Raw genomic sequence first — 124,570 nt, 5'->3', positions numbered from 1 at the left:
TACAACTTGCCGTGCCATCCTGACCATTACCAACACAGCTTCCTAATTTTTTTTTTTTTATTTTGACAAATTATGTATCAAACAACACTATCACAAAAAAGAATTGTTTTTGTTCCATATATTAATGAGAAAAAAATTAATTACTTTTGACTATCTGCTATTAACAAAATGTAGGAAAATACATTAAATCCTTCAAATCAATGAAAAAAAAATACTGCAGCTGATATTCATTTGAAAATTTCTTTTTTTTTTTTTTTAAAGGGAGTATAATCAAAATATATCATCAATCATTGCCAATTGCAAAGTTCATATTTTTGAAAAAATGTCATTTTAACATGGAATTGCCCTGTAGCGAGACCTATTGTAATATGGTTTCCCCTTGCTTTTCCCACTTGCCTGCCTTAATAGAGGTTATCCACGTTACTTACGTGTGGCTTCTAACAAAAGGCGCTGGTTCCTGTAGCATTCAAATCCAATGCACGATCTCTGAGTTACTTGCATGACTTTGGCTGTCTATTTTGAAACAGTCATGGTTGCACATGCAGGTACAAATCCTTAACAAGGTATAGCAGTCGCTGATAGGATATGCAGCTTATAGAACATGGATAACCTCTATTGCATGTATACATATTCCTCCAAATATTCTTTGATTACATGATAACAATTCCACTTCCCATTAGACGAATCGCTATTCCAATTGAAATCCCTACACCCCCTATGGAAGACTAACCTTAATCTCCCACACAGGAAGTGTAAAATTTCAAATGGAGTCACACATTCAGGTAACCCCATATGATGATATTCAAACTCCCTGTGTGGGAAATTAAGGTCATGTCTTCCATAGGGAGTGTATGGATTTCAACTGGAATCTCAAATTTTCTAATGGGTAGGGAAATTTCTTATCATTCTTCAGTATTTCAATGCTCTTTATGGAATCTGCAACAAATATAATAGCCAAAATAAATGCAGCAATACACAACACTATTTTTACACACAAAAACTTAAATGAAACAAGCTCTTATCAATGCCTAAATTTAGAAGAAAATTGCACACTGTAAGTCAAAGAGGTACTGAGGAGGAAGAGGTAATTTTCACGAAATTTTTTCATCCTTTGCCCATTTTGAACTACTTTAATTAATGATTCCCAAGTTTTCTACACATGCCTATTGCCTATACATAACACATTCACACATTTTTGGGGTAGCTGCATTGAGCGCAACCTTTCCATAAAAGAACACATTCACACATTTTTATTTTTCGGGGTAGCGCAAAACTTGTTACGCAATCATTCCACTCGTGACAGTACCAACCTGCTGAATACAGCTCCAGAGATATAAGGGACCAATCAATATTATTAATGTATGAGGGGCAAGAAGGAGAAATGGAAGAATTCAGTTCAGAATAGAGTAGTTTCCCTTCCTTTTGTTCAATAAACAACTTGTAGTTCCCTATTCTCCTCCCAAATGTACATTTAAAATACTGTGGTCCTTCTTTTTTCCGACAAAAATTCTTTGGTATCCCCCATATTTCCTCTTTCCCACTGAGGTGCATATTAACTAGCCCCTGTGGCAAGTACATTGTCATCAATTCACTGCAGGCTTATAGTGCCTCGTCTCAAGTTCAGAGTAACGCCATGTTGGATTTCCCATTGGCAGATTCAAATCAATGCATTTACGCGGTTGCGTCGCCAGCATATGGACAAATCACCCTTCCATGCTTGTGCAATGTGCATATGCCCCGCGGGATTAGGTTAGCGCTTGCGATTCGAATCTACCATGCGAAATCCATGGCGTTACTCTCAACTTAAGACGAGACGGACTATAGCGTAAAACTAGAGTAACTACATACAAATTTAAAGTAAGACTAACATATTGATTAAAGGGTATACTCCGAGACTTCTAATATGTGATACTCAAAAATTTTATAAATCTTAAGAGCATTATATGTTTCACATTCTACAGCAAACTTCTACGATACATGATTTTGTTCGAAATGTAGATAATGATGGGTGGAGACATCAGCAGACATTTTTAAAAAAACCTCTGAATATCTCTTTAAACTGTAACGCTGGACTCAAATTACAAGGGGCTAAAGGCGATCCCCTCCATTATATACAGTAGAAGCACCGTCCAGTGATAAAAAAATCAGCTGGTTCCACAACTACCAAAAACGCTGGCTATATTGGAGACGGAATTAAAAAGACCAGTTTGCGTTGGACGTCATCTGTCAATTAAACTAGTTGTTTAGAGTTGTCATGATGATTGAGTTTCTGAACGCGGTGGTAAAACATTTTGCTTTATGGTTAATTTTGAACCTTCAAACATACAAACCGTCTCCCAAGTTAGGTCTTAATAATAGGAAACTTTCTTGAAGGCACCATATCAACAATCCCTAGAATAGTTGGTTTTTGGTTTGTAAAAGTACAGTATTTGTTTCACCATTTTCTGTGATTCCTTTTTTACAATGAAGGCACCAGATAAATCAACCTTCCTTTTATGCATTATTAACCAATCCAGGGTCGTGGGGAAGTTGATTGACAGTGACGTCAGACTTAAACTAGTCTTTTTGATTCTGTTTGAGATTATAAATACAATTTCTTTCAGTCATTTCTTGTCAATTTAGGACAAAGCAACCTAGTATGTTTACCTCAATAAAAAAAAACCTTTGAGTCTGCAATTTGTGTGGTAAATTCAAGAAGACGTTTTCAAAGCAATTTTCTCACAGCCCAAAAAAATGTGTTTTGGCAGAAGAAAAACTTTATTGCACATACAATCTTTTTGGATTTACCACAACAATTTTGGTCTACTTAAAGATATAACAATTAATTAACTGATTATTCGTAATTAATGGTCCGCTTTCATTTTGTACAACTGATGGTTGGTCACTTATTATTACATGTACAATGACCGTCTCAAGTAACAATGGGTGTCATTATTGATTCAATCGGTCAATTTTCATCTTCATATACACACTCGCAATCAACATTGTGTTCAATCCACTTTGAGACCTGTTATGTTTTATTGCTTTTCTACACTGTCTACCAAAGACATGGGCTATCCCAGTGGATATCCTTACACCCCCTACAGGAGACATGACCTTAAATCTCCCACACAGGGGTGATTTTAAAATGGAGTCAACCATTCAGGTAACCCCCATTTGAAACTCCGTGTGAAAGATTAAGTTAATGTCTTCCACAGGGAGTGTATTGGATTTCAACTGGAATAACCCAATGTTGGCACTTCATCATCATCCTTAATATAACCTGCTAGGTCCAGCGATTTGATACTTGTCTTGAAAATATGATTACATTTTCCAGTACACACTGCAAACAGAGTCTCTTAGTAAATTAAACTCATTTGGCAATAAATCTACTGATGGTACATGACATTGATTTTGTTATTTTCCTATATAGTACAACATTCAGGTATCGAATGGTAGCCTCATCTATAATAGCTGCCAGGTGTCATATGCATACAATATAGAATACAGAGATTGTCAAAATGTCTATAGGGCAGCTATTGCAGATAGCCCGCCTTGAATTAACACCACAAAATTACAAATTATCAATTATGCATACACGAAGGAAGAAGAAACATCAACACTGGGTTATTCCATTTGAAATCCATACACCCCCTATGGAAGACCTGACCTTAATCTCCCACACAGGGAGTGTAGATTTCAAATGCAGTCACCCATTTTGGTATCTCCATGTGAAATTCACACTCCCTGTGTGAGAGATTACAATCTTGTCTTTTTCAGAGGGTATATGGATATCAACTTGAATAGCCCATTTATTTAAGCTTAGCTTATGTAACAATGGATGGATGGATTTTTTTTTTAACAATCTGCTCTTCTCTTTAACTTGCATACTCCTACCTACTACATTGGATTATTCCAGTTGAAATCCATACACCCCCTGTGGAAGACATGACCTGAATCGTCCACAGACAAGGCATAGATTTCAAATGGAATCACCCATTCAGGTAACTCCATTTGAAATTCATACTCCTTATGTAGAAGATTGAAATCGCATCTTCCATAGCAGGTATATGGATTTCAACTGAAATAGCCAGTTTATCTACCATGAATAAAAAAACTGTATACAATATGTCTGAAGACAAAATTTGATCATCATCATTAATATTATACATACAATTTTGTGGTCGCAATTTTTTTTAAGAAAAACATTTGTACACACATCAGAATTAAGTTAATGTTACAATGATTTGATTCTACAATCAGCTTTTTTTCTTTTAAAGACAAGAATATTTTGTTGTGTCAAACGTTCTCTTTACAGTACACACCACTGCATCATGTATTATAATAACAGGATTGGAGCAATAGAAAGTACTCCTTATTTTTATCACGGACTGAATCATTTCACAGCGCATGGTCCAAAACGGTATAATCCTGGATTTCCTATGCCAGCATGCATTAGGCATGTTCATCGCCACATTTTCAATATCGTATAACGCCAGCAAAATTTATCGCGATAATCGATAATGAGGGACGCTTAAAAACATTTTATTTGACCAAGTTTCTGTTTCGAAAAAACATGAAAAAATTGTTAAATATTGTTAGTCTGTATACGGTGACGCTATTGCTGGTATTGTCATTAGCGCTAATGTCGGGTTGGTAACTCTCGGTGGCGCTTTTGCTGGTATTGTCATTGGCTCAATTGTCAGGTGGGTCACTCTCGGCATCGTCTTCTGTGTCATCTGCCTGCTTTTCGGTTTTCAATTGAAGACACATCTTTACCATCAAAACTATCGTGGCATGTCAAACTATTACGCGATCGCGATGATGACAATTTATCACGATAGACGATAATAACATAATTGTGAACATGCCTAGCATGCGTGACCCATCAATGACACTGCAGTTGTCGGTTACGGCGTATGATATAAAATACCAGACAGGCTAAACAGGTGGGTCTGTATCACTGATGATACAAGTTGTCAAGAATTTTATTGTTTGATGTAACATGTATAGCCTGTAATGCGTACACATAACTCCAACACCACGTTATTCAAATACTTAGCCATTATTGAGGTGGGACATGTCTCAATTTTGAATTATTCTTTTATATAGGGTCATCACCCTAGTTCAGTACTGTTACCTTCATGCTGGTCACAAACCTTGAGCAATATATGGGCTATTCCATTTGAAATCTATATGCCCCCTGTGGAAGACATGATATTAGTCTTCCGCACAGGGAGGGTGATATGAAATGGGGTTACCTGAATGGACAACTCCATTTCAAATCTACACTTTTCAACTGGGATAGCCTAATATCCAGCATTATCCTCATTTTCCAATGGCACAGTTCAAAACACGGCAAACACCCCATTCAACATTAGCATTCGTAAGTTGACCTTATATTGTTGAGTACACATTTTTATACCCAAGGTCATTATATGCATGTACAAACATATTGTGGTTAAAAACAACGCAATTGCAACCTACTGCAGACCTCCACAAAACAAGGACGGTGCTAAAATTGCAGGTAGGTCTTATCTTGTGCATATCATCAGTTGCAGGCAAACATGGACGCACAATCCCCACACATTTGATGTGGTACTAATGAATACATACTACACCGTCTGTATCAATTACAGTTGTATCCTAAAAGGCTGCCGTGTGTGATATTTATCATCACTGTTGTATCTCATAGTTATTTTATTTTTCAGCATGCTTCTTACTTTTATGAATGGACATGAAATGGTAAATAATCTTATGATAATACCTCAAAATTAGTAAATCAACGCAAATTTATTATTTATAGATGACAATAAAAAAATCACATCAGGCAGCCTTTTGAGATACAACAGGATGTGATGCAGACGACGATTTGCTTTCCAAGTGTTGTTCATATGATACAATGAGTTCTTAAGATATTGCAAAACATACATAGTAACCATGTTAGAAGTACTGTCATTTCAGGGGTTTAGGGCAAGAAGGACTTATCTGCAATAGCTGCCAGGTGTCATATTTTATGATTGTGCACAATATAGAATGAAGAAATTGTCTAATGTCTATAGGGCAGCTATTGCAGATATGACCTTCTGGTACAAATCCCTCGATTTTTGAGTCCCTTGCTTTGTCCAAGTTTTGTTCATAAGCTATAATAAAGTATGGTACTTAAATAACAATATGTCCAAACTCTATCTGTCCTCTGTGGGACTAAGCATTGACTGGATAGGTGAAAAATCTGGATAAGTGAATTACATGTTATTCTGCATTGAATGTCCAAGTACTATGGGGTGATAAGCTGATAACACTGAAAGATGGTATTTGACTCCTGCATTCAACATAGATGTCTGCCTAAATGCTTCACAGCAAGACATTTTTAAGCATCAAAAACATTTTTCTATGATGATTTTACAGCCGAACAGAGATATCTGTCCTGAGAGAACCAGATAAGAGAGGCGGGACTGTAATGTAAATTTTACAAAGGTAACCGAGTACTCTTAATATACAAGTCCAGCCTGTTACATGAAGTAGTACTATTTATACAAGATTTTGACAAGAACAATGGCTTCTACAGGAAGCATGGAATTATGTGAGCAAATACTGTGACAAATCTATAAGAGATATATACCTTTGTTTCTTCTAGAATTAATGGACTAATCCAGTTGACATCCATACACCCCCTATGGAGGGCATAACCTTAATCTGCCACACAGGGGGTGGTAGTAACCAATTCAGGTATACCCATTTAAAATTCAAACTCCCTGTGTTGAAGATTAAGGTCATATCGTTCATATTCGCTTTATGGATTTCAACTGGATTAGCCCAATTCCGCCGAGCGTATACCGCTGCTATCGGGTTTAAACGTTTACACATGTAAACGGCCAGGAAGCTGTTTAAACATAAAGCAAATTCGCTAAACGTGTATACACATGCATATGAGGGCGGTTTGTAAAAGCACCAACATCACAACCAAACTTGGTGAAACAAAGTGTCGTCTAGCTACCCATTGGTCCTTTGTTCAAAACCTGGATTTACCCCTCTGCTTGTTTTATACCATTTAAACAAGAGTCTGACAAAAACTTCTACAAAGAGCACAATTTATAATGAAAAGTATGTGGGTGTGTTTTATGACACTTCTAGAAAAGATTTAGTCTACATACCCTGCAGAGGTTTCTGGTTCAAATCCTGGTCCAGGATGGGTTTTTCCTCTTTGCTTGAGTACACCCTGGCAGTACTATTTATTCAAGAACATGCCTTGAACTGTGGCATCTACAAAGCCCAAGTTATAATGACAAGTATGTGCACAGATTTTATGACAATTCTATATAGAACAGATAGATACCCTGCATTAGTACCTGGTTCTAATTCGGAGGTCTCTGGTTCAAATCCTGGTCCAGGATGGACTCTCTACTTGAGTACACCCTGCCAATGCTATTTATTCAAAAACCTGACTAGAACTGTAGCATCTGCAAGTTATACAAGGATGTGGATTTTATGACAATTCTAGAACAGATTAGATTCTGCAGGGGTCTCTGGTTCAAATCAGGGTCATGACATTTTTCCTCTCTGCTTGAGGACACCATGCCAATAATATTTATTCAAGAACCTGGCTAGAACTGTGGCGTCTGCAAAGAGCACCATTAATGGCAGGTATGCACATATTTTATGACATTCTAGAACAAATCGATATACCCTGCTGGAATCCCTTGTTCAAATCCTGGTCAAAGACAATTTAATCTACTTCTAGATTATGCAATGGGCCATTCCATACACGCCCTATGGACATGACCTTAATCTGCCACACAGGGGGTATGAATTTCAAATGGAGTCACCACTTAAGTAACCCCATTTAAAAATGCACACTCCCTATGGGTGATTGAGGTCACATAGAAGTGTTTGTTTTTCAACTGGAATAGCTCTTGATGACAAAGTTGATTATAGGGGATCAAAATGACAGGATAGTATGGTCCTTTCAGGACTCGAGCGTGTTTCCACACACAGTAAATTATTTGCCATGTGTACAAAGGTTAACATTATTGTATTAGTAACGGACATCTCGTTCATTAGACATTTTTCAGAGCCTCGACTCTGCATTGATTGTACAAGAACTGCAATATACATGAATTTAAAATGACTACGTAATGCTTAATAGGACGAAGAATAGGACAAAGAAGAAAGACAACTGTCCTCAATGATGATTGGCCGCTGCACGTGATCGTGTGTTGATGTGATTGGTGGAGTTTCCCGTCTTGCTGCTTCCGTTTAGCGATTCCGTTTCGTCGGAACTGTCTGTGGTTTCTTCGACATCGCTGCGCGCATCCTTTTCAACCTGGAGTAAATGAGATGCACAGAAAAAAGATTGGTTTCAGAAAAATTAACAACACTGATACCTTTTTAGGGGAAATTTTAGTATTTGTTAGAGATATCATGTCATAATTCAGAATGTGTGTTGATGCCAGTGTTTGCAATAAAAAAAAGAGGTTGTCGCATAGATATCCTGCTTAAAATTTTCGCTTGTCTACCTGACTTCATGGTTGTTGACCACAACCTTCAACGTTTTTAGTTTATACCACATTTCTTGCCATGTTTCTGGGGTTTTTACTCTCACTTTTGTTCTTCCTTATGCATTGATATGATGTAGTTTCTCTTGGTATAGTAATATGGTTGTTAAGTAAACTGCTCAAATAAAGAAAGTCTGCAGTCATGTAACCCGTCCTACACCAAAATTTTAATTGATAAGGTCGTGTGCAGAATCTTGTTAAACACTCTAAATTAAGAGAGATTGATACCAGTATATGAAATTTGGCGCATATTCAAAAGTTGCAAATTAAAAACGGACCACGCAAACCTGTAGAGGTGAATGGCAGAGCGCACCATTGACATAGCCTGAAACAACTCCTAGGACATATCGATCGCATCATGCCCTAGTATTCATCAGTAAAGCACTGTAGCAATCCATGCGTTTTAAATTGACAATTGAATAAATCGCGCACTTGGGATAGTCGACAGGGGCCCATCGTGGGCAAGCAAGCATGACCACACTACCACGTTAAGCAATTTCGACCGCGTGCATAGTTTTGATTTGCAACTTTTGAAAATGCACCAAATGCCATAAACTGTTATCAATCTTTGTCACTTTTGAGTGTTTGGTAACAAATTTGGTATCAAATTGGAGATAACAAGATTCTGCAAACGACCATATCAAATTGTCATAACAAGATCAGGTTTTGGTGTAGGACAGGTTACATGACAGCGGACTTTCTTTATTTGAGCAGTTTATGGATTGATCGATAGTGTTACACTGAAGTTAGCTACCATGATGCAATGCAAGATACTAATCCACTTGTGTATTGCCTTGACTGGTGGATATCGTCAATGTAAATATAACAGAGACATAGGGCATGTTTTCTCCCCCCTCCAATTTAGGATGAACTCTTACCATTCCTTATGTTACGAAAATGAAGACCATATATGCTATGTTATAGAACCACTATGCAGGGAGTATAGTAATATAATCAACCCATTGAAGCAAGGCCATTAATAAATATACCAGAGACATAGGACATGATTTCCCTCCCTCCTCCAATTTAGGATGAACTCTTACCATTCCTTGTGTTACGATAATGAAGACCATATATGCTATGGTATAGAACCAATACAGATGCAGTGAGTATAGTACTATAAGCAAGCCATTGAACAAATAGTAGGAAGGGAATGGCCCTATGACTTTCAGACTAATGACTGCAGAACTGTGGATGACCCTGAAAAGACAAAAAAAAAACCACAATTTTATTAACAAATTGGACAACATATAGAAAAATTTTATCTCCTGATTAATTGGCAGCAGCGCAACATTCCTGAAATTCCCAACATTAAAGGAAGGTGACCTGATATATTTGGAAAATCGAATTCTTTAAAACTTACCTATAACATAAAATGTTGTCCCTTTCAAACATTCATACAAAAAGAACACATAAATGTTCCTTGTAAATGTGACTAATTCCTTATGGAATTACTAACATTTTATACAGCGTGATTTTGGCAGTCTACAGTGTTTTAATTAACGATAATCATCATGATCATGTAATAAATTGGTATCAAATGAGAGATCCTATTTTTCTCATTAACAAACTGAAATTAGGGGTTCCAAATCAGTGTATTTCTGAAGATATGATCAAAAAACTGTTGAATTTATACCACATTTGAGACTAATTCGACAGTTTTGTGAAGATTTCTCCGGAAATATAATGATTTGGAACGCCCAATTTCAATATGTTAATGAGAAAAATATGAGCTTTCACCTGATATTTGATGGGAGGATGAGGCTGTCAATCAGGTTACCCACCTTTAATGTCCATGGCTGTTCAATAGAAGCACACATACAACTTTATTTAACTTTAAAAAGGAGAGGTATTGTTTGCAGTTTTTTTATTGTTGTTGTTGAAAAAACGCAATCGCATTTTCCTCAGGTGCTTAAGTATACACAAAACCGAGGCCCTATTTGTAATGCTCTTATCATATTTACGTTGGTCACCCTCTACACGTATTGTGCAGGATCTAAAACCGTGGATATCTCAGTTTTTAGTGTCCACTGTTACACAGCTTTTAGTCATAAATGGGTCCACGATGAAAATCACCACACACCCCAACCCCACATACACACCCCAACACTGCAATGGTTGCAGGTCATTAGCAGGGACAAGTGATTTGCGCAGAAAAAAAATTCCAATTGCGCGGAACTTTTTTTCAGTGCAAATCATGTATCCCTGCCCATAGGAAAAAATTAGCCAATTGCGCGGAGATTGCGCAGAAAAAAAGTTCCGCGCAAATCATTTGTCCCTGGTTTATTAGTCCAAAGGGTCATTAGTCAAAAAACCCAATAACTTGGTTATCAACCCTAATCCTTAACCAAACCCTATATGTCACCCTGACCTTTAACCTTGAACCCCTAATCTCTAACATAACCATAACTCTATAGTATGTCCAACTCTATCTCTTCTTAGCGTGTGTATATGCCCTGCTGGATTAAGACTATCGCGCACGATTCCAGTCTGCCACTCGGGAATCAAATATGCGTCACTCTCAACTTCAGATGAGACCACAGAATTAGAGAAGGAGAACCGAACTTCTTATACCGCCACGTACAATCGCGCCGTCAGCTATTGGGAGAAAATTGGGGTATTCGGGTCCTTGCCGACGGTGTGGAGACGAACAAAAACAATTCTGCGTCTCATCTGAAGCATCATGGCGCATCAAGTGCGTCTCTCAAATGCGCCCTCATCCATGTCGCACTTGCATGACGCCTCGAGTGTATTCCGAGGGAACCTGAATACCCCCAATTGTTGCTCCATGCCTGTATCAAGATGGCAGTCGAGTCCCGATTCTCTGTCTCTAATTCTGTGGATGAGAAACAATACAGTCCTAACTCTGACCATAACCCTAGTGCCCTAACCCTATTTGGACTAGTAATCAGGCCTCGAAATAAGGCGGGCCCTCGGGCCCTCGGCCCCCGAAAATCAGTGAGGGCCCCCAAAAGATACATCCGGCGGGCCCAAAGGGCCCGCAAAATTTGTGGCAATTTTTATCACTTACGGACTTGAGCTTACTGCAGAATTCAACAGTCATGCAACACCAACAAATCGCCCGACTATATTGCATTCTAAATTCACATTTCAGGAGAATTGAAGTAAATTCAAGGCCAAAAACATTGTTATTTACTTAGATCTTTAATAATATTAGATAGTTATGATGTTAAAGTAGGTGTAATAACTCTGTTTTTTCACATAAAATTGGCCGATATTGTGTTTTTGGTACTTCCGGGATAGCACAATACGCCACTATAATACAGCAGGTCATGAATATTAATGAGGTTCTGTCACTGTGGCGGGTTTATAATAGCACTGCATGACTTTTGCATATTAAATCACTTTTGATTTTGATAAAATTGGAGATATAAAGGAAATGAAAAAGACTGATTAACCGGGACTGATACTAATGACAATGTTTAAAAACAAATCAATTCAAAATAAAATAAAAACTTTTTTTGAAAAAAAAAAACCCAGCATCATCTAAAAACGTTGCTTGCCCTATTTCTTTTTTCTTTGGGCTTCTCTTTCTATTCTTTCTAGTACTTCTTTATGTATTAATTAATTACCTAATTACTTAATTACTCCTACTTATTAAATAATCTATTCATTTGAATGTTAACATATGGGTTATTTGTTTCTTTATTTTCCTTAGGCCCCTACAGTTACTCACTTTTTTGTGGGGTCACATAGGTTCAAATCAATGGCCCAAATTTGGGCCCCCAAAAATTTGTGAGGGCCCTCAAACATTTAAGATCAAGGGCCCAAATGGCCCTCAGAAATTCTGGCTTATTTCGAGGCCTGCTAGTAATGACCCTTCGGTATAATGGGCTGTTTCCACTCTACTTACCAAACAGGAAATATTACTACCCGTGATACAAAGAATGTTAACGCAAATATAGAAAAGTTGATGTGTGCTAGTATATGCACCTTGGCATAGTTGGCCATCTTGGCAGTCTGAAATTAAAAAAAAAAATAGTGAAAAAGAAAAACAAGGTCAATAAATCATTCATTAATCCAATCAAATAACATGAATATTTCCATGTGTTTCAGTAGGCCTACTATGAATACGCTGATGATGGAGACAAAAAATGCACCTTGATTTTTTTTTAAATAATAAAAATATGAGATTTCACGCCAAAAACCTATTTTTCACACTCCCTGTAGGGGATTAGTATGTGCTGGTATGGCTTTTATTTACAAATCTATAAATACTTTGATTTACTTTAGACTAACAATTCAGCAGTTATTCATTTTATTTTATTTTATTTACATTTTGTTTATACAGGGTAGCCTCATCAGCACTTAGTGCTGCTCTCTCTCCCTGAGGGCCCTGTTCTAGTTACAAAGAGTGTAATACTTAATACTACACAACATGTTATAATTATTAATTAGTTACATTTTAAAGCTACATGGAAGTGAAATGGCAGGCAATAAGCTTAAGATTATGTTTGAAAACACTCATGATAGCTACTCAATGACATTGACAAAGAAGATACATAAATTTAATCAAATATCAGCTGGGAGTTCCTAAACCCGAAGATGAATGAAATTTAGGAATAACAAGAGTTGCACTACATTGGTGTCTTGTAGGATATGAGTGAATGGATGATGTATAAATGAAATTTGAATTGAGGTAACTTGGTGCCAGATTGTTGAGACATTTGAAAATAGAACAATACATTGAAATTTCCCATCTTTTGTTAAGTCTAGACCAGTTTAGATCATTTAACATGTCATCAATGGGTGTTAAAATATCTGCACCAAATGTGATCCTAGCCAGTTTATTGTGCTTAATTTGGAGTTTCATAATTCTAGGGTTTTAAGACCAACCTTAATAGCATTCAATCCATTTATCAAGCAATCAATCAATTAATCAAGCAATCAATCAACCACTTACCTCAAGAAAGATATCTGAAGCATCATGTATAATAAGTACAAGGCAGCCAATTCGCGTGAAATTACATACCCACGAGAACCCTAGCAACGACAACGTTGATATATGGTGAACAAGGTTAGCTATAAAGTCCTGTGAATGGAAAATACACAAAGAAACAAAACATCATTAACAGTTGCACTCTATCTGGTATGAGTAAAAAAACATTATCAGCATGATGATTTTTCACATTCAAGATGGAAGAATTTGGACATTAGGACGTTTTGGGGGCATTGTAGCCACCCAGTCTCTTGGGTGGACTCCCAGCTCCCCCCTCCCAGGCAGGTTTGCCAAAAAAAATCAGCCTGAATGAGCTGTTCCATTTGAAATCAACACCCCCTATGGGTCATGACTGATTTTATTTTTAAATTCCAGTTATGATTGTATAGTGCATAGACCAGAAAAGGACTTCCCTGTCTGGTCTATGATACTAACGTACTTACCTAAATGACATTATTGAACACTGATTGTTAGTACATCACCCTGAGTATTACCATGTTAATGCTCTGCTTCCTAGCCGTAGGCTTCAACATAAAAAGCCCAAGTTTTGAGATATATTTCAAAATATCAAGGGCTATCTCAAGAATCACTGAACCAATACTAGGCTTGTTTTTAATGCATTCCTCATGATGATTCCAAATATGGTCATGGAAATGAACAATTCTAACAATTTTGAATTTTTGAAGAAAAAAAAATCGCATTTGTCGTCTGCAGTTAACACCCGCATGGAGAGCTAAATTAGGCTTTGACTTTTGATGTTAGTGCGCATGATCACTCTCCTAGTGAAAACTCTCCTTAACCTCTATGGGAGATTGATGTTCAGCTTACCCACAATTTTTCAAACTTGTTATATTGTTCATTATAAACGATTTCTTTCAAACAAAACCAAATTTTTACTCACTATTGACGGTTTCGATTATAATAGTCGGTAGGCATCATCAGAATGATGGTTGTTGATCTTTTTTCAAGTTGGGCTTATCCTGACTGAAGAAGGTGTATTCTTCCCATACCTCAATTTGAGTAATGTCAGCTAGGAGAGGATCATACATGTGACTAATTAATTGGGCCCCCTCATCACATGCATTGGGTCCTCTTATCATGATCCAAATGGATTATAAATGTCCAACCTGAAGTAAGGATCAACAACCATCATTCTGATGATGCCTACCACCCACGACAAACCATCAATAGTGAGTAAAAGTTTGGTTTTTACCAACAAACCTGATGAATCAATTTCATCGTTTATGTTCACTTCCATTGCTCCCCCCGGCAGCTCTTGAACCCCATGGGCACTACAGGCTGAATTATGCCTCTTTTAGAAGAACTATTTTGATTGGTTACACAGTGGGCTATATCATGTATTGAGCCAATCAGAGATGTGGTAAGAATGGTCAGTCGGCTGAAGGGGATTAAGATAACCATTGCTGAGAACTCAAAAAGCTCTAATTTGATTGGTCACTCAGATGATTATATCATGTAAATAACCAATCAGAGGATCTGTAAGAAAGGTTGTAGTGCCCATGGGGTTAACATCCTTATTTTCAAAAGCCAAAACCTAAGCAACACATTAGTAGAAAGACAAAAACTCTTACAGCATTAGCTAAAATATGATGATACATGTATTCCACAACCAGTAATGCAAGGAGATATTTTACTTTTGCATTTTTTGCTTTCCCAAAATCAGGGTCAGAATCTTGTTTCACAGTGCGAGAATCAATCTTAATTCTCACAGAATAAATTTGTGGGAATCATTTTATTCTTGCAAGTCAACTTTCGTGTAACTGATTCGCGGATTCTCATCGAAATTCTGACCCTAAAAATAATCTGTTTGCATAACCAAATGAAAACTTTCCACACCATTAGAAATGCAGTACCAAGTTGACCCACAAAACGTAGTGGTCCAGGACCACAAGAGTTGCAAGAAACTTGTAGTCACCTGCTCCGCAGCCAAAAGATGATGGGTAGCCACAACAGGCTATTCCAGTTGAAATCCAAACACCACCAAAGGAAGACATGACCTTAATCTCCCACTCAGGGGATGTAGATTTCAAATAAGGTCACTCAATCAGGTAACCCCATTTGAAATCTACATCCCCTGTGTGGAAGATTAAGGTCATTTTTCCATAGCGGTATATGGATTTCAACTGGAATAGCCCATTAATATGTTAATCTTCCTTAGTAGTCTCACCTTAGGTACCTAGCACAAGAATCTGTTTGTGTAACCAATTTATCAACCCATAGGTAAATCAGATACCTACATGACCCTTAACCATCAATGAAATATGCAAGATTTCATTTTCTTGCTTCCGACACTTACCGAGCCTCCTTTAGTGCAGACTCCATTCTATATATGAAACAGGTGTGAGGTTAATTATGTACAAAGATGCTACTGCATAAGGAAAAGAAAAAAAATTGTTTGCTTGCCCTCAATTGAATTTTAACAATTGGGTCGGTCGGTCGGGATTTCTTTGCTTTTTGTTTTTTTTTTGCTTTTTTTTAATTACTAGGAAACTCTAATGTTTGTATTAATTAAGGCTCAAAATATGAAAAATCAGACAATTTTGGTGTCAAAATGAATCAACTAATATTAGAAAACAACTAAAATGTTGAACACAAGCTCTAAAATACATTTTTTTACATCTTCAGAATGCAAAAATTTGAAAAGAAAAAAAACACTTTTTCAGGAATTTCCAAAAATAGGGTCGGTATTCTTTTGTACAGTAAATAGAAAAAAACCACTTTTTTCTGATTTCCAAAATTAGGGTCGGTCGGTTGAGGGCAAGCAAACAACTTTTTTTTTTTTTTGGCCTAAGGGATAGTGACACTATGGTTCAGACCATCTCCCAGGGATGAAAACCGGGGATGAAAACAAGCACTGACATTATTTCCTGAAAATGTGTATTTCCCTATACTTTGTGCAGGGACACTCCAAGCAAAATTTCCTAAAATGAGGAAATTTCCTGAAGATTTACATCCCTAATCTCCCCTCAGACAAGATATTGTACACTTCCCACAATGTATTTCTTCCCTGTACTGATTTGTAATTCAGTGCAACATGGACTGATAGTGACTAGAAATACCTCAATAAACAGAGCTCATAATGCCATTGAGGTATTTCTTGTCACTAGCGACCCATGTTTTGTACTGACTAGTAATTCTGTACAGGGAAGAAATGCACTGGGAGATGTGTAAGAATTTTTTTTTGATCTTGGCTTATTTGAGATATGGTCAAAATTATAGTTCTGCTCCTGGATCATAAGTACCGTAAACACTAATACATACAGAATCCCACAGTGAAGCTATGACCCAAGTTTGATATAAACTTAGGTGGTTTGAATCCAATTAACATTGAATATTTTGGTCGAGCTATGAGTTGTAAATATTGGACAAGACGTAGTCGTACATCTCGTCCAATATGTTAAATTTCATAGCGAGACCAATGTTGGATGAAAAAATCCATCCAATTTTATCATTATTATATTTTCAGAATCTATTATTTTCTTATTTTCCACAAATTTTTTAATTCCTTACTATTTGTGAGCACTGCTAGGCGGGACTTGACATTTTAATGGGAATTACAATTGAAATCAAATCTCTAATAACACCCTCTTTTGAAAAATGGGGGTGTTAATTGGAAAGAATACTGTATTTAATAAATAGATACCGTCAAAATTTGATAATAAACAAGTTGCCCGGGTAAGAACAAATTTTTTACAGTAACTACCGTAAAAAATTTTGAGCAACTCGTTAATAGGCACATATGTGACACGATCTGCTCCATGGGGGCCAAAGGAGGCATTTTTGAAAATTGAGTTTCTGTAATTATTACATTATACATACAATAGGCTATAATTTACTGAAAACACCAAAGGTCTAGCATACTTGGTTCAAAAGTTATGAAGTTTTTTGATGTCTATTTTCTTATGTATTTTATTGTTTTTTTATTCCATATTTTTAACTTTATCTCAGCTTCAAATTTGCCGCCTTTGGCCCCCATGGACCAGATTGTGTCACATATGTTTATTATAAAATTTTCACGGTATGATGTGCTAAGCTTTACAAAATCCACCCATAGTCCTGATAACATCTAATATTAGCAACTTGCTCATAATGGTCAATTGATTTCTTGTCAAGATTTGATGGCTTTTTCTTTTTTTAGAAATTGTGAGTTGCAATGCTAGTAGTAGAAAACACACACACAAATTTATAACAAGCAGGCATGAGAATGGCTTTTTTGAAAATTGCCCGAAAAAGCGTGTGAATTTGGCCTTAAAGGAATACCAGGCTGAAAATAAATAAAAATGTGTAAAATTGGACAACAAACTGCAAAAGCCTGAATATTCTCATGCCTGAACAAGGCTGCAATGTGAAAAAAATGTGGAGAACTCTTCATGAGAGCCAGAAGCTTTGCTGGGTCTCATAAGAGGCAGCACCAAGGGAGGCATGGGGGAAATCACTCCCCCTCAGAACTCTTGGCCCCCAGTTCCCCCAAGTAAAAACCCAAAATTAAGAAAATTTCCACTTCCCGGCCACATGTTGATTTTGTCCACCTCCCCAAAATTCACTTCCCCCAAATCACTTTCCCCCATGACCCCCCCCACCAAAAAACAATTCCAGGTGCTGCCACTGGTTCTCCCAGGTATAGCCCCACTGGTTCTCCCAGGTATAGCCCAGCTACAAATCCTTACCTTCCTCCGGACATCTGTGAAAATGGAGAGCATTAGTGAGAGATAAAATGACGCTTCTATAACATAGTAGTTGTAGATGGGTGTGGTCAAACTCTGAAATGAAAAAATATGTAAAAATATGAGAATATTAATCAAATTAGTGTAGCATACAGTGGAGAAACACATACACACACACCCCTACGTGCATGGTATTCAAAGCAAGGAGTTGTGAGCTTGTGATACACACATGTGTAAATGGGGTTTGTAATGGCATTCAAAGTGAGGACATTTTTACTAACAACACATTCAAAGTGAGGTCACCTCACTTTGTCTGAAAACGTGCATATAAAGTGAGATAATAGACTATACCCCCTATAGGAAGAGTGTTATCCAATGCACATACTCACAAAGCAAGGTTCAAAGCTTTGTCAAAATGTCCTCACTTTGATTAAACGATAGATTATCCTCGCTTTGAATGGCTCAGCGAACAAATCCCCATGAATAATCGCCTCCTAACGTGGTCTTCTGAATCGGTACTCAATCGACATACCGAGGACATTTTCCTCCCATTTTGTTTATGTATTTTTGTATGTTTGGTATTTAGCCCAGCAACTGCGGACATTATATCTCATGTACGATAGAGGACGTATTTCACAAATTCACTCGACATGCAATTGTGGTCGATCCCGCTATCGTGTGCAGTCACCCAATAATACTTACATGGAATGGAAAGTTGTACCAGTAACTGTTTGTATCCCAAAACCATGACTCGTATGGTACTGTGTACATGCCATAGGACCATGCCGCCAAGTAGAACACAAATCGCCAACTGTAAATAAAGCAAACATAAATAAAAATCTCTTTAAAAGGTTTAAGCAGCACCAAGTTGTTTTAACCTTGTTTTTTACAGAGCTCTGTGGAAGATTAAGGCCATGATGTCTTCCATTTTTAAGAGGGAGTATGAATTTCAAATTGGATTACCTGAACGAGTGGCTCCATTTGAAAACTTTACCCCCTTTGTGGGCGATTTAAGATCAAGATCATGTCTTCCACAGGGGAGATGGATTTCAAATGGAATAGTCCAATAAGCAGGAGGGCATCTCCATCTCAAAAAACAAAGTCATATTTTTTTAATATCAAACTTTTGAAAACCTTAAATATTTCCTTTTCTTCCTGATCTATCGCAACCCTATTATCAATTTTTCTTCTAATACCAGCAAAATATCCATGAGCAACCACTCCCAAAGCAATGCTAATCAACTGCGTGCTATAGGCTTCAACATTTAAGATATTTCCTTAAGAGCTATCTTAAGGACTACCTAAACCAATACTAGCCTTGTTTGTACTCATTTTAATTAATTTTTCATGCTGATTCCAAATATGGTCAAGAAAATTTTCAATTCTGACATTTTTGAATTTTTTTTAAAACAAATAGATTTTTTTGCCAGCAGTACAAACGAATAAACAGCTCACATCTATGCAAATTAGAGGTTTTAATTAAAAGTGACTTAAAATTTATAATTTTATCCATCTAAGATCCAAAAACAAAATTATGACCTATATTAATTGCGCAGAGTACGGAAGTGTTTGTCATAAGTATGCTTAGCTCATTTGTAATAGGTGAAATGAAAATAAAGCACCCACTCCACATCGTAACTTAAGGTCATGTTATTGTGCATTAGCCATTTTGCCTGGGTGTCTTGATACTTTTACACAGGCCTGAACCCAGGTAATATCATTTGACGGGAATGGGGGCTTACGAGAGGTTTGGGGGCTTAAGAATTAATTACACCATCAGTTACACCAGTTAATTTTGTTTGATGGTATCACTAGGATCCACAACATGTTCATCTATCAGGGCATAGTTCTTTAACCCCAATACATTTGTACATTCATTGAATGACCTTCAAAAATATGGGCACAAAAACTCATACTCAGCAACTTGAGGTCAAATTTTGCACTATGAGTGTTTAATTGAGGTTATTTAACTATGCCATTGAGATGAGGCCATTGTGGTCCATAGTATAAGGGGGCTTACCTGGGGTTTAGGGCTTAATATATTCAATTGCAGCATCAGCTGCATGTATGTAAGCTGCGCGAAATCAAACCCTTGGTGATTTCTGACGCAGGCTTTCATACTGTAAGCAGTCTTCCTATAGTGTGTTCAGTCTAAGGTGGAAAATGACCTCCACCAAAGTGTGTGGATTTTACTCAAATTGGGCAAAGGTCATGTTGCCAACTTTTGGTAGAACATAATTGTTAGAGATCATTTAGAGAAAGATGGAAACAACTTTGGACAGGGTGCATTTCTAAATTTATAATATTAATAATTGCAAAGACAGGAAAGAAATATCTCAGGTTTGCTCAAAACTGAAAATACTATATATAAGAGGAGCATTCCTCACTAACAAGGATAACAATGGTTATGAGATAAGAATGGTTGACCTAACCTCTCCATGTGCTCTTTGGTGAATGGAAGGGAAAGAAGGAAGCAGTGGCGGCGCCAGGAATTTCGGTGGGGGGGTAACCAATTTTGTGCAAAATTGCAGTAAAAAGTAGTAATTTTTCATAATTTTGGGTTTTTACGGTGGGGTAACAGTGGTGCCAGAGTTCTGACTGGGGGGAATTGCCCCATCATGACCCCCCCCCCCCCCATGGTGCCACCACTGGAAGGAAGGAATAAAGAGAGAAGATGAACGAAGAAGTTGTTTGTTTGGGATGGGATTCGAACCCGAGACCCCTTGCATGCCAAGCACTAGGTCGCCCACCAGTAGCTGTTAGAGTTTTGCTGGCCCAGCCAAGGAATTTGTGCGTATGACTTGGCATGATTGCATCATCAAATCATGTGAGATGCATGCATGCGCAGTGGCTTTCAGCTGAAGTATTTTGTAGCATGCGGTGTAGTTAGGATTAATGGATGCATCTGGTCATGTCAGGGGAGGCCGGCCAAGATGTCAGTGGGTTTTACACATAAACACGAAAATGTCTCAAATAATTACAAAAGTGATACATGTTATCAAGCAATATTTTATCAGTCTAAATCCGTTGAGGTCCGACAGTGAACCTCATTGTAAGTACTGTTTTTTTTTTTTTTTGTATGAATAACGCACTATGTTTTATAAAATACTAAAACATTCACACATGAACGCAATAGCTATGCATGGTGTAGTGGTCTGCAGGCTTTCCTGTCATCCACGCAGTCCAAGTTCAATCCCCATCCCCAGCGCAGGAAATTTTTTTTCTTCACATTCACTTTGAATCCAAAATCATTTATTTTCATGTGAAAATGTATATTGCACTAGGAAATATATTTGTGCACTTTTTTCAGTAACAGGGCCAATAGAGCTAAAAACACACATCGGCTCGGGGGGAAATAATTGCGTCCAACGTCCAAGCAGTGTTGCCGTCATATTATTTGTTTTGCTTACGATATTGGCTGTTGCCGCATTAAAATAACCTCGGCCACCATCGTCTGGGTCATATACCATCTTTATTGAACATACCATAGGTGTATGTTGAAACCTTTACATGTACTGAAACAAACCAATTGATGGATGAATCCATTAACCCAATTAACACTTTAAAAATCTTCTTTTGACCCACTTGCAATTTTGTTTACCATGTGTAGAAAAATAGCTCATCTATTCTTAGTAACCATTCAGAGTGTCATGTTTATTAACATAGCTTCAGTGCTCTTTTCGTTTCTTCCATAAACCAGCTGGCGTTGCACGGATCCACCATCTTGCTAACTAAACAAGTTTTCTTGTTTTTTCGTGATTTTCTAGCATTGCGCCATAATGTTTTTGAGGTATTTAAATCACATATTTGTCTAGGTGGCCGCGTACGCACACACAACACACACTCTGAGGCAGGGTTGTAGCTAGAGAATTTTTAGTGCTGGGTTGTATTGAGGAATTTTTTGTGAACAGAACAATTTAATGGCAAATTACCTAAATTTGGCCAAATTCTATGAGATTTTGCAATTTTTGAGTGCTGGGTGCTAGAGCTTAAATTGATTATCAGTGGTGGGCTCTAAATCTGAGTGCCGGGCTCTGCCGCCCACCACGGCCCACCGTAGCTACATCCCTGCTCTTAGGGCAGAACCTCATTTTGAGATGACCATGTAAAGGGTCAATATCTAATAACCAGGGACAAGTTATTTGCGCGGAAAAAAATAGCCAATTGAGCGGAACTTTTTTTCAGTGCAAATCACGTATCCCTGCCCATAGAAAAAAATAGCCAATTGCACGGAGATTGCGCAGAAAAAAAGTTCCGTGCAAATCACTTGTCCCTGCTAATATCAGAATTTACTGATTCATAACAAAATAGCCTAAAATTAAAAACAAAATTCTGAATGGAATTCCTGGAAAACCTTAAAGCAATGTGTTTTTGTGCACATTTCGACCCGGCTGTAGCTAAGGTCCAAATGATAACAACAAATTGACGCAAGCGATCACTTTTTCTTGTATACTAAATCCCACTTTTTAAAAGGTGTCTCTATTTTGCATGTACACAATTGGGGGCTAAAAGGTTCATATTCGAGAAAATTCCACTCACGACCCAATAAATAAAAAAATCCTGGCTACTGGCCTGGTCACATTGTTTTGTCTTTAAAATAAATTTTACACCAAATTTATCTCAAGGGTTTTCTTCTGCCTTTTGCCTTTATTACTAAATAAGTCAATATTAATTAGGTCTTTCCAAATGCATGTTTCATTCACTCCTTCTGTTAGCCTTTGCATTGTATTTTTACTTTTTATTCATTTTCTGGAGGAAAGAAAAAGTCTTCTTTGTCTTGCGCTTTTAACCTAATAACATCTCTCTCCTAAATCCTCAATCTTCTTTTCTTTTTTCCTGTGTACAATTGTTGTAAGCTTGAATAATAATTATTATTTTAAGTAGGAGAAATTTGTAAATGTACATGTCAACGGTCGGAGCCCTTAAACATTTGGAAAACTCTTTCAATGATTAAATGGGCTTTTTTTTCGATCAGAATTAAGCTACCAAATTAAACCAAAAATCAGGCCTGGAAAAAATGTTAAAATTGCCCAGTAAGCTTTATTTTTTCCCTCCAAATCATAAAATTTCCTGGCAAGGAATTCCGGAATTCTTAAACATTAGAAATCGGTATCTCTTCCAATATTGCATCATTGTGCCTTTCAAATCTGCAAGAAAATTTACCCAAAAGAGCCAGACTGACTAAGATTTGGGGATTTTGGGATGTATTGTGCGTATTTTTGTAAAGAAAGAGAGCAAGGTATACCAACTTGAAGTGGGGAAACAAAATACAGGCTAGACAGTATGCAGAGGGGGACAAAAAACACAACAAAAGTAGGCATAGAAGTAGGTAAAGTTCGATAGCCAAAAATTACCAATTCCAAGGCCCACAGAAGTGTTAAACCTGCAAAAACAACACGGATCAATAGGAATACATAAGTGCACTGGAACAAGTGATGAAAATCACTATGCACATAAGCAGACATAGAGAACCAAACAACCAATGTAGGTACAGGCAAAGTTTGATGGCCAAAAATTGCCAATTAGCCCACAGAAGTGTCAGGAAAACAGTACAAAAGTGTACAATGATGAAAATCACTGTGTACATAAGCAGACAACAACAACAAAAAACCGACGTTTCGAGCAGATAAACTGCTCTTCTTCAGGGACAGACAACAAAATATAAAATCAAACAGCAAAAACTACATGCTGTAGTTTAAAAACAAATTCAAGTCAAAAACTGAAGGCAAGTTCAAATAGAACTCGGTAGCAAACACGACAACAAGCTCAGAGCAAAATAAGCTGTGTTTTTGTACTGCAAAAGGGGATTGATTTTGACTAAAAAACGAAAAACTAGTGAAAAGTGAAAAAATGCAGATCTGTTTGGGTCATTTGCAAAAAAAACCAAAAAAAAACGACCGACCATACAGGAAATATCTGCCTGTAGAACTCACCAGCATTCAGAGAATTTCTTGAGTCTGCTGGGTCTCTCCGCGTTGCGTCGTCTGCGGAACCATCTCTCAACTCTACGCACCGACCAATCAAGCTGCTTAGCCAGACCCTGTAACCGCTTATCATCAGGAAATCTGGATACGGATTGGAATGCTTTCTCTAAGATGAGGTTATCCTCAGCTGGACGGCCATTGACTGCGGGTACCCCCAGGAAACGGGCGACGGGTGACGCTATTAACCTGTGAAGATAAAAGAGGCAACAATAGTAAAGAACATTTTAGTTTTCGCAGCACAAAATTTTAACAATTTGAAAAGAATCATTATCTTTGAGGAATGTAATTTTCACAAAACCACCGCCGAGGTTCGAACCCATAACCTCTCACACCACAGTCAAGCTAACTTGAAGTCTGCAAAATAAGCCGATAACAAGTTTTAATGTGGGTGCTGCGAAAAACACTACGGGTATTTTAGTAGTACTAGGGTTTGCTCACACACACTATCAAATATGTGCTGAGCGCCTCATACATGTAACTTGGTAGTCCCTAGTGTAACATGTTGTTCACCTTATTTACCTTCCAAATTTTGCTTCCGTTTCTTTATAATTTTACATAATTATTATGCTCTGACATTGATTTATTCCTTGCTGCAAATGAATTGAGCTGGTGATCTCAATGATCAACTTTCACTCTGTGGCAAATATTATATTCCCTTTGGAAGATTAATTCAGTAATTGGGCTATTCCAATATTAAAAATCACCCCCCCCCCCTTGATAAAAATGTTTTTCAACCAAATTCAACAGTTTTAGCTGGTCCAGATCCAAACACTTTAAATCCAAAAACAGTGGAAAAGATGCATATTAGATTTTTGAATTTCAAACAAAATTAGCCAGTAAGAACCAACATTTACAAAATCCTTGTCTGGATTTCATCATTTTCAGCTGGATTTTTACATAAACTGTGTTAAAATGTTCAATTGCAGTGTGGATTGACATAGTTCATCAAGAATTGGAACAGCAGTGTCAGCTTCCAGGGGAGGGTGGATTTCAAATGGACTAGCCCATTATGTAAATGCTAGGAGGGCAAGATTCATATTACACAGAATACACACCTTTCATTTCATCCAATAGGCAAAAGATTTCAGTCCTTGATTATAGACTTTTTTGTCAAATGTCAAATTGGCATGTAGTTGATTCAAAAACTGACTTCTAAGTTGAGGGTTCAAAGGTTTATTCTAAAATATTAATGCAAATATCAGAACTAGATAGCTACTTCATCAATACCAATATCAGCAGTAGATATCTACTTCATCAACAGTATCAGCAGTAGATAGCTACTTCATCAACACCAAAATCAGCAGTAGATAGTTACTTCATCAATACCAAAATCAGCAGTAGATAGTTACTTCATCAATACCAATATCAGCAGTAGATAGCTATTTCATCAATACCAAAGTAGTGGTTTATAGCTACTTTATTCAGTAGTACATTGCTACATCATCAATACCAATATCAGCAGCAGATGGCTACTTCATCAACACCAGTATCCGCAGTAGATAGATACTTCATCAACACCAAAATCAGCAGTAGTTAGCTACTTCATCAATACCAATATCAGCAGCAGATGGCTACTTCATCAATATCAATACCAGCAGCAGATAGATACTTCATCAATACCAATGTCAGCAGTAGATAGCTACTTTATTAATACCAATATTAGTAGTATATATAGCTACTTCATCAATACTAATGTAGCAGTAGATAGCTACTTTATTAATACCAATATCAGTAGTAAATAGCTACTTCATCAATACCAATATCAACAGAAGATACCTACTTCATCAATACCAATATCAGCAATAGATATCTACTTCATCAACACCTGTATCAGCAGTAGATGGCTACTTTATAAACACCAACATCAGCAGTAGATATCTACTTCATCAACACCAAAATCAGCAGTAAATACATGTAGCTACTTCATCAATACCAGTATCAGCAGTAGATAGCTACTTCATCAATACCAATGTAGTGGTAGATACCAATATCAGCAGAAGATAGCTACTTCATCAATACCAATATCACCCGTATACTTCATCAATACTAATGTCAGCAGTAGATAGCTACGTTATTTTACCAATATCAACAGTAGATAGCTACTTTAATAGTACCAATATCAGCAGTAGATAGACTTTATATTTAATACCAATATCAGCAGTAGATAGCTACTTCATCAACACCAATATCAGCAGTACTTGATACCAAATCAGCAGAAGATATGTATGACATGAACACAAATATCAGTAGCATATAGCTAAGTACTTCATCAATGTCAGCAGTTAGATAGCTACTTAAAATTGATGTATACCAATATCAGCAGCAGATAGCTACTTCACTAATACCACAATATCAGCAGTAGATAGTTACTTCATCAACACCAAAAACAGCAGTAGACACCTACTTCAGCAACTTCATCAATACCAATATCAGCAGTAGATAGCTACTTCATCAATACCAATATCAGCTGTAGATAGTTACTTCATCAATACCAATATCAGCAGAAGATAGCTACTTCATCAATACATTTATTAGCAGTAGATACCTACTTCATCAATACTGATATCAGCAGAAGATAGCTACTTCATCAATACCTTTATTAGCAGTAGATACCTACTTCATCAATACTGATATCAGCAGTAGACAGCTACTTCATCAATACCAATATCAGCAGTAGAGATAACTACTTCATCAATACTGATATCAACAGTAGACAGCTACTTCATCAATACCCTTATTATCAGTAGATAGCTACTTCATCAATATTGATATCAGCAGTAGATTGCTACCCTATCAATACCAGCATTTGGTATGGATTCAACAAAAATTTGAGACAAACCTTTTTTTTTGGGGGGGGGCCTTATGTGTCATTGGCCTCTGAACATGTTTAAAGCAAATCCTCCTATGTAAACTGTCGGCAATTTTGTTTTAAACATGTTCAGGGGCCACAAGCACATAGGAGGTTTTTCATGCCTAACGTCAGATATTTCTGTTGTCTTAACATATAATTCATTACGCCAGGGTAGTTAATCATCATTCCCCATATAGTCTGCAACAACATAAGGCTATTCCAATTGAAATCCACACCCCCTATGGAAGACATGACCTTTACCTCCCACACAGGGGGTTGAAAATGTCAAATGTAATCACCCATTCATGTAAACCCATTTGAAATTCACACTCCCTGTGTGGACGATTAAAGTTGTGTCTTCCACAGTGGGTGTATGGATTTTGACTGGAATAGCCCATACAGTCTCTTCAATTGGTTACATATTTATGACTGTCTGTATTTTCTCAAGGCGAAGGTGGTTTTAAGGTGACACACTAACCGTCAGGCCTTGAAAGTCACATTTTCATGGGCACTCATTTTAGGCCAGTGAGCACAGGGCACAAAGGCCACTGAAAAATGCTTTGACATTGAAGGGCAACAAGGTCAAGTTTAAGAGCAACAGAGGACATGGCTTTCATGGGCTCCCTGAATTTCGAGGCTTGTTATAATCAGTTCAAAATCCTGAAAAGGCTTATAGTAAAACATTTGCCTCTAATTGTGCGCAGTTCTATCAGAATCGGTAAATGTTGACCAAGTTATTTAATAATCAGGGAGAAAATATTACAATGGAGATGTCATAGTTGGCAGTGGTGATACAAACCCACCCTTTTTATTTCAAACCCACCCTTTATATTTGATACCCTTTATACCAAAACTCAGAAACCCACCCTTTCTAAGCGTGGTTACTACTTACTAATCATAGATAAGTAGTAGTCCAGGTCCAGGAGTAGTTCCAGTAACTGTAACTCGTCAATAGATGTCATTATGTTTATGATAAAGACTGCAGTCTTGCTTGCAGGACTAGGTCCAGGAGGTGCAGATTTGCATCCAAATAGAATTTTTTCAAACCCACCCTTTTAAGCATTTTGTGGACCTCTCAAACCCACCCTTTCTAAAGCGTGGGTTACCAACAGTGGATGTCCGTGGCGAGCGGTAGCCGTCGGGTTATTCCATTTTCCGTGATTTGGGTCGGGAAATTAAAAAAGTATACCTCATTCTTATTTACTGTGACAATTTGTGACATACAGGCACTTGGCAAATACCTTTATTTAGCAAGCATCGACATCCAAACTTCTTTTTAAAAAATTTCTGTAGCTCCACCTTAAGCAATAATAATAACAGATGAAGTCCACCCAAGGCTGTTTATGATCAAGGTAGGATTAATGTTTAGACAAAATACTAACTGCCATGTTGTATGGGTAACATCCACTATTGAATGAGGCCTACACACTGTGAGATGCTTCTTTTGAAGAAGTACAATTCACCGCTACAGAAACTGGGTAATTAATCTCAGATCTCTCTCCCTCTCAGTATCTCTCCCACCTCTTCTCACTCTCTTAAAGATCAAAATAAAATGTACCCTTTAAAGGGAGGTGACCTGATATATTTGGAAAATCAAATTCCTTTAAGGGGGTACTACACCCCTGCCCAAATGTGTGCCTATTTTTGCATTTTTCTTAAAAATTATAGCGCATTGGGGATAAGTATGATATGTATATTATAGGGGCAAGGACTACAACTACTGCACTGGAAATTTTATTTCAGCACAGACAACACTCACAACAGTTGTGGAGTTACAGTCAAAAATGAGGGAAAACCAATATTTGATCAATAAATCAATAACTCCTTGCTTTGAGGTGCTGAATTTTCAGTACAGTAGTTGTAGTCCTTGTCCCTATAATATACATATCTTACTTGTCACAAATGTGTTACAATTTTGGAGAAAAATGCAAAAAGAGGCACAAAATTGGCCAGGGGTGTAGTACCCTCTTAAACTTACGTATGACATAAAATGTTGTCCCTTTCAAACATTCATGCGAAAAGAACACATAAATGTTCTTTTCAAATGTGACTAATTCCTTGACAGCGTAATAAAAGTAGTCTACAGTGTTTTTGTTAATGATAATCATTATGCTCATGTAATAAATTGATATCAAATGAGAGATCCTATTTTTCTCATTAACATATTGAAATTTAGGAGTTCCAAATCATTGTATTTCCGAAACTATCATAATTAATCAATAATTCATTTTTTTATGATTTCTCCGGCAATATACCGATTTGGAATGTCTAATTTCAATATGTTAATGAGAAAAAAATGAGCTTTCATCTGATACCAAAATAAAGTGGGGGATGACTATGAGGCTGTCAATCAGGTTACCACCTTTAAAAACTAGAATTAACATGATTACATGGTTTGTAAATAAGGTGGCCCCCATATAAAGGTGTGTAAATAACAAAGATTTGGAAATTATACAAATAAAAAATAATATGCAAATAACACGACACAAAACTATACAGCACATCAGGCCACCTGTTGCTCTTTCTCTCTCATACCCATAACCACCCCTACACCTCCACACACAAATACCTTTAAAAATTGATTTAAATGTCAAAGCCTGTTTCAACACATTATGGTTTGTTTTTCTTCCTGGTTTCAAAATTAGCATGAATTTTGCAATGCATACCAGTAATACCTGCATAACTGGTTATGGGCTGATGAACCAGCCTAAATAAACACAGCTATCTTGCATACTATTTGCTACCTTTTGTCCTTTATTATCTATTATCAGCAGTTTGTAAACACTACAGAAATTAAGATAAAGATTTCACAACTAAATTGTGATGGCACAAGCAAAATGGGACATTTGTCAAACAAAATCAAAATTTAGTTTTCAATTTCTATCTAAATGTGCCATTTTCAGAGCTTTTTGATGAAAATAAATCACAATAAGGCCTAAAAAAATTTGTTTGATTGGCGTAACATTAAAAAAAAATTAGGGTAGGTCGGTTGGCAATTAGTTTATTTTTTTAATTTTAATCTTTTTTAATTTTTTTTTATCCATTTTTTGCAAAAAAATAAGAAAAAACGTCTAGGGTCAGGCCTATTTTTAGGGTCGGTCGGGTTACGCCAATCAAACAGTTTTTTTAGGCCTAATGGACTTATGTCATGGTGGTTTTGCTTTTAAAAAACATCAAACAAAATGCAGTTGAATACTATTATTGGCTATATCACAAAATCAATATTAGTGACAGATGACTTATTTAGCGTAATCACATTTAGTACATTTTAATAACAGCTTAGGCATTGTGTGGAAAGAATGCTTTAGGCTATGTTCAAACTAAATTATTTTTGTCATCCCAGTCAAATTTCCTGATTACATGGGCACAAGTTAGATAATACTTTGCAATCACATGTTCATAGCAACACTTATCATGCTTGCATTTTGCCACAAAAGGTATCTTAAACTTCCCATAATGCATTTCATCCATTTCAATTTTCTGTACTGACTTGCTATCTAGTGCAACATGTGTCGATAGCAACAAAAAGTACCTGAATGAACAGAGCACATCCAGACCTTACAAAAGGTGTTTATTTCTTGAATATCAACCATGTTTAGCCAGTCTGTTGTCAACATGAAAACAAAGGAACCTGTACAAATTAATAGGAGTCTCATTCATGGTAATGCGGTCATGCATCATGTTGCAAAGAATTCTGGGAAGGGTAAGCTATCTTCTCTGGTCGTGTGCAAAATGAACACATTAATTTTAATGTTCTGCTTTATATTTACATACATTTACTGTAAAAGTGCAAATTTTCGCGCTACATTTATTTTCTCGCTTTTCACGTTCCAAGCTACTACCGCGAAAATAACAATTACAATATAAGTCATTCTTAAACACTTGAAAACGTTCCTGCAATATTATTGGTTCTTACCCCGTGTGATATGACACGGGTCAGCGCGTGTGCATCAACTCGATACACGTACTCGCTATTTGAACCAATCGGAGGCGCATAACAACAACGGGACTGATCGATTTTAAGCCCTGGGTAGTTTCTTGCAAAATGTAGGATTTAAATTGATTACAATTTGTAATACTTATGATATTTCTATTTGAATTGAAGTGTTTAGTGGCATAAAACAACTCGGCTTCGCCTGGTTGTTTTACTTAAAATAATGATGTCGCCCATGTTATATGAGACGATAGATGCACGACAGCGGCTAAAAACAATACATTTATTCTCTAAATGTAACATGATGTAAGGAAACTTAGAATCGCAAATTTAAAAACAAGGGAAACTGTTCAAAATAGACAATGTTGCGAAAAAATAATCGTGCAAAATTTTTCACTTATTACATTACTTTGGGAAAACATGGTGTTTAATTTATGGAGTGATGGGGAATTCATAACCTCATTAATAAACGCGATGCGTGCGATCCAATCATATTTTATTATTTGTGAAAACCTGAACGCAAATCGAGGTCATTAATATCTCACAATTGACCGCAAAATGCGTAATTGTTCCAATGTCGCACACAATTGACCTCCGCATGCGCCGTATTGTGCGTCGAACAAACTGCGCACACACTGGCTACCGTATTTGGATTGCGCGCTTCCATATTTGCACAGATTTTGATACGCACTTTTGATATTGGTCGTCTTGTTTTATAAGCCTGATCGATTTTGGAAAAGGGAAGATGTAAAAATTGTTTATTTTTACAAACTTTGAGGAAAATTTTGTGTTATTTTGCAAAGTTAAAAGATCAAAGTGACTGACGGTTATGAATGAGGTTAATAACTTTGAATCGGTAATATGTCTCGGGGTAAAAAATCTAAATATCCTCGGGATATTCCTCGGTTCCAAAGGCAAAATGTTTAGATTTTTCACAATGCCCTCCAAATAACCGATGCGCAGTTATTAACCTCTAAAACATGGGCAGTAGTTAGTAAAGAAGACCATTGTCGTCAAAGTTTGCCCCCCTTGAAAGTTGCCTTGCCCCTCCCCCTTTGCCCATCCTCTGAAAAAGTCCTGGCTGTGCCACTGTAACTAAATAAATGGCAGTGTACTTCTTTGAATACCATTCTTCTTGTGTGTCAGCTTTACTTGTCTGATGTCTCAATATTTGAGTGCCAACCACAGCTATGCCATGCGCCCCTGGTGGATGCCCCCCCAGTTGGATTTTTTTTTAATTGAGAGGCCAAAATGGAGCCATGCTCTTTGAAACAGCGAATAGAAGTTAAAAACAACAAAAATCACCCAACTACAAAATTCACACAAAATTAATACCACTATAAACCATCCTAGTCATGTATACAGTATTTACACAAGGATCATAGGACCATCACCCTCTGGTAATCAAATCGTGTGATACTAAACAATGAGTCACTTGTTGCCTAAACTGATTTACTATGTGGTAAAATTTGCGGAACATTAATTTTTGTGATTTCACACTACGTGCAGCTACATTTGTACTGCGAAAATAAAAACATGAGAATATATTGTTTTATGCATATTATTATAAGATAATGCAAAATCAAGAATTTGAAAACAGGCAAATTTCAAAATCAGTAGAGCACGAAAAATTACACCCGCAAAAATTACCATTTTTACAGGTTGATACCCGATATCAGCCAGAGGTGTTTGTTATCAATTGTATAATTTGTCATTTAAAAGCAATTTCAAATATCCCTATCTCATACTTCTCAAAAAAATTACTAATAATAACTGATCTAATTTTGATAGCACTTGCCTCAAATTATTTGAAACAATATTCATTCATTAATAATGCTCATCAAATTACATGTATTCATTTGTCAAAATGACATTGATTGATATTTGAGTCTATAATCATTTAAAAGGCCATATAAATTAATATTTTGGTTCTTGTCCCAGCCTTCAATCATTTCTAGATATTTCTAATATGAATTATATATTTTTTCTTATTTTGATTAATTTTGTTTTATTTTCAAATTAGATCTATATTATAAAACTCTATCAATTCATTATTTAAATATAAAAAAGGCTAAAGCCCATTCAGTGATTTGCTCATCATGACGATCGTACAAATCATACAAATTCAGATTTTGGTACATTTGTCATTGTTATAGATGTGCTGACATAGCCTGGGAGTAGTTCAGCCCAAAGCCGTACGAAAGACAAAATAAGACATTTTGCATGAGTCTGTAATTTATATATACTGACAGTACAAAAACAATTAGCTGCTTCACTTTTAAGGGATTTATACAACAAATTTTAATTTTTTTAATTGCTGGAATCACTGAATGGGACTTTAAACAACATGGATCCCTAGAAGTTTGTGTGACATTCTAACCCTCTGAAGCTTCAAATAAAAAGGACCTAATTTAATATTCTCCAAGAATTTGTCCAAAAGGATTACATGTCAGTGAGCACTATCAATGCCATGCATTGCAAAAAACAATCAATATTATTCATGAACATCCTCCAGATGACAACTAAAAATTAATTTTATGCAGCCTGAAAGACTAAGTCCATTAAATAAATTGAACCAGGTGACTGCCACCACAATCACTGATTATTACAATTTAACAAAACACATCAAAGAGGAGCAGGTGGGGACATAGGCAAGGCATTCAACCATAGCTTAATTATAACTACATCTGTTGTGTCATTTATTGTTGCCTGCCAAATTTTACTATGTTTGTGGCCAATGTATCTGAGCTGTATTTTTTTAAAGGGCATTTCGTGATCCACAGCCTCATCCCCCCACTTTTCTCGAAAAAAGTTGAGATTTTTATACCACTGGCTACATAAATGTTTATGTACCAAATATTTCTTGCAGATTAATTTGTTTTGCATAAATATCGCCAAATTTGAATTTAGTTCTGGTATACCAGAACGAAATTACAACAGTGGCCTATGGAGCAGTGTAATACACATAATCATCCATAACTCGCAAACGGAAAATCGGAATCAACTCAAAATTTGAGAATAAGCTTTTTTCGTGGATATCTACTGAAAAATGTCATAAAAAGAGGATGCTAGGATCACAAAATCCTCCTTAAAGTACATGTCTGCTGTGTATTTTTGAGAATTTCTTAAAATTGCTATTTAGACCAGGAAAGATAGGCCTACTTGATTTTTTAGGTTAACCTCAAACAAATTGCAACAGAATTTTTTTCACCACAATGCATTTCTGTAATGTCCCTAGAATGACATGACATACTCAATCCGCCTCGTGTGCGTACGTGTTTGCCGACAAACGAGGACACACACAAGATTTTTCACCCTAAACTGTGGACCTACTTACAACCGAGGACTGTGCTCGGTCTCAAACTGCTGCAAAAGACCTCAAATGCATGCTAGATGCTTTAAACGCTATTTGCCTGAAACCGAGGACCACACGTGTAAAAACTACCGTCCGCAGGGTGATGGCTAAAATTCTGTTTCGTATTATACACACAAAAAATCCGCCATTTTAGTCCACGGTTAGGCGATGAAAACATCATACACACGTCCTCGGTTAGATAGCAAAACACAATGTCCACGTTTGGAGGGGTGGGTGTGTGGGGGGGGCAATCACCCAATTGTCAAAAAGTGGCTGATAAGAACACAAAATGGGTCATTGTGCGAAAGGTGAGGATACATGGCCCCTCCCGATTGACACCCATGAGTACAGTATGAAACAAAATACCTTGAAATACTGTAAACACATGTGTAACCCCTCCCGATGGGTGAGTTTGCTCCAAAGCTGGGGGTGGGATTGTAATCGGGCACTCGGGCAGGGCAAGTATTTGAATTTGTATGAAATGACTTTTTTTTTTAATACCATAACCCCTAGAGGGTGATTTCAATCCAAAACTGGGGGTGGGATTATAATCAGGCAGGGGCTAGTATTTGATTTTTTTTAAACAAATTGTTCTACAAATTTGTACAACATTAAATTTTAACTGACTTTTTTGGGGTATATTTCAGTATTTGCTCTGAAAAGTGAGAATAAAGCATTGACTTGGCCAGTGCTTTCTTGTTCGGTCCCATCATTTTTTGAAAACTACAATCTAGGGGTGTGCTTACAAGATAACCGAAGGGGGCTTATTATATAATTGTGTGGTTACAGTAAATGCAAAAATTATGGTGGCGATAAAGACAATGACAAATGATAATATTGCCATCCATGATCATGTTGATGGCATATATACGTGACCGTCCACGGCGAACCTGGTGTAACCATCCAGATGGTAATTTTAGTCACAACTTTCAATTTTTAGATTTTAACTAGTTACAATGTACAAAAACAGCTTCAAACTGATGTTAATGTATCACATAATATGACAATTCAATTGCTTGGAAAATAGCCACTCAAACAATCAATAATTCTCTGAATATTCCTTTGTTTCCTATTGAGTAGGAGTATATTTTGTTGAGTTTATTGAGTCACACCTGACACCACTGCCAACTTGACACCTGGTTCATGGCAGGGTTGCCAAAAGATTTCAGCCCGAATCGCGGGTCAAATAATCAAAAAGTCGCCCAATTTTTCTCTTAAACATTGGTTTCTATGGGGCAGGAAACTATCAGAAGTCGCGGGAGCCAATGTTGAAAAGTCGCCCAATTTTTTTCTTAACCATTGGTTTCTATGGGACAGAAAATTGTCAAAAGTCGCGGGGGAAAATCTTCAAAAGTCGCCCAATTGGGCTACCAAATCGCGGGTTTGGCAACCCTGGTTCATGGTGGATGGCAGTGATGCCAACGTTCAACGTTGTGCCTTTATAATAAGACTCACAATTGGACTATTTGGCGATCACTTGCCGCTACTCAAAAGCCATGAGTCTCCCAATTGCAATCACAATGGGTTTTGTGATCATTTTATTGATCGGTCAGGTATAACTTCCCATTTAAGTTTTTAAGTCAAGTGCTTTTGGGCTATTTCACGTTAAGTGTGCACTTTTCAAAATGGTGCCTCAGCATTTCTGGTTACCTGAATTTGGAACATTATATAATGTGGGTGATTTTATTAGATGGGTGTTATGGAGGAGAAGCTACAGGAGCGTTTTCATTAAATTCTGACAACTTTTTATATCAGTTTTTTGCATTTACAGGCATTTTCAACACATTTCTGGGAGTCCCACTTCATATTTTGAATGTCTTGTGAATGATTTCTTAGGAATATAAATAAGCCTCCTTTGTAGCTATTGCTTTGGTAACAAAGTATGAAGCATACACAATGAATTTTGATACTATCTGCTGTTCACATGTGAAGAGGTGCTCTCAGTAGTCTCCAGTTTTTACATTCAATTCATCAGTTTTTTGCCTTCAATCATCATTGAATTTTATATCATCTGAAAGGGATTTACACCAGGATTTAACAGATATAGTTTGTTTTCACAAATTCTACATATTTGCTGCAATATTATTGAAAGTTTAATCAAAATATTCTGTTGCTATCTATGCTGACTGTGTATTTACATCTTCAAGCATCTTCCTGCCACTTGAACTTCCTGCTGTGCTACATCAATAGATAACAATGGAAATATTGAACAGTACAATGGGAGCTATGAGTCATGCATGGACAACATTAAGCACAAGCCTAATGGAGAAATACAACTTTACTGGTTTCACCAATGATGAAGTTTTTGGTTCTCAGTTATGGAAAATAAAGGTGAACTCACAATCAACAACTGTATATGTAAACCCTGAGAAATTTCATCTTGTGACAGCAGAACTAACATCACTATATGGATCTCCAATGAACAAAGGAAGACATGGATTGATATATAGATGCAATATGCAACATGATGATGAAATCCCAGCTGTTATAACTATTACAAGTTACTCCTCCTCAAACTTACTCCATGTACAAGGATGTCTACATCAAATGTGGATAGATACTACTCTGGACTTGATTGAACAGAAAGTCAACTCCCTTTGTGAGAAACTTTCACCTCAGGATACATCACAGGACATTGACAAATCTAATGGACAGGAAATGTCCCTTTCCTTCAACTTGGAACCACCATCTGTTCCTACGCTGTCTTCAACACCTGTGCACAAGTCCCCATCAACTTGCCATGGATCAAAGGCACAACTTGCTAATGCTTCAACCCAAGTATATCCATCAATGTGTGATGCTTCTATACAAACAATTGTACAACCAGATGAAACACCAAAATTGAAAGACATTATCTCTTCCCTCAAAGCCAAAGTTGATGACTATCAAATTCAACTTGCTCAGTTTCAAGAGGTTCGAAATAACTTTGCACATCTTTCTTCTGCATTCCGCGAGCTGAGTGACAGAAACTGTACGCTGGAAGCAGAGATCTTCAGCCTAAAGTCACATGACGCACATGCCTTTGAGACTCCAAGAGTGACAACAAAGAAATCAACAAACCCTGCCCCTACTATAACAGCTCCAGCAGCTACTACATCAAATCCCTTCAACATTCTTGTGGATGAAATGCCCACTTCAGAACAAGTCCCAGCAGTGCCAAGTGCTCCAAACATGTCACTTATGACACCACCCAGACATCAGACATCAGCGCAACCTCATCGCAAGTCCCCCAAACCCACCCTAGAGTCACATACACGTCAAGCACTCAATACGCCCCCAACTGAGACCACAACCAACACTCATGACATTGTGATTTTCAGCAACTCTATGTGCAAAAGAATTGATGAGCGACGCTTCTACCGAGGAAAAACCACAAAAGTGTATCCCAAAAGTGGTGCTCGTATAGAGGAAATCAAGAATCTAGTAGTGAACTCCAAAGAAACAAACCCTCAAATCGTCATCCTGCAAGCTTGGACGAATAACACTTCACGACAATCCCCTGAAGAATGCCACGAACATGCAACACAACTTATCCACGCCACTATGGAGAAATTCCCCTCGGCTCATGTGATAATATCAGGAGTTCTGCCAAGACTGGTTCCCTTACATAGGAATAATATGCCAAATCGTGTTGCATATGCACTTAACAATATGTTTTCTAGGAACTCTCAAAGCACTCCCAACATCTCATTTGTGAACAATGCCACATCTTTTGTGAACCCATCAGGAGATATACTACAGGACTTATACTGGGATGATGTACATCTGAATAACAAGGGACTAGGTAGACTTGTAATTAACCTACGTAGGGCTATCACTTCTGTTTTTCCTCATTGGAACCCTCACTTTCCAAAGACTTAGACTCTTCTTATAATATCGCACAGCCGGAGAGCGAGCGGAATTATAAAGAAATTAATAGTGTTTATCAGAGCAAGGTAATTTCTGTTGGTAACAATATAGCAAGGAACATAGGTCTTTCTTCTTGTATATATAGTGAACATGGTGAAAAACAATGTGAAATTAAAAGGACTATTTCAAGCAATCAAACTGATCATTCATATTGTATAGGTTCTACATGTAATGATAACACATCTTCTTCATCTATGACTATTGTAAATAATTCTAATAATAACATCAATAGCCAAAATGTAAATTCTATTCATTCACCTCATCATGTCTCAAGTGTTACCTATTGTGCTCATGAAGTCACTCCCTCTCATTACAATCATCCATTCATTCATTCTCATTCAAGTGTTGTTGATGTTGTTGAACAAGGTAATAGTGATGTTTATCATGAAAGTACTTCTGTAAATTACAATTGTTCCCACAATATTCCTAGTAATAACAATGTTCATGTAAATAATATAACAAATGATATAAATATTGTAAATAATATGAGTGATGACACTAACCATGTTAATGCTACTGTAAAGAAATCTGTACATATAACTAGTGCTATTACATGTAGTAATAATGATGATTCAATCGGTACTTCTGCTATGGGAAATGAAAATTCTCATGATGTTTATGCCAATGGTACATGTACAGACAAGGGAAATCTTGATGATGATGATATTACTAGTGTCACAGCATGTGACAACAATGAATGTGCAAACAAGTGTTGTAAGGTAAAAGATAAAAACAGTGCCGGTAAAAAAGGAACTGAAACTTTAAAAACTGTAAAGAATGTCAAAATTTGTAAGAAAATGATTTTTGTGGTGAGTGTGTAAGAAAAATCTTAAAAATGATCTTTATGTAACTTGTAATAATTGTACACTTGATTTTCACTTTAGATGTGTTGATGATAATGATGTTAAGCTAAATAATTATTGGTATTGTAAGAATTGTTTTCACAAACTTGCTAATGATGAACTTCCTCTGAATGAGGGCTTTATTGATTTAAAGTGTAAGATTAGGAAGGGCCTTAAAATAGCTCACTTAAATATCCAGGGTTTAATCCACAAAGTTGATGAGGTTAATTTCCTTTTGAATGACAATGCTATTGATGTGTTATGTATTAATGAGACTTGGTTAGATAAGGATGTTGACGACTCAGAAGTAGAAATAGATGGTTATAATACTTATAGACTTGATAGACAAAATGGTAAAATACGGGTGGAGTTTTATGTTATGTTAAAAATAGTATTTTGTCAAAACAAAATGAGGATTTATATGATAATGATATTGAAGGTATTTTTATTGAACTTAATTTAACCAACACAAAGCCTATTTTAGTTGGCAGTATTTATCGCCCACCAGACTGTACTGTTGATTTTCTTGATAATCTTGATGATATATTTAAAAAATGTAACAATTTATATGATGATGTATATATTTTAGGAGACTTTAATTTAGATCAGGTTAAAATTGGTAATTTAAGAAAAGTGACAAGGTTGGCAAACAATTCTAATATGAAACAAATTATAACAGATTATACAAGAATAACTGAAACTAGTAAAACAAAAATTGACTTAATATTTGTATCAAAACCAGAACTTGTTATCTCATCTGGTGTTCATAGTTTAGGTCTTAGTGATCATTCATTAATATATGCTGTAAGAAAATGCAATAAGTTGAAACTTCCACCAAAAATTGTAAGATCCAGATGTTTCAAAAACTTTAATGAAGTAGATTATATTGATACAATCAAAAATATTGATTGGGGTAGAATATGTAATATAAATGATGTCAATGAAGCACTTAATGAATGGCAGTCTTCATTCAATGCTGCCTGTGACAAGCATGCACCATTTAAGGAAAAGAAAGTTAAAGGTTGTTTACCTGAATGGGTAAATAGTGAATTTTTGAGACTAAGTAAAGATAGGGACTACTATTTTTCAAAAGCACATAAGACAAATAATGCTGAAGATTGGAGTAAAGCAAAATCTCTTAGAAATAAAGTAAACAATATGAAATATTCACTGAAAAAGAGTTATTGTAACGAGGCTATAAGTAACAACATAAATAATAGTAAAAATCTTTGGAAAACAATTAAGAAAATTATACCAAACAAAACATCAAGTATACCTTCAGCAGTTGTTAAAAAGAATGGTAATTACACAGGTAACAAAAAGGATATGGCAAATGAGTTCAATGAGTTTTTCACTTCAATAGGTAATGAACTTGGGAGTAAATTTAATAATAACAATGATAATTATGTATGCACTTGTAACACTGTATGTTCTCATCAAAATCATAGTGTAAACAAATTTAGTTTTAGAGCGATATCTAATGAATTTGTTCTTAAACATATAAGTAAAATGCAAAATTGTAAATCATCAGGATTAGATCCATTCAATGTAAGGTTATTAAAGTTGGCTGCGCCTTTCATCTCAAAATGCCTTGTTCATATTTGCAACCGGTCTTTGAATGGGTCTACTTTTCCTGATGCATGGAAGAAGGCTAAAGTAACTCCAATATTTAAATCAGGTGATAAAACTAATGTTAGTAACTATAGACCTATCTCTGTATTACCAATTGTATCAAAGATCATTGAAAGAGCTGTTCATGATCAATTATATGAATATATGAGTAATGTAGGACTGTTATCAAATGCTCAATCAGGATTTCGTCCGAATCATTCCACAACAACAACCCTTCTAGATGTTCAAGATTACATTTTAAAGAATATGGATACAGGTTATGCTACAGGCGTTTTATTTATAGACTTAAAGAAAGCATTTGATACTGTAAATCATGATATTCTGATTAGTAAACTTAAACAATATGGGGTATATGGGGATGAATTATTATGGTTTAAATCATACTTAAACAACAGAGAACAAACTGTTAATGTTACCTCAACTTTTTCTGACTTTAGGCCAATTGATATTGGTATTCCTCAGGGCTCAATTTTAGGTCCTTTACTGTTTATCATTTTTGTTAATTGTTTACCTAATGCTGTGTCTGAATGTAAAACTGTAATGTATGCAGATGATACCTCTTTAATGTGCATAGCTAAAATGAATCTGATCTTAAAATTCAAATGGAGTCATGTCTAAGTAAGGTAGCTGAATGGTTCAAAGTAAACAAACTCACTTTAAATGTTGAAAAGACTAAGTTTATGATCTTTGGTACAAACAAAATGCTTGAAAAGTTCAACAATATACATTTATTATATAACAACAATGACATTGAAAGAGTAGATGAGTTTAAATATCTAGGTGTAAAATTTGATAGCAAGCTGTCTTGGTCAGCTCATGTTGATAATGTTAGTAAAACAATTTCCAGAAGAACTGGAATAATTAAACGTATAAAGTATTTCCTTCCATACAAAACCACTGTAATGTTATCCAATGCTCTTGTTATTCCCCACTTTGATTATGGAAGCATGGTCTGGTCAAATTTTGGTGTAGAGTACCATAATAGGCTTCAGGTACTTCATAATAACTTAGCTAGAATAATTCTCTCAGCAGATATAAGGACACCAACTAATGATTTAATGAATACATTGCAGTGGGTTAAACTTGATCAAAGATGGCATAATACTCTATTAATGACTGTTTTCAAATGTTTAAAGAATGAATATCCATCATACTTATCTTCTCAATTTGATTTTGTTCATGATAACCATAATCATATAACTAGAAATCATACTTGTAATACATTGATTGTACCCAAATTTAAATCAAATTCTGGTCAACGTGCTTTTCACGTCAGGGCAGCCTATGCATGGAATTCTTTGCCACCGACAGTAAGAGCTCAGATGGAAAATATGACTTTAGGCCAATTTCAGTCAAAAATTAAAGAAATTTAGGCCTGTCTTTATCTACATTTTGTTCATTTGCTTGCTTGATTTTTGTATAAATATAATTATTGTATTTCTGTATTTTGAATCATGGTTTTTATAATTATCTTTTAGTTGATGATACCATTATATACTTATAAAAAAAAAAAAAAAATAAAAATAAAAAAAAAAAAATTTTTTTTTTGTCGACATGATTTTTTGATGTCGACATGTCGGCATATACGTTTATCGGCGTCGACATTATGTCGACATAAGGCATGTCGACCACATCACTAGAAAACAAACAAACAAAACAAAAACAAATTGGTTTTATAGTTCATTCAAGGCAGAGTGATAGACAGAGACAAACAAGAACTGGTTTAGTTCTTAAATCAAGACAAGGTTAGAAGAAGTAATAAGTTCAGCGTTAGTATTAAATTATTTAATCAAACAGAGTTTCAATCGAGACAGAATTTAAAAGCATGAACAAACCATAACTGGTTTAGTTGAATCCAAACATAATAGAAAGTAATAAGTGCAAAATGAAAAGAATCAATTTAACTAGGCAATTGAAGACAGGAAAAAGCAAAATTGGGAGTTAATATCATAGACGTAATTAAAGACAGGAACAAAACAAAACCTGGCTTAGTTCAATCAAGACACGATAACAGAAAGTAATAAGTTCAATAGTAAGAATCACTTTAATTATCAGAAGACAGTACTGAACAAGCCAAAATTTGTGTAGTTCAATCAAGGCATAATTTATGATAGGAACAAACCTAACCGGTTTGTTCAATCAAGATGATAATAAAAAGTAATAAGTTAACATGCAGAATTAAATTATTTAATCAAATAGAGTTTCAATCAAGACAGAAATTTAAAAGCATGAACAAACCATAACTGGTTTAGTTCAATCAAAACATAATAGAAAGTAATAAGTGCAAAATGAAAGGTTCAAATTAACTAGGCAATTAAAAACAGGAACAAACAAAATTAGTTGAGGTAATATAGACGCAATTAAAGACAGGAACAAAACAAAACCTGGTTTAGTTCAATCAAGACACGATAACAGAAAGTAATAAGGTCAATAGTAAGAATCATTTTAATTACCGTAAGTAAGACAGTACGGAACAAGCCAAAATGTGTTTAGTTCAATCAAGGCATAAGTTATGACAGGAACAAACCTAACTCGGTTTCGTTCAATAAAGATGATGATAAAAAGTAATAAGTTAACATGCAGAATTAATTTAGTTAATTAAAAACATGACACAGGGTCGACACCCTATACTATTAACATAAACTTAATACTCTGGCGCTGCATTTTTGCGAGCGGGCAAATGGTATTTCACCGAACGCAAGAAAGGGAGTTCGGTCTGATTGGTTAGCAGTCGATCGCTAGATCGCTCAGCGTGAGCGACAAACTCAAAATGGAGCGATGTATTCAATTCGATTGAAATTAATATTCTATTATTGATGCAGATAAAGAATGTGGCATAGCATGTATTGTTTAGACTTGTGATTTAATTTTCTAATATACGTGTTCCCTTATAGAATTGGAATTCCCAACAGTGGTATACATTAAATGTTTATTTTGACGATCCAATTCGTTGCTTATAAAACGTAGTAAAATATACCCGCAGCAAACAGCAGACCCCGCTAATTATTCTTACATTTCCAGTTAGTGTATTTAAAATAAACCTGGGATTTACCTGACAACAAATCAAATTTTCTTGGAATAGCAATATCATACTGTTTATCAGAGTTAAGAAGGAAAATAAGAAATAAATACATACCATAGCGTAAGTTAAGTTGCATTTGCTGCTGATATTTCTCTTTTTCTGTTCTGTGTCCCACCTTTTATTACAACAGGTCACCAGACGTGGACGGTGGGTGATAGCCGAGTATATTAGGCAGGAGAGCGCAACCTCCACTCCCTGGCGCTGGACAGGTTCTCATGGATGGGGCTTGGCGGCACAAGAGTCAATACATTTAGGAAAGAGTTGACAAAAAGTGAATGGAAGGTCTGCTCCTCCTATGCTATAAGACACATTGGGAAAATGACATTTTCACACCCTAAGAAACTATGTCAGGCGGTTGACCGTCAAAGGAACTTCGCAGATTACCCCATACATGCGTAGGGTCGCATGACCGGTTTATTGTCACGCTATTCTGGTTCTGCAAAGTCCTTTTGACGATCAAAAGTGGTGACAACAGGGTCATTTCACAAGGGCATCACGCATCATGTCCGCTCCGGGTGAAAGGCGGTGTCCATCCTCAATAAGGTTTTCGCCAGTGTCGCGTCCAGGTGAAAGTTTTGCCAGCTCTATACAAACTCTTAGTCTAGACTGGTAGTCTAGTGGCCGTTTCATTTCATAAATAAACATTTTACATGAGTTGCACGGTAATTATAAGGGCAGCATTTTTCGAGCCTCAGTTTGCATTTTCTCATCCCATTGTCGGCCTGCAAAAGGCCCGGTTTCGGGTTTCATGTAAATGTAAAATGGTTTCACGGTTGGAAAGGCCGGGCTGTGCTTCTGATTTAGTTACCGTTCAATTGGATAAGGTATATCAGTAATTGGTTATAAGTAGTTGGTTAAACGGCTTGTTGGCATGCCTCGCTCAAATTCAATTCAAAAGATGTGCAAAAGCGTTGTAGCAGAAGGCCAGGGCAAACATGTCAGCTTTGTTGTGGGGCATTGGCTCACTTAAGGAAAACTAAAGCAAATTCTAAACCAATCAGCAATTTCAGGGGATATCGCTCAAAAACGTTAGTCTCGTTGTGGCGGTGCATTTTTCATGTTAACATCAACTTGCAGAATGGATTGATGTTGTTTTGTCCTGTTCTTAGTCCACTTACGTTCTGGTTGGATGGCAATGAAAAGCCAAGTGAAAATGAAAGTGTTCGGTAAGGCATTTTCATTGAATTCAATTAAAAATAGGCACATACGCTCTTGTGCGTAGGGTAACTAAGAGCAAATGACAGGAATCAACCAAAAAGTGGTTTTGCATTTCGTTGGAAAAAATAAAAGGGTTTTGGGAACAGGATTCCAAAAATGGTTTCCGTTCAGAGTTCGCTATTGCCGGTGAAGATGGTAATTAAAAGCAGGTAGCTTTTTAAAAAAAAGACCAACCAAAAAATGGGTTTCTGTTGTTGCGGTGACATAGTTCACTTCAACATTAATAGTTGAGTGCGAAAAAATGGTTCGCTTATTATGTTATTATTCAGTGGAAATCAAAGCGAGGTTGGAAAAAGAAAATGTGTTTTGGAAGTAACTTTTCACAAAAGGTCAGCTAAAACATGCTTGCGTTATTGGCATGGTCAAGCATGTTTATTGTGTTGACGGCAATTTAAAAGCCAGACAGCTTGGTCACAAAAATCATTCCAAATGGATGTTGTTTGGGTGACTGTGTTCACTCAATAGGCAATTCAAATGCCCACCAACCCGCCCCCACATGAGTTTTACAAAAGAAAAAAAAAAAAAAGGGGGAAGTTGGCAAGGGTTCAGTATGGAACCCTTGGGTGGCATGTTTTTCAGGGGATCAGGGTCTGGACCGTGTCTTTTTGGTAGTTTCAATGGTCGTGTCCGGAAAATATTTGGAGGTGTGTTGCCCCAAGTGGGATCCACCATCAAAATCATCAAATAATATGTCCAGAATCCGTTCGCACCTTTTTGTTCCCTATCAATGGGTAATCTCTGTGGATAGTCCTACTTGTTCGTGCATCAGTGTGGTGCTCTGACCGTTTCAGCTAATTCCGCAAAAAAATAAATGTTAATTGGGTGGTATCATAAATTGGCTGTGTGATGAGTTATTTTTCTCTCTGTGCATGTAGCCTAAGACCCTCTGAGGACAAGTGCGGTTTTTAATAGCTTGTCTATTCAAAAGCGTTTTTGTCACCATGGGGTCTCCCTGTTGGTTTTGTTTTGGTTGGGTTTTTTCTCGATGTTCGGGGGGAGTAAGGCAGGTTGTATTAATTGCCCCAGCTCAAGCCATATCAGTAACGTCACCCTTGTGAGGTAGTAACTGCGGCGGGCTATTCCCCTTCGTGATTGGCTGCCTTACGACCTTGCCAGGCTCGGTCCAATCAGATCTCTTGTTAGTGAGCGCCTGGTACTTGGCGGTTTTGTCCCTTTCCATCTCATTCACTTTTTCAGCTGGAGCGGTCAGGTTCGCTTGAAAATCCCGCCCAACCCACCCAGTTTGTAGCTGGGGAGGGTTTGGTGGGTCGTGCCCCAGACCTGTGGTGTTTGGGGGTAGCTGGCCAGGTCTGTGCGCAGTCCCGCTCCGGATGTGGGGTGGGCTGGCAAGATATCTTGCAGCCGTGTGCTCAGCCGGGTATGGCATGTTTTTCAGGGGATCAGGGTCTGGACCGTGTCTTTTTGGTAGTTTCAATGGTCGTGTCCGGAAAATATTTGGAGGTGTGTTGCCCCAAGTGGGATCCACCATCAAAATCATCAAATAATATGTCCAGAATCCGCTCCCACCTTTTTGTTCCCTATCAATGGGTAATCTCTGTGGATAGTCCTACTTGTTCGTGCATCAGTGTGGTGCTCTGACCGTTTCAGCTAATTCCGCAAAAAATAAATGTTAATTGGGTGGTATCATAAATTGGCTGTGTGATGAGTTATTTTTCTCTCTGTGCATGTAGCCTAAGACCCTCTGAGGACAAATTGTAAATACATTGTTAATACTGTATGCTATTTTTGTAAATATTGTGTATCGTAATATATTTTGTTGCTATAACATGTGTACAATGAGGGCCTGCTTGAAAAGCAGTGTTTGTCACTGAAGCAGTATTACCCTCAATAAAGAAAGAATAAATAAAAAAATAAATAAATGCAATGCAAGTTATTTGGCATAAATTGGTCCAGTATTACGAAAATTATGACCATTTTTGTAATTATGTAGATTCTGCGTTAAACAAAAAAAGCATCTGTAGAATCTTCAGGGTGTTCCGCAATCATAAAACAGGACAATTAGTTCTGAGGATATTTGTATAAAATATCACAACCTGCCAGTTTTGGTGTCTTGATTCCGCGTTAAAAGTGTGTCCTCTCCAGAACAGGGGTAAATCGGCAATTGACACAAAATCAAGGGTAAATGTTTCACTTTATTTTAATAAAATTAACCTTCTCCTTCCCTCTAACAAGACAAGGCATTAGTTTTTAATCACAATACTCAAAGTAGCCAATATCTGATGATATCATGTTGTTAAACAGAATGTCCTCTCCAGAACAACCAAAAACTGTGGTCCGTGACAGCTCACAAAAAGCATGTACTTTTATTTCAAGTGAATTTTTCATCTAGATATTGACAACACATCTAAAGTGAACATTTGTAGTCAGAAACATCTATTTTCAAGATATGTTTTGATGGTGAAAGTGTGGATTTCATGCCTCAAATAGCTGTGACCTGTGTCTGGATTTACAGGAGCCTTCATTAAAAGTAAAATACAAGAGATGGTATGCTTTTCTAGCAGTATTTGTGTGTAATAACATCTGATGAAAACTTTTAGACTGATGAAGATAAGTATGCTGCTTGAAAAAAGTGCAAAACTGATTGTTAAACAAAATGTCCTCTCCAGACACCCATACGTTGGAAAGCTCAGAAAACACAAGTTCTACTGAAAAATATGGGAACTTGACAATATTTAATTAAAACACATCAGAACTAACATTTATGATAAGAAAAATGATACACAAGAGGATATACTGTTATAATAAAGTAAGAGTTTCATGTTTTTTTCGTAACTCCATTCATACAAAATCTCAGTTTTGTTAGGCATTGAGTGTTAATGCTGTGCTGACCTTTCAATTAATATTAATTAACAACATTAACAACATTGAAGACAAACCTGCAGTGACAAAATCATTAAACGGAGACTAATATAACTATTCGTCTCAGATGTGACATGTTTTCATTCAAAGATTATTTATTCTATACTTCTCTTAAGTTAAGTGCTTTCAGTGATTCCAGCGAAAGTAAATTTTGTCTTAAATACATAGCTTTCAGCTGAATTACTATGTTAGCACATCTATGATAATGCAAAGGTACCAAAATCTGAATTTTGATGACTCACGATACGATCGTCCAAATGAGCAAATCGCCGAATGGGCCTTTAAAACCTGTTACTTTTAAATCAGTGGCTCCGGAACCGAGGCAAATCCATCATGTTTCCTTTAATCACTGCGTTGTCTTTTTTAAAGACATTTCTTGTTCAACAATTGTTTAACGTGCTTCTGGATTTGCAGAAGCCCGCACTTTAATTTTTAAACAAAAAATGTCATGTAGAATGATTAAAAAATGTGTATTATTATCTAATGAACAATGTAAACAAATGCAAATAATTTTGACCCATACATTATTTGAACTACATAGAAGTGGTTAATGTTGTTTTGTTAAACAAAATGTCCTCTCCAGATGCCATGCATTTTCCCATTGAAACTTTAGTGATGAATTTAACAATGTTATTGATGATCCCACGCTCTGATATTTTGGAATTGAATTTGGTACATCATGAAGTTCTAAAAATCATAGAATTTTTATGAATTTAAGGACTTCTAATTTTGACCCTCTGTGGGACTGTAAGTGTACGCTTAACGTGAAATAGCCCTTTTCCACCCAATTGGGTGATTTGGGATCTAAATTCGAGTAAATCCGCCCAAATATCCAGTATTGGGCACTTAAAAATTGGGCTACTTGAGCTACTCATTTTTGTTGCCAGCTAGATATTACTAAAGAGTAAGGAATTAGCTCTATTTCATTTGGCAAAACAAGATAAAAAAAAATTTTTAATTCCAAAAATAATAGTGCTGTATTTTCCTGGAATAGTGAGTTTATTACAAAAAACGTATAACACAATGACACACTCATGCTTATAATAGCTTAAGGGGTACTACACCCTGGCCAATTTTTGTGCCTATTTTTGCATTTTCTCAAAAATTATAACGATTAGTGACAAGTAAGATATGTATATTATAGGGCAAGGACTACAACTACTGCACTGAAAATTCACCAACTCAAAGCAAATTGTTATTGATTTATTGATCAAATATTGGTTTTTCCTCATTTTTGACTGTAACTCCACAACTGTTGTATGTGCTGAAATAAAATTTCCAGTGCAGTAGTTGTAGTCCTTGCCCCTATAATATACATATCTTACTTGTCACCAATGCGCTACAATTTTTGAGAAAAATGCAAAAATAGGCACAAAATTGGGCAGGGGTGTAGTACCCCCTTAAGTCAATTTACGGATGGTACTAGTGAATATATTTTGTAATAAACAAATACAATGGGACCACAATAGATGATAACACTACCAGGTTTCAGAAATAAACACAGCCAAAAAAGAAAGTCTCCAGTAGTTCCATCCCCATTTAATCAGATTCTGATGAGTTTATGGCAAAATAATTTACATAATAATTTTCTATACACTCTCCTTCGAAGATTGATACCAAATTTGATATCAAAAGTTTAATCATCGTGAGCATAGAAACATTTGTTTGGAAATTCGTGCAATTTTAACAAGAGCACCAAGGGTGCTGTAGCTCAATTGTTATTTGAAATTTGACGTAAATATAATGTTCAGATATATGTATAACCGTTGAATATATCAAATTGGGTTTGTTTAATATACTGGTATTTAATTGTGTTTATAACATTTCTTTATTTATTTATGTCAAGAATATTGCTAGTTGGTTTTATAAAACGAAGTTAACTCTCAACATTAACAATAAAACTAAATAATATAGTATTTGGTGCATCTCACATTCTTAGCAAGTTCAACAATATGACATGCTTGATCATACAAATGAATTCAAGTATCTTGGTGTTACATTAGATCCACTTCTCATGGTGGGGATGTGAAACAAAATTTTAATTTTACGTGGCATAATGTACATGTATATAAAAAAGGTCATTTATGTGTAACAGGGCCCTCCACCTTTGTTCCATAACCATTAAAGACTTAATGTACGATTTCCGTCAAATTTTAATTTTGTTATTCTTTATTCAAAATGTTGAAATAATATTAGTACCGGTAATAACTGCCGGGAAGGGTTGCTGTCCGTTTTAAGTTGAAATAACGAGGTAAAGTGAAAGAAACCCCATTAGTTATTTTGACCATTTAACATGCAGTTCTATGGGAGGACATATTATCATAATTTTTAAAATTATGATAATATGTCGAACTTTGCTCTGTTGACCTACAAAGACAACAAATTTGGCTGATTCCATTTAGGTGCAAGTTGGGACATGTGTAAACATTACAAATATGTAAAAAAAATTCAGGTTTGAAAAAATTAACCAATTTCATATTATAAGATCGTATATTAAGGCTTTAGGTAGGTATAGGAATTTTTTTTTTTGCTATAGCCCCCGAATGAAATGTATTTAATTATGTTTGTACTCACTAAGGTAGCATTGTGTGTGTGAATTTTACAGCCTAACTAAGTGCTAAACTGCTATTCTTTTATTTATGGTCATTTTAGTGACTAAAATAGCCCAAAATGAGGGTTTGTCAATATTGCTGTCCATTTCTAATCATCACCCCCATAGACTTTACATGTAAAATAAAAATGCCCATAAAAATTGAATAGCACTTAGTTCAGATGTAAAATTCTCACAAAATGCTTTTGAGTGATTACAAAAATAATTAAATACTTTTAATTCAGGGCTATGTGGAAATTTTTATTGTATTTCTTGTGCAATGACATATAGGTCCTTTCACAATAAAATGTCCATCTGAAACAAAGGTGGCCTTAGGAACAACAGCATAGCCAGCATTTTAGTGTGCGGGAGTAAAGCCAAACTCTGTCCCCATTTGTCAATTTTTGACCTTTTTCAGTCATTTTAATGACATACTCCGATCCCCATCCCCATTTTCATCACTGGAAATTTCTGTGTTGGGGATGCAACTTTCCCCCTAGCTCCCAATGCCACTGCTCAGGAGGGAGGCAAGGTGCTGAGGTTATTCTGCATATAAATTGTTAATGAATAATAAATAAATGAATGGGCACCAAATATCTTCAGGTATAAACTGACAGGAATATTAGCAGTAATAAATATTTGTCTTTAGGCATGTCCAGTCCACACAGAGGAATTTTTGCTTGAGCATAGTGGCTCTCGGACAAAAACTTGGGGGGAAATCTACCATGTGAACGCTCTCAAGGATTCCAATTACTAAGTTTACCCCAAATTTATCTGTGTCTGTTAATTAGTTAAATAAATGTAGGCTTCAAGACATCCAAATTGCACCTGCATTGCTGAAAAGCCACCAATTTTTTTTCTTAACCATCTGTTTCTGTGGGACAGGAAATTGTTGGAAGTCTCAGGGAAAATCTTCAAAAGTAACCCATTTGTGCTACCAAACCATGAGCTTGGCAACCCTGATTACTTTGTCCTTGTCAAGCACTTGAACAAACACTCTACTGTTGACATTAGGTTTTAGTGGTTTATGCATATTTAGGGAGCTTTAGAATTTTACAATCTCACATAAAAAATAATTACTATGTAAAACTATCCTCACAAATATCTGAGAGGTCTCTGCAAAAATACACATGCTCCAAATCTAAACCTCCATAAAACACAGTAACATCATTGGCAAAGCTAAAATGTAAACATGTAACAGATGACTTATATTGGTTAAAACACCAAGGTTAAACCTGGTGTAGCATGTAAGAAATCTAGGAATGAGATTATTCTTGTGAAACTGCACAATTTTTCGTGACAAATTGCTCGAAAAAGCACACTTCCTGTCCATTTTTTCCCAGCAAAATAAGTAACTTTCATGAACAAACTTGCAAAGATCGCCACCTCAAATTACCAGCTCCATTACTCAAACGATGTAGCAAGAGAAAGAAAAAAACATCGAGAAATCCGGATCATGCCTATAGTTCAATTTTGCTTCGCAAATTGAGCTAAAAATGACATAGGGAATTGTATCACGTAGCAGGGCTAGCGTGAATGCCAAGAATTATGTCGCCTGAATAGACCGGCAGGTTAAAGGTTTGCCCATGCATGTCAAAATGCAAATCAAATACACCACTCTTTCAATTGTGCGCAGGCAAGTGTACAATGATTCCTGTACGGGCATGCATCAGGCCACATAATAAGCTGACACCATGCATTGATTTTTGCGTGGTCAATTCGTAATTTGTCATTTTTAAAATTGCACGAATTTCCAAAGAACGGCTCCTTTGCTTATGATGATTAAACTTTTGATATCAAATTTGGTATCAATCTTCGCAGGAAAGTGTATAGAAAATTATTATATAAATTATGTTGCCATAAACTCATCCGAATCTGATTAAATGGGGATGGAACTACTGGAGACTTTCTTTTTTGGCTGTGTTTAGAAGCATTATGCCTATATTATATGGTCTTCTTGAATGTCAAAATTTTAATCAAAGCCATACCCAGCAAACACAAACATGTTTTTAAAACCTTAATACATTTGTTTTGGTTTCAGTCAAACTGTTTTAATGACATTTATTAAATGTAATATTTGTATGGGGATGGGGACATGGGGTTATATAAAATGGTCATGAAAACATATAAAACAACGCTACTACAACATTTTTAAACTGTTGTCAAGATGTTAGACAAGTAAAATATTTTGGGGCAAACAAACAAAATATTTTGCCAACACTTGAATAACATGTTTGAATATTTTGCAGCACATTTTTTTTAATGTTATCACGGTTGTTACGTATGTCTCATACCCTTTATAAAACTCTTTATAACCTGACAATCCTGACATTTAAACATTTGCTGTCAAACATTTGTGTTTGCTGGATAATATTACCACTTATCCAGTGCTAGATGTGACAAGCCCTCCCTGGCAATAACCAATTGCAATCCCTCTCCCAGGGTCTTAGCTAGGATCTTCCTGTCCAAAATCTGGGGAAGGGGTACTCGGTACAAATGACTACCGATTTATTAAATAAACGCTTCGGGTGTTACATTTTCCCAAGGGGGCGTTTATTTAAGGTCAATTTCAGAATGATAATTCCAGTTAAAATCATTAGGTAAACTTAAAACTCACGCTAAAATGACAAACTATGAACTAGAAACACTGACTTCTGGTTCACTTCCGGGTTTCCAATCCAGATTTTCGCCAATTATTGACGCTATTATCAACCATGTGGGCAACTTGGTAAGCTTATTACACAAGATAGCATGGAAATATCAGCGTTTTTGAAACATCTTGGTTGAAAAAAGTGGTGGGGCGTTTATTTGAGGGGGGGCGACTATTTGACGAAATACGGTATACAGGGACATGCCGCATACATGGGTAGCATGAAAATGGCCCAATTTTGCCTCATTGTAGGCAAAAAATCTGAAATTTTCCCAAAATTTGGGGCAAATGTTGTAAAAATGTTCAATTTGGCAGAAAATTTTGAATTTTGATATATCGATGGGTCCAAATTTCTTTAAAAATTGGTATATTGATGGGTACATTTTCAAATTATCAGGGGCACACCCCTACCCAAATCAATCCTCAGTATTGTCCCCCCCCCCCGGTCAAAAATTAGACCCTGAAAAAATAAACCAGACCTCGACACCTTCTGAGGATTCAGTCAATTCAAAAAGCTATTGGTATAGCCAGAGAAGATGACAAGTGCATTGCACATCGTCTCTGCTATAGCCTTGATTTATAAGTCTGTCTTGTTTTGGGTTCACAGAACTTCTTCAAGCATAATTTTCAGAATTTAGCATCTCGCTCTTCTGAATTTTATATTTTTGGTTCATTATACGGGGGGCCAGTTTTGTGAGAAAAGTGTCCCCTGGTCAACTAAAATTGATATTCAGAGGAACTGAGCCAATTCTAGGCAAACTATTATTTTTTTTAAATCAAGTTGGTTAATTTTTTTCAAACCCAATTTTTTTTGGCATAATTGTATTTGTTACATTTTTTTACCCCAACTTAGAAAACAATCATATTTGTTGTGCGTGTAGGGAGACGATTTTCGTCTCAGTGTAGAACAACAGTGAGAGCTATTTTTATTTAATGTTGTAATTACTGTCCTAATTACAACATTAAATCCCCCACAGAGTAAATATCAATTACATAGTAAAATTGAAATGTATTTTTTTGCATTCACATAAAATTTATACACATTTAATATTGTGACAACTCCAGACACAAGACCTAATTGACAATGGCAATTGTGTTAACGGGTTTTCAAGGCTACTAAAAAAATTTCAGCAGCATCCTAGGTCACATCATTGCCCAAAAACTTGCCCAAGTTTTTCGCTTATGCTGGTTTCCATAGGACAATAAACTACTTTAAAGTCGCAGGCACCAATTGTGAAAGTTGCCCAATTTTTGTCTCAACCACTGAATTCTATGGGACCGGAAACTGGCAAAAGACATGAGGAAAATTATCAAAAGTCACCCAATTTGGGCTACTAAATCGTGGGTTTGGCAACCCTGTGTTGGTATTGTTCAAATGATAATGGCTGGCAATTGCCATTCATAAATGTACATTGTAACTGTAAATGTGTTGTATTTGAAAGTCAATTCATCAATAAATGTATGACTATTGACTTGAATTCATTTAAGCTTTAGAAAAAATCAATTATGACACCATATTCTCTGCTTGCAAACAGTGACATCATATGCCTAATATTTTAAGTTTATTCGGCTTATAAGACCAAGTAAAATAAATAACATGTAGGGCCTATATCGTCCAGACTTTCTCAACATTTGGTGAGGGAAGCCCTTATTATTTATTTAAAATTTGTTACAAATTTACTAAATTCATTTTTGTGTAAAATTTCAATTGTAAAGGCTTTGTCAACATATCATATGAATGGGAAGAGCCCCTAATATTTTGGTTATTTCCCCAAAACACTACCCCTCATAGTAGCTTGAAAAACTGAAGTGTTTGCAATGTGTTTATAAATGATAACCAAGAACTTCTTAACATGTCTTTTCATCACAACAATTTTAGTACCGTAAGTAAAAATAGAGTTATCTTTAGTTTATTCTTAATTTTAAATTCTAACAATTCTGATAAATTGCTATTGTGGCTATTTTGCTGCACTTCAGCCTTATTAGCCATATGAACCACCTTTAACTCCAATATTGCCATTTTGAGAAAAACTCCACTTTGTTGTGCTGAGTGCAGAAGTAAAAAGACCCTGTGTAGAGCTACAACTGTAATGCAAACTCTATGAAACTCCAGGAGTTGCGATGTTGTTCCTCCGACACATTCAGTGGGTCTGATATTTAAATTGTGTATTATGTGAATATACGATCTAGCGGAGTTAAGATTTTATGGCTGTTACACAGAAGGTGTTGCCAGCTACATTTTCATACCAAAATCTCAGTTTTGTCGAAACTTCTTGTCTGAATCTCAAATTCAACAATGTTCAATTTATTCTTTGATTCACGGTTGTGCTGCAAGCTTGCCAACAAACCTTCCTTTTACGTGTGCATGTACGCTCTGCGCAATGAACTTTAAGTGCGCGAATCAATGTATGGTGTATTCTGGGGTCTGTTTTTCATCAAATTTGGAATATTTTCAGGGGCAGTTTTCAGAATCCTCACAATCATGCACTTCCCCAAAACCAAAATCACAAACTCTCCCTCCAATATAAATTGATCTATCTGTTACCAAAACTGATCTTCAAGCATGATATAAGAGAATATACCTTACAATTCCCATAATACATTTCTTCCATTTCAATTTTCTGTACTGATTTGCTTTCCAGTGCAGCTTATTGGGTCGATAGTGACAAAAAGTATCACAATGAACAGAGCACATGTATGATGTATCCAGATCTTGCAAAATATGTTCATTTCTTGACTATCAACCCATGTTTAGCCAGTCTCATGAAAACAAAGGGAACCTGTATAAAGTAATAGGAGTGTCATTAGATATAATGAGGTGATGCGTTCTGTTGCAAAGGATTCTGGGAAGAGGAAGATAGCTTCCCTAGCTTGATATCGTTACCACTGGAACTGCCAACTACTGAAATTAATTTCAGATTAATAATATATAATGATAATCATTTTTCTCTCCATAATTTGAAAGTGGTCCCTCCCTAGTTCTTAATTAATTAAATTTAAAAGACAAACTGGAATAGGGCTGCCATCAATCATGCATACTGACCATGGAATCAGGTGGCAATGGGATATGCAATACAACTTTACAAGTACCGTATTCATTCCATTAAGCACCCAGGGCGCTTTACAAAGTCATTTTGGGTGGGTGCTTACTTTTTACCTGGTTTACCTAATTTTTTCGTAAGGGCCGTTTATTAGAGACAAATTAACCTACATTATAATAGGGTCCCAAGACATTCTAGCTTTTCTGATGCAGTAAACGTATTGCAAGCTATAAGTAAGCTATTTCACTGTATCAACGTCTATCAGTCACTTCAATACCCTGGATGGACGCTTATTGGAACGAATACGGTAGGCTTGTTCAGACGATCGCTTGTAAAGTCGCTTGTAACTACATTCAAATGTAAACTTGTATGTAGTGCCCGTCTAAACGCACTCGCATGTAGGTACATTCAAAAGTAGGCTACCGTCTAAACACACCTAGTATGTTGAGTTTGACAACGGTTGGATTCAATGGTTTAAACAGCATTCCTTCCACCTGTCCTGCGATTGCGAACTTGGATGGCCTAAAAATGCCTAGGCCGTCTAGGCTATAAATTTATAGCAGAATTCCAGTTAAAACCGTTAAATTTTGGTAAAATTAAAGCCTCTAAATGGCAAATAAGAATAGGCCTAGGGTACAAGTATATGCTCTGGATAAGGCACCTGACCTGACACAGGACTGTGGCCCATGATGTCCAGGGCACCACCTAGTTATTTGAGATGGATTATATTTTATTCAGAACTTCAACCTCCGAATCTTCTCTCTCTCTGCCCCCCCTCCCCTTCTCAGTAGAGTAGCCAGCAGGGGGGCAGACTCCGAGACCTTAAATGGGGACGGAGAAGTGGCAAAATGGGGACGAGAAGGGGAGAAAAGAGAGGAAGAAGGGAAAGGAGAGGGAGAAAGAGAAGAGAAGGGAGAGGTGAGGGAGAAAGAGAAGCATGGAAGGGAAAGTGAAAGGAGAGGGAACAGAGAAGGGAAAGGGAGGGAAAAAGAAAAGGGAAAGGGAGGAGAGGGAGAGAGAAAAGAAAATGGGGAAGGTAAAATAGGGACGATACTGATGGACTCACAATGTTGGCTATGCGCCTGCACCTTCTCTCTCTCTCTCTCTCTGCCCCCCCCCCCTACTCTCTCTAAGTTGCAGATTTTAGGGGGGGCATTTTTTGTGTCTATCCCCCTGATGAATATGGATGTAGTGTTACAGCACATGCTCATTGATTTGCATACATGTTTCAAAATCATTATGATTATCGTATATCTAGAAAATCAATTATCATGCGTCACTTTTTAAATTGATGGCATTATGAATTCTCCCAATTGTATAGACAAATAGACAATGGTATCTTATTTTAAATAATAATGATGTTAATCAATTGATGACGAGTAATATTTACCAAAACATCATTCACTCATTATACTACAATCAATTTAGCAGGTTACTTTGAATGCAGGCCTCATTCATGTATATTTAAAATGTAAGTGGAGGCACATTAAAAATAATGTTGCCTTGTCTCTAGCATGAAATTTTAGCAGTATTAAATTTCATGATATTATCTCTGAATAATTTACGGTTTATTTTATTCAGTTTCAATTAGCTGTACACCATTGTAAGCCTATTTGGAAAATCACTGTAAGCATGCATGTATTTGCAGTTTTGTTATTTGAATGGTCCTTTACACATAATTGCACGGGTTGCACACATCAAAAGGGCAAAGCCCATGATGATATGAAACAAAGAAACACATTTATGCTAGGCACCGGAGTTTCGCGCGATTTAAAACGGCAAAATGCGCTGGCCACTTTTCAAAATGCGCGAAAATGCGCCAAAAAATAGGTCAAAATGCGCTAAAATGCGTGATCCCCTGTTATCAATGCAAAACACGAAAAAACATCGGTAAAACGATGGCATGTCAATCAATTACGAACGACTTCCGGTTCATTTCCAGTTTCTGGAAAAAATAAAAAATAAAGATGGCGACCATCACAAATCGTCGATCGAAATGTCGAAAGCAAGGGCAAATTTCCCCACATTATGCTTGGTTTAATGATCGTTATTTGTATTTTGATGTACATAAGTGAAGTTAGAACCAATATTGCGTGAATTTTCTTGTAAATGCTGCCGATTTGGGGCATAAAATCGTAAGTTTTAACTTTAAGCTTATCGATGGGTCAAAATCGTGAACATTCTCGATGGAACCCAAAATGCGCTTTGGACACCCAATTGCGCGAAAATGTGCGCTTTTGCGCGAACCGCGCAAAACTCCGGTGCCTACATTTATGCAAACAGCTCCATGAATATAAGAAGCCCTCCCCCATAATAGTTCATATCATAACATAACAGGTGTTTATTTAGGGATTTACCATGTTTACCAGAAGTTGAACAAAATCAGCATCAACACCATCTAATTACCAGTACTGCAACGCATGAAATCTTCACATGCACGACAATTTAAGGGGCTATGCAATAATTTTGTGCCCCCTGGGGGTAAAATTTTCAAACGGCTTGCCAAAAATTGCTTGCCCCCCCTTCTCAGCCCACAATCTTTACCCCCCCCCCCCTTCCGATTTGCACCTGTCAAATTGTTGGGATCCCAATTTGCAAACCTTTAAAAATAATAATCTAGATACATGTTGCGAGTGGAAAATTTACATATTAAACAGTAGGGTACTGTTTTCATAAGCCTGTTTAGAGTGCTTTATTTAGAATGTGCCCCATGAATGTGTGCCAAAAATCGCTTGCCCTCCCCTCTCAGCTTGCCAAAATTCCCCCCCTTTTTTGGCTCGCCATAAATTTCTTGCCCCTCCCCCCCCCCCTTCCACCAGGGTTCATAATTATTGCACAGCCCCCATAGCAAATTTCATTAAAAGTGAGGCAGATTTGCAAATACTACTTTTACCTGTATGGAGAACATTTTGTGCCATAATACACTGTGCTGAACTCTTGAGCTCAGTGGGTTGATCAAATCTGACCCAGAAAAGATATATTTTACCCTTCCCAGAATCCTTTGCAACAGGACGCATCACCTCATTTACATCAAATGACAATCAGGACTACAATGTTTATTGTACAAGTTGTTTTCATGTTGAGAATAGCCTAGCTAAACATGGGCCGATAATCAAGTAATAAAAATAATTTTGTAATCATGTGCTCATGCTGCACTAGATAGCAAATCAGTACTGAAAATTGAAATGGAAAAAATGCATTGTGGGAAGCGTCAGATATCTTCTCCGTATCTGACCCATATTGCTGGCCTGCCTCACAACCTGTTAATAATGGTTTGTTTACAACTACACCCTCTGACAATCACATTGTGCTGCAGGGGAGGTACCTTTCCCTTTCAGTAGAGTGCAAGCACACAAACCCTGGGTGCATACCAGGAGATTTTGCAAACATTCTATTTTACAAAATCAAGAATGACCGTAATCACCATCACCGATCACTGTATAGATACACCCCCTAATGGCATAATCCACAAACTTGCATACACAGTACAAAATGGTGTTTGACCTCGGTGTGGGTGAATCATTTATTGTATTTTTGAGAAACTAGCCTGGGGATGGAGATGTAGGCAAGGCTTACATGACATTTGACCTTGTAGGGGGGCAAGAAAAGGCAGCCCCAAAAAAATATTTTTCTTGCCCCCTCCCAGAATTACAACAATTTCCATTTTTCGATGCAATTTTGCGCAAAATTGGTTGATCTTGCCCACTGAAATTCACTTGCTCCCCCAATACCCCCCCTTCACAGCCAAAAAAATCCTGGCACCACCACTGGCAATTATTATACTACGGTATGTCATTAGCCAGGTAATGTACAAGTTTCTCAGCCCACATTCTCCTTCATTCATCACCTCTCAGCAATATTTTCATATTTTCATTTTTCGATGCAATTTTGTGCAAAATTGGTTGATCTTGCCCCCTGAAATTCACTTGCTCCCCCAATACCCCCCTCACAGCCCAAAAAAAATCCTGGCACCACCATTGGCTATTTTCATACTAGGTCATTAGCCAGGTAATGTACAAGTTTCTCAGCCCACATTCTCCTTCATTCAAAGCTGACCTTTGATTCTCATAGCTTTGCTGCAATATTTTCATAATTTTCTTCAAGAGGTTCATGACTAATCCTACTTAACACTCAGTACAGGTCAATTTGAATTCCTCAGTTCAAAGTCCAACAAAAAAATCCATACAAATTTCGGTCTGAAACATGTGAAAGGGGATATTGTAATTTCTTTAACAAATCGCCCAAGCTGGTTCAAGCCCCAGGATCCAGCTTTGTGGTTCGAGAACTATCCACATAAGGCTGTATATAATTTTTTTGGTTCCCCCCCCCTCCTGCCTCAATTTCTGGGATAAGTCCTAATTTTATTTTATTTTTTTTATTTTTCAAAAATTTGAAATGCTTTTTTATGTAAACTTCTATATAAGTTAATAGTTGAGAACAAATTAAAGGTCACTATCTCTTTGTGGTACTACTCGAAGGGGGTTTACCCCTCATAGTCTGGTGCCTAAGCCAAAAACCTGCAGTGGCGTGCGGCCATGCACAGGATTTTTTGACTGAGGGGGCACACAAGCCTGTTCCCCCAATTTTATGTTTTTTAACCTTAAATATGACTGTTTTTTTAGGGGCTTTTCGATTTGTAAAAGGGAAAATGAAAGGCGAAGTTAAATAAAATTGTATTTTGTTTTTTTAAAGAAATATGATAATTAAATACAGATGGAATCAAACAAATTAAAAGGTGATGATGCATTATATCAGCTATTTTTCGGGTATTGCGAAAAATCGTAACAATTTTTTTGGACCTCAGAATATCCTTCAGCTTCACATAAAATGCAATTTTCGCCATGTATTTAACCTCAGGATATTCCTCGGTTAAGCAAAATGTTTAGATTTTTCACCACTACCCTCAACTGATGTGCAGTCATTAACCTCTAAAATATGCATGACCATGAGACTTGGAAAGCGTAGGGAATCAAGGAAGCACCAAGTACAAATGTACATGACATTCTGTATGGGATATGCGGGAGAAAATATTGCTAATTATTCACCTGGAGGTAAATTATTAAATATCATTATTATTATTTTTAATTTTATCAATGTTATTTTAAAATATTCATAATTCAAATCATTATATTTTAAAATTAAATCCATATCATTATTTTTATCACCACCGGCAGTTATTCGCAACAAATATTACCATCATCATCAGCATCTTCAGAATCTCATATTCTGTAGATTCCATTTGATGATTTTCATATTCCATAAAGTCTGGAAACCTAATTATCATGCAGCCATGTAATCACACAGTGAGCTTTATTTGTAGATTGACTGCATGTATACATTACACAACACAGGTGACATGGTCCACAGAACATAATAAATTTTGCTTGTGAAGTCTAGCTTTGAAATTCAAATTTGTAATTATTTGTTCACCGACAGCTTCCCATGCAAACATGATGCCAAGCTAGAGTCTGAAGGTGTCTAAAATATAGCCTAGGGCTATTCCAGAAATTAATGGTATCCGCCCTAAAGAAGACATGCAAGTTTGTACCATAAATTTTTGGGAATTCCCAGACCAAAATGTTATCCAAAAAAAATTGGGACTTCTCATTTTGACAATAAAATGATATAGCAATTGCTCAAATTAAGAATTCCCAGCGTCCCTAAAGAAGACAGGCAAATTTTTGGGAATTCCCAAGCCTAAAATAAAAAGGCGTCTTTTTCTTGGGAATTCCCATGTCTTCCCATGACCATTTTTTGGGGGAATTCCCAGAGCAAAAAACTGTGAAAAAATTTGGGAATCCCATGTCTTCTTTAGGGGGTGCCTTTAATTTCTGGAATAGCCCAATCGACGAAGCAGAATACTTAATAAGCCAATGAACACATTCAGTATTTAAATGGTGTAAAAATTGCACTTCAATTACATTTTAAAAGATAAAGTTGACTCATCAGCATATTAAATTACAACTTTCGTCCAAATTTACACATCAACAGAATATTTTCAAACATGTGTTGCAAAAGATGTCAGCTGGTCCTAGTGACGATAGCTTCTAACTCTAACCTAGATTGTGTCTAAAAACTGTCTAATCGTGTGCAAATTCAAAGTTTGGTTTGGTAGGGACGTGCCGCTGAGATTTTGGAAGTGGACCCATAAATATACTGATTTTTCAAGAAATTTGGACCCATTGATATACCAAAAGTCAAAATTTTCGGCCGAATTTAACCAAAATTGTCTTAGTTTTTACAAATTTTCCCAATTTTGGGAAAATTTTGAATATTTTGGCTAGATTAAGGAAAAATTGGGCTGTTTTTCGAAAAAAATTTGAAAAAAACCCCCATTCATATACCAAAATACGGCTTTGAAAAAGGGGTCATTGATATACCAGAAGGCAGAAAATGCTACCCATGTTTGCGGTACGTCCCCGTATGGTTTTGTACTGAGTACCCCGGTTCAAAGCGTACAGTTCTACAGTAAAATAAGTTGCATTCCCCAAGTTTGCTTTGTTTTATTATCCATCTAGATTTCAGAAGGGGGAAGGGAAACATTCCCCATCATGATTGCTTTAGTTTTGACTAATTCAGACATTTTCTTTTTTCTTCATAGGTTTCCATGTACTATTATTTTAATGCAGAGATGCTCGTTTTCCAAATTTATTCGGAGTTTCAAATTTTTATAAATTCCCAAAAAAAATTCCAAATTAAAAAAAAAAATTATTTAAATATTTCTTCTTTTTTTTGGAGAGTCCTTAGACCTAAAGCCAAGTGCTACAATCATTACTAGTTGGTACCGTATTTTAAAAAAATGGGGGAAAATCACCACCAAATTACAATTTTGTATCTATAATCTTAAAGCAAAACCAAATTTATTTGATATTTGCATGCTAAGTGGGTGTAAATTATATATCATGCAACCAAAAACTCATATTTCTGATTATCTCATTAAAGGGGGGTTTACAACCCTATTGGTTTTGGTGGATTATCTTTAAAACTTATAATACAATATCAAATATTGTCCCTTTATGCAGTTTTGTGAAAAAACAAGAGCATTCTCAGCGTAAATGTGAATAAATAGCAAAATATGCCATCCAATACCTTGTATGCATGAACTGCATTTTGGACAAACAAACAACAACATGTGCCGTAATTCCTGTTGTGCTGTGTGCGACAGTGTGTGCATGGTTGCATTGACTACCATTACACGTTCATACAGAGTTGTGACATTTTTATACCAGCCCTCCCCCAACCAGTTTTGAAGGGGTGGCATAACCGGGGCACTCTCTAGTACGGTATATTTTTTATATTTAAAATATTTATTTTTTTGGTCAAAAACCAAACATTTCCAGGCAATGAGCTTCCTGAATTGCCCACTTTTTCTTGCCATGGACGTATGTTGAACAACTTGAACGGAAAACTTGTTTTAGTTTTTACTTGTTTGCACTCTGCAGTACCGATTCAGAAAAAAATAGCAAACAAAACATATTTCCCCTTCCAATGTTCAAATGAATTAAAACGGTTTGGAATCAAAATATCAAAATGGAAAAGAAACTATAGCCACCGTCAGAGATTAAACCCGGACCTCAGGACCTGGCATTTATGAACCTGGTGCCTAACCAATTGAGCCACAGAGTCAACTGTAATCTCAGCGGGAATTTTAGAAGCTACTATGATACAATCTTTGAGTCAAGTCTCTTCAACAGTGAATATGGTTCACTCTTTCCAAACAAACAATGTTTGTTCTTAATGATGCGAAACCGAACTAGCTGTTGAGGAAACTGATTTATTACGATTTCGTTCATATTAATAGCCTACTCTGAAGTCCGAAGAATTTGCAAATGGTAGCCTCTAAAACGGCAGTTTTTGCATGAATTCTCTGGAAATACATCGACTTGGAGCGTCAAATTTCAGGATATAATAACATGTAGTAATGAGAAAAATACATGTGTACGATCTATTGTGAGATAGGGGGGATGATGTTGTCGATCGGGTTACGAACCTTTAAATTAAACACTTTAAATACTTTCAATGTGCTCAGCAGTCAGTACCCCCAAAAAATCCTAAGATTCAGTGTTTTTGTTTTTTGTCAAAATCTGCTATAATTAGGGCAATATTTAAAAAATTATATTTCACACCTTAACCGAATTTACACACTTCCCACTTTGCTGATAGTCAAATCTAGCACAAAAGTGTGATTTGAAGGACTTACTATAAGGGGGAGGCACATCACCTCTTAGGCAGCCCACTGCACAATGGCTGCTTTGTGGCCTTTTTCCTTTTTTTATCTTCCTCAAGAATCAAGTTGCCCCCCGACTGCTCTAGATCCGCCACTGTGCCCCACCCCCACCCCCACTTTTCAGAATTGATTGATGCCCCTGGTGTTAGGGTTTATTAATTATAAATGGCTTGTGAATATTATACATTAAAATTTCCACATGCCATGCATGCATGAACATTGATCAGTTGATACAATAAATTAGTCAGTAGTCACCCTCCGTGGTCACATGAGTCGTAAACTGTACGACTCACGTCAAACGGTCAATCATGTAACACATGAACAGGAATGCTCCCAAATCTGTTGAAACCATCATGACTATCTACACTGATGATCGAGTATACTGGTGGTATCACATGTAGTGTCTGACCGATCAGGTCCTTATCTGAATCGGCCGATTGACCGATCAATTCCCTCTTTGATCTGCCGATTCGATCACCGATCACCGATTACCAATTCCCCAATTGTAAACAATGGCTGCCATCGCTGTGAGTAAATTTCACCCGTATGTTGAAAGGGTACTTGTACATGTACGATACGCAAAGTATTACCATATAATTATGTACGCTCTGAGCACAAAAAACACACTCCCGTATTCATTTAAAATACTTAATTTGACCATGATTATTATCAGTTCAATTTACCTTTTCCCCCTGATGTCCGAGTTCCGTCGAATCATTCGATCGATCGCCCCATTTTAATATTGTGTTTACGACTTAATTCCGGGTCACAGTGCTGTGCTTCCGGGTTAAACACGTGCATGTCAGATTGGAGAGAGCTACGGGCTGTGTGCAAAACTCACACTGACTTGAACGGTATGATTATAGGTTTATCGCCTACAAAGCTTGTTCTTTTGCTAAATTTCGCTTGATTTAACTAGTTTATTTCGAAGAAATATATACCAATAAATGAATACTTGTTAAGCTTCAACAATTACTTTCATGATATTGGGTGATCGGTGCATTACATCGGCGGATGAAGGAAAAATCGGCCGATGCAGATCACTACCGATAAGCTAATAATCGGGGCGATTCGGAAGCTACCGATCAGATCGGTCAGTCTCTAATCACATGCAACAGTCATGAAGGGCCATCGTCATGGAGTGACCCCCCCCCCACCAATCCCTTAAAAAAAGGAAAAAGCGAGAGAAGAAAGGGAGAAAGAGAGAGAGAAAGGGAGAGAAATGAGAGAGGGTGAGAGACTGAGAGTATGAGATTGGCTCTCACATCATGTGAGAGAGATGGGGTAAAAACCAACCACAATTAGTTGGTCATAATTATATCTGCCCTATTTGGCCTACAATGATGTTGGGGCTAGGTGTGTTTAGTATTAGTTGATGTGGGCCATGATCTATTCATCCGTTTTCTTTAAATGTACGGTACCAAATATTTAGGCAAATGATCTTGCAAGATTTACAAAATATACACGTGCGTCCAGGCCGCGACAAATCGCCTGTCCGATAGCCCGGGGCAATCAATTTTTTTGTCGGGCAACTAAAACTCTGAAGAGCTGTGCCCGATCGGGCAAGACTAAATTAAAACCAATTGAAGCTTGAAGATGCAAAACGGAGTATTTCTGTCCAATCTGGCGTGTTCACGGAAGTGAAAAACAGTCAAAACCAAGTAGAAAACTTCTTGAAACGGCCCTCAAATTTTTCCGATGCTACATGTAGCACTCATATCCATACCAGACATATATGCTAATGAAATGACGTTAGTGACGTATTGGTAGTAAACTATAGTTTAGCCAATTATAGAAACTGTTTCGTGCATATATAATGAGTTTTTATGACGTCAATGACATTAGCTGGCCATGTATTTGCATGTACATCGAGATTGAGACGTGTTAGTGGTTGGCAAAATACGTACAAAATTTCACATAAAATGCACATTTTTTCCACAAGAAACAAACAGTATTGAATGCATATGAAATGTTTATTTTTATAGTGGTTTCATGAATACTCATTTATGTATCAACTTAACCGAGAAAGTATTGGCTTTTCGCAAGAATGAAACTGCCGAATTCGACGACTTACAACTACGAGTTACATGCACTGCATGATGTGACTTTGCTGACAATTGTTGCCGGAATATGGGTAATTTTCGGGCAATTTCGGGCAACCAATTTTTGACTATTGCCTGCCCGATCGGGCAAGCTAAAAAATAAAATTTGTCGCAGCCTGCGTGCGTCCCATCACCGCACCACAGCCTGCATATAAAGTCTGCACAAAAAGTAACTCAGCTGTTATAAATACGCCTATAGATTCAGAACTAATGGTTTTCACAATATTTCAACATAAAAAGAAGGATGATTTATTTGAAACGCGCATTTTGATACCCCATTTGTCCAATTTTGTTCAATATTGACAATACAGTGCTCAGTGTTTTGAAAGAAAAATACCCCAATTTAAAAGTTGCAGTTATTTGTATTGATTTGAAGTAAGCGCGAAGATAATGGATTTGAATGCATTTTGATATCATTGATAGAGTATGATATGAATACAAAATATCAATTTTCTTATTAAAACACAAAACATCATGCAAAATTTCTTTTTAGGTCAACCATGAATGATCCTAGCATTTAGGTCTAGGTCCAGGGACACTACAAAACCGAAAAAATAAATAACTTTTTTTTTTTTAATTTCGGGTACCCGGGCAGGGAATTTCCTGCCCGGGTAATAGGATTCTCGGGCGGGACTCAAATTCCCGGGACTCACTCACACCCTTACTTTACAATGTAGGTTTAGTTTGCAAATAAATATGTCTTTCTCTAGGTATTTCTTGCTTTCTGGTTCGCAACTCTCAAATTTTATTAACACATTCAAACACTTTCTTCAAGCTTCATGCCATGCATACACATGTATAGGGGTAGGGGCTTTGGGGAAAAGCCTGGGGCCTCCACGTTTTAGTGTTGAGAAAGCCTTTGCAATTGCAATTTTACGTACACAGCAATGTATACTTTTGAATAGTAAATTTGTCCGGACGATACATGATATAGGCCTACAATTAATACATGTTATCTTTTTAAAGTTAACTTGGGCCTAATAATCATGAGGCTAATTTGGTCTTCATTTGGCCCGTTTTAGGCTATAGGACACAATACTAGTCAATACTAGTCCATTTTACGTACACAGCAATGTATACTTTTGAATAGTAAATTTGTCCGGACGATACATGATATAGGCCTACAATTAATACATGTTATTTTTTTAAAGTTAACTTGGGCCTAATAATCATGAGGCTAATTTGGTCTTCATTTGGCCCGTTTTAGGCTATAGGACACAATACTAGTCAATAATAATATTGTCAGCTGAAATCGCAAATTTTTTGCAAGCTTCGCGCGCACTTATCCTTGTAAAAGCTTTTAAGAAGATCAGTGGAAAGGCTGATCCTGGACCGTTAACCTGACATGCCTGAGACGAATGTATATATTCGTCGACAGTATCGACACTCCCGGTTCTCGACTCATAAAATTATAATTTTAATAAAAAGCCAGTACCAGTAAAAATTATTTCTCCACACCCCCCTGAGAAAATGGTCTAGCTACGGCCCTGCAGTTCAATTGTCAGTGAACATGGTTAATGCAAAATTGCAACGGTTTATAAGGCCAAGGAAAGTCATTTCATAATGTTCTGCATGATTGTTATTTTTGCATTAATGAGTCAACCCCCCATTTCCCCCTATCCTCAAATGTATACGGAGAGGTTAGTTCAAATTGGAGTGAAGAAGACTGACATGGTATACTTCTGAATACATTTAGTTTGTTTTAAAACTTGAAAAACAAAAAGCAAGATAATTATACAATTTTTATAAATTATGTTTGTGTGTTTGTGACATATTCGACTGGCGATACCAAATTAGAATGAACAAAAGCGCATAAGCATTGGTAAAAGGCCGCTGATAATGAAACCTTAAAAATAATGAATAATGAAATAGTTGCCTCATTATTTAATGAGCTGATAATAATGGGACGCTAAACTCAACATCAAGTTTCAATAGCCTAAACATCCATCTTCGTGAGCGGCAAATTAACAACACACTTTACATGCATGTTGGTCACATAATGAAAGACAGAAAAATAATGAATAATGAAAAAGTTACCTCACTTGTTTTCAGAAATTTTGTGACGGGAAACTCAAAATTGACTGTTCATTGACGTGTAGTGGCCTAAACGATCACTGAAATCATGCTCATGCAATAAATCCCCGTTGATCGGATGATTTTTGTCGGTGCATACACATGCGTGACATAATCATGCATGATGATGATGATGATAAATGCTGATAGTGATGCCTCCTTTTTTATTTTGCATAATCCTCAATTCTACAAATCGTCGCAATATTTCAAATAAAAACATAATACAAAGATTTAACCCCTCTTACGATTCATAAACCTGCCCAAGATGGTGAAAGGAAAATTTTTAAACGAGATGATCATCACGATCATGAGAAATGATGAAATTGAAGATGAAGATGACACACGCCTACCTTTCAAAAATGAGTCGGATGATGAGTAAAATTAAGGAAATCGGTAGAATTACACCAAAATCTTCAAGTTGTGGATACACTGCTCCATCCGAGCTTCTCAGATCGGCCCAAGTAACATTTGAAGGCAACCAAAAACGCTCATTCCAAAACCAAGTTATCCCACCTGCCATGGTTGATTCAGTATGCCGGATCATACGATGTCGCGACCTTCAGCAGCCTGATGTTGTTTGTGAAGTTGTCAATGGGTACTCGTTATTGAGTCGTTCCATTCACCGATTTACAAACAAAAACATATGATGAATGTGTACCAATGGACACCAGCTAATTTACGGGCTTTATAATTTAAACTCGCTTGCATATTGTAAACGCTATATATTACCGGGTACGAACAGCCATATGATGCCTATCTGTTATGTATATTTTTATATCTTATGGTAAAGAGTTGTCAATTATGAAAAAGTCTGGCGTTAAAATGATGGCGCTCTTTCTTTGAAAAAATTGATTCGCAAAAAACAGGGCCTGCAAAATATGAACACAAAAAAACAGCCCCCCCCCATTAAAATAATTATACAAAAATGAAACAAACAAACAATTAACAAACAAGCAAACAAAACAGATGAAATGGTAAGATATAGAGTTGCAAATGATTTTTGAAGGACAAAAAGCTACAAAAGACTGAATAGTCCATTCAGTTATGTGATACTCTCTAAATTCAATAAAGCTACTTGTGATGAGTGCCCGCAGAGGCGGCCCCGTGAGGGCCCGGATTAGGGACAAATCCCGGGGACAAATCTAAGTTTAGATTTTTTTTAAATCTGATAAAAATTAAAGGAGTATTTCATTCCTATAACATCCTCTTTTTATAACATATTTCAATAGATATCTACGAAAAAAAGCTTACTAGGCCTATTCTTAAAATTAAAATTGAACAAAATTAGATTAGGGGGCCCGGGGCTACCTTATTATGCCTAGGCTTAGATTAAAGTTCAAATACATTAGATTGTTTCTTTAAATAGGCCTATTAGCATGAATTAATCTTGGATTCTAATATACACTAATCCAAAACTAATCCGAAACTAATCCAAAAATTTAATCTAATCCCCGGGATCTAATCATTGTATTTCAATGATTAGATTACAAAATGTAGGCCCTAATCTAATTTAGGCCCTAGATCAGTTCAATTTTAATCTGTTAGATAAAATTCTTAATCTAAGCTTGGATCATTGACCCTCATCGCAATCGACTAGATTAACTGTTTAAGCTTAGGAATTTAGAGGCCTAATAGGCCTAGGCTAATAATGTTCTCCAGGGTTTTGTGAGTGCATGGGGCAGGTTTGGTCAAAACGACACAATTGTCGGTTAGACCTAAATGGCCATGAACTTGACGTTTTTAAATAAAGGTCACCGGTGTAGTGGCGTAGTCAGTGGGAACCGGGCGGAAGAGGGGGGGGGCACAGAAAAAATTTCCAGGATGAGACGGCAAAGAGTAAAATGTCAGAATAACTGAAAAGGGGACAAATGACAGACGAAAATTTGGCGTTGCCCCCCCCCCCACAATGTGGGACCATTATGGTCTCAGATTATGGGGACGAAAATGTGGCTTTACGGTCCTTCCACAGACTGGCCACGCCCCTATCATGATGACGTTTTAAAGGTTGTGAGGCGTTTTTATTTTAAAACAGTTTAAAAGTTTAAAAACTTTATTAAAAGGATACCCTGTTGTTAATGTAAATGTCACTGCCAGATAACTATTTTTTTTAACAAATTTTTGTCAACACTAGGCCATAATTAGGCCCTATGTTATAATGTTTTGCAGTCTTTTGAAAAATGTTATTAAAAATGTTGTTAAAACGTTTTGTAAACCCTTTTTTGTAAACCCTTTGTCTTTGCTGGTTTAAGGGGTGGTGCAATAATTATGTGTAGTTTGTGTACCCCGGGTGGTGAATTATACTAGCGGGGGGGAGTTTTTGGCAACGACCAAAAGTGAGCTGAGGGGGAAAGCATTTGGCTTTAGGAACACGTTCAAATATGCCAAATTTCCTGCTCGCTGCCCTCGCAAGTGCCGACACTTGTTCTAAAGTTAAAATTCAAGTGTCACTTTTGAAAAGCTCGCTTGTTTCATTATAAGAAATAAAGTTGCATCGTGCTGAACGCCGGTCTGTATCAACAAATTTAGTTCCTCTGTTTTACTTTTTGCCAAAAGTGAGGGGGAAAGCATTTGGCAGGTTGAAAGGGGATGGGAGGGGGGTCAAGCGATTTTTGGCAGGTCAAAAAAGGGGGGAAAGCAATTTTTGGCACAGATGTTTTGGGCACCGTTTCTATATTAGGCCTATATGCACCCTAAAAAGGCATCATAGAAAACAACACGTTCAAATATGCAAAATTTCCTGCTCCATATATAATTATTATAGGAATATAAGACAATAAGGGTTTTAATGGGTTCACCATTAAATTCTTGCATAATTTAATGTGGGTGGGGTTAAGATTTTTTTGGCACTCCATCAAAGGGGGGGCAAAAGTATTTTGGCATGTCAAAGGGGGGGGGGGCAAAGATTTTTTGGCATTGCCATGGAGGGGGAGCAATTTTTGACAGACAATTTTGAGAATTCACCACCCGGGGGACACATAATTATTGCACAGCCCATAAACAAGTGTCGGCACTTGTTCCATAGTTACAATTTTGTTGCTTTTGAAATGCTCGCTTGATTCATTAAAAGAAATAAAGTTGCATCGTGCTGAACGGGTATCAATTTTTTTTTTACATCTATAGGCCTGGCTACCCCTTTATTGGTAATTTAGTTCTTTTGTTTTACTTTTTGTGCGCAGATAAGGATTGTTCATTAATACTTTGGGAGGCTAGGGGGCTGGTAAAAAAGGGAGGCCGGGTACCAAAAAGTTTTGGACCTTAAAAGAGGGGGGGGGGCCAAAAATTAGTTTTAGGCATTTCGAAGGGGGGGGCAAAAGTTTTCTGCTTTAAAACCTAAAATTTCCGCGCGCTTCTCGCGCATTCAGACTGATATTACTTAACATAGAGGCAAGTTTGGGGTTTTAATGCTTTTGTTTGTCAAAATGATGCCACTAGTGCACACATATCTATTAATTAATATAACATTAAAGATGATCAGCAACATGTAACATCTGGGTTGGTCTAGGAAATCAAAGATACTCATCTTTGAGGAAATACTGGCATTTTTATCATAGAATTTTATATCTCTATAGGCTACAAACATGATTTATATAGTGCACTAATCTGATCAAAAATTGGGAAAAATACACTAAATCAAGAAAATATTGCAAATAAATTGGATTTCTTTGCACATAAAATGCACACCGGCTTCATCAGTTTAATAATATACTTCTTTTGCGGAATTATTTTGTTCACGTAGGCCCATGGGTACCGTAGACCATTTTAATTTATCATCCCCGATCCTCGGACCATGGAAAATCTATCCTGTTCTGATCCAACAGCTTAGACTTCTCCGTAGTCCACTTGCCCATTTTGCATACTCTGGCTATTACATTTTTAAGCATAAAACGCTGATTTGTATTAATTTGTGTGCAATTGATAGATTTTTACAGTCACCATATACTCCCTCTGTTTGTTAGCTTCCCAAGTGATTGTCACGATAAAGTCTTTTTCATCCAGATGAAAATAGTGTAAAATACAAAATGTTTGCATGCGTGCCAAGCACGCACATCATCCAGTAAAGCCTTTGAAGCTCAAAGACATGTACAGTCTATCTAAAAACAAAACTGGTAATGTATGTAAAGCAACTGCAATTGTTTTCTGTCTGTGCCCCGAAATTTTATTTTGCCCCCCGCCCTCCCCCACCAAGAAAGCTGCCTACGCCACTGATACATCCGTGCAATAACTTTTGAGACCTGATTTGAAAGCAATTTATTTAATATATTCTATGATGTCATGAACTTGAATATTGTACACATAAGGCCTGTATGAGTGATAAATGATAAGTGTAATAAGCTAGTGTATTGCAGATCTGTTTTTTAAAATTTGTAACAAGGTTGAAACTGCTTTTCTAAATAAGTTTAATCCACTAGTAAAATAAAGCATTACCTATAGTGGAAACAAGAGCAGGTTTTTTTTTTTTTAAAAGTAGGCCCCTACAACCCGGGTTGTACAACTTCATTATATTTTTTATGTGCGGGGGTGTGTGTGTGTGTGTGTGGAGGGGGGGGGGGGGTAAAAAGTTTGGGTGTATACAAAAGGGAGTGGGTCAATAAAGTTTTCAGTCCATAAAGAGGGGGCTCTAAAAGTTTACAGAGGGGGGGGTCAAAAAGTTTTGACATACCAAAATCAAAATTTTCCAGCCCCCCAATCAAAGTATTTATGAATGTTCCCTCAATCGAAATTGTAAATAGGCCTAGGAGCTCCTAGGCCTACTCGGGTACGGTAGGCCTACGCTTTCTTCATACTTTTTTGCGACACTTTGTCTTTAGTCTGTGTAGGGGGAAGGGGGTCATACAAAATGTCGACTCACTGCGGAGGTCATAAAAAATTTAGCCTGCAATAGTGGGGGTCATAAAAAAATGACTTCCGAAGAAAATGACATCCCCCTGCATGGATGATCATTCAGTGAGATGATTGCCTTTTAAAAAACTATTCTTGTTCATATATTGCCCATTTCGATACTAGCAAATGTATGCTAAAATGTAAATACTCCATTTATTCTATCTGATTTCACAGTAGTGACCGTCTGGTACTATTATAGAATAAAAACCATAACTGAGATTACACGTTCACAATATTACCGTGCGGTTTAGGAATTATTTTATATTTAGCAGGATAAAATATATATTTATGTTACAAATTTATCACACATATATTTGTATGCAATATTACAAAAATGTTATATTTATTTAAGTTTATATGTAACATCAATATTTGAAAAGAATCTGTTTTAAGTGTATATCATTTACTTTCCTCTTATCTTTAATTAGGTAAATTTTAATCAACACTTCGTTAAAATACACATAAACTCGTCAATAATTTCTGACGATCAGGTGTTTTGTTCAGATATTTCCGGAAATTTCAGACAAGTTTACAAGCAAATTGAAGCATTGTAGACACGTTTTTATGCTGAATTATGTCGTATGTAATATCCTAATCCGTCTATTACACAGTCATTAATCGACAATGTCGAGCCCGACCTCGAAAAGGTATGTACTTCTGGCTAGGGACCGGGGACTAAAAGTAAAACTTACCTCCTTCTTAGATACAGACTTTAAGGTACATATTTCGAGGTGCATAACAGACACCAAATTTGTGTCATAACAAACACCAAATTGGTGTCGATGACCTGACATGCATGCATTCTTTTGTGATGGTCTTTCAATTTGTACCGAGTGTCCTTGGCAGACTTGACTATGCTTCAGTGGTCATGAAAGGATTCAATAGATAACCTCTGGCTCTGCCCCACTACTAATCCCCAGCTATTGTCTGAAATTGCACCTCGGAAGATATTATAACAACTCAGTCCCTCAAATGATAGTCATATAACGACCAAAAGATAAATGACTGACTATCATTGAGGACTGAGTTCCGCAGTCTACCTCCTTCTTGCAGATTGCAGTAAATTAGTCCGAATAATCAGTCCCAGACCCAGAACAAAATATTAATTTCTGACATGATCGTGTTCTGGGTCTGAACTGTTTCCATTCGAAATCTTGATGGCAAATTGGACAAAAGAAGCGCATGGTTCTACTTGACAGCTTTTTAATCCCTATTCATGTTACGTGTCACGTGAATCACGCTAGTATTGTCATGGACCATCCTTCTGATACTTGTGTGTTTGGACAAGCGGAACGGTCTTTTGTCTACCTCTCTGTTTGTAAACAGACGAGGAGGTCGAAAATGTAGGTATCACAGGGAAACCTCAGTTAACACATTTGTTAGTCAGTCAAAATGGCCTAAACCGGCAATACAAATTTACATTGAAATTAAAAAGTAGCTTTTAAGAAGGAAACCTTCATAAATATGTTGTCTATACTTCACTTGACCCAAATATATGATTTTTTATGGTGATAAGACACTCGCTCATGGAATTTTAGAGGATTTTGATAGCAGTTCCATTAAAAAAAAGCTGCTATCATAATGAGACAAAAGATCTAGAAACACCCCGTAATGCTGTTTTGGGAATTTTGCTAGCAGAATCTTTTTTGATGAAAGTCAATCTTTGACAAGATGTAACTTTGCTACGGAAAGTGCTATGACAAAAAGGTTTTCAGTGTTGGCTTTCTTTACTAAAGGGCTTTAATTTGATATATAAAATGATGCAGTTTGATGGCAAATATGAATTCACCTGGCATACCTAGAAAATGTCATCCTCGCCGAATAGGAAAGTCAGCGTAATAATAGTACGGCACTAGCAAATTGCAGTAAATTAGTCAGAATAATCAGTCCAGAACAAAATATTAATTTCTGATATGATCGTGTTCTGGGTCTGAACTGTTTCCATTCGAAATCTTGATGGCAAATTGTAAAAGAAGCACATGGTCCTACTTCACAGGTTTTTAATCCCCTATTCATAATTCTAGACTCGCTTGCCAGTCCTATATACGCCGTACCTATGTATATTAAGGACTGGCTTACGCCATTTTGGATGTCAATGGGAAATACACACTTAACGATTTGCGCCGGTTAGAAACTTGGAAAAAAATCTTAAAAATTTTATCAATGTATATAAAAGTGGTACCAACCTTATTGTGCTTGCTAATTTAAGACTCGGTTGAAACAAAATTAAGGATCGAATGCATTTTAGTGTCCAAAAGGCAAAATTATCGTCAAAGTTCTGTCGAAATCAGCACCCTATGAAGGGTTCAGAATTCAATCGAACGAAAATATCCGATCTTTGCATCATCAAAAACACAAAATTACAACTTTAATTTAACATACTATTGGCAAAAGACATTATTACCAAACAATATAGAATAGAAAATTTGACATCATTTTCTCAAAATATTGAAGAAATTTGCTCACTAGACATCGAAAAAGTATGCAATCCAATTCCCGTTCAAACGCGTGAGAAACTGAAAGTGCATAATCGTGACTACATAATTCATGCTGTGTGACTCACTCTATTTGTGGACCATCCTGAAGATTGAGTGTTTGGACAACCTGAACAGTTTGGACAGGCCTTTTGTCTACCTCTCTGTTTGTAAACAGATTAGGTGGTCAAAATTGTCATCCTCGCCGAATAGGAAAGTGTGCGTATAATACCGCACTGGCAGTAAATATGCATTGTACACTGAGTCTGAGTACCGGCAGTAATTTGTAGCGAGTCATCTTTCAAGTTTGTGCAAATTTGTTTTCAAACCCTCCCACGCATTTGGTGTCATAAGATTAAGAAGGAGAATTGAAAGAAAAATACATTGGTGCAATAAATAATCAGACATTCACATAATCACATATTATTTTGGGAATGGGGAGTTGTCAGTCAGTTAGAAAATAGTAGTCTCACAAATCATCATCTCATGAAATAAATTTAAATACACAATAACAATGTCTTTTTGTTGCCTACTAACAAGATGTCCTACAATTTTACAAAATGTCCATTGTCCATGCATATGTACCAGTCTGCCCAGTATTGTATTTTGAACAGAACAGTCGAAAATTGAGTTGAATAAAATGCAATTTGGACAAGACAGACACGAATCTGTGAATCGATTCTCGTAAAAAAACATCAATCGGGCGAATCCATATGGATTCGCGCAGTGCATTGGCAGTTTACAGAAAGATAAAAAAATGTACGGTACCAAGTTTGACTCCCGCCGTCCCGGTTTGACTATTTATACTTCATTTTTTAAGCAACCAAACCCCCAAAATGGCGAATTATGGTATAATTTACTTAAATCATTAATAATTTGTACAATAATACTGATTTGATAGGGCACTTTACTTATAAAAGCAAAAACAGCCATCGGTTGCGGGCCGATCTTTTGTTCGCCAGAGTCACCATCTTGGATGACTAAATCGGACTGTATGAGGGCAGTATTTTTTTCAATTATTGTGCAGCGGGAGCAGAATGTAGATTTGCGGGAATCAAGGATTCTCGCAAAATTCTCTTCCGAGAATCCAAATGGATTCGCCCGCACTGCCACGGATTTCTAGGCCTGCAAGATTTTTAATTTTGATGCGATCGGCTGTGCTTGCCTTGTTTTAAAACTTGGACTTTGTTGGTTTTGCTTCCAGGAATCTAGCCTGAAATGTGAACACTATTTTGTCTTGGTGAGCAAATTCGAAGCTAGAGTTCTTGAGTAAGGCTAATGAAAGTTGACTCCCAGTTTCCCGTTACCCGACTCCGGTCAGAAAAAAATGCCGATCAAATATTTCATTATTTTCCATTATTTCATTATTTCACATTTTTCAAGTTTTTAAGAAAAAAAGAATAGTTTTAATGTCATCTTTCACGTCCGATTAACGTATTTTAAGCACTTTTACGCCAACCCTGACAGGCCCGAATAGTCTTTGCAAACGCTGGGTTAAACTACGTGGTAAAATGGCGATATCCTAGGGCGCATTTACTGGAGACTAGGAATTCCCTGCATCTAAGTTTCTCCTACCACTAAATGGATAGACCGAACACAAAGAGAGGCAGCCAAGCTCGCGGGAACCAGCGTATGAACAAATATGAAAGCATTTCTACCGTGCACTATGTAGCGCGCTATATATAGACAACATCAAAATAAATAAAATAAACAAAATTTGAAGTCAAATTTATTCTGCTTTTCTTACAAATATTTATGTATTTAATAAAATAAACTTATAAATAAAATGATTTATTTGTCAATTTCTTGCATGGTTGTTTTATTATTAACACGTGCACCCTGTGATGATTTTTAACAGCAACCTACAGGTTGTGCAAGTAGACAAACTAATTTCGTATAAATATTGCTTCCAAAGATGTGCTAGTGGAGAGTAAGTTTGGTTTGTAAAAAGTAGTGTGCAATAGAACACACAGACACCGTGTATTTATATGGAAAAGTGGTTCTCCAAAGACTATCATGGACTTCTGGTGCTTTCATATGTTGCACAACCTATAGGTTAATTTTAGTGCCGTACTATTACGCTGACTTTCGTATTCGGCGAGGAGGACGATTTCGACCTCCTGGTTTGTTTACAAACAGAGAGGTAGACAAAAGACCGTTCCGCTTGTCCAAACACTCAAGTATCAGAAGGATGGTCCACAATAGCGTGATTCACGTAACATGAATAGGGATTAAAAAGCTGTCACGTAGAACCATGTGCTTCTATTGTCCAATTTGCCATCAAGATTTCATCTGGAAACAGTTCAGACCCAGTACACGCTCATGTCAGCAATTAATATTTTGTTCTGGGTCTGATTATTCGGACTAGGTTAATTTGAAGATTCCAAAGAAGATGTGCTTAATTAAAATTTGTTTTGAAGTGAAGCATGGTCATTACTAACTATACTTTATTATTTTATTTGGGCCTCAAAACATAGCATTCCGTAATTAACTTTGCACCGATAACTAAAGTTTGAAAATAATGAATAATGAATAATGAAACAGTCACCTACCCAGTCATGAAAAACTATGTAACGGGAAACTGGGGATCAACTTTCATTAGCCTAATGACTGTCCCCATTCCCAGTACCAGTAGAGTACCGGTAACTTAGTTTAGTAGTGGTTCAGTGCCAGTTTGGAAATGTTGCCCCCCCCCCTTGGCTCGGTGATGTCGTCTGAAATTGAACATGAACATCAAAGTCATATTGCACAGATGGTTGCCTGATGGTTCTGCACTGTAAACATGTACATGCCCCGGTGTACATTGTATGCAATATTCATGTGCATATTCTACAAAGATGCAGTTTCTTCCAAACTTATGTGATCCAACATTTTTTTCTGTTAGTGTTACCTGTCTTCTTAGTTGTAAACACAAATTGGATGCATAGATCATTAAGAGACCGAATATTGGAATATTTTAGCGAAATGAAATTGATCAATAATTTTGAAAGATGGCTAGACTTGACCAAGTCTTTTTGAAATTCTTATTAAGAGGACAGTCAAATTAAGGTCAAGTAAAATAAATAACAAGTCATGCTCACTGCCCTTACCAATTTTTGGATATTTTACTTTGTTTCTGAAATGGTTGTGATGGCGAGAATGAACAGATTCTATGGTAACTTCTTTGGCAAGAATCTAAATGGATTTTGCAGCATGAATGATTTTCTAGCCCTGATGAATTTCCATTACTGCAGGTCTTGCAGGAATCAGGACTAAATGTGAATTTATACATCCTTCAATTTCATTTCACTTTAATCCCCTGAGCACTACCTGCCGATCTAACATTGCCACTGATTGGTCAATTTACATGATATCTTCACTTTAATCACCAATCAGAATGGAGCTTTGCAAATAACTCACCCCAATTTCTCTGTGTGGTGAAATTATTCTAACAATGTTGCTGATTGGTCCAATTGATAATAAAAACTTGTTTTTGGCCAATCGGCAGGTAGTTCTCATATTGTTAATTTTTAATTTTTAGACTGCAGAGGTTGAGTGAGGAGAGTCTGACTAGACAGCCAGAAGAGGTCTTTGATATTTTAGAGAAACTTGGAGAAGGGTAAGATGTTACTAATTACAATTTTTGTAAGAGAAAAACGGCAGTTGTTTACATTTTGAGAGCGTGCAGAGCGTAAAGACGGAAGTGTGGTTCTGATTGGCCGAATCAATCATCTGACAATCATAGCAACAGACCGATAAATCTGATTAGCTGATTATGCATCCAAACGTTGGTCGACACAGATCGGTGCCCTTGAAGGACACACAAAGCTCAGCGTATGTCGCTCATTAACAAGGCGCTCGTGTCAATCTGAGCAAGAGACTGCCGTTCTTCTCTGAAACCCAGTGTATTAAATCCTTAGCAAGAAAGCCCATCTCTGCAAGAGCAGCCAGGTGTCTAAATGTGTACAATGTTGGAATGCAGAACTTGGCAGGATTTCAGAGAAATTTGATGCAACATCCAATCTTGTAAAAAGCAGAACCGGGTCAAGATATTTTGGGATTCGAAAAGAAATTCTGTGTATAATTATGGGAAACTTGAATATTTTTGAGTGAAATTTGTCTTATCTCGGTGGTAAATAACATTTTTTCAGCAACTTTTGAATTATTTAAAAAAATTGAGAATCTGGGATCTGTGCAGAAATAATACCTCGCGATGTAGGCCTGTAATAAAGCAATGTTCAGTATTCACACAAATTGCCAATATCAACAAAGTATAAAAAAGGCATAGTTTGGAGGTTTCTGGATATTTTTAATTCACTTCTTTTTACAAATAAATCTTTCTATTTCCTACAGTTCCTATGGCAGCGTTTTTAAATCTATGCACAAAGAATCGGGCCAAGTGTTGGCTATCAAGCAGGTTCCTGTGGATACAGATCTACAAGAAATCATCAAAGAGATCTCTATTATGCAGCAATGTGATAGTGTATATGTGGTCAAGTACTATGGCAGCTACTTTAAGAATACAGATTTATGGGTAAGTATAACACTGGGAGAATTTGTGATGGGATTTGGGATTTATCCAAAATATCAATTTTTAAAGTATTCATTTTCCAAAAAAAAAGTTTCATGGCAATCTGCAATACAATCCATGCAGAAAATTAACCAATGCAACATGCTGGGGGAAATATTTCTGAGTCAAAAATATTTCAAAAATTTAAAAACTGCAATTTTGAACTTTTTTTTTTTTTGGGAAATACGCACATTTTGGGAATATTATGAACAAATCGCGCAAATCACGAACTGCCGGGCAAAATTTGCTCTCAAAAATCGCACATTTTCTGGTGCTTAGGTAAGTGGTGTGCTTTTGGTTGGCCTGTGGCCCTTTAATAATACAGATTTATGAATAAGTGGTGTGCTTTTGTTGGCATGGGGTCTTTAAAAACACAGATTTATGAGTAAGTGGTGTGCTTTTTGTTGGCCTGGGGTCCTTTAAGAATATAGATTTATGGGTAAGTGGTGTTATTTTGGTTGGTCTGGGCCGGGGGCTTGGGCAAGTGGTGTTATTTTGGTTGGTCTGGGGCCCTTTTTAGCAAAATGTAACATAAATTGTAAATAACAAAATAAACATATCACCAAGAAGTAATAATTACCCCCTTTATTAAGTGCAGAAGTTTAATGTCAGTTAGTATTAACTGAAGAATTGGGATTTAGCTATGTTTCATTTGGCAAAGCAAGATGATATTTTTAAAAATCTACATACAAAATCCTGGGAAATTATCCTGACTATAGAGGGAGTATGGGTTTCAAAATGATTAACCCTGTTCAATCAATTACCTTTGAAAAACGTACTCCCTCTGTGGAAGATATTTCCAAAATCTTCCACAGGGGTAGTGTGTATTTCAACTGGAATAGCCAAATGATCTTGACAAATGGATTATAATAAATAAACGGAGAAGTTCTCTGTTTTCTGGAAAACAGAGAAATTTCATGGAAGTCGAAGTAGAAAATGGAAAATTGCATTTTGCAACAAAAAGCAAAATTTAAGCTTATTCGGATCTAATTTCCAATGTAGATTCAACAAAATGCACAAACCGATTAAATGTTCCACTGAAATTTACTTCAAATTGATCATTACTTGCCTTTAGGGGCCATATATATGCAGTTTCATGAAATTTTTCTTTGGCTATGCCGGCGATTTCACATGTGAGTGGCCATTTTGGATTTATGTGTTTCTGTATAGAAATACTATGGTTACGTTTTTATGCGTCCACCGCGAGGCATACTGTTTTTGCAATGTCCGAGCTTCCGTCCGTCCGTCCGGAGGCTGTATCTCGGGCATGGATGGGCGGATTGACTTCAAATTTTCAGGATAGGTGGGTCATGGTCAAAAACTCTGGCTAAGGTCAAATTACTAAAAACTGTTGTATGGGCATGAAACTTGGTGGGTACAGTTAACATTTAGAGGCAAATTTTTGGAAGGTCATTTCGGGGTCATCCAGGGTCACCCAGGGGTCATCTAAGGTCAAATTACTAAATATTGTCTTATGGGCATGAAACTTGGTGGGTACAGTCAACATTTAGAGTCAATTTTTTGGAAGGTCATTTTGGGGTCATCTGGGGTCAGCAGGGGTCATCTAAGGTCAAATTAATAAAATTGGTCGTATGGGCCTGAAACTTGGTAGGTACAGTCAACATTTAGAGTCAAATTTTTGGCATGTCATTTTGGAGTCACCCAGGGGTCATTGGAGGTCAAATTACTATAAATGGATTCGTACACATTTAAATTGCCCCATGGTGGAGGCATCCCATTCGACGCCTTGCGTCGAAAACCGCAACGTTTCTAGTTTCAAGTGTTTTTAATATGATTTCCCTGGAGTGGGTCAGTTTATATGGATATTTTTAGAAAACAGAAAACAACACAGAATTTAACATTTACAAAACGGAGAAATTCGGACTCTAAATAAAATCTGTTGTTTGTTTGTCTTTCAGATCGTTATGGAGTACTGTGGGGCTGGATCTGTATCTGATATAATGAGAAGAAGGAACAAAACAGTGAGTATGAGGCCTAGAAACCCAACCAATGCTTGATTTGTTTGATTGACGAATGAATGGATTGGTGGCTGATTGATTTATCAATGCAACAGTCATATCCGCATAGCATAGTGCTGAATTTCCACATAGTGCTGCATAAACCAGTGGTGTGAGAGTTCAGATTAAAATTTGAATTCAGACTTTTTGATCTTGATTTTTATCTCTTTTTCTGCACTTCCTCTGTACAAAAGTATAGGAGCTTGCCAAATTTCAGACTTTTTTTATCTGTGGTCACTCACACCCCTGATAAACCATACTTGTAGGGTTTTTATTGCTATTCATCAAGCACAAGTACCAACCATGATACAAAATGATTTGCACTGCAAAAAAACCAAGCAATTGGTATGTTGGTTGCACTCTGTTGTCAGTAATTGTTAAGTAACATCGCCCTCTTTTGTCAACAATTGGTAATAGCACTCTCTGTTGTCAACAGTTGGTAACATTGCCTGCTGTTATAAAAATTAGTAATATGGCCCTCTGTTGTTTGATAACAATTGATAATAGCACCCTCTGTTGTTAACACTGGTAACATCACTTTCTGTCGTCAACAATGAGTAACATTAGCCTCTGTTGTCAGCAATTAGTAATATCACCCTCTGTGCATCATATCATCAACTGTGTCACAGGTCAATAGTTCAGTGCCTGATCAGTCAGATGATGCGTCTTGGATGAGACACAATACTTTTGCTATCAAAAATAGTAAGTCCATATGAACAGATTTAATACTCATTTTATTTATCACCCTCTGTTGTCAACAATTGGTAATAGCGCCCTCGTGTTGTCAACAATTCTCGCGTTTCACAATATGATGCGCCGCCAGCGGTTGCTCTTGGCAGTCAATTTTTTGACTCCAGAGTCAACATCGCCATTCTAGGTGCTATTGAATTTTCATGCGAGTGTGATAATAAATATGTTGAAAACAGCTCCACGAAGGATTCCATGTGATCAATAGATAGAAAATGGAACTATATTATATACTATAATTGTAAATTGTTGTTTTAGTGTGCATTCGCATGTAACATCATTAAACCCACAATGATGTATGTTCCTGTATTGTATTCATATCACGTGGGCTTTGGATGTTGACATTTTCCCATGATGCACTGCGTGTGTTGGCCTCGACCCAGCGACCGCTGGAGGCGCATCATATTGTGAAACGCGAGAATTGGTATCATCGCCCTTCTGCTGTCAACATTTGGTAAGAAACTGCAGTGTCCTTCTTAATATTAATATATTGATTATTGATCTTATAGGAAATGAGTAAAGGAAGCCGATAGTCACATTTATATTTCCATAGGTGTCGCGATTCTTGAGTTAAGGCCAATATTGTATCAAAACAAAAGTTCTGGGCATTATTTCCCTTCCAAGAAAAACCATGCACATGGTGTGGAAACAACATTCCTTATACCAAATCTTGGGATCTCCTTTATAGAACCCTGTGTGTCAGCTTTACTTGTCTCAAAATTTGAGTACAAACACTGCAAGGTCATGCTCCCCTCCGACCTATTTTAACAAACATTTTCATTCATTCTTTATCACAGCTAACAGAAGATGAGATAGCCACAATACTTCACTCAACACTCAAAGGCTTAGAATATCTACACTTTATGCGTAAAATCCACAGAGACATTAAAGCCGGCAATATACTACTTAACAATGAAGGTCACGCCAAGTTAGCTGACTTTGGCGTCGCTGGACAACTAACAGTAAGTAAAAGGAGCTAGCAAAAAATTAAATACGAAGATTCTTCTAACTAAATTTTACTGACTCACTAGTCGACGGTTTCGCTTTTTGTGTTCGAAAAGCATCATTAGAATATTGATTGATGATCACTTCTTCAGGTTAGACGAATCCTAGCCACAGAGGATGTAGAATTGTCACTCAGTAGAGGATCATATACATAACTTAGATAGTGGGCTCGTTGTCCCCAAATTGACTCCTTGTTGCGTCTTATATTTGTGTTACACTCCTTGCTAAAGATTCGTAGAAAAGGACCCAATATAATGAATAGGGACGACAGGCCTACTATCTAAGTCTTTTGAAATTTATTATGTTCTTAATATTTGACATGTTATTTTTGTCTATACCGTATATCGTTGTATAGTCGCCACCTGTCAATTAAAAGCCACCCACCATTTTTTTTCAAATGCTGATATTTCCATCCTATCTTGTGTAGTAAGCTTACCAAGCTGCACACGCGATCATTTTGGCAAAAGTCTGATCGTAAACCTGGATGTGAACCAGAAGTCACCATTCCTAAGTACAGAGTTTGTCATTTCAGTGTGAGTTTTAAGCTTACCTAATGATTTTATCAGGAATTATCATTCTAAAATGACATGTAATAAACCCCCCATTTTGGAAAATGCAACGCTCACGGGGGAGACTATTTGAGGATATACAGTATCTCAAATCAAGAAAAATGGATATCGCTTTTTGTATCAGAACTCTTCATATGCTGGGAATAGTGATGTGTCTTTTTTCTTTCCTATTCCAGGACACAATGGCTAAAAGAAACACAGTTATAGGTACCCCGTTTTGGATGGCTCCAGAAGTTATACAAGAGATAGGATACGACTGCAAAGCAGATATGTGGTCATTAGGAATCACAGCCTTAGAAATGGCAGAAGGGAAACCGCCGTATGCAGATATCCATCCAATGAGAGTAAGTAACAAGTGGAGCTCTCGATTGCGGCTGTTCCACTTGAAATTCACTCACCTTCTATGGAAGACATACCCTTAATCTCCCACACAGGGGGTGTAGATTTCAAATTGAGTTACTGTAATTATTACATTATACATACAATAGGCTATCATTTACTGAAAACACCAAAGGTCTAGCATACTACAACTCTGGCGGAAATTCGTTGCCACACCAGCACGTTCTGGTGTTAAAAGCACGCAATCGAAGCTAAATATGTGATAGTTCCGTATTATTTTGTATAATAGTTGCAAATGCACATTCAGATTACACTCGCCCCTTCCCCACCCCACCCCCCATTTTGCAATGTTGGGAGACTGTAATGTAGAAATGATGACGATTTTGTCCAAATCAACATTGCAATAGGGGAGCGGGGAAGGATGTTGGCCAATTAACGCTCAGGTGTGGCAACCTTTTTCGCCAAGGTTGTCTCTGCCGAATGCAAAATATTTCATCTAAATTTCGTTTTTGTCTCATAACTCAAAAACGGAATGTCGCATGATCTTCATATTGCACACGATTTGGGAGTAGATAATATTCTTTTGAATCATAATAAAATTGTTGACAAAGTACTTGGTTTATTTAGGGAGTGGTCCTTCAAATCACCATTTATGCTAAATTACACACATTTCGTAATTAGGGTTCTAAACTGCATGATTTTCTGTTAAATATCAGTAACGGAAAATCGTATCAAGTTGCTGCTACACACAGGTTTTTAGTGGATACTGTCCGTTTTATCCATGTTAGAATTAAGCGTTAATAACTTTTTTCATATCATTTTCACGCGGACCGGCCTATGTATATTATTAATTATTAAGAGCTCTTGAACATAATTTTTTAGAAGTGGCTCTATACCTGAAAAAATAGATTTTTCTGATATTTTGTGCAATGATGCATGTTAGGGTGTTGCCTACTTGTGTGACTAAAAAAAATTCAAAAATCGGCTCGTTGCCATGGAAACGGCCAAAACCCAGATTCTGTCATTTTGGGCCAAATTGGCAGTGAAATTAGTGAAAAAACATGTTATTTTAAGTGTTCGCTGTATCTAAGCCATATATTGCTGGTACATCACATTAAATTCTTGTGAAAGGACATCTATTCATCTGATGATCAGCATATTTAGAGGTCAATAAGTTATTCTTAAGGGTGCAGAGCCCATCTGTCAGGTGTATTTTCACTTTTTCATAAAATGTCATTTTAGCACCTAAAATATCATCATGAAAATCAACAACCCGGTGTTCCCAGGATGTTGTCCATTCTAGTGTGGGTAGTGCAAGCTAGGTACTTTACATTTTAATACAAATCAGCTTGGGCAAATGTTACTTCTAAATACAGTGTTGCCAGAAAAACCGGTATTTTTGCAAATTGACATTTTGTCAAATTACGTCTTTTTGTCACAATTTTGTGCATTGTGACAAATATTTTCCTTCAAGGTGAATCCAAACAACACTTTTTCGTCTTTGTAAATATCTAAACACTGAAAATTCAAAATTAGTTTTGCCAGAATTCTTGATATAACACCCAATATTAGCATTTTAGTGATTTTGTGTTGATGGTTTGGTTAGGAAATGCTTATTTCTAATTTTCATACATCGAATGTACATAGTATAGATTGTTATATGAATGTTTAAACACCTGAGCACAAAGTAAGTGTTGCCAGAATTCTTAATAAAACACCCAAAATCATATATTTATATGTGCCATGATCCAACATCAATTTTTTTTACTATCATCAATATTAATAATAATATCAATGTAGGCCTATTAACATCATAATCAATACTAATCAAAACTATTAATATCGATATAAATAATAATCAAAAGTATTAACATCAATTTGGTTTACTATCATCAATAATATTAATAATATCAAATATATTAACATCATTATCAACAATCATCAAAAATATTAACATTAACCCTAGAACTACTGAGCCATATTTTGTAACACGGACTACGAAGGGGGGTTGCAACCCCCTAATTATCAATTATAAACGTCATATACCGTTATATTTGGAATCAATGTATAGCTATGGGTCTCCTCTACCCCAGTGATACCAATAAGTACAAACAAACCTCTCATATAATGTCGCTGTGACGTCATAACGTGAGGGCGCCCATGCAAATTTGGAAAATTTCAGCTATTTACAAAAGTATTGGCAAAATTGATTTTCGCTAAAATTCTACAAAAATGCAATTTGACCGAATTTTCTCCTCAAACTAACAAGTAAAAAGTCAATAGCTTTATAATAATTTTACACGAAATGAAAATAATTTATTTTACTGTAGAAACCATTGGTGGCCCTCACCAACACCCCCTCTATGGTCATCTTTGACAGCCGGTCCTACCCCCAGGTAAGGTGCTGGTAAACATTTTTACACTAAAATGAGGGCAAAGGATGTATCTATGATTAGTTTAGGTCGGGCGTAAATGCGCGCATTTTTTATGACAGATAAGAAATCTTGGGGTGGTACTTCGTAGTTCTAGGGTTAATATCAATAATAATCAAAAATATTCACATCAATATATCAATAATATTTTAAAATAATAATACCAATATCAATAACACTAATAAACAAAACTATCAATATCAATAATAATAAAAAATATTAACATCAATATCAATAACAATCACAAATATTTATATCAATATCAATAATAAGCAAAATATTAATATTAATATCAATAATAAGCAAAATATTAATATCAATAATAATCAAAAATATTAATATCAATATCAACAATATCAAAATCTTAATATTTTAAAATTGATATTAGTATTACTATTTTGATTATTATTGATATTGATATTAATATTTTGATTATTATTCATATTCATATTAATATTTTTGATTATTGATATCGATATTAATATTTTTGATTTTTGATTGATATTGATGTTAATATATTTGATCATTATTGATTTTGATATTAATATTTCTCATTATTATTGATATAGATATTAATATTTTGATTATTATTGATATGGATATTAATATTTTTGATTATTATTGATATTGATATTAATATTCTTGATTATTATTGATATTGATATTTATATTTTTTTTATTTTTTATTAATATTAATATTTTTGATAATTATTTGTATTGATGTTAATATTTTTGATTATTATTGATATTATTTTCGTTTATTATTGATAACGATATATATATTTTTTTAAATTATTACTGAAATTGGTATCATTATTTTTGATTATAATTGATATTGATATTAATATTTATATATTTTTTAATTATTACTGAAATTGATATCAATATTTTTGATTATTATTGATATTAATATTTTTGATTATTATTGATATTGATATATATTTTTGATTATTATTCATATTAATAGTTTTGATTATTATTGATATTGATATTAATATTTTTGATTATTATTGATATTGATATCGATATTAATAGTTTTGATTATTATTGATATTGACATTAATATTTTTGATTATTATTGATATTGATATTAATATTCTTGATTATTATTGAAATTGATATTTATATTTTTGATTATTTTTGATATTAATATTTTTGATTATATTGATATTAATATTAATATTTTTGATAGTTATTGATATTGATGTTAATATTTTTGATTATTATTGATATTATTGATGTTAATATTTTTGATATTGATGATAATATTTTTGTTTATTATTGATAACGATATTTATATATTTTTTAATTATTGCTGAAATTGATATCAATATTTTTGATTATTATTGATCCAGTCCAGTAAGGTTTGAGTGACCAGTTCAAAATTCAATAGAAAACAAAGAACAAAATTAATACCCATAATTACCCTGACTATAACGTTGTACTAGATAATACTAGAACCGTGGGGTTTTTAAAATTTGAATACGCTTTTTAGGACAAGCTATTGATGATAGTAAACCAAATTTTGACGTTGTCAACTTTAGCGTGAGAGGACTGGATTATGATTTTGGGTGTTTTATCAACAATTCTGGCAACACTTACTTCGTGCTCAGGTGTTTAAACATTCATATAACAATCTATACTATGTACATTCGATGTATGAAAATTAGAAATAAGCATTTCCCAATCAAACCATCAACAACAAATCATACTATCAGTAAAATACTAATATTGGGTGTTTTATCAAGAACTCTGGCAACACTACTTTTGAATTTTCAGTATTTAGATATTTACAAAGACGAAAAAGTGTTGTTTCGATTCACCTTGAAGGAAAATATTTGTCAAAATGCACAAAATTGTGACAAAAAGGCGTAATTTGACAAAATGTCAATTTGCAAAAATACCGGTTTTTCTGGCAACACTGTATTTAGAAGTAACATTTGCCCAAGCTGATTTTTACTAAAATGTAAAGTACCTAGCTTGTACTACCCACACTAGAATGGACAAAATCCTGGAAACACCGGGTTGTTGATTTTCATGATGATATTTTAGGTGCTAAAATGACATTTTATGAAAAAGTGAAAATACACCTGGCAGATGGGCTCTGCACGTACCCTTAAGAATAACTTATTGACCTCTAAATATGCTGATCATCAGATGAATAGATGTCCTTTTACAAGAACTTAATGTAATGTACCAGCATTATATGGCTTAGTTGCAGCTTAACACTTGAAATAACATGTTTTTAACCAATTTCACTGCCAATTTGGCCCAAAATGACAGAATCTGGGTTTTGGCCGTTTCCATGGCAACGAGCCGATTTTTGAATTTTTTTTAGTCACACAAGTAGTCAACACCCTAACATGCATCATTGCACAAAATATCAGAAAAATCTATTTTTTCAGGTATAGAGCCACTTCTAAAAAATTATGTTCAAGAGCTCTTAAGATGCCAAAATAATGCAAAATGTGTCAAAAAACCTTCTCATTTGCCATTACACACTGTCTACTGAATATAGTACACCGAAAATGTCATCATTTTTGAATGATGATGAAATAGCGTGAAGTTTTTAAGTTAAAACTATTAGGCCAACAATAATACGAAGGATTAAGAGAGAGAAAATATTAATTTTAACAAAACTAACAGCGGGGTTCGAACCCGTGGCCTGTAGTTTAGAAGTCGGCGCCTTTACCGCCAAGACACGGAGAAGTGGATGAATTCCAAGCCATATTTAATATATTAATGTTAGTTTAAAATTATGCAATGCATATGGTATCAAATTGACCTGAAACGTCTCCGATACACATAATTTCATCGATTTACAATGATTGTATATGTTGGCAATGTATTTAGGGTTATAAAAATAAACTTGGAATTTTGATTCACCACCTTTCTCCACGTTGGACAAATCTTAAATAAAGAAAATAATCTAAATTTCTTTTAATTTGTTTGTGTCGACCGTTAAATCATCAACCTCATCTCCATATGTGCAATGGGTTACTGATCTTAAATGCATTTGTATGACATGTTAATTCTACTATGAGGTTATAACATCTCTGTATTAGGTTAAACCAACCAGAACGGCATAACAATTGAAATTGTAGGTGAATGAGAATTAAATCACCTGTTTGAGTGTACATATACGCATTGCATAATTTTAAATTAACATTAATACATTAGAAATGCTCACTTAATTCAACGACTTCTTCTTGGCTCAGCGATTAAGTCGCCGCCTTGAAATCTATAGATCAGTGAGATCGGGGGTTCGAATCCGTCTGATGACTTTTCTATGATTATAATTTTCCTCTTCTGATCCTTGCTATTATTATTATTATTAAGTCTAATACTTAAACTTCACGCTATTTCGTCATCATTAAAATAGTTTTAAAATTTTGCGTGTACTATCTTCAGTAGACAGCATGTAATGGCGATTGATTTTTTTCACATATTTTGCATTATTTTGGCATCTTTATAAATAAAAGGACACATAGACCAAGCCATGTATAAATTACATGAAAATAATTATATTTAGTACAGAGTACATAAACAGGCTAAGACTTTGTGAAAATTGCACGTGAATCCGGCATTCCGTTCTAAAGATATGAACGAAAAACGTAATTTCAGATGATTTTTTTATATGTTATTAGAGACAACTCTGGCGGAAATTGCCACACCAGCACGTTCTGGTGTTAAAAGCACGCAATCGAAGCTAAATATGTGATAGTTCCGTATTATTTTGTATAATAGTTGCAAATGCACATTCAGATTACACTTGCCCCTTCCCCACCCCCCATTTTGCAATGTTGGGAGACTGTAATGTAGAAATGATGACGATTTTGTCCAAATCAACATTGCAATAGGGGAGCGGGGAAGGATGTTGGCCAATTAACGCTCAGGTGTGGCAACATTTTTCGCCAAGGTTGTAGATACATAACACTGTCAATTTGATCGCTGTATTCTCACGGAAGTATTTTTACATAGTGTTGCATCTGCATATTTGCAAAATCAGGACAAGATCACCCACAACTGAATTTCACATACTGTCATATCACTGCGAATTTCACATAATGTTGTATCTGTAATGCGATCACCGTACTCTAGCGAATATCAGGAGCAGATATGCAAAAATGTGTTTCAAATAGAGATCTATGACTTTGATGCCATATTTAAGATGGAAAACATCTTTTTTTAACATTAGTTAACTACAAACTGCATACATTTACAATGCAACATAACTGACACAAATCTGTTCTGAAGAATTTCAATCACAATATTTTCTGAAACTCGTTCGATATGATAGTATGTGATTCAAGCAATGATACTGTAAAAACTCGATAGTTAGCATATGTGCGTGCTTACTGTCGAGTGCTTTTGATAACATGAAATTGTACCAAAGTCCAGCGCTTTACCAACTAAGCTAATGGGGTTGAGACATTTGCAGGTTTACTTTTATGTACATAACTATGTGTATCAATGATTTGCTCATCCTTTACACTTTTGTGGATGGAGCTCTTCATGTTTGCTCAATAGTAAGCACATATGCTAACTATCAAGTTTTTACGGTAATTGCTGTTACTCTCACTCACTTACTACAAAACTTTTTGTTTACAGGCCATATTTATGATACCGACCAAACCTCCACCAACTTTCCGTGATCCTGAGAAGTGGTCCCAGGAGTTTATAGATTTTACTTCCAAGTGCCTTGTTAAAAACCCAGAGGAGAGAGCTACGGCTACTGACCTCTTAAAGGTAGGTATGGTCAGGCCATGTCTTCAGAGGTGTGCGAGTGTGATTGCACATTATCAGAGGCCTGAAATTGTCATAAGTACAATTTACAGCATGTCTGAATGTAGTCATCCCAGGCGGTTTCAAACTGCAGTTAAAAATCTATCCATACATTCATGTATAGTCCAGTTTCCCTGTGAAAAAGGAATAAAACTAAAACCGCTCCTCCAATTAATCCCCAGCTGATATTGATAGAGTTCTCAACAGAGGGTGAAAGTGTGCTAACAGGTTCCATAATAACGTTATTGCATAACATTTGTCTATCAGTAGGTTTAGCCACTGTGGGATTTGTCAGGCCAGTTGAGAGTGAAATTGGCCAATGGGGGTAATTATCAAAAATTGGGCTTGGTTTTATATCATTTTTTATAGCAAAATCCGACTATACATGTCAGTGTTCTAAATCAAATGTGTTCAGAATTATGACTACTCAAAGGAGTGTGGTAATTCTTTTTTTGCTGTGTTTAGTACAGTGTTATGGGTTGACCTGGGAGGAAAAGTACCAAGTTGACGCACAAACACTCATCAATATTAATTATCGATTATCAATGGACAACCTAAGTTATCATAAATCAGTTTTTGCCAGGTCGATCGTAAAAGTTTCACTGAATCAGAGCTCATCTCGGTGCAAGGCAAGGCTCCAGTCTGGGTTGCAAGTCCAGGATGTGCTATTTTGGCACTCAATATACTCAATGCGGAGTCTTGAAGACAATGTCACTTTACGAGTAGGACAATAGGCCTAGCTAGGCCCTGGGAGCTAGGACAGGCTTTGGTCAGGGCTACTTCGAATTTTGCACAGTTATGAAGTAATATGCCCGGTAAATATGGAAGACCTCTCCTCTTGAGAGAAAAAATGTACAATAATTCATCAAAGAATCACCCATACCCGGTGGGCCACAAACAACACACCACAAATCAAATACCTGTTGTGTTTTCGAGCGGCAAAAGTTAACCCTAACACCTGTTAATACCACAAAATACCATGATGAAAAATTCTGCGCATGCATGAATCCCAGGGTCTGCGATGATGCAATCACCCTGAGTGTTATATGCTTACGGAATTGCTGGCCGGGCAGCAATAACCTGTGTAGCTACCGGTCCGTGATCGTGTGTTTGGCATGCAGGGGGTCAAAGGTTTGAATCCTGGGGGTTCCAAGTAGTGCCGGTGTCGGCACCGTTTTTTGATGTCGACATATTTCGTATCTTGGCGTCGACATACATTTGGGTTCCGAAAAAATACCAGGACTTTTTTTTCCATGATTTTAGGAATATTTTTAAAATTTTAACCTAAAAATATCTAGAATATCAATCACCCTGAGTGTTATATGCTCACGGAATTGCTGGCCGGGCAGCAATAACCCGTGTAGCTACCGGTCCGTGATAGTTGGTTGGCATGCGGGGGGTCAAAGGTTCTAATCCCGGGGGTGCCAAGTCAAAAATTCTTCTTCTTGACTTTTTCGTATCGTCTTTGACTTCCGATATCAAAAAGCAGGGTTCAGTGTTAGGGTTAATAAGGGTGCTGTGAGTGTTGACCAAATCTGCTAGGTAGACCAATTTGGAGTGTTTGGCATGTCTTGGGAGTGTCCATTTAACGTATTGTCGTGGTGTACATTTATTCCACAGCATCCGTTCATTAAAAATGCCAAACCAGTAAGTGTACTACGAGAGATGATTGCCGAAGCCAACGACATCCGAGAGAACGAGAGACTAAGACAACTCAACTCTGAAGAGAATGACGACAATGAAGATGGTTCGGTAAGCTTATCTACCACCCTCCCCTCCTTCTGTCATCTTTGGAGTCATGATAAAACGACACTTCCTGGTTACCTTTATCTCAGAAGGGCATCATAGCAATTGGGGCACCGAGCTTGATTGATGTGGCACCAGCCATTTTTGGCAATTTTCATTGGAATTTTCCAATGGGGCTATGCCACTGCCTTGCGTAGTGAGCCTCAGCATTGGATCTGTGGCAGGGGTATCCAGTGATGGATCAGACTCTTGTTCACCCAGTACAATCCTGGTGCAATTGTTGAAATTTCTATCTTGCTCATGTTCAATTACTACAAAGTCAACATGATTTTGTTTTCTTTTGCCATCCCAATTGAACTTTTTATAATATTACCAGACCCTTGCAGTCTGAACCCTTGGCACCCCTGGCTATGCCATTGGGGTAGCAGAGGGGGCAGATGTGTAGATATATTGCACTTACTTTTTGTTTTTGTTTAGAAGACTTCTGTTTGTACTGCTTTTCATTTCACATCAATGTGATATGCACTAGCTTCATGATTAGGGACATAGTGTTTGGGGAAGTTAGCAATTTGTGTATGCAATGTTTAATTTGCACCCATGCATATATTCCATTATTATACAATGCTATGTTCATGCACTTTGGGGTTAAAAGTAGAGAGTTAGAACACAATTATCGTAGTACACACTTGAGTCATTTTTGTTCACAGTTCATTTTCACACCTGTTGCTATGGGAACAATGCTATATTTGAACCTGCATTTCATCTGGTACTTGTTTCTTTCTTATTTCTTCTAACATAAAACAAAAATGAAGGCTTCAAAGCAAACTAATAGTCCACGCCATGCTTTGTCGCCATGGCAACCTGTTATGAAGCCCTCTAGGGGCGAGGTAAGTGATGTTTTAATGCTGCTCCATGTATGGCAAGCAAATTGAACATACCCCTGAAGTTACACAAGAAAGTAGTGCATGATATAGGCAATTGGCTGTAATATTTTGATGGGACTTGCAGAGCAACTTTAAAATAGTGGTCCCGATCCCCAACTGTAATTCTTGCTGTAAATGCGGTTAATCATAACCCTAATCCTTACCCTGAAATGTAACCTTGACCCAAGTCCCAACCTCTTGGGAGTGGCGGCAGTCATTCTAAAGTCTTCCGAACTTGGCTTCAGCATAGGAAAGTAGCATATAATTGGGTAGAAATTTGTCAGGCTGAGGTGTTCTTTATTACTTGAAGTTTGAACTGTTATGACAGTGTTGTTAGTGTCTGAAGTAATTGCCAATGGGCTATTTCCAGTTGAAGTCCATACACCCCCTGTGAGAGACATGACCTTAAGCTTCCACATAAGGAGTGTGAATTTCAAATGGGGTTACCTGAATGAGTGACTCCATTTGAAAGCTATACACCCTGTGCAGGAGGTTACGGTCTTGTCTTGCATAGGGGGTGTATGGATTTCAACTGGAATTGCCCAATGTTTAGTGAAAGTTTGTGCATGTAGTAAGCAGTCTGGAGTGATTGATAATTGGGCATTCCATTTAAAATCCACACTACGCCAGTACGCTTGTGGAAGATTTTGTAAATATCTTTACGTGGGAGTATGAATTTCAAATGGAATTATACAGCTCCATTGAATATCATACATTCCCTGTGGAAGGTATTTTCAAAATCTTTGACAGGGGTAGTGTGGATTTAATTGGTTGTTTAGCCCAATGTATCAGTGAAGTATCAGTGAAGACTGCAGTATAATAGCCAGGTTATTTCAGGAGCTTATTTGACTGAGGTGTTTGTTAGTATACAAACAGTTGTTGATTTTAAGAGTTGCAAGGAGACTGGTGGTGGTTTGTTGATAACCCTATCCTTAACCAGCAAAATGCACATGGCTTGGTATCAAGCAGTTAAGTTAACTCAATCGATAAGGCATTCGACTATGGTGCGAGAGGTTGCGGGTTCGAACCCTGGCGATGCTCAGTAAACTCTCGTGAAAAATTGAGTTAGCTTGAAATTCCCCTGGACAAGGAACTTGCTGCTAATTGTCTTGTTGCAACCCGTACGAAACTCGGGGAGCTGATCCTGGTTGCAATGGTTATTTGTGGAATGTCTAGGGTGTGCGCTCTTGTAGCAGCAAAGTCCCTGATTTGTTGTTAAATGGTTTATGGAATGATGTGGGCCGTAGTGGTCAGCGACAACCTGTAGAGTGTGCTGAGGCTTGTGGACCAACGCCTAGGCGTTGTGCCTGTGCATAGCGCACTATAAATCACTGCGCTTTTTTTTATTATTGACTATGTCAAACTGAGCTATTGAGTTTTAATTGGTTTTTGCTGTTATTGTTTAGTTTACTTTGTTATGTGTTGTTTGCTTGTTTTTATAGTGAAGTATAGGATACCGAGTTAAATACAGCAAGTAGTCGGCGCAAAAATATACCAATCTTTTTTGCAAGTAGCAAAAAATTGATTTTTTTTTCCCTTTAAATTGTGGTATATCAGCAATAGTTGCACCCCATGTTTGTAGTATCCCCATATTTCGGTTCACATTTTGTGAACAGTGCATTGATATTTCACATTTTGCCAATCCCCAGCACAAAATACCAAAACCTGCCGTTATTGATAGTTTTTTGTCAATTATTTGTCCATGTCCTGTTCTCCTGTCTTGTTTTGTCTGTCTGTGTGTCTGTCTGTCTGCTTGTAGGATGATTCGGATGACTATGACAGAGTAGGAACCCTTCTTGACATATATACTATAGCGGTAAGATAAAGGTTTAACTCCATGGGCACTACATCCTTTCTTACAAATCCCCTGATTGGTTAATTACATTGTATAATTGTCTAAGTAACCAATCAAAATAGAGCTTTTAGATTTCTCATAAATTTTAAGTGTAATCCCCTTCACCCAACTGACTATTCTTACCATATCTCTGATTGGCTCAATACATGATATTGCCCTTTTTGTAACCAATCAAAATAGTTCTTAGAGGCCGTTAATCGGGCCAGTAGTATCCATGGGTTAAACTGGTGAGGTTATGCTCCATATAATAATAATGTGCTATATCAGTGAAAACCCATACCCCTCTTATAGAATACATAACCTTAATCTTCCTCGCAGGGAGTGTGAATTTCAGATGGGGTTGCCTGAAAGGGTGACTCCATTTGAAATCTACGCCCCTGTGTTTTGGAGATTAAGGTCATGCCTCCCATAAGGGGTGTATGGGTTTTCACTGGTTTGAATGATGCATGCTGTCAACATGGTGTTGCCATGTATGAATCAAGCATGTCACCTCTGTGAAGGCATGATACTACAGAGGTACAAACATTCATTCATGGTCACAAGAAGCATACAAATGAAGGCTGGCCCAGGGGCCAAATGAAGACAGAGCCTGGTGAAATGTCAAGGAAAGTTACTCTTATGTAAAAGGTTTGTATGCAAAGACAAATGGCATGTTTGTTGCATGTGTAAGAGCCTTACAGATTTTTGCCCCGTCCACTTGCCCGTCAGGCAAGTCCATGTAAAAATCCACTTCCATAAAACTTTTATAAACCTTACTAAGCATTACGATTAGTGCCGTCGTCAACATGCCTTATGTCGACATAATGTCGACATCGGCACGTATATCCCGACATGTCGACATCAAAAAAAACAATTCTAAAAAAAAAAAAAAAATTTAATTTTCAAAAAATATATTTGGCCAGAAAAGCAAGTTATAGGCCCAAATTACTTGTTATTCAAGGTTGGAAACCAGATAAATACTGCTACAAAGTTGGATATTTTGATTACCTTTGCTTCTATTGAGCAGTCAGGGACACATTGAATTAGTATGCATTGCTAGTTGTTCAATAGAAGTAAAAGTAATTAAAATGTAAAACTTTATCCAACTTTTTTTTTGAGTAGCAGTAGTTCTCTGGTTTCTAACCTTGAATAACAAGTCATTTTTGGCCTATAACTTGCTTTTCTGGCCAAAAATATTTTTTGAAAATTAACTTTTTTTAAATTTTAACGTCGGTATACGAATTATATCGACATGTCGACATTAAAAAACGGTGCCGACGACAGCACTAATTACGATATGGTAGTCCCCAGACAAGGCGTACGTTACATTCAGTACAGGGTATTTCTTTTTTGAGGAATTCTCTTTTACATGTCGATTTATGTCATGTTAAGTCAAGTTGTCCGCCGGGCAGACATGTCAGTGTTTTTGGTTGCCCGTTGCCAAATAATGGTTGTCCAGGGCAGAGGATTCTGTGAGGCTTGCATGTATCTTTAACAAATGAGTATATATGCACTGTGAGATCCATCTACTTCAAGGTTAGACTGGCCCCCAGTCTCGGTTTGGTTCCATCTCTGGATAATGTAACAATAAATAATTACATAATGCCCTATGAAAAAAATATGAAAAGTCCTGTAACCCCCCCCCCCTTATTTTCTTCAATGCCAAAAACCCATTCCTCTTCTTCCACAAATCGGCGCCACTAATTACATCCACCACAGTCAACCATGCAGCAATATAGAAATATACTCGTATTATAAGTGAACTCGAAAGTCCATTGAGCGCTGATTCCGAGACTGGTCCAATCTGTTAGAGATCTCCTTCCAAATATTCGTTCAACGAAGCACGTTGTTTCCGATGTCAATTACGAAAGCCCCGCCCCAGTTTCAATTCAAATATGGTAGCACAAAGCTATGCAGCGGGATGTGACGCAAGATCGGATGGGACACTTGTCAACAACTGAGAGGTATTGAGCTCAAGTGGCACGCGTCTGATAGACCCATGGTACGCGCAATAATAAAAGGCAACCACTCGACTCGGACTTAGGCCTATTGTCCATATTGCGTATATTATCGCGTGCGGTTTGCAAATGTTTGCACATTATTTAGCTAGGGAAGCCTTTTCAAATATCCCCGCGCTGCCGGCTGTGTTGATTGGTCGGATACAATATCGTTGTTTTAGTCGCTTACACGAACGTTGATGTAGTGAAAACATGGATGTGGTATATAGAAAGATTGTGTGACTCCAAATCCGTAAAAGTGAACTCCCAGCATTTTGTGGGAACTTCAAGGCAAATTGCTTACAGACTGGGAGGGTCCATGTATTGGGTTGATTTTTAATGCTATGTAATCTACATTACCAGTCGTTCTCCATGGACCCGAGGGAGGGTCTACTTCAAGGTAGGTCAATCCGACATAGTAAAATTGAAAAAAAAAATTTTGCATGCAGAAATGAAAGACTAATGGGCTATACAAGTTGACATCCATACATCCCAATGGAAGAAATGACCTAATCTTTCATTTATGGAGTTTGAATTGCAAATGGGGTTACCGAAATGGGTAACACCATTTGAAATTCACACTCCCTGTGTGTGAGATAAGATCATGTAAGGTCATTATAGTGGGTGTATGAATTTCAACTGGAAAAGCCCTATGATGTACAATATTTATGTAAAAGTTGTATATTTTGTGATATGTGTATTGGCTAGGCCTGTTATCGACTGTCGTATGTGTCGTATTATCGTTGATATGACCCTAAATCCAACATGTCCTTTTTCGACACCTTACGACACAAATCTAAAAGAAAAAAATAATAAATTTCCATGCTATTTTGTCCGAATAAGCTTACCGTACGATCATGTTTTCATCAGAAAGTCAAAAATTACCTCCCGAAGTTGACCCGACCCCGGAAGTAGAACAAACCAGGAAGTATGTTTACACCGGAAGTCGGCAATCATAACTCATTTCGGCGTGATTTTAAGCTTATCTATCGACTTTTTTCAGCATTTCATTACGAGTTTTGACACGCGTTGATTGTCGTATTTTTTCCCCGACGAAGTGTTGAATTAGAAATCATGTGTCGATAACAAGCCTAGTATTGGCATGAAGAAATGCATCAAAACTAGTACAAATATTGCTGGCATTGGTGCAGTGATTCTTGAGGTATCGCACTACTACAGACCGCAAAACAATTAAGGTACCAGTTCTATTTTACCCAACGAGAAACACACATTATTTTTTACCAGTATTGATATGTTACATTTGAGGTGAATTTTTTATTGGTCTTGTATGTCCTTATAAGGCCAAAAAAAAAGGATTGTCTCAAAGCCTGCACGCGCGTTTGTAAAATCGCCCAATTTGAAGAAAAAGAAATGCGGAAATTTTTTATTTAAAAAAAAAATTGTAGTTTTTTCCGGAGAAATTCGCCGAAAATCAGATTTTTTTCTCAAAATACTATAAAAATTCCAAGTTGGGAATTAAAAAAAAAAAAAAAAAAAAATCGCATTTCGTGATTTGTTTTCAAATCGCTCGTGAGCTTTGAGACAAACCTTTTTTTTTTGGCCTAAGAAAGGACATTGTTGTATCATGTTTGATATCGAAATTATTGTGTAAGTTGACTCTTTTCAAATATGTATTTTGATTTCCTCTAGGACAATCCTTTTGAAAGATATAACAGTTCAAAATCATAAATGATGAAAAGACTTCTGGGACACCCTGTACTTTGGCTAGGTCCCATGCCAGACCAACAATCAGCTTAATATTATCTTCACTTTAATTTTTTCTCACCAAATTATATATGTTTGAAATTTGTATGTAATTTTTATAAACTTTCAAAAAGTTTTAAGTGGTTTACCATTTTCTGACAAAACTTTCACAACTTGTTTATGGTCACATGTATGTTTATTGGGTAGTATGATAGCAACATTGATACCATGCATGCAATGCATCATTTGTTGAAGAGACTGTCATAGCATCCGTTGAAGAGACTGCCATTGCATGTGATAACAAGAATAACCCGTTCAGTATTTGTCGTAGATGTGTAGTCATTGATGGCGCTTTTTATGTTGCTTTTTGTCCCTGCCTCGTAGGAGGAGGACGATGATGACGACGTGGTGGTAAGAGTAACAATGGTAACCCACACTAGGACTTCAATCATCCTCAACTCTCTGGGCACAGTTCCTTAACCCCAATATGCAGCTACACTCAAAGAATGACCTTTGGATGTGTTGGGTACAAAAACTCATACTCCATAACTTGAGGTCAAAATTTGAACTATGCTTGCTTAATGGGGGTCATGAACTGTGCCATGAGAGTGATAGCATCTTGGCTCTTATAGTGCCACTGCATGCTGACTGACTGCATAAGAACATTTTCTTTCTCAAAGGTTCAATTTAGTGATGTTTAATGGAAATCGTCTGCATTTTGCACACAACTTCAATGTGAATCAATATATTTTTGGTGCATGGTGATGTCTGGGGTAGGGACGTGGGCCTTGTACTACTGAGTGAGTGACAAGAAGTTGAATCTATTTATTTTATTTATAACATTCGGCCGAAGCCAGGCTAAACCCAATAGTGCTCAGAGGCTACTAAATTCAAGGGATGCCATCCAGATATGATGGGACAAGGATATGGGAAGAGGTCCGATTTTAGATGCAGGAGAAAAACCGGAGCACCCAGGGAAAAACCTGTGAGGACGAGCATGTATGGGCAACCAAACTCACATGTGGCACCGTGGGGAATTGAACCCCTGCCACAGTGGTGAGAAGCGAGTGAGAAGACCACTACACTAACCCGCCATCCCTTTATTTCTTTATTTTCTTTTAATTGATTTTGAACCATTTTTTAGTATATAATGCAACAATTCTCTTTTCCGCTATGGAAAAAGCATGTAAAGCAAGGAAAATCATTATCCTTTACAAAGCATTTTCTTAGCAGAACTATGGCATACTCGGCAGTGGGGTTTGACTCCCACCCTTTTTATTTTATCCCCACCCTTTTTATTGAGGCACCCTTTATACTGAAAATTCCTGACACCCACGCTTTTTACTGAGGCACCCTATATACTGAAAATTCTTGCCCCACCACTTTCTGCTTTTTCCGCTATTTGTAAACATTGAAGAAGTCACACGCAATTTGGTTCGAAGTAAATCAAGTACGCCGAATTCTGGATGTGCGAGTCTGATGTTTTTCTCTCCATTAAGTTGATACATTACGTGAACAATGCAAATTATATGTGAAAAACTACTACTGTACTGTATAATAAGCATTTTAATGAATAACTGTACTTTTATGGCGTTCAAATGTTGTTCTTGTCATGAAAACTTGATGTGCGCTGTGTTCAGCGACTATATCCTACTTCTTCGCTCAATCAATTATGCATGATTAATGACGTCACTCATATACAGTACGATCAATGTAAAGAAAAATAACACGTCATGGAAAATCTGACATTTGCATATCACTTCCGAGGAGGATATTGTGTACATTGCGCTGGACACTTGTAAACAAGCGCTAGCCTGCATCAAATGGAATTTTATCTTGCGACATGGTGTGCGAGTTTTGGCGATTTTTCTTGGAACTATGATTATTTTATCATTCAATAAAAATATACTGTAAGTTGGGAGAAGACCCACGCTTTTTATTTTAATCCCACGCTTTATATCATTCCACGCTTTTTACCCAAAAAGTTTAAATCCCCACGCTTTCACCAATTTTCAGAATTTCGAACCAGCACACATTAAAAAGAGCTAAAAAGCATGGACTGCCGAGTGTGTATGGGTCACTCTACGGCATGTTAACTCAGTGTTAACTTAATACAAGGTAAAAACATTGCATGTATAGATGATTTGACATCAGTGTCTATAAACAAAGGCCAGGGACTCACTTATTGTTTATGCAGTTAATGTGCAGATCATTTTACTTTTCAATAGCATTTATGCCCTTTTGCCCGATTTAGCGTGAGTATAAAAGCGCAGCTCCTCAAGAAAATAGGATGTGTGTGTACTCCCTGGTAAAAAAGAATAACAACTGACAAGCAAATGTTTGGTATGTACATTTTACACATAATACACAGTTGCACACACCCAGTGTCTTAGCTAGCCACCCGTCTAGCCGTCATTTTAGACGGGGAGTTTGCTCCTGGGACGGGCACAATTAATGCCTTTGACAGATGCTACATTATAATTGTAGGTGTTGAGAAAGGCTATTGACTTTTTTAGTAGACCAGATTAGGAAAACAAGGTTATAGCAGCACATATTTGAACTCTTTGAACCCCCAATGGGCTATAGAAGTCTGGTAAATGTTTTAAAGGTCAAATTAGGACGGGCAATTCTATTCAAATGACGGGCAACCCTCAATTTCTAGCTAAGACCCTGCCTACACCCCTACTTGTCAAGTATGCAATAGGCTCTCACCAGCTCAATGCAATAAAGGTTTTAAAAACCAGCAAAAAACATTAAACTTTGTTTCATAGAGTCCATTGTTTATACAAATAATATCTCGCCTGTTTTTGCATGATAAAGTGTGTTTGTTGGGATTTGCATACTGCAAATAAATTAATCTGTCAGATATGGTATTGCATGAATCGATGGATACCTGGGATTTTTACTCTTAAAGCATGCAGCATGAGACAAACTTTGGGGTCTTTCTTGTATTTCAATGTAAATATGATAGGGAATTCACACTACATTCATCAACTTAGGCATGCTAACACTGCCCATAAGTTAAGCATGGTAACTCTTCACCAGTTTCAGCATGATACAAGTGTAGACAAGGGCCAGTCACCTGAACGCCTCTTTTCAAAGCCATTGAATCCTAAGTAGGAAAGAAAGCATCTACTGGAATGGCTCTTTTCAGAGCTACCATCTGTATTGTAGATAAGGGGCAATCTACTAGTACTATATTTCATATCAAATCAATTGTATTTTCCATCAATTCAAATCATCTCTCCATCAAAGATGTCAAGTGGCTGCAGCAATAGTCCTCTACAATATGCACACCAGCTTGTGCCCACCAGATCTGAAGGCACTGCTATCAAAGCCATTTGTAGTCATAAAGCTACCCACTCCAGCTTGTCCATGCCTTGCCATGCTCTCACAGTACCGGTTTCAAGAACCATATCTACTAGCAGGACCTTCATCCACACTGCAATTTGAAGTAGTCTACCAGCTGGAAGAGTGGCGCACAACAGATGGGCACACAGAACAACAGATTGGACTCCTAGACACCTAACTGGAAGAAGAGGGAGACAAATAAGGAGATGGAGGGATGAGTTTACAGCACTAAACGACATTGCTTGTTTGAGAATAGCTCAAGATAGAATGAATTGGAAAGTTGGTGAAGAGGCCTTTCTCCTGCAGGGGAGTGAAGTAGGCTGAAGAAGAAGGAGACAAGGGACAGTCTATGCTGTACCCCAAATAGTTTTGTCGTGAAGAGGTCAGAACTAATCCTGATGAAAACCTGACAGTTTTATATTTGACCTATGGTGACCCTGTTGAAACTAATTTGTTAAAAACAGGCCAAGGAATTTTTGGGAGAAGAAGTAAATTAATATCACCTCACATTTTATCATATGAGAAGAATTAGAGGAAAGAAGCAAGCATGTGCATGTATTATCGTAACTGTCTGTTAGTATATAGTTACTGTCTGTTGTTTTCCTCTCTTATGACAATATTTTACCTCCTTTGTCTTTCCACATACATGTAGGCATCTTTGTTTTCTATCATCCTTTCATACAGGTGTCCTTTGCATCAATGTAATTGGGTTATAAGTGGGGTGTGTTTGCGTGTGTGTGCATTTGTAAAGACCTTTAATCGAGGACGTACGCTTGAAAAATAACTTGATAACTAAGGACACTTAGAGCAATGGAGGACGTCCATGGTTCCCTTTCCCTACTCGGCATAATGCAAACAATGTAAATATGCATGCAAAACCATATCTCGTTTGCGGATGTAAAGTCTGGTTTCAGTTGGATAGTAAAAATTCAATTATGTCCACAATTAGGAGCTTCGATTCTGGATGTGGGATAGGCTTTTACGACAAAAGCTCATAACAATTAGTAAGTTTTTAGCTTGTTCGCCGTCGGACAAAGTTAGAACTGTCAAGCTTTGGTCGGGAGACGTGGGTAGTGTGGATTTTAAATGGAATGGCCTAATTAATTATACTGTTATCTTCGTTGGGGAGGAAAAATGTGACGAGTCACAACGAAAGGTACTTCTTGTCGGTTGCTACTTGCGTCTCTTTTTCCACATTGCAAGGAGCAAAATCAATCGATATCAGGCCATCATAATTGGCGGTCAATTTAAATCATCCCCAAGTCACCAAGGGGTCAGGAATGTCCTTCCATTGTTAACGGTTGGCTAATATGTGCACCTATACAAATTACAATGCTTTGTTGTCCACCACTTGATCAGGGTTTATCCAAAGCAAATATCAGAGCTATATAATAATCCTATATTAATCCTAGCTATCCTATTATCCTATCCAACAATAGGATTATTTAAAAGACCGGCATTACCAAAATAAGCTATATGTAGGAACCGACAAGAGGTACCTTTCGTTGTGACTCGTCACAAATTGCTATTGGCTTGTGGCCCCTGAACATGTTTAAAACAAAACTGCCAACAGGTTACATAGGAGGTTTTGCTTTAAACATGTTCAGGGGCCAAGGACACATACGAGGGTTTCCTGCCCAAGTAAGGGCATGTAGGGGCAAATAACAAATTTTACAGTCATCTAACATGTCTTTAACATCATCTCTCTTTGTAATCCTCCATGACCATCCTATAGGACCATGAAGAAGACCACCATGACAGCGGCACCATGGTAAAGAGGGGGAACACAGGTGGCAGCAAGCCATCCATGGAAGAAGTCGACTCAGGCACCTTAGTATTAAGCGGAAAAGGCGGAGGAGGCACCACGGATACGTTCATCGAGAAGGACGAGGGCACGATGATATCTCACGATAGCGGCACGATGATCGATCACAGCGAGAGCGGAACCATGATTGAGCATGGGAATTCGGGAACGATGGTGGATAACATGGAGTCGGATATGGGCACTATGGTGATCAATTCTGATGAAGATCTTGATGATGATACCATGAAAAGTAAGAAGCTGTTAAAAATCTTTTTTTTATTTAGGCCTAAAACAATTGTTTGATTGGCGTAACCGACCAACCCTAAAAATAGGCCTGACCATAGACTTTTGTTCTGAAACGGCTCTCCTCCAAGTAAAATCTGACATAATGAATTACATCCATAACCAACAAGGTGTGTTCCTGGTCCTGTTGGACCTTTCTGCCGCGTTTGACACGGTTGAGCATACTATACTTGTGAGCAGAATAGCAAATGAGATTGGCCTGTCAGGAACTGCACTTATGTGGTATAAGTCTTATTTTACTGGAAGGGAAACCAAAATTGTTATCAATAATGCTTTTTCAGAACCTCGCCACATGGATTACGGTCTCCCACAGGGCTCAATTGTTGGACCTGCGTCATTCAAGATTTACACTATTCCTATCGGTCGCATCATCAGAAAACATCACATCTCTTATCACATGTATGCAGATGATATTCAACTCTATCTTGACTTCAATCCGTCAGATGCTACTTCAATTCAAAACTCTCTTTCAAAACTCTCTGCATGTATCACTGAAATAAAACTCTGGATGACGGACAATATGCTCATGTTGAATGACACCAAGACTGAGTTCTTTGTAGCAGTGTCACATAATAACAAACGCAATATGCCGCCAGTTCATCTCCAACTTGGTACTGAAAGTGTCCACCCTTCAGATACTGTTCGCAATCTGGGCATTTTGTTTGACACTCACATGTCTATGTCTCCTCATATTTCCGGACTCTGCAAATCAATCACTTTTCAACTCCGCAATATCTCACGACACGCCGGTTTCTAGACACAGATTCTTGTCATCACATCATTAGAGCTCTTGTACTCTCTCGCTTAGATTACGGAAATGCACTCATTTTGGGATCAAACCAGGTGGACCTTGCCAAACTTCAACGTTTACAAAACTGGGCTGTTAAACTCATTCACTGTGCCAACAAACGTGATCATGCCACACCATACCTGAGACAGTTACATTGGTTGCCTGTACAGGAACGTATCCAATTCAAAATTCTGGTTCTTGTTTTTAAGTGTATTTATAACATTGTTCGCCATATCTTGCTTCAAACTTGACTGCTTACACATCATCTCGTAGTGGCTTGCGCTCGTCTACAGATACTACCCGGCTTATGGAACACAAAATTCATCCACGGAATCTCCAATCTGCAGCTGATAGATCTTTTTATTACTATGCACCAAGATTATGGAACAAACTCCCAATTGCTCTGCGCACTGCCAAATCGCTTAATATCTTCAAGAAAAATTTAAAATCATATCTCTTTCCAAAATGAGTTTGTAATTGTTGCATTTATATTTGTTTGCTCTGTCATTATTTTTTTTATGCTTGTTGATTTAATATTGTTTTCCTGTATCATCACACCCGCTGTGGTCTTTATGAAATGGCGGGTTATAAAAGCCTTGTTGTATGTATGTATGTATGTATGTTCTTATTTTTTTGCACAAAAATAAAAAATAATTAAAAAAAGATTAAAATTTAAAAAAAAAAGTTCCAAGGCCTTTATCATACGCAATTTACAGCTTAAAATGTGTGTAAAAAAATTTATTTAAAAAAATTGCTGACCGACGTACCCTAATTTTTTTTATGTTACGCCAATCAAACAAATTTTTTAGGCCTTATAATTTAGTGTTTTCCATGCATTGTACTGTTGAGAAAATGTAAATGGGCTAGTTCAGTTGAAATCTATACACCCCTATGCTGTTATCTTAATCTCTCACAGAGGGGTGTAGATTTCAAATGAAGACCCCCATTCAGGTAACCCCATTTGAAATCTATGCCCCATGTGTGGAAGATTAAGGCCATGTTTTCCATAGGGATGTATGGATTTCAACTGGATTGACCCAGTTTTGCCACAGTGGAAAAGAGAGGATGGTGAAAAACCTGAAAAAATGTCATGGAATTTCATTTTCAATTTCCAGTCCTGGAAAAGTCATGGAAATTTGTAAGAATGACAAAAGTTATGGAAAGGTGAAAAGAAAATTGTGAAAGCCAATCTATTTTAGACTTTGTATAATTTAGCAAATGTTAGAAATCTGAATTTTATATGCTCAAAGAAATGCAACAAATTTCACTGATACAAGCATTTTGATTTCAAGTTTTTGCCCTTATTTGACAGGTTTTGAGTTTTAAGGTGTTCAAGTGCAATCACACATCATTATGCCTCAAGTAACCATGGCGAGGGTGATTGATAGCACTCCTAAAAAAATACACCAAATGCTGGAATCATCCTGGTTGATTTACAAAAATACAAAAAAATTCTGTTCTTCCTGTCAGTCGTGCCAGGGTGCCAGCAGTTGGATTTTGAAGCCAGCCCTTAAAAACTTCAGTAATGCAACTTGTAGATAGTATTTTGTGATGTGGTTCCTGTAATGTTTTCATTTTCTTTCTAGGATTTGATACACTTGAAGGCAAGAAAGAAGACTATAAGCCACCATTCTTAGAATATTACGATCGCCAAATGGAGGCGAAGCAAGGCTCAGGATCAGGAGGTGCTTCCCAACCTCGTAGCCCTGCACCCGGACAACAAGCCGACCAATCAGCCGATGTGCCACAACGAGATGGTAGTGCGCAGACACCAAAAGAAATGCCAAGTCTAGAAAGACCGTTCTATGAAAATTCGGACAAAGTAAGTCTTAGTTTATAGTTTTTTCGATCAGGTGCATAGCTAATGGGGAGAATTCTTGCATATTCATGAGGGCCAATTGTTCAGTTGTGTGTGTCTAACAATTCATGCCAGCATTGAGTGCCTTACTCGTTATGTGATGTTGTGCGTCTCCACGTTTACACGTGTGTGCATAGCAGTTTCATCTCTCACACTTCATGGAATGATTGGCCTTCATTAACTGCTGATGCTGGGACTTTGCCTGTTACTGATTGATCTGCATCTCTTTAGTTGTTGGTTTAAGGTGGTATTTGAGGCATTATGGAAGTGCTCTAAGGATGTTTTAAACAGATTAATTGAGTAGAGCAAAGCACACTTATTTATTAATTAAAACTTCTTTTGCCTGGGTAACAAAACTCAGGGTAAACACTGTTTTCAGCTTGGCCCAGGGGTCAAACTTAAAACATCAAAAAATAAACAATACATATTAAAATACATTACATTAAGGGATCTAAAATGAGCGTTTATTATGCGTTTCGACAGTATTTTTTGTGGGACATGAGACCACCTCAGACCTATCGAATTGCATTCTGAATACTGAAGCATGTCTTTCTGATATAAAATAATTTTCATTTTTGAAAATCACAATATAATACAAATTTTATGACAAATTATAAAAATTTGATATTTGTCAAATTTTGATATATAACAGTCCTCAAGTAAATCATATAAATCTAATGATATATTCTTAAAGTGTATGTAGCACGGAGGAAAAGCCGACGGTCAATTGAAAATTTCGACCTTTCATATTGAAGATATGGATTTTTTTCCCAAAAAGACCTAATTTTTTGTGTGTGTTTTGGGGAAAAATCCATATCTTCAATACTGAAAAGGTCAAAATTTTCAATTGATCGTCGGCTTTTCATCCCACCTACATACACTTCAAGTATAAATCATCAGATTTATAAAGTTTACTTCAAGTACTGTTAAATATCAAAATATCAATTTTCAATGATTTGCCATAAAATGTGTATTAAATTGCTAATTTCAAAAATCAAAATTATTTGATATCAGAATGACATTCTTCGTATTCAGAATGCAATTCGATATGTCTGATGTGCTCTAATGTCCCAAAATAAATACTGTCCAAACGCTCATACCCCAGCCCTTAAGTATAAATCAGATTGCACAATTTAACAAATTTAGGAATACAATAAAAACTAGACCAGCTAGGCATAAAATTTGCAAATTAGCTCATTAATGATGCAATTATGCAAATTTACCTGGCCGCTTCACTATATAATACATTAGAACATATTAGAAACAAGTTTCAAGGCAAAAATATGCAAAATAAAAGTACCCTGAACATTTATGCATGGATTTTTATCAAAATATTGGCAAAAATTACATATTAATGAGCCTTTACAGTCATTTTAGCTCATTAACTATATTGATTATTGATCAAAACAATAAGATACAAAGAAAATATAAATTGTATTATGAAAACCGTATGTCTGATTTACTTCAAACAAAAGGCATATTGATCAGTGTACTCTGCCCTACTCAATTAATCTATTGAAAACATGCTCAGAGCATTTCTTGATTTCCAGAAATATCATCATATACCACCTTAACTAGTCATGCTAGAGTAAGCAGGTACCATGTGGGCAAGTAGGTTGAAGGTCAAACTGGACAGCATAAAAACATTATTGCATGGTGGGACGAACCTGATTCCTTCTCATCCATCACATAATGCCAAGAAATTAGTGTTGCCACACGTCGCATGATTGGACTACTTGGTGATCACTTGCAGCTACTCAAAAATTCATAATTGCTACTTGCCTAAAATTGGGCTGCTTTTGCAAGTATCAGACCTGGTAGTAATTTGACTTACAGTATTTTCCTTTCAATTTAGCCGAATAATAATTAACATAAAGGTTTGAGTCTCTGAAGCTACAAATTGCAATAACATTGGGGATTTTGACCATGTATTGATCGGTCAGTGACTTGCTATTAAATACCAGAAGTGAAGCGCTTTTCCACCCTATTGGGTGAATTACATTCTAAATTTGGGTAAACCACCCAAATAGTTAGTATTTGGCATGTTTTTGGACTCTTAATAATTTGGCTACTTGAGAGTCGTCCACCTTGACCTGGTGAGCCAATTCACTGCACCTTGACACTGAAAAGTTTTGGCAACACTGCATGCCAATTATCTGCATGAGGAGGCTTACTAACCTTGCATTCACAGCTCACTAGAGCAAAGCAAGTTTTCTCATTCTAATAGTGACCCCTATTACTACAGGGTACGGTGTCCCTGAAAGAACTGTATTGTTGGAAACTTAATTTTCTTGGTATTTGAATGCCCAAACCAAACATAACTAAATAACTGATGTGGTTGAAGAATTAATCATCACATAACTTTTTGAATTTTGACAATTGATCACACCGTTCTTGAAATATAATGATTTTTACAAAGTACCTTATTTTCAAACCTTTCAAATATCAATCAATGATCTGTGTATTTAAGAGCTGAGACGAATATTATTCGTCTCAGTTTAAGAGTGCAATCACTGTGCATGCATCGTCTAAAATCATTGATTGATATTTGACTCTGTGGAACAGATTATAAATTAGGTAGTTTTGTAAAATGCTTCTATTTCAAGAATGGAGCGGTCGATTTACAAAATTCCAAAAGTATGTGATAGAAGTTTTATTCGTTAACCCCGTCAACTATTTAGTTCTGGTTGGTTGGGGCACTAATTAAAAAAAATTCCCAACAATTAAAGTTTCCGATTGAATCATTTCAGATTTGCAGTTAATTTTGGGTCCAAACGATAGGCAAGAAGCCTCTGTTTTGTCTCTACAATGGGCTATTACAGTTAAAATCTGCACTAACCCTGTGGAATATTTTGGAAATATCTTTCACAGGGGAGTATGAATTTCAAATGGAATGAACACATACGGCAGCTCCATTTGAATTTCATGCACCTCTGAGAAAAATTCAACTTGAATCTTCCACAAAGGGGAGGGTGAGTTTCAAATAGAATTGGTAAATGTGTTTATTGAAATTCATACTCCTCCTGTGGAAGATGTTTCCAAAATGGAATGCAGGGTTAGTGTGGATTTTGAATGGAATAGCCTAATTAATAATAATAAGTACACTGAATAAAGCGCCTGTATATGTCGAGAGACACTCATGGTGCTTTACAAAAACAACCAATGTACAATCAGGGGTAGCACTAGGTTTTAAAACCTGAAAGTGTTAAAAATATGCGCTCAAATCCTACAATAAGGGGTTCTCTAATCTGTCAAGTATTGAATGTACCGTTTCAATATATCAGTATCAGATTTTGTGATTTTGGTTATGATGTGTTACTAATAAATAGTTAAGGCCCGGCAAAAAATGCGATCTCGCTTTCATGCCGTGATTCTCGCTATTATTATTAACCAACTATCTCTCTTTTTAAGAAAGTCCCCAAGCAGTGTACTTACTATTAAAAGTGTTACTTTATGCCATAAAGTTTGCCGAATTCCATAAAATGCAATTCAACTTCGGCAAAGTGCAGAATTCAACAACATTGCAAGTCATATGGACGAGTTAAAAAGCCATGCTTTACTCAATAAAAAATGACATTTCATTGCAAATGAGTTCAAGTTTAGGCCAAATATCATGATATTTATTGAATTACTGGAGTATTTTGACTACAAAACATAATTCAAGGGCAAATTTTTGTCATTTTTTTCTTCTACGGCCTCGTATTTCTACACACCCCCCGTGAAGCATTTCTGTCCGATTCCTAGAATTAGAAATTACCAACTCACATATGTGTGGTCATTCAGTACTGCAATAACTCAGTGATTCTAGACAATATCGCAATCTGTGTAATATGCTGGCGTGTGTGTATTTTATTTTTATTTTTAAATTACGTTACAATGCTACGGCGACTTCACTTCAACAATCATTACATTGCACTTTATGTTACATAATTTCTGGACGGGTCGTAAATATTGGAGATCGAAGCTTTTATTTTTCTTTCACATGTTTTCATTTTTCTGCGCGCATGAAAACCCCTGAACTGGTATGCAAAAATGAATATATGCGCTTAAACTTAAAAATATGCGCTGTACGCGCAAAAACGCAGGTTAGCGCGACCCCTGTGTACAATTATACAAACATATTATAACAATTAATGGCCAAACAGATCATCAGTGTTGTATAGTTCATGATATGCATTAAGTCAATTAAAGGCATTTTGGAACAAATGTGTTTTCAAGTTTGTTTTAAAACTACACAAGCTCTTGGCAGAGCGAACTGAAAATTGCAGATTGTTCCAAATGAGCAGTAATGGCATCATCTGAATTTATGTTTTCCTCGCATTGTGATTGCTTCACTTAATATTCTGCTTGTAGGGATGGCGCTACATGTAGGAACCATGGCTGCTGAACTTATTTATGTTATTGATGCTAAATATAGCATTTATGATTCAACCATAAACAGATATGAATATTAAAGATTCATTCAGGATTCATTTCCTGTTTTGTATTTGTGTGAATCTCGTGTAAGTCAGTGGTGCAGAGAGCTGTAAATTTGTTTTAGTTCCCAAAACAATACCACAGTTATAACTTGAGGGTTGACTAAGTATTGAAGGTCGAGGCAACCAAAAAGATAGATTTTCATTGTCTAAATCAATATAGTATTGCAAAATAGCACCTTGATATTTTGCAGAAGTTCAGCCTAGCTACAAATCATATACTTTGAAAATTTGCTTGATTTATTGTTATTAATGAGTTATGTGTTACAACGGTGATGTGGTTTCAGCCGTCTTTGCAACATGACTCAAGAACCACAGGACCTACAAATGTATATCTGTGATATTTAAATCCTTCTACAATCTACATGCTCGATATGAAATGATCAATGCAGTTTTTGCCAAAACTCACTATCATTCGCAGGATGCTGTGAACGACCAAATCGCAACAGTTGAAAATAGTTACTAACCTTAAAGTTGAGACCTACTAAACTTTGCTACTGTTTTGTAATTGTGTGAATCTTAAAGTCAGTGGTGCAGAGAGCTGTAAATTTGTTTCAGTTCCCAAAACAATGCCACAACTTACAGTTGGGACCTGCTTACTAGAAACTTGGCTATTGTTTTGTAATTGTGTGAATCTTTTGTAAGTCAGTGGTGCAGAGAGCTGTAAAAATGGTTTCAATTCCACCATCAATGCCACTACTGTTTCAGTTGAGTGCTTATTTTACAGTTGAAACCAATAATTTGGAAGGCTATAAAAAATCTCAGCATAATTATAGTCTTATAGAATACCCTTCATACCCGGTGTTTTAGGGGTAGGATTTTGAGGTAGGTTTGGGATTTAGGGTTTGTGTTATGGTTAGAACAGGTCAGTATTGCTCTGTCCATATCGGCAATATTTTTACAGCGTGTGTACCCCAATGTAGACCTCTGAGAAAAGGACCTTGAATGATAACAGGACATTTTTGAAAGGTTTAGCTGCATATGAACTATGATTTTTCACCAAGCAAGGTTACTTCAAATTTCTTTGGGACTAATGGTGTTGCTTGTGACTTTTCATTGGTTTAGGTGACTTTCTGATCATTGTTTTATTTGTTCATTAAAAAAAAAAAAAAAAAATTGTTGTGTTGCCCTCAACCGTCCGACCCTAAATCCTGAAAAATCAGGGTCGCAATTTTTTTTTTTTTTTTTTTTTTTAAATGATTATTTTTACAGATTTTTTCAAAAATTCAATGTATTTCACTTAAAATTAATATTTTATTGAAAGACTAGTCTTTAATTGATGTCTAACAGGTATCCAGAAGTCAAAATTGACAAATGTCCCTAATTGAAGAAGCATTATTTAATATTTGAGGGGATTTTAAAAACAGAAGGTTAAAAAAAAAAAAAAAAAGAAATCCGACCGTCCGACACAAATTTCCCATTTTCCCACTTGAGGGCAACACAACAATATATTTTTTTTGGCCTTATTGTGTGTGATACAAGTTACATCTCACCGGTGTAATAGAAAGAGCCAGTGGTACCTTTTGGGAGCACTGATGGTGATAGTGCTATAGGACATGTATAGATACTGTTTGTGATATAAGACATTTTTGAAGAAACACATCAAAATTAAAACACAATACAAAATAATTAACTAAATTTCAATACAGTACAATAGCTTACCCCTCTCTCCCCATGTTTGAGAACTAATCAATGGTAAAAAAATATCTTTTCTGATTTTTAATAAAAATGGGTGGATTGTGAAGGTATTCATCTCTATGTTCTTTGTAGAGTCTTCCAGGACTGAACTGTTATTATAAGGCTGTAAATTGATAATTAAACAATCAAAAACTCATAGGAACAACAATGAGAAAAGGGTCACATAGAGTTCAGATGAGGCAAATTAAGAGAGAAAACACTATCCAGCCCTCCTTTGTAAATAGGCGGTACCTGTAAGTAATACCATACACTAGGATCCACAACATGCTCATCTATCAGGGCACAGTTCTTTAACCCCAATACATTTTCACATTCATTGAATGACCTTTGAAAATTTGAGTACAAAAACTCATACTCTGCAACTTGAGGTCAAATTTTGCACTATGATTGTTTAATTGAGGTTATTGAACTATGCCATTGGGATGAGGCCATAGTGGTCCATAGTGATAGCAGGTATGTTGTTTCTCACATGGAAGGAAGGTATGGTAGAATCAGTCAACAGTTTTAATTATTTTGTGATGATCACCTCCCAAAGAAAAAAATGACTATCTGCTAGAAATTAATGAAGTAGATACATTATGTTTACTTTAGAGAGCAGAATCAGACTAATTACATGCTTCATCAGACCTTTGTATTGGTGTAATTATTTGCTTCACTGAAACAAAAGGCCATGCAGAGGACAGGTGTACTGCAAACAATGACAGGAAAGAAAGACACTAAAAAATTCCCATTTTATTTTGGTGTAACTTTTGCTGTGGGTGTAATGGAGATTTTTCTTTTAGTCTCAAATGAAAGCTTAGGTTAAGGATATTTATCCCATACCATATGTGACACGATCTGGTCCGTGGAGGCCAGGCAGCAAATTTCAAAGTGAGATAAAGGGAAAAATATGGAGTTAAAATGCAATAAAATACCTAAGAAAATATACATCACAAATCTTCATAACTTAAGAACAAAGTATGGTAGACCTTTTGTGTTTTCAGTATGATAGCTTAATGTTTGTATAAGGTAATAATTATATAGTAACTTAATTTTCAAAAGCTAATAATTATATAGTAACTTAATTTTCAAAAAGCCTCCTTTGGCCTCCTTGGACCAGATCGTATCACATATTTGTTGCGTTTTATTCGCATATATGGGTAGTTATTCATGTCTCGCATGTTAGGAGCATTTTGATCAGTTTTGGTTGAAGTCATGTTTGAGAGTCACTTTTCTTGTAGCCTTGGGCGTCAATCCCGGTGGGGGCAGGGGGGATGTGTCCCCCCACCTTTTCGACAAATGACTCATTTTGGTTCTTTTCAACCACTTTTTGCCAATTCAGGCCGATTGTCCCTCCCATGTTTCAAGCCCAATTGGCGCTAATGCTTGTAGTAGGCCTACTCTGTGTACATGAGTAGTTGATCCTAATGAAAATCCCAGAAACATCCCTAACCCTAGGCCGGATCTATTCTTACACCAAGAATTGGTGTCATTATGTCTTGTCGCTTCCTGATGTTGAGGGCAAATAAATTCAAGTTTCAACAGTACACAGCAACACCTTCCTTGTTGTGCATGGTCACTTGGAGAGTCACTTAGCTTAAAGCACCCATTGCACAAGTAAAGCATTGAACCCCATCCAAAATCGCAGAAACACCCTAAGCCTAGGCTGGATTTATTCTTATACCAAGAATTGGTGTCATTATGTCTCGTCGCTTCCTGATGTTGAGGGCAAATAAATTCAAGTTTCAACAGTACACAGCAACACCTTCCTTGTTGTGCATGGTCACTTGGAGAGTCACTTAGCTTAAAGCACCCATTGCACAAGTAAAGCATTGAACCCCATCCAAAATCGCAGAAACACCCTAAGCCTAGGCTGGATTTATTCTTATACCAAGAATTGGTGTCATTATGTCTCGTCGCTTCCTGATGTTGAGGGCAAATAAATTCAAGTTTCAACAGTACACAGCAACACCTTCCTTGTTTTGCATGGTCACTTGGAGAGTCACTTTATAGCTATCAGCACCCATTGCACAAGCATTGAACCCCATCCAAAATCGCAGAAACACCTTAAGCCTAGGCTGGATCTATTCTTATACCAAGAATTGATGTCATCATGTCTCGTGACTTCCTGATGTTGAGGGCAAATCATTTCAAGTTTCAACAGTACACCCCAACACCTTTCTTGTTGTGCATATTGTGCATCACTTCAGGAGTCACTTAATAGCTTACAGCACCCATTGCACAAGCATTGAACTCATAATCTAAAATCTCAGAACCCCCCAAGCCTAGGCCAGATCTATTCTTATACCATGAATCAATGTCATCATGTATCGTCACTTCCTGGAATAATGCAAATATTTCATTTCAGTAGCATCAAGTCCTGCACATGGGTAATTTTTACTACGTTTGGGTCTTATATAAAGCCATTTTGTAACATTTATTGAGGAGGATGCCCTCGATATTTTTCAAAATTCTGTTTTTTACATGATTGTAATTAATGTATTTTATTAGAATAACATACCCTGCAAAAATCAAGACTTTAGGTGCTGTACTTTTGTCAAAATCCAAGATTTTGAATAAAACACAGCTAGGAACCGTTGTTTACTTATAATTATAATAGTTGAACCCATACGTGATGTTCATAACACAGTACGTACATGGTGTGCGGGACAGTCATACACACATCAAAGGAACGACTGACGGAGTGACACGCATTAGCGATGTCTGCGCTAGTAGTAAATTCCAATTTTCATAGCATTACCAATAGTAAAAGCTAACATTTTATGGAAAAGAAATACTAATCTATTTTGATTGAAATGTTTAGGCAGAAGTTAAATGGATTATCATTAAATGGATTATCATTACCATTACATGGCAAGTCTCAAACGAGCCCTGGTAGCTCCTATGGTCTCAATATCATGCATCATATTATTGGTAGACTACTTGCTCCATAATATATGATTACTTTGAACACGTAATGAGAATAATAAAGGCAGACATCCAAATAGTGTCTTAGCCAACCAACCATTCAGCCATCATTTTAAACAGCCAATGGGCTATTCCAGTTAACTCCATGCACCCCTATGGAAGATATGACCTCAATCTCCCACACAAGGAGTGTAGATTTCAAATGGAGTCACCCATTCATGTAACCCCATTTGAAATTCACACTCTCGTGTCTTCCATATGGGGTGTATGGATTTCAACTGGAATTGCCCAATATGCTTGTGTAATCAGCAAATTAGCCTTTCACAGATAAGAAGACAAATTATAATTACATCTGTTGTATAGGTTTTATTTTACTCCAATTAAATCTATTAAGGTTGGTCCTGGAATTATGGAAACTTTTGGGCCTCAAAACTGTTAATTATTGGCCTAATTTTTATAAAAGTATATATTATTTAGAATGCTAAGGAATTGGTGAATCCATCCGTGAGGTCAAATTTGGGCAAAAATGCGAAGTTGTGGAGCTCACAGATAGATTTGTCAAATTTGAATACTTTCATATACTTTAGACCAACAATTTACAAGATATATGAGGCCCGAAGGTTTTGTAATTCCAGGGTTAAGACCAACCTTAAGTGCGTATTAATAACAGGCATTACAACACATGAAATCATTGAACCCATAGAAAGCTGCTGAAGCTCCATTTTAAGGTCAAAATGAAGTGAGCAATTGGCTGTTCCAGTTGAAATCCATACTCCCTGTACTATGTAAGACATGACCTTAATCTTCCACACAGGGAGTGAGAATTTCAAATGGGGTTACCTGAATGGGTGAAATCTACACCCCTGTGTGGGAGATAAAGGCTGTGTCTTCTATAAGGGGTGTATGGATTTCAACTGGAATTGCCCATTAGCTCAAATAAGTTGAATTTACTTGACTTATGTATTACATTAGGCCAATAAAAAAAATTTGTTTGCTTGTCCTCGAATCACTCTCAGAAATTGGGTCGATTCGGTCGGAAAAGTTATTCGCTAATGTGCTTCACCTAAACGCGAATCCGCGCTGTCGCTGTTTCCATAAATATTAAAGTATACTTAAAAATAACATTCATAGTTCTTTGTTCACTAGCTGATAGCTTCGTAAGAAAAAACATTTTCTGTTCATTGGTAATTTGGGGGGGGTGTGAAAAGTTTGTGACATTTTAATAAAAATTATGAAAAAAAAACTTTTTTCAAAAAAAAAAAAAAAAGTTCTACAGTCACTGCTCACGAGATGGTCGGTCAGACAAGGACAAGCAAATATATTATTTTATTTGGCCTTAGCTAAACATCAACATTAATAACAGGAAATACCATTTTGTTGCCTACACTCATTATATATAGCTCCATATCTAGGTGGATGCCTGGCTTAAATCTAATGCAGTCAATAAGCTCAATCTAAATATAGTTAACACTTCATGATGTATCTAATAAACATGTTTGGAAAATATGGCAAGATATACCGTCACATGGGAGTGAATAATTTATATAGGACCCCATTTACACAGAGCCTGACGACTTTGAACTCAACTTTATTTGTGTGTAAACAGGGTTACTTCATTTTGAACTTGACTTCAGAAGTCAACTTCAAATGACGACCCAGAGCAACATTTTGTCAAATTCAATGTCGACTTCAAACTCAACTTTTGCAGTGTAGATTTATAGGTTAATAAATGCGTATCACTTGTTGGGAGTGAAATTGTACAAAATAATGCACGCGTACTGAGATGTTGATGCGTCTAATGCACAAGCCCCGAAGGGGGTGAGTGCATTAGATCTCAGTACAAGAAAAAAATCTTGTGATTTTTGCTATTTTTATAACAAAATTGTCACTAAAAATGTTAGAAAAGGCAAGCAAATATGAATCCACCTGCAAGAAAAATGAACGCGTCCGAAGCACCGTGCGTAGTACGCGGAGTGCGCGCCCGTGCAATTATACAATATTTATGCACGGTTAGTAATTTACTAACAGAGACTCTGATTGGTTCTCACTATCAAGGAGTGTGTATGATAACATTTAATCAGAAGTTGATTTCATATTGGTTATTTGAAGCATGTGATGGCATAAAAGTTGAATTCACAATTTTGAAGTCGACTACCTTGTAACCATCCCGTCAAGAAATAATTTATGCTAATCCTTAGTCGCACTCTAAATTCGATGTCGCAATTGAAGTCCACTTCTCTCTGTGTAAACGGGGTCTAGGACTGACATTTTCACACATTCCTACCACGCTTTCACACAGAAAGAAGGCAGGATTCCCCTCGGTAAGCGGGCGCCTCAGGAAAGCTCGGTCATAAAGCGGATGGATTATATGCATCAGTGATACACCCTGCCTTTTGAAGTGGTCTGGTGACAAGGATTATAATAAAAGTTTATCAAAGACTGGCAATTTTATTGATTGTTGAACTAATTGAACTAATCGGCTCATCGCACAACCCAGGAAAGCGCGCTCCTAATTTAAGTGGCTAATTGCAGTGTTATAATCACACAGGATTTTAACAAAAGAAGGCTAGCACAGGAAAGCTGTAGGATGGCGCACACCTTCCTGTGTAAGGGAATTTCAATATGAGCCCTTAGCTAGTCTATGTTAGCTTTAGTTTCGAGCCATGGCAATCCCAACCAATCAAATATCATTATCAATAGCTAATAGTGACCTACACTGATGCATATGTTTCGCACTGGTGCTCATGCCCGTAATTTGGACGTTGCGTTTGAAGGGAACTGGGCAAGTTGTAAGTCAGTGTTGGAAGAACTCTCATGAAACACTTGTTCAACATTTGTAATGGCATACATTATTGAACTCTATAATGCTAATGATTTAATTGCATGTATTGGACCCTGCCTACATGTAGTAACACAAATTTCACCTTCCTATCTGCAATAAGTTACATATAGCCCTTTTACCTCTGGAACAAACTACAAGTTCAATACAGGAAAGTCTGTATGTTGGGGGAGGGAGTTAAAAAGGCCAATTACGTTTGTGAAATATTGGTTAAAGTTGATCTTTTGTGGTTGGAATTTTCAATATTTCACACTTATGTTACAGGGAGGGAGAGGCGGTCACCCTTCTAATAAAAGCAATTTTGTTTATAGGTCATAGGGTGTCATCAAACTTTTGGGTTGTTCCCTTAGCCTGGAATTGTTTTGCATTAAAGTAAAAATGTAGGATATACAAATGTGACGGGATCTGATCCACTCAGACCAGAGTCGGAAATCATGGAAATTGAGTTATTACTAAGGTGCTGTAGTTTTGTCAAAATCTGTGATTTTGAATAAACCGCCGGAACCGTTGTTTTATTATTACGATAGAAATATTGGTCGAACGCGTATGTGTTGTTCATAACACAGTACTACGTACACGGCGTGCGGGACACACGGCCACGCCAGAGGATCGTACTGTATTACAACCGCCGGAGTAACATGCATTGGCGCTAGTAGTAAATTCCAATTTTCTTTGCTTTACCTCACTTGTTCGGCTCAAAATTAAAAGGGGACATATATCTGACCGCAAAAGCTAAAATTTTATGGAAAATAAATACTAATCTATTTTTAAAGAAATGTTATAATATAGCTCTAAGCTTTACTGATGTTGAAATCTGTTAGTCCCTGGCATACTTAGTTGCAAAGTTATGATATTTTTATTTTAGGCCGTATAAAATTAATGTTTTGGTTCTTGTCCAGAGGATTTTCATGAATTGATGAGGGAGGGAGGTTTTTTTCCAATGTAAAATTAGCATTGTTAGTAGTTTTCAGTCTTTTCCAACAGTGCTTGAGGAAAGGAGGAGGTCCTTTCTTTTTAATGTGAGATTCTGAGGGATAAACCCCCTAGAGTACCACAAAAAGTCTTGGAAGTGATCCATGTTCTCTAATAAACTTATTTATATATAAAGTTCCTAAGTATTCCGAAGTATTCAAAAATTTTGAAAAAAAAATCTGACAAATCCCAGAAATGGAGGAAGGAGGGGACAAGAACCAAAACATTTATTTTATACAACCTTATGTGCCAATTTTCTTATTTTTTGCTCTTTTTTTGCCTATTATCTCAATTTTATTATTGTTGACTTTAATAATTGGTCTGATTAGATAAACAACATATAGCATACTGAATTTTTATTTGTGAAGGTGGTATTTTGAATCTATTTGCTGCCGAAGGTACGGTTCTGTCTCACGCCAAGCAATTCCAAAAAGTTGACAGTCCTGCTTTATGGCACTTTTTGCCCAATATCCCATGCCTTGCCGTCTAGATTTTGAAGGCGAGTTGTCAATCGCTCGCCAGCATGATTCTACATGTAGGCAAGTGATCAAATACTCTCTAGTAGTATAATAGTAGTCAAATCACTCTCTCATTAATTCCAATATGAAACACTAATGACCATTGACCATATACACACTGCTGGACATGTTTACACCCTTTTTCATTTTCTGAAATTAGGCTAAGGCTAATGTTTTACAATAAATCGCATACCTTGAAGGTGCTGAAACTCAAAGGTAAAGACAATTTTGGGTGATTCGCAGCGAGCGATATTTAGTGTCTATGGCGAGTGGAAAATCGCTCAATAGAAATTGAGTTTGGTTGAGCTGTGGCGAGCGAGAGCAATTGCTGGCCTCAAACGGTAGTAAGACCTGATGTTCCAAGACAGATTGACACCACCAAAAAGGGTGTATCTGATATTTGCTTAAAAAGTTACCTTTTTCAGAGTCTTGGTTAGCAGCGACGTAGCTTGTGACACCATCACAGCGTCTTTATTCAGCGTAGTGTTTACAATCCTATGGTCACCTAACCACCAGTTGGGTGGTCAAGTGTCAGCAGATCATTGTAGATGGCGGGCAGGTCATATCCGGGCAGATGTATCTGATATTTACTTTGCTAACTGGGCTGCCAGGTTGGGATACTGCCAGGTCTGCATACAGGGAATGAATTGCACCATAAAGTAAAGGGACAAACTTGTATTCAGAGGATGGATTTGCCTTTCTTTTTTTCAAAACGATTGGGCCAGACTCCTCCATGAAATATTGCTGTGGAGGGATCACTACACTTCCTCAACAGCGAGTCTGTTACCTTCCCAGCATTGAATAAAGTTGGTACCTATTTGTACATCTGGGTGGGGAGATGCAAATTAGGGGTGAAGAGCTTGGCACTGCGGGGATACGAACCCACAATCTTGAGTTACCTCGTGATTATGAGTCAAAGTCATAGACCACTGCGCCATTATGCCCCCTTCACTAGGATCCACAACATGCTCATCTATCAAGGCACAGTTCTTTAACCCCAATACATTTGTACATTCATTGAATGACCTTTGAAAATTTTAGTACGAAAACTCATACTCTGCAATCTGAAGCCAAATTTTGCACTATGATTGTTTCATTGTGGCACTGCCACTAGAATGAGGCCATTGTGGTCCATAGTGCTTGCATCATGCTTGTGTCCAAATATGTGTGAAACTAACGCTATATTCTGTTTGTGTTTTATTCGTTGCAGTTGAGAAGATTAACATATGAGGAGCTCCAGTCTCGCCTAGCTGCATTAGATCCTGCCATGGAAAGGGAAATCGAAGAACTTAGAAAAGATATCAGGAAAAGCGAAACCTATCGTGGATGCAATGGAAGTGAAACGAAAACGACAGCAAACATTCTAACGCAGGACTAAATTTTGTGTCTTCTTTTGGCGATGCAGAGGGTTTTCTCTGATTGGACGATTTGAATTTGGAGGAAACTATAGGGCTGACTGCAATGCTTTTTATTATCACTGCAATGTTCAGTAGTTTGTATATGCATGTTTGATTGGGTCAAAGGTCACTGAGGTATGTACATGTATAAGATGAGTCTGAAACTATTATATGTACACTTCAAAATTCCTATTGTGGTCGCCTGCACAGGTACACAGTCGCCAGGGTACTTGACAGGTACACACAGAGTACCTACACAGGTACCCTGCTGCTACTGCACATGACCCACCAGCAGAGTACCTGTGTAGGTACTCTGTGTGTACCTACCAGATACCTTGGCAGTGGTGTACCTGTGCAAATGGCTGCAATAGGAATCTTGTAATGTAACTTGGTGATCTTTGACTCTCATGTGTATGTAAAACAAGCAACTGACAGATTATTGAATGAAGTATGCATCGTGTGTTGCTGCAATTTTTTATTACTTTTATCTGAAAAAAAACCGAGATGGGAATATTGATGAAAAAGACAATCATGTGAGGAAGAAATCTGGTTTACTTTTGTCCTGATGGTGGATCTCTTCGGCCATACCTGACAACCACTCCAGTCTCTGGCCTAATATGAGGTCAAAGGTCATCATTCCAGCCAGCTCGTCCAATCCCGATGAATGAAGCAAGTGGAACAGGTTGTGTGTGTTTCTAGAAACTTTTTTATTTAAATTTAAGGATTGATACTTACTAGGTAGTCTTTTCAATGTTGAAATCTGTTAGATTTTTTGTGTAATTTATATTCTATTAAGTCTCTTTTTGTTTGATTTCTTTGCTTATTTTCTATTATTTTCTTTGATTTTTGACTTTTTACCTCACACATTTATCAGCCTAATCCTTGAAATTATGAAGATGGAATTGTTAGTTATATATATATACAAGAAACTGCACCTTAGAATAAGTGGGCTGTTGTATATGTAGTTGAAATCTATACACCCCTGTGGAAGACATGACCTTAATCTTCTACACAGGGGTGTGAATTGCAAATGGGGTTACTGAATGAATGACTCCATTCGAAATCTACACCCCCTGTTTGGGAGATAAAGGTTATGTCTTCCATAG

General features: G+C 36.7%; 2 protein-coding genes across 2 annotated transcripts; one reads left to right on the top strand and one right to left on the bottom strand.

The window, feature by feature from the left end:
• Positions 1-7,448: 7,448 nt before the first annotated feature.
• LOC140162576 (ceramide synthase 6-like) lies at positions 7,449-69,177 on the bottom strand. The gene is made up of 8 exons (XM_072185835.1): positions 68,900-69,177; positions 24,113-24,349; positions 18,882-18,990; positions 18,183-18,275; positions 13,459-13,587; positions 12,409-12,515; positions 9,578-9,734; positions 7,449-8,302 (listed from the first exon to the last, which is right to left on the bottom strand). Exons 1-8 carry the CDS (start codon positions 69,091-69,093, stop codon positions 8,162-8,164), a joined length of 1,167 nt encoding a protein of 388 aa, XP_072041936.1. The 5' UTR covers positions 69,094-69,177; the 3' UTR covers positions 7,449-8,161.
• A 4,731-nt stretch (positions 69,178-73,908) lies between these two features.
• LOC140162575 (serine/threonine-protein kinase 4-like) lies at positions 73,909-123,622 on the top strand. Its single transcript, XM_072185834.1, is given in 13 exon segments — positions 73,909-74,077; positions 79,425-79,502; positions 80,237-80,417; positions 82,373-82,435; positions 84,016-84,180; positions 84,969-85,136; positions 92,175-92,312; positions 93,969-94,100; positions 100,937-100,963; positions 105,639-105,957; positions 108,387-108,622; positions 123,278-123,372; positions 123,374-123,622. Coding segments are annotated over 13 exon segments (1,686 nt in total). The 5' UTR covers positions 73,909-74,054; the 3' UTR covers positions 123,435-123,622.
• The last annotated feature ends 948 nt before the right edge of the window (positions 123,623-124,570 follow it).

The sequence above is a fragment of the Amphiura filiformis genome, chromosome 10 (assembly GCF_039555335.1).
Source record: "Amphiura filiformis chromosome 10, Afil_fr2py, whole genome shotgun sequence".
Taxonomy (NCBI): Eukaryota; Metazoa; Echinodermata; class Ophiuroidea; order Amphilepidida; family Amphiuridae; genus Amphiura; species Amphiura filiformis.
This window is presented reverse-complemented; position numbering and strand designations above follow the sequence as displayed.

Coding starts and splice junctions, on each gene's coding strand:
- LOC140162576 (XM_072185835.1), bottom strand. CDS start 69,093: ATGATCCGGCATACTGAATCAACCATGGCAGGTGGGATAACTTGGTTT. Junction 13,588..18,182: donor TCACAGATGTCCGGAGGAAG/GTAAGGATTTGT, acceptor TTCCATTCACAG/GACTTTATAGCTAACCTTGT. Junction 9,735..12,408: donor GTAGTAATATTTCCTGTTTG/GTAAGTAGAGTG, acceptor TTGTCTTTTCAG/GGTCATCCACAGTTCTGCAG.